Source organism: Mauremys mutica, chromosome 6, assembly GCF_020497125.1.
Source record: "Mauremys mutica isolate MM-2020 ecotype Southern chromosome 6, ASM2049712v1, whole genome shotgun sequence".
Lineage (NCBI taxonomy): Eukaryota > Metazoa > Chordata > Testudines > Geoemydidae > Mauremys > Mauremys mutica.
The window spans coordinates 80,344,204-80,488,382 of NC_059077.1; the positions used below are offsets into that span (position 1 = coordinate 80,344,204).

At 42.2% G+C, this 144,179-nt stretch overlaps 1 long non-coding RNA gene across 1 annotated transcript; it reads right to left on the reverse strand.

Annotated features, from left to right (window-relative positions):
• Positions 1 to 20,787: 20,787 nt before the first annotated feature.
• On the reverse strand, positions 20,788 to 53,684 carry LOC123373345. Its single transcript, XR_006580670.1, has 4 exons — positions 53,598 to 53,684; positions 36,986 to 37,151; positions 35,760 to 35,819; positions 20,788 to 20,952 (listed from the first exon to the last, which is right to left on the reverse strand). It is a non-coding gene; the product is annotated as an uncharacterized LOC123373345 (long non-coding RNA).
• Positions 53,685 to 144,179: the final 90,495 nt, after the last annotated feature.

The following is a 144,179-nucleotide window of genomic DNA, read 5'->3' on the forward strand; positions in this document are numbered from 1 at the left end:
TGGCTGGCCTCAGGTGAGGCTGGCAGGGTGTGCCTGGGTAAAAATAGGAATGATTCCCGGTCATTCCCAGTAGATGGTACAGAACGGCTGATAACCGTCCTCATCATTGCAACTGGGGGCTGAGCTTCATCAGCCCCCTCCCTTTCATGTGTAAAAAAAAAGCTTCTGTACTGCCTGCACTATCATAGCAGCGGGATGCTGGGCTCCTCTTCCCCACACTACTTAATGTCCTGCCTGGACTATCATAGCAGCTGGAGGCTGCCTTACCCTCATTTTATCTCACTAACAAGTCACTGTTTCTTAATCCTGCATTCTTTATTACTTCATGACACAAATGAGGGGGACACTGCCACAGTAGCCCAGGAAGGTTGGGGAAGGAGGGAAGCAACAGGTGGGGTTGTTGCAGGGGCACCTCCCGTGAATGGCATGCAGCTCATCATTTCTGCGGGGTCTGACATGGAGCAGCTGTGCTCTCTGGTTCTCTGATACACTGGTTCTCTAGTACACTAGCCCCATATTCTAGGCAGGACTGATTCTATTTTTAGATACTATAAAGGAGGGATTGACTCGGGGAGTCATCCCATTTTTGTCTTTGCGCCCCCAGCCAACCTCAGCCAGGGGCACACATGACAGCAGCAGACAGTACAGAAGGACAGATAACCGTCATCTCATTGCCAATTTACAATGGCAGCAGACGGTACAGAACGACTGATAACCGTCTCTGCTATCATGCAAAAGCAAATGAATTCTGCTGTGTAGCGCTGCTGTATCGCCTCTGTCAGTGGCATCCAGTACACATACGGTGACACTGACAAAAGGCAAAACAGGCTCCATGGTTGCCATGCTATGGCATCTGCCAGGGCAATCCAGGGGAAAAGAGCGCGAAATGATTGTCTGCCGTTGCTTTCTCGGAGGAAGGAATGACTGACGACATTTACCCAGAACCACCCGTGACAATGATTTTTGCCCCATCAGGCACGGGATCTCAACCCAGAATTCCAAGGAGGAGGGGACTGCGGGAACTATGGGATAGCTACGGAATAGCTACCCACAGTGCAACGCTCCAGAAATCAACGCTAGCCTCGGACCATGGACGCACACTGCCAAATTAATGTGCTTAGTGTGGCCGCGTGCACTCGACTTTATACAATCTGTTTTACAAAGCCGGTTTATGTAAAATTGGAATAATCCCGTAGTGTAGATGTACCCTTAGACTTTCTAGTGGATATATTTCCATGTCTGATATATTACTGTGGGCTTGCAGTATGCAATTACGTGTAAAGTGTGCATGTCTTTTGTTCAATCTCCTCATCCACAATACTATGTATTTCTGAGGCCAGTTTCTCAAAATTACGATTTAAATAGGTCAGATCTCCCTACAAGTTGTCATGTTTAGCATGCATCTCCGGTAACGGACAAGATCTGGGTTTCTTGTGAAAAAATATATTTACAAATAACTGAATTTAACACTTTAATTTTAAAACTTAGCCTTTAATTTAATGTTATGACAGAAATAAAATGTTTGGCTAGGCAAAAACGTTGCTCCTCCTTCCTCATTCACGGGCTGCATGCTGGATGAGGCTGGGGGGGGGGAAAGGCACAGAAATAATAGCATCCAAACATGTTAATGGACTGCATTGTAATTTGTATGCACAAGGCAGAAGAGTTCAGTTTGTGAGGATTACCTTTACTTTGGCATTTCCTGAAGTTTGGATGTTTCAGTTTGAACCCCCAATATTTAACTTAGTGTTTTGTATGGAATTAAAAGGAAAACATTTCCCTTCGTCTTTGGCAAAACCTAACATTGGGTTTTGTTTGTTTGTTTTTTTCACAAACATCTAAAACCTGAGCCTTGTTCAGCCTGAAAGTGTCCTAGTCTAAAGGGACAGAGTAATAGGGTTTAAAAGCAGGTAGAAAGCCAAACTTGTAACAGGGGTCCCAGTTCCAGCTAGAGAGCTGTACTCTCTCTCGTGTCGTGTTAGAAATGGGTGCTGCTTTGCCTACACCTACAGCCTTTCTGTGAGTGGTAACATGTACAATTAGCTGGGCAATAATATGCATGGACACCTTTCTTATAAAACTAAACTGGCACTTCAATAAAGCAGCTAGTTAGACCACTGTGTTAGCAAAAAGCTTAGCATTCCTAGCAGTGTGCCCACAGAATATATTATTTTTTAAATATCTCATGATTTTCAGGGGCTTACCTCATGATTTTTGAATATTTGGAGTTGGCAATACTGTGTTTATGATCTTAGGACTATACACTTGGTAGCACATAAATCATTTCACACTTCATCTTTATAGTATGTCAACTCATCCTGTTAAATACAGACATGGATAAACCTGGAATGCCAATAGCAATCAGTCTTTTAGCTGATAGTCTTAGTTGATGGTTTCTGTTGTTCTTTTATATCTCTTGTAAACCTTAGGCATATACTGCATGTAGTACATATTACTGTTTTCATATTCAGAAGTTTCCACAATGAGTTTCCAGTGAAATACAACTTATTTTTCCAATTGATTGGTATTTATTTTCTTTGGGCTAAGGTGCTAAAGTTAGGCTGTGGCTACACTTAGCGCTTCAAAGCGCTGCCGCGGCAGCGCTTTGAAGCGCTAAGTGTAGTCAAAGCGCCAGCGCTGGGAGAGAGCTCTCCCAGCGCTGTCTGTACTCCACCTCCCTGTGGGGAATAACGGACAGCGCTGGGAGCGCAGCTCCCAGCGCTGGGGCTTTGACCACACTGGCGCTTTGCAGCGCCACAATTTGCAGTGCTGGAGAGGGTGTGTTTTCACACCCTGCTGCAGCGCTGCAAATTTGTAAGTGTAGCCAAGCCCTCAGATCCTAGTCAGAGAAAGCATGTGTATTCACTAGCAGACAGCGAGCAAAATAACAAGGCCATTTTCTGTCCCACACCTTGAAACGATGAGGCCTATGCTACTGTCTGTTTTTTCCATACTGCAGAATCAAAGTCTGTTATTTTATTAAAGATACTATACAGATACACAAAGAGAGGTGGTATAAAGTTGGTGAAGCATTTTCAAAAAAGCATTGTCTTAAAGAAGTCATAGGCATATAAGAGTAACTCCTTTTCATGTGGGGAGTTTATCTGAATATGATTGGACAGAAGTATCAAGACTGATTCTCTTCTCACTAACACCTGTGTAAATTAGGAGTATGTCAATTGGAAATCAACCTAATCACATGGGTGTGAAATCAAAGTCAGCCTCCTTGCCCTTTATCTATATTATATAAAATGTTAAATCTGTGGACATGTGACTAAGTTGCAATAGTTACTCTGTAATGTAGCAGCTGGAGATCCTGTTGGAGACCACGTTACAATGCTCTGAAAGTGAATCAGATCACTCATGAGGCTCTCTCAAAAATTTGTTCATCTGTAAAGATTGCATCCGTTATTGCCAGCCCTGGCATTCACAAACATTTGCTGCCTTTAATCCACTATAGGCAAGGGACATGGGTGTTAATAAGAGGTTTAGGACCGACACAACAGCATAATGTCCGGCCTGACAGTTTTTAATGTTTCTATGTCTATCATTTTCCTCTGACTAAACCAGATTAGTCCTTTTGGATTTTCCTTTTGCTTTTTTTTTTAATTCCAATTTCAAAAAAACTAAGTTGAGGGTTCTCTTGTTTTACAGAATGTATCTGTGAATTATCTTTTCACTAACACCCACTTGTGAAGATAAGTGTGGGAGTTAAATCCAAAACTCACTTCTTTTACTTGCTCTGTTCTTAAAAGAACTACCCAAAAAAAAAATCTATGGAATTTGTTCAAAATGCCAAAAATTAGAGTGATAATGCAACGTTTGTGGCTCAATGAACTAAGTAAACCCCTTCCTAGAAGGTGAGGAGGCTGCTCATTCCAAAAAGGATGAATTTTGCTAATTTGCTTTTAAGAATTAGCCAAGTTTCTCTGGAAAAATATATTAAATTCTGTAAATCAAATCATAATAATCTTTGTGTTTTAAGATTGTTTCATTAAATTCCATGGTCTTTTAAAGGATCCTTTCTTAGCAAAGCAGCAGTATAACACAATAGCATCATTCATATATCTATGGTAGAACTAGCTTGAGTCTTACATGCAATTGCCTTATTAAATTACCTGGTGCCTTCTGGTATTTTGCTTAGCTCTGCTATAATAAAGAAGAAATGCAGCTGTTTCTTCAGGCTGGAAATTCATCCAGGGTTTTCTTGTTTTTTTTAAATTTGCCTAGTGGAAACATAATAGTGAGCTATACTAAACCCTCCAAACACTGAGACCAAGATTTTTTTTTAAATGGGTGCCTAAAATGCTAGGATCCTAAATCCTTACTTAGTGGCTAACTAAGACCATTAAAAAGGTAAGTCGATCCAGCTATGTCCATCAAGGGTGTGAAAAATCTACACTCCTGAGCGATGTAATTACGCTGACCTAATCCCCAGTATATGCAGTGCTAAATCAATAGAAGAATTCTTGCACTGGCCAAGCTTCTGCAGCTCTGGAAGGTGGATTAACTACAGTGATGGGAGAACCATTCCCGTCACTGCAGTGAGTCTACACTGAAGCACTACAACAGCAGAGCTGCAGCTATGCTGCTGTGGCATTGACGTGTAGACATAGCCTGAACGGCCTGGTCTTCAACAGTGGTGAGCACCCATCAGCTCCCACTGCCATTGACTTTTTTTGTGGCGGCAAATTGTGTCTAGAAAAATAGAAGATGTGTTGAAAATATATCCTATAGTTTTCTACCTCAAACAAAAACACAAGTTTTGAAGAAAATTAGGGCTTGTCTATACATGGAACTATTCAGGAACAGTTGTTCCCAGAATAACTTCAACTGTGAACATTTATGCCAGAATAAGACTGGAGTCATTCAGGAACGGGGTGAGTTTGTGTGTGTGTGTCACTCCCTACATTAATCTGAATTAACTTTCAAGTGTAGACAAGCCCTGCAGGTTAGTACTCCCATCAGCTTTAACCAGGTCTGTGACTGACACGTCTAGCATAACAGTTACAGCTGAGACAATAGTAATCTCCATGCATAAGGCTAACAGAGATTGTCTGATAACCATATTGGACCACATTTACCTCGGGAACATACTGACACTTGAAGATTTGTCCCATAACATTTGCATTTCCACTGCTAGCATAGTTTTTTTGGCAAGAGTTTTCATGAAAGTGTCCATTTTTTTCACCCAAAAATCTAAAAACTCAGTATTGTTTGCCCAGCTCTACACATGGGCTTATTCTACTTTTATCCTCCATTGTGCCTCAGAGTTGGTTTGTTTTTTGTTCTTTCCAGGCAAAGGCAAAACTGATCCAGAATATTTCCTTTCCCTTCTACTCCACATGAAAAGGCACAAATGACTATTCAAGGTTATCCAAATACCTGGTTGGCCAAGCCTTGTGCACTTATCTTATCAGCTGCATCTCTCCATTTGTGATTTATTTTGTCCCCATTACTTGAACCCCATTGCTTGAACACAGCAGGTTTTGTAGGCAGTATTTTTCTATGGCATACATTTTGGCACCATAAGCCTAAGGGTTCTTTGAAGTGCCCAAAGCACTCATGCAAAACAACCAGCATTGCTGGCAATTAGAAATACCTGTGAATATCCTTCCCCCTGTGGCATAGGCAAAAGTGAACAAAAGCTTTTGTCACTAGTGCGAAACCCAGAGGGCTTTTTGCAGAAGAGATGTCACATTCCATATGCTGGCTGCTCATAAACACACCTCTTGAGATGACAGTTGCACCCTACTCTAAGGAGCTGATCATCTTGTGTTATCCAAGTAGATGAGCATAAATGTGGGCACACCAGAGACCATATTTGTCAAGGCATTATTCCCAGTTAGAATGCTGAAACAGATTTCAGTCTTGAGCTTCCTGGATTAGATTTAAGACATTGAAAACCTTTTTGTATGGCTTCACAAAGCCATTTGTTGTCCCTATATAACCAAACAGAATAGAGGCCAGGGGACTGCAGGTTATTCTCACAGCCTCCACTCCATCCTTCTTTTCACTTCACATAAAACCGCTCCATGGTGATGCTTCTTCCTTCTCTATTAAGACGCAATCTAACAGAAACTACAGCCCAAATTTAGGGGTGACGTGCAGAGTGAGGTAAATTCACATCAGTAATGGGTGCAAGGAAGTCTGAGTGGTTATAACTTCCTCACAAAGGGCTGGAAGAGGCGGAAGTAGCAGGAAAAGCAACAGGAGTCTGTAAGAATATTTATATACCCAGATGCTGACTGGCACCCTAACTTAGATGCCTATGCTTGAAAATTTAGCAGTGTGTGGTTAACTGTATAGCATTTCCTCTGTGTTGGCCTCATTCTGCAATCTTTCTAGGTCCTTATATGGCCCTCATCAGGGTACTATCCAAACCATTATTCACATGAGTAATCCCCTATTGACTCAGTGGGAGTGCTCACATGTGACTACTCCGTATGGATAAGGGTTGTGGAACAGGATCTTATTTATACAGTTCTTTAAGTATAATACTATCATACATCAAACTTCTAACTGTATTAGTCCATTGCTGGCCCTTAATGGGTGCAAGCGCCCACACACGTGCACCCCCAAACCAGAAGCTATGCTCTCAGAAGCTTCTGCTCTATGCAGAAACTGAGCTAGTGCCACTGGAATCTACACAGGAGTGACCTTATCTTCTGTCTCCTGGGGATTTTGTCTTCTATTCTTTTTTACACATCACTGGATTTTACCTGTGATCTTTTACCAGTAGCACTTGCCCTTGGTGATGACTCACTGATAAAATTCACTGACTGCATTCCAAAGTGAGAGGCGCTCTTGTTCATGAGAAATTATCAAAAGATGACTAACAATTTATTCTAAGTGATAAATTGAGATGTCAATCATTTCCCAGGGCTTTTTTTTTAAAGGGGTATTTTCACTGAACTACTTATCTCCTTTTTAATGATCTCTGCTTTTGCTCTGGAAGAAATTCTTTGAAACAGGATGTAACAGCAAATCAAGAACTCAATGTAGTCATTTTTCTTCACAGAAAGAAAGTTCGCTATAACTGGAATTGTAGCTTGTGCATTTCATGCACTGAAGTGATTTAGGACTTCCATTCTACTTTACTGTAAACTGAGTCTCACTGTGAGTTCACATTGGCCAAGTTTTCATCAGGAAACTTTACTCAAAAAAACCCACTGGCTCTATCTCATGTTTATTCACAATAGTGTTAGGTTACTAGTCCTGCAGCGGATCTTTCGCACTAAACAATCATGAGCCTCTACTACTTTATCTAAAGGACTGAGGTCCATATCCTCAAATGTATTTAGGCAGCTCAATCCCATTGAATTAAATGAGAGTTAGGGAGCTAGACATTCTGGCAGCTGATTTATTAACCTCAAGCACTAGAAGGACAAAGAACTGCATTCTACTAGTGTGGGTTAAGTTAGCACTGTTGGAAGCTGTAGTGCAAACAAGCTCCAGCAGCTTCTGGTATTTTCACCATCCTGGTAAAGGTATAATTAGCACCAGAGAAATTCCCTGGAATAGGTAAGGCCAAAGAGGCTGATCCCCAACCAGCACACACACTATGGCCATCTAAGAGCACTCCCATGAGTCAAACCCTCCCCCCCCCCCATCACAAGTTAGGCTTAAAATATCATGAGATTCTTTTAAAAAATTGATCTTTTTCATTTACCTCTGATTTTTAATAACTTTAGGGTTCACATTTTCATTTGTATTCCTCTGCAGCTATGAGAGCAAAAAACAAAAAAAACCCACACTTTTTAATGAAAGTTGAGTCTCAAGTAATTGCATCACTCCAGGAACTGGAGCTGCAAGAAACATACCAAGAGCTTGAGATTCACAATAAAATTGTGAGTGGGCAACACTACGAAAATGCAGAGGAAAAGGAAAGGCATTCTCCATCTTAGCCTGCAGTAGCACTCACAGTTACTATGCACCTCCTCCCCCCTTCTGCAGTGGTATAGAGAGAGAGGTAGGTAATTTGGTTGACCAAGATCTGCCTAGTAACAGATCAAACAGCAATTCCCTTTGCTCCTCCATGTTACCAATACTATCAGCCAAAACATCCAATTTCTCACACTGAGCTTCTTTCCTCTTGTGCCATAGAAGCATCGCACCCTCTGGTCTTGTAGGGTGGGCAGGACAAAGGTATTTCACAATATTCCCCAGCTGCTGAAATTGATAATCATTGCAAGTTTTTATTTAATAAGAACCCAGTTATGGGCTCATAACATTTTTCCAGAGGCCAATCCTCAGGGATCTTGTCACCCTGCTAAATATTTAATGTTGTTTGTGTGTCCTGGTCATATCAGGGTCAGGTCACTAACCTCCTGGTCAGAGAACAGGAGGGTTTCTGAGCTGCAATATACAGATCCCAGAGGAAAGGGGACAGGGTGGAGAAGGGAGTTAAGCAGATGCTAATCTGAGGTAGCCGGCATGGAAGCACATTATCCTGGCATACACTTACTTTCTCCATTTTTCAATCCCTCCTACTTTGCAGACTTGTATAATTTATTAATTAAGGCCCGCACACAGGGAACATGAAATAGCTAGCTGCTATAGAAAATTACCTGTCTGCCCTGTGCAAAAGAAATGCATACATACCAGTATAATCAGACATTTGACTAACAAGTGGTCAAAATACACTGATGACAGAGAAGATATGTGAAGTTTTAAAAGTGGGATGGGTGATCTTAAAAAGGTTTAAGGTAGAGCTGCATTAATTTGCCTGGTTTTTAGGTTTCAGTAGGAAAGAACAACTCACAGGGTAAGTGAGTAAGCCCAGGGTTAGGAGAACTCAAGTTAGCAGACCCTGGGTTGTTAACCTAAGGCTTGAGCTTCTACATTCAATTTTAACCCCAGGTTAGGAATTGTTGAACCCTAGGTCTCAACATGGGGCTTCAGCATTTACATGACATTATGTGGGCCTAAGTCCAACCACCCTTATCCTAGCACCCTCCCAAAATGTAGCTGCTCTACATGTACATCTACCTTTGTCCGCTGTGCAGTGTGTGGAAATGTGACTGTCCAGATAACAAAGAAAGTCGGCCCTTCAGATTGTGTAATACTTGATGGACTCCCAGAGCACAAGTCCAGCAGGACTGCATCTGCACTGCAAACCAATAAAGCTTGACCTGGGTCTCAGTTTGATTCAGATTCTCCATGCCCGTGGGGTCCTGAAATCCTGAGTTCAAGCCCTGAGTTAACATGATTTATGCGTAGAGGGAAGGGGGGTTAGAATTGAGCCTGCGTTCGAACCTGGGGCTTACATTGCAGTGTAGACACCCAGAAGATCATGCTAATCTTGAAGTGTACTTCAGTTTTCCCAAAGACCCTTTAGCTCATCCCCAGATAATATGCCATCTCCCCAACAAACCCAGGCTCCTCCATCTAAGATAGTGCTATCTTCTTGGAGGCATAGGATGGAAAACTCACCTGCTGTCATCAGAAGGCAGTCAGCTGACTCACGCTCCCTTACAACTATTTAGGGAATGGATGGTTCCCTTTGTTAGAAAGGAGACTACAAACCTTGTTACTAGAGTGTCCCTTTAACTCTTAGACCAAACAATACCCCACAATGGATATTTCTTCAGGCTCAATATATTCTGGAGTATCTCTCAGCCCTAGATTAAAAGGGCAGATCCAAGAGCAGCAGGTGTGTGCAGTATGAGGAGAAGAAGCAATACATTTGATGCTCACAACCCCAGAAGATACCGATGATATGCAATGAGTACATCTATCCTGCTGTCATCTCAACAGAGGCAGGATAGGGGGTTGGAAAACAGCCTACTGCCCCTTGAAGAGCAGATTCGGGGAGAGGGCCAGCCAGAACTTTGAAGATTTCTGAGGCTGATGTGTTTAAGAAGATGCCTCAGTGCCCCAGAAAATACTCCAGTAGCTGGTGTGCAGAGTTAGCCCAAGTACATTGTGGGGAGGAAGCTTATGAAGATGGATGGCATGATGAAAAGTGCCAATTTTTCTTGGCATTCATTTGGTATTTCAAATGAATATGAAATTCCAGCTAAACCTCAGTGGATAGTAATTCCAGCTAAACCTCAGTGGATAGCAATGCTGCTAACCCAAACTTGTTTTGAAAAACCATGTGACCTGAAATCTGAGGAGTGTCGGGGTTGAAGGGAGTCAGTCTGCAGTCAAAATCCAGATGTTTATCCAAATATTTGGAGCTGGAAATTGGTCTGGAAGTCCCAGCTCACAATTCCCGATACTTCTGGGTTCTAGAAAACATTATTAAGTGAAAAGCCTTCCTCTGCCTCCCCCCAAAGTGCACTACAGCCATTTGCAACTCTGGGGGAAAAGCAGAAAATAGAGAGAGATATGAAAGTGGTGAGGGAGAAGTTTGTGGAACATTTACAAGCCTCAGAAGTTTCAGGTTTGGGTCATTCATTTTTATCAAATTGACTTTTCCCATCCCTAGTTTTCATCCTCATAGTCCTTTTAGAAATTAGTGCCTTTCCACCTCCCCAAATACTGAGAGAATGTTAAAGGGCACAGCACAAGAAGAATATCAGTAATGGCTTCTTCCTCCTAGATTCCCAAGCAGTTGTTTACATTTTTTAAAGTCCAAATGCATCTCCTACTTTGACCTATTGAGAACAAATCATTTGCAATCTTTGTGACACTTCAGAGAAAAATGAAGCCACATTAAACCACAAGTGATCCCTCTGAGGTGATCACAATATTTACACTGGTATATTTCATTGACCCCAATGGTCATTTTGTCAAAGGTAAATTAATTAGTTAAGTTTTGCATCATTTGGGTCAACATGAACATGCAGGTCAAGATAAAGCCTTGAGAACATTATCCTCCATGCACAATACTGTCTGCTTTCCTGTTCAGGAATTACAGCCCAACACAGAGTGGGGGAGAGGCAGGGAAATCTAAGCATCAGATACAATTCAGAAATTTACAATGCCAGTAATGGAACGTTCTCAGAAAAGATCAGCTCATTATTACTTTGAACACAGCAAGCAAGTCCTTGGTAGTTTTATCAAACTAATGATATATTTGTAAGTGAGCAACCTTATTGAGATTTTTAGATAAATTATGTTAAATGTTGACACTTACGATGGATTACTGTAAACTATCTCACTTCATCATTCATGCTACTTGGTACAAATCACTGGGAAACTTAAAAAAAATATGGCTGAAGCTTAAATGTCTATTATCAGCAGCTCAGTTTGTAACCACTGCATGATATATTACTTGAATAAACAAAAGATTCCGTTTAGTTTGGGTCATTCTTGCAATGCATGAACTTACAACTCTCAGAGACAATGAATATGTGGATATATTCTCCATAATGTCATCCAGAACCTGTGGAAGTTTACCACTGTCAGACTGAGCCATAGAGCCATGATTTAACATGTAGCAAATTGGTGGCAGGTGAGGATCAGAACACAGTAGTTCCTGGGTGTGAGCTCACTGAGCTAGGCTGCAGGGACTGTCAAAGTATGAAACCATGTAGTACATTTGGATGAAATGGCAACCCTTTCAGTTCCCACCAAGATATAGGAGTCTTTGCCAAGTTTGATTAGTGGTTCAGAGGAAATCGAGGGGGGGGCGAGGCACAGGAATCAGAGGGGACTTGAGGAATTGTATGGTGGGGGACGAGGTGGAATTTAGAGTTATGGGGAAATGGGAAATGAAAATGAAATTATTGGTGGGTCAAAAGGTGAAAGGAGAGAAACAGGAATTTCAGGGGTGGGATTTGATGTGGGAGTGCGAGACAGATAAGAAAGGCTCAGGTCAGAGTCCGTGGTGAAATTCTGGATCCCTTGAAGTGAATGGCAAAAGTCCCATTGACTTCAGTGAGGCCAGGATGTCATTCTTGTTATTTAACAGCAAGTGGGATGGAATGGAAGTGTCAACTCAGAGAGGAGGGTTAAGTAGATGCCAGCAATTTAAATTCTGCAGCTGGTGCAGTGGTGTCTCCAGGGGCAGTTTAGCTAGAAACATAGGAACAACCATACTGGATCAGACAGAGTTCCATCAGTATCCTGATTTTTGTTATCATTTAATATGATGACTCCAGATATTTTTGTTATCCATATAAATGTCCAATCACTTTTTGGATCTCACAAGGTTCTTGGCTTCAACAAATTCCAGTGGCAGAGAGTTCCACACCCTAACAACACATTGTGTGAAAAGTATTTCCTTTAATCAGTTTTGAATTTAACACCTTTTGAGTTCATTTAGGGCTTGGCTACACTTGCAAGTTGCAGCGCTGGTTGAGGCTTTCCAGCGCTGCAATTAGTAACCGTCCACACCTGCAAGGCACATCCAGCGCTGCAACTCCCTGGCTGCAGCGCTGGCTGTACACCTGGCCAGGTTGGGGTGTAGCGATTGCAGCGCTGGTGATCCAGCGCTGCTCATCAAGTGTGGACACACACCAGCGCTTTTATTGGCCTCCAGGGAATAAGGAGATATCCCAGAATGCTTTTAACTAAATTACTTCCTTTGTTTTGTTATGCAGCCTCTCTTTGTTTTGTTGTGAACTCCGATCGGAACTCCGTTGAACTGCTTATCTGAAAAACAAACACTGATCACAGCAAACAGGAGCTATCTGTACCTGGCTGTGAACGATCAAATGAGAGGCAAGCAGTTTGCTTGACAGAGAAACAGCGTTGGATGCAGGCTGTTTGCAATTAAGACTAAGGGTTCGCGAACATTTTGTGATTTTTCAATCCAGAGAAGCTAACACACAGTGTTGGCTCCAAAAATCCACTCTCTCTATCTTCCCCGCTCCCTGTCACAGTACACCACCCTCCACCCCCCTCTTTTGAAAAGTACGTTGTTGCCACTTGAATGCTGGGATAGCTGCCCATAATGCAGCACTCCCAACAGCGCTGTAAATGCTGCAAATGTGGCCACACACCAGCGCTGGTAGCTGTGAGTGTGGCCACACACCAGCGCTGGCCCTGCACAGCTGCACGACCAGCGCTGTAACTCCCAGCGCTGCAACTTTCAAGTGTAGCCAAGCCCTTAGTGTCCCTTCATTCTTGTGGTATGGGACAGGGAGAAAAGAAGTTCCCAGTGTACCTTCACTATCCCATTCATTATTTTATATACTTTAATCATATACCTTCTTATTCATCTTTTTGCTAAAGTTAACAGTTACAATCTTTTCAGTCTCCCTTTATGTGAGTTTTTCCAGGCCCTTGATCATTCTTGTTTCCCTTCTCTGAACCCCTTCTAATTCTGTAACAGCCTTTTCTAGATGGGGTGAAAAGTACTGCATACAGTATTCCAGATTAGGCCATTTGATTGCTTTATACAGAGAGAAGAAACAAATGATAAATATACCTTAGTATAGACTACTTTGCTCTGTGGCAAAGGATAACAGATTACTACCATGGGCCAAATTCTGCCCCCAGGTACAATGTACACACTGATGTTTCCCAGGGGTTCCCAGGGTTAGGAGGCACCTCACCACCAGCTGCCCTTAGCATGAGAAAGTCTTGTCTGTGCCACCTAGCATTCCCTGTAGTGTCCAGCCCCTTATCCACTGAACACTCACAGAATTACCAGGCCTGCAGTGCCCACGGGTACAGTGCATCACAGTTCACTAGCTATAGAACACAGCTCTGCTGAACACAATGCTTCAATATATTTATAGTGAAAACAAGAATAAGTTTATCATCAAAGAACAAGATTCAAGTGATAGTGAATAAGAATATTGGAAACAAATGGTGACATATAAAAAAAAATCATAACACGCTTTCTAGAGACTAAAGTTAACTAACAAGATAACTCCGAGTCTAAAGAAGTTTTCCTCACCCGAAGTCCTTCCGGTATATTTCATGTAGGCTGGGCTGTGACCTTCTTTTCATGAAGCAAGCCACACTGCAGCTTGCTAATCCATGAAAGATACAACCTTAGGGCTTGTCTACACTTAAACACTACAGCAGCACTGTCTCTCAACCTGGCAAGGTGCCACACAGGGACTTAGGTCAGCTTAACTACATCACTCAAGGATGTGAATTTTCACACCCCGCCCAACATAACTAAACTGACATAGTTCTCTAGTGTAGACCAGGTCTGAATCTCTACCTACAGTTATAGCCCAAAAGTTCATTGTCTTCACTTGCAAATGGGGCGCCACTGCTGGCTCACTTCTTCCTGTAAATTTCTGCTCTCCTGAGATTTCACAATCCTTCATTAGCACTTGGTTCAAACCGAAAAGATTGTCCATTGTGAACCTGACAGTACTCAATTTACATGTACATAGATAGATGTTTATCCATCCATCTCTTCCCTGCAAAAAAAAACTTTTCACCTTTCCTGGTGACCAACCCCCAAGTTGCATACCTTAAGAACATAATTTTCAGAACATAATATACATAACTCCTTACATGATATCTGTTCATACATTTCACAATTAATATGATGACCAGTGTGATACAGGTTTTATTAGAGACCTGACATGTCATAGAATCATAGAATATCAGGGTTGGAAGTGACCTCAGGAGGTCATCTAGTCCAACCCTCTGCTCAAAGCAGGACCAACCCCAACTAAATCATCCCAGCCAGGGCTTTGTTAAGCTGGGCCTTAAAACCGCTAAGGATGGAGATTCCTCCACCTCACTAGGTACCCCCTTCCAGTGCTTCACCACCCTCCTAGTGAAATAGTTTTTCCTAATATCCAACCTAGACCTCCTGCACTGCAACTTGAGACCACTGCTTCTTGTTCTGTCATCCGCCACCACTGAGAACAGCCTAGCTCCATCCTCTTTAGAACCGCCCCCTTCACTCCCTCTTGGTGAACTATTACTTACTTATATGTAACTCCTATGTACCCCCTCTATACTTTTTGCTAGTTGGTATTAAGTGGTTCCTGGATCACGCACACTCATACACTAGCACAACTGCCCTTGACTTCAATGGGAGTTGCACTTTTTTTTTTGTTGTGGTTTGTTTGTGTTGTTTGTTGTTTTTGAAGGCAGAATTTTATTTTATGGGCCAGATTTTCATCACTGGCCTTTGTTTCTTGCCCTCACCCCCCCTTTTTTTTTTTTGAACTTTGGCTGTTGTACCTGCACCCATACTTCATTGCATGTATTTGACAGCTAGCTGCCTATTTGTGCCCACAAATACATTTCATACACAATAATTTGCTGACACAAAACTCCCTGCCAAAACAGAGACCAGGGCAAGGCCTTGGGGGAGGGATAACTCAGTAGTTTGAGCACTGGCCTGCTAAATCCAGGGCTGTGAGCTCAATCCTTGAGAGGGCCATTTGGGGATTTAGCTGGGGATTGGTCCTGCTTTGAGCAGGGGGTTGGACTAGATGACCTTCCAACCCTGATATTCTATGATCTAGCACTAAGTGAGTAGCACCAAGATTTAGCTGAAATTTTTACTTTCCCTTCAACTTCAGGGACCTTTCCCCCACCTCACTTGGGCTAGATTGTCGATAGCCGTACATGGGCATGCCAGGGTGTAATGGCAGTGTAAAAGCACCTCCTTGCTCCCAAGAGTGGGCTAACCCATGAGATTCAGCACAGGAGGGGAAGCAGGTTCTTCAGAGCCACCACTTCCCCACCACACTGGTGAGTAGGACAGGGCTGGGAATGGGTGGAACCATCTGCACCCCCAATATCCCAGATTACATACAGTGCATGAGCTATAAGCCTGACACAGGGTAAATCTACATTTAAAAGGCTCCAACATCACAGCTGCAGCTGTGCCACTGCAGCACTTCGATATAGACACTCCCTACAGCAATGGGAGGGGTTCTCTGATCACTGTAGTTTATCCATCTCCCTGAGAGGTGGTAGCTAGGTCGAAATGAATTCTTCCATTGCCCTAGCACTGTCTACACCAGGAGTTAGGTTGGCATAGTTACGTTTCTCGGAAGTGTGGATTTTTCACACCCCTGAGAGACAAAGCTATGCCAATGTAAGTTTTCAGCATAGACCAGCCCTCAGTTTACTTTTTCCCAGAACCATGGGGGAGATGGGTAGGCAGATTTTGACTCTCCAAGTCACAATTTATTTCCCAGCCTGCTTCTGTGGCAGCACAACTACTCACTATCCCTTGCTCAGGGCAGATCACACAGCAGTAATGTAGCCCCTGAATAGCTTTTTTCCAGAATGATAGATGTTGCATTTCTGTGCACAGGAGCATTCCAAGCACTGGGAGGACGCTAACCACCATCCATAAAGGTAACCTCTAATTGTGGGGTGTTGCATGGTAATAGAATGTCCTGCATGTGTACTTTAACCATGCTTCTTAAATCCTATTACAATGAATGTGACTCTTTCATAGACTCATATCTTGTTTTACTGGAACTTAGCTGATGTTTTTTCCCTGCAAGCCATCCCCTACAAAATCTTTCTTGGAAGTGCTCCTTTATGCTTTTGGGTACCTGTCAATAATCATAATTTGACTTCCAGTCGCATAAAAGAGAACTTTATGATTATCAAGGTTTTTCATAGTTCCAGCACAAAAAAACCACTAACAATCATAGCAAATTGCAGCTGAGCCAGAACAAGTATTTGTTATAAGTGACTTGCATCGCTGTTGCTAATAAAGTAACATTTTGTACTAGCACATTACTGAAACCAGTCCAGGTTTACTGATTGTTCTGAGGGCACTTCATTAATATTGTTGAATAGTAAAGAATGACGTCTTTCAGCATATAGCATAGGAGACAGAGCTGGCTTCTGTGGGCTCACAAAACACAACAGCCAAGCTCAATCTTACTTTGAATGGCTTAGAAATGTAAAGGAAAATCTCAGCTTCTTTTTTTTTTTTTTTTAAGGTTAATCTGTTCCCAGAATAGGGAGAGACCTTAAAATGCAAACTGATAACTAGGACTGAAAGCTTGTCGCTGATTTTTCCCAAAGGTCACAAGTTATTTATTCACAGTCCCCTCACAGCCTCCAGGGCTGGCTTTTAAGGTCCATAAAAACCATAGCCATTTGTTCCTTGAAGAACCAAGCTCAGTTCCCAAATGTAGGGAGCAGTGCCACCCAGGCTCCTACTGGTGACAACAGAGCCTCCATAAGCTGCCTACTGCTGAGCCATGCCCTATGCTAAGCAGCCAGCCTGACCTCTGGTTACAACAGTGGTCCCCAAACTGTGAGGCCTGCCCCCCCTTAGGGGGGCCCAGAGGAACATTCAGGAGGCATGGCAGCCTCAGCCCTACTCCTGGCCCCAGCGGGGTAAGGAGGGGTGCAACTGTGAAAAGTTTGGGAACCGCTGGGCAACCAGGAGGGGTCAGTCAATAGCATGACAGGCAGCATGGTCTAGAGAACTAACTAATCCCTTGCCATGCTATTCTCTCTGTGGTCTTTGTCAGGTCCCATAGATCAATATTTCCAAATGAAGAGGCCTAAAGTTAGATACCAAAAAAATCATAGAAACAGAGCACCCAAAGGTCTCATTGACCTTTATTTGTGTCCATTTCCACTTTTATCGAATGCTCAGATTCACAAAAGATATTTAGACGCCTAACTCATGACATTGTAAACATAAGTTTGAACATTTTCCCCTTAAGCTTCTTGCATCAGTTTCCATATCTTTAAAATGGGAAATATGTTTACCTAAAACACTCAGGGAATTACATATTTAATGAAATACCCATATATATAAATCCCGAAAGTCACCAGAATCGCACATAGCCCCCATCTGCCCACATATTGGCCCCTGAACTTCAGCTTAAATGGACAATTGTCCCTTGCAAGACTTTTCTAAAATCTGGCAACTACCAGTATTCGTGGATCCCAGCACAAAGCACTAGGCCCTGTTTCTCCTGTGCGAGGCCAAGGGAATGAGACCTAGGGATCACATACATTTCAAAATATTGGTTAGTTAAGGGGTGTGTTTGTGTTTGTGCAGCAAAAAATCATCTCACTAACCCTCCCCAAACTCTTAAGACTGGGCCTGTGTATATTGGTGTGATCACAGCTAACAGAGATTCTTTACAGTTGTGGGGGTGGCAAAATATTGTTTGAGAGGCCCCCCCAAAGATCCTAACACTGGCTCTGGTGCTGAGCCCTGAAAGAAATACTGATGAAGAAAATAATCATTCTGGTTTTGATTGATGGGGAATGAAAGAGGAATTATCAGCTCTTGCTGCACTGTTAATATAGCCAATACCTTTGTCACCACCAGAAAAAAAAAATCAGGCTGTTACTGCAAAGAACAGACCAAAGCAGATTTACCTTCACACCTATGTTGTGCTGTGCATTTTCTTGACTGTGTTGGTTTCTGCATAAACTGATCAAGGACTAGCTAACGTCTTCAATGAATCAAGAGAGATTGTCAGGATTTACAGCGATTTCTGTAGAACATGAACTGTCATAAGCTTTACCTATGCAGAACACTTCAAAATAATGACATTTGCTGCAAAAGGCACAGTGCCAAATTCTCTGTGGGGGGAAATGAGCAAAACTGCTGAAGTCAATAGAGCTACAGCAGAGAATTGGGCACATTGTGTATATATTCACAGGTTACTGTGTCAGTGGGAACAAAATGTCCTTTGATTTCCTATACTTTTTTTTTCAGCTCTAGGCAACAGAGCTGCTCTAGGCAAATCTGGTTATCCTTCACCAACTGTCTTATTCCAGCCATGAATAAGCAACAAGGATTTTAGGATGTAAAAAGATTTTTTTACTGCCCTTGTCATTCCAGGCTGCCTTTCTCTTCAGAGAAACCCCTTAGACCTCATCTCCCTCTCATTCCACAGCACTGATGTATTCACACTTAGAGATACACAGAACACATGACAGATAAAATGCTCACCATCCCTCCCACTCCTATCCCAGCATGCACTGAAAGGCCTAATTGCAACTAAGTGTAACCTCACCATAAGCAGATGGTAGAAGATCATTTCCATGCTACCAGGGAAATAAAATTCTTGAGTTCAAATAGAACAATATCAGTCCCAGTAACAAAGACCATTTATCTCAGGCTATGTCTACACTGGCAATTGAATGACAAAACTTTCGTCTTTCAGAGGTGTTAACACTCCTCCCCCACCCCCCACCCCAAAAGACAAAAGTTTTGTCGCGACAAGCAGCAGTGTGAACAGCGTGTTGTCGGCAGGAGCACTCTCCTGGTGACAACACAAACACTGATCATTGTGGGTAGAAGTTTTCTGTTGGCTGGAGAGCCAACAAACTGGGCTACACTGCACGACTTTTAGCAGCACAGCTGTAGCGACACAGCCATGTCGCTAAAAGCTGTGTAGTGTAGACATAGCCTCAGATACTTCTACTTACAGAACAAAATGTTAACAAAAGACTGGTAAAGTTGCACCATTTAAGAATTGCTCTGTAGCCCCCTCTTGGTGCTTATACTCTCTAGTTTCCCCTCTCCCAACTGCACCGTTCACCTCCTTCACTTCTCAGCCTCACACCTTCTTTCATACTAACCCTTGTATTTGGAAGGGGCTCCCACTTCCCGTGCACCAGTCATCTCTCCTTAAAATTCACTTCTCATTAACAGAACTGAGCAAAATTTTTCAACCAAAACCCTTTTATGGAAAAAAATGCAGATTTGGTGACACAAACATTTCATGAATTCATATTGACGTAAATTTTTTTCTGTAAAAAACCCTAAAAAGTCATCTTGAAAAAAAAACCCACAATATTTTATTATGACATTTTTTAATTGAAACAGTTTGATTTAAAACAGCTTTTTGTTTGAAATGTTTGATTTGGGGTCAAACAAAACAGTTTGACCAATTTATTTATATTTTTTACTTTTTCATTTGCTGAAAAGTTGCATTTGTAGTTTGACCTGAAATATTTTACCAATTTTTAAGATACCAGCAAACAAACAAGCAAAAAAACCAATAACTTACCCAGCTTTTCTCATGAAAACTACTGTATCCTCATTTCCCTCCGCTTCTTGCATCTTGTCTAGCATATTATATTTGGTCTAGGGTTATAAACTCTTCAGGTCAGCATCTTTGTCTCTTTTATGAAAATTTACTGTACTCTTAATAGCTTTCCAAATAGCAGCAGTTCATTTCAGGTAGTATATTTCCATTTTCCACCATGTTCACAAGGAAGTCAGACAAACCAACCTTTCAATTATTATGAAAATGGAAAGCTTCTACCACAAAACACTAGATGTGAATGACCTGCAGAGGCATAATTGACTGATTGTCATGGACTCAATTGACAGAGAGTCATTTAAGCTAAGCTTATTAGAGCAATCTAATGGTAGCCAGACTGATGCAAAATAAATGTGGGCCATGAAAGAATGACATGAAACTGCAATAAGGTTATTTTAAAGGTCTCAGTTTGTGCATCCATCCAGACGCTATATCTCCAAAACAAATGTTTCTATCACTCTTTCCTCTGAACTGTCACCCTCTGCACTAAATAATTCTGCCGTTGGATTTCTAAGGAGTCTTCCAATAAAAAAGTTATGGAATTATTAGCTTCACACCAGTGTAGGGCACTGAGCAAGGTTAACACAGAGATTGTTCGGAGGAAAGTATTTTTTTAATGAGGGCTAAAATTATTTTTTCCTTGCTTTGCTCTACAGCCACTGACTATCTGGTCTTCATACCAGGGAGGGATGCACTGGTTCAGAAAACATAAGAACCAGTCGCACTTTGGCACAAAACTGATGTGAGCCCAAACTTTTTTAAAAACAATATATCTCAAGACCATATCACTTGCATCCTATCAATTCCACAGACTCTCTCTGAATCCTATTCAAAATTTCTTTGCGGCACAGAACTCTCCATAGGTTCATTTCACCCTCTCTCTCCACTTGTATAACCACTGAGATTTCGCCTACTCACTCCATTCCTGGCTGATTCCATTCTCTTCTGGCTACCCTCCAGGGGGGAAGGTGGAGTTAGGGGTTCAGCACAGCAGAAGCAGGATCAGTTGTTCATGCAGACTTGCCTCGAAGGAGCTGAGAATCCCTACCCTGCAGATCCTCAGAAACCTCACATCCACTGCGACCTGAGGTGGAGAAGGATGTGAGATATTCAATAAGTGGAAACACAAGGAGTTTTTCCCATTTCTCGGGATCCCTCTATACAAATGAGGGAGATTAGGGTTGAAATTATATCTATCTCGTGTGATGTATTGAACTACCATGGAGATGATTTGGTTTTCTGTGTTATGTGCCTTTACAATGTAAGGATACTTATCAGACTATCCTGGTAAGATGGAGAGGTAGCATTGCTAAGAGGTAATTCAGGATTTTGGCTCTCACAGAAAGAGAAACTCACAGTGAGTTTTACCATGTTTTGTTGTTCTGCACAACAAGTCATTCAGCAAACCTGAGCTTTTTCATTTGCAATTCTATAGACGTCATCTAAAAAAAGGAACTTCTAAATATTTGCAATAATCGAACATTCGCATAAGAAATAAATGTAGGGTGGGCAATGACCTTCTTACTTTCTTCTCCTTCCACAGTACTGACAGACTTTAATAATTATACTTCTAAAAAGATCTCCTGAAAAATAGGGCAAAACCCTAGGGGAGGTCAGTTTCTAGGACACTTGGCAAGATGCTACCCTTTCAAATGCTTTTACGCTGTCATTTTTTCATTATTTTTAACACGTCTTTGGTGACGTACCACATTCTACCCAAGTGCTTATTTAAGATTAGGGCTGGTTGAAAGATTAATTTTCCAATGAAAAAAGCTTTTCACGTAAAGTGTATACAAAAGTTCTGTCCCATTTTCAGACAAGGTTTATTAAAACATTGGCTAAGGATAAGAACCCTTTCTCTGGCCAAAGACTCAAATGCAGAGCCTTATTTTATGGCCTATGTTATGCAGGAGGTCAGATTAGGTGATCAGAATGGTCCCTTCTAGTCTTAAAAATCTATTAATGTCTTTGGTTGCTCCCTCACTAATTGGATCTGAACTTCAAACAGTGGGGAAGGGCTGATGTTGCATACATTAAAGTGAAGTGTCTATTTAGACACATAATACAAAATCTTTTAGAATATGGTTTATAATAATAATAATAATGTCTTTCACCCTAAAGTCCCATACTGTGTTATTCAAGGACGTTTTGTTAGCTATAACACCAGGAGTTTATGCTCATTGACATAGGCATAACCCTTATAAAGGAAAAAAGGTCCATTCTATTTGAGAACTGAATTCAGAGCAAGAGGTTGATGTTCTGGTGATGTAAACTCAATGAGTCAGCATGTTTGACTGCTCCCGAGTTCCAAGGTGAGAAGAGGGGGTAGGGAAAAGGCAGAAAACTTCCTAGCTCTTTTTCCCCTCTGAGATATAACAACACTACTGAACTCCCCTGAGAACAGGACTACTCCCCTCCTAGCATCACCGGCTCACTAAAACAGATAGGAAGGAGGCAGAACTTGTCCCTCCTATGCACTTGCTCATATAGTGCAGTCCATGGAGGGGTATAGCAACAGGTGTGCTCTCCAGAGCTGCCTAAGTCAAATTTCTCCGAGACCTGTAATGCAGCCAGAGTTCAGAGATTTGCATATTGCCGCAGACCCTCTAACCCTCCGCTTAGTCCCAGCCCCCGCCCCCACTCCAGGGCTGCCCAGAGGATTCAGGGGGCCTGGGGTCTTCGGCGGTGGGGGCTCCCCACTGCCGAATTGCAGCTGAAGACCCGCCCCAGGACCCGCTGCCGAAGTGCCGGAAGGACCCCCCGCCGCGGGTCTTCGGGGCACTTCGGCAGCAGGTCCTGGAGCAGAAGGACCCCCCGCCGCTGAATTGCCAACGACGACCCGGAGCGGAAGAAGCTCCGGGGGCCCGGGTCTCGCGAGAGTTTTGCAGGGCCCCCGGAGCAAGTGAAGGACCCTGCTCCAGGGGCCCCGAAAAACTCTTGTGGGGGCCCCTGCAGGGCCTGGGGCAAATTGCCCCTCTTGCCCCCCTCTGGGTGGCCCTGCCCCACTCCATCCCTTCACCCAAGGCCCCACCCTGCCCTACCCCTTCACACCCCTGCTCCACTCCTGCCCCTCCTCTTCTCCACCTCTTTCCACCCCTCCCCCAAGCGCCCCCTCCTCCCCTTTCCCAGCCTCTCCTGCATGCCAGGGAACAGGGTCGGCTTTAGGTCAATTCCACCAATTCCCCCGAATCAGGCCCCGCGCCTAAGAGGGCCCCGTGCCCAGTGGCAGAGCCGCCAGGGGGTGGGGCAAGTGGCTGAGAATCCCTTTCCTGGCTAGAGGCTCCTTTTAAATTTTTACTCACCCGGCAGCGCTCTGGGTCCTCGGCGGCGGGTCCTTCACTCGGTCCAGGTTTTCAGCAGCACTTCAGCGGTAGGACCTTCAGTGCCACCGAAGACCTGGAGTGAGTGAAGGACCTGCTGCCGAAGACTAGGAGCACTGCCCGTGAGTACAAGCACCACGTGTTTTTTTTACGTGTGTTTTTTTTTTTTTTAGTCATCCCTGCCGGGGCCCCGTTGAAACTGTTCGAATCGGGCCCTGCGCTTCCTGAAGCCGGCCCTGCCAGGGAACAGCTGTGCCCCGGCATGCAGGAGGGAGTGGGAGGAGTTGAGGGAGAGAGAGAGGGGAAGAAGTTGATCAGAGGGGCCCGTGGACCCCTGAAGTTCCCTCGTGGACCCCAGTTTGAGAAACACTGGCATATTGTATAGTTATTGAGAAGTGCTTATGAAAATCAGACACCTACAGCAAAGCACAGTGCAGGACATTTTATAACAGAGGAAAATCTGCCAAATTATTCATCAATATCTAGTATCCAGTATCGGATAACCCAGCAATGATTGCATAGGTAATCCAGTGCTAATATAATCTACTTTCAGTATATGTAAGGATTGGCATTTTATGTAATTGCGACTGTGAGTTATACACATGCGACCAAATCCTGTGGTTCTTAGTTTATTCATTTTGAAAGTTTTACTTGAGTAAGGACTTCTAGATTTGCCCCTACTTAACTAAATTACACACCCTGTATTTCTTGATTTGGCAATGGTGACAGATTTAAGCCTCTCTGATTACAAGAATCAAGACAAAGGAGAGAGAGCTTCCAAAAAAAAATAACTAAAATTCAGCTATCCCCAATCTCACCCTGTTGACACTAACATAGTACTACGCATGTTTGTGCACATGTATGTTCTGGAGGTTGAATATTTTGGAATGTCGGGAAGGGATAATATTTGGTTGTAGGGTTGTTTTGGTTTCTTTTTTCTAAAACCAGTAATCTAAATATTTTAAGTTACCCTTTACTGTTATATCAATATGTTTTATCCCATAAATTAGAAAAGACTAACATCTAAGTCAGTCAAAGGGAAACCACTTAAATTCAGATTAATCATTCATCAACACAAGAACCACCCCACTCAATCTCCTGAGGACAGAATTTCAGATGGGTACGCCCATGCAGACATATAGGGCCAAGTTTTCAGTAATAGACGCTCAGGGTCCATGAGCAAGAAATGCCCATGCAAAAATTGCACTTGCAGTCAAAGGGAGTAAATTTCTCTATTTTAAGGTGCCACAGAAAACCCATACCTAGTATCTAAATGCTTCCCATGTAAATCAGAGCTGCATGGCAAAGGGCCCTGAGTCTTCTGCTCTTCTCAGGGCTCTATGCAAGAGTAAGTCACCACCTAACAATTTCTACATTCAGTTAGTTTGCACATGGACTTGCAGCAACTGTGCATACAATCATGGATGCATTTTTATGCAGGCATGTATGGTGGCAAAGGATTCCGATTTTGATAATTTGACTTTACAAGTCAAATTTGCAAAAGGATGGAGCCACTGATATGCCCAAAATGTTTACACGCCACTTTTGTCCATGACAACTCACATGTTAATCAAGCACTGCACATGCAAATAGGTAGCTAGATGTGCAGTTATCAATTTGGGTGCACAGATCAGGTATTTATATACCACAGTGACGACCCTGGCACAAATGCCTAGCTTAGACAGATAAACGTAGAATTTACAAACACACTTACCATCTCCTCCTTTAAAGTGGTTGGGCAAAAGGAATTGCTAGTCTTGCCTCTTGCAGTATTATGTATTTTTCAAAAGGACACCAGCCAGCTAGTTTAAAATAACTTTTAAAGTCAATTTTTTCCTCATTGTTTTAATAACCTTATTGAAGATTGATATTGAAAACCATTTTCATGTCAGAAACTAAACTCTCCCTTTGTATGTAGGCACAGGGAGCAAGAGCCTCAGCTGGTTCCTATGACATCAGTGGAACTATGTCTATTCACACCAGCTGAGGTTCTGATCCATCATTCCCATTGTTGATTCTTTTGTTTTTAATTAGTTCCTTCACTGTCTCACACACACTGGTTTGTTATTGCTTTTCATTGTTAATCCTTTGTATGAGAGCTGCTGAGAGTGCTTGGTTGATGTTTTTTCTTGAAGCAAAAACAAAAAACACTGAACACCGCTGCAATGAGGGGGGCAGAAGTAGGGCAAATTGTGCAGTGTCCCATTTACATGCTTGTAGGGTGACAACAAGGAAAGTGAGGGCAGAAGAACAGCGCGCACTAGCTAGGTGACCTTGTAGTCATTTTTAAATATATCATGCTTCAATGAAGAACTCCAAGCTCTAACAACTCATTTCCTTCTCTTTTCACTCTGGAAATTAATCGGAAACAGGGAGAAAGAAAAGCTGCCTCAGCCTGTGCTGCATCACAACAAGCCACCGACTGAATGCTAAGAAATGACCAGATCACTGTCTCTGATCTGTAGCATTCTGCCAGTCCCAGCCTTTGTTTGGAGCAAGAATTAAAATCTCAGAATGTGATTAAACTCCAAGAACACTGATCTCTCAGATGGTGCCTTCCCCACCCCCCTCACACGCATATCCTTAGGCTGCTAGCAACATACAACAAGATAAAAAACAACATGAACATGAAACAATGGAGCCTATTTAAAGCAGCAACAGCAGAGACTTGGCTACTTTAAGAGGTTTACTCCTCTGTTTTCTATTAAGAGGGTTTATTTAGTAAAATTTTTGCTCAATGAAATGGTCCCCACGAGATATACATCTCCATTTTCAGGAGGCACATAGAGACACCAAATATATGTTTCCAGTCTAATTCAATATGGCACAAACAATTGCTGACTAGTAATAGCGATAAAAATCAGTGGTCAGTAATTTGTTGATATTTCAGGTTTATTGATTTAATCAATCATACTTTCTCATTCAGTTAATTGGTTTATTTTTCACTTAACTGATGTGGTTTGTTGCTCAGCTTAGAACATGCAGAATTGACCTAACTGGCTGCGGGGGGGGGGGGGGAAGCATCTTATTAAAATTGCAAATTACAATGTCTTTTCATTTTTATTGTATAGTATGTAGCAGGAAGTGGCTAAAACATCTAATCTTTGTCATCAGAGGCAATAAAGTAACCCAGGCTCCAGAGTTAATCTCTTCTTTCCAGACCTCTCACCAGTCACCATTGTTATGCTGCAGACTCCCATTCTGGTTTTCCCTCTGGGCTGTTTATTAGTCTTGTGCAGAAGGCTCCCATGCCATTTAGCTGGCACTTATCTCCTTGTCTCCCACCCTCCTCCCTGTAAGTCCAGATGCCCTTCAAGTCTTTAATAAGTTATTAAGAATAATCTAAAATAGAATAAAAGGAAAGTATTTTGAAAGCAGCAGAAGATTTTTTGTGACCCTTTGATTGCCCTGTGGGCATACATTATATATTCTACAAAATCAAGCAATTATTGTTAAAAAAAAAAAGAAAACAAGTAGCATTTTCTGTCAAGTAGCTCCGGTAACAAATATGAGTAGTTCCTGTGTGTGATGGGAAGGGACTCACCACTGCAACACCTCCTGCTGGCTGTCCTGGGGATTAGCTCTACTAGCCAGTGCACCTTCTTCTGGTGATGTCTCACCGCCATGAGTTCTGCTCCAGGATCCACATCACTCCCAGGATTGTGGCGTCCTCTTCAGAACACATCCCTCCAGCTGTGCCATACTTTGTGCTCCTCCCTTCTGGAGGAACTGCAGTCCGCTGTCCAGTCACTTCCCTCAGTGGCAACTGCAGCCCATTTTCTGGCCACTTCCTCAATGGCGAGTGGGTTGGGAGAAACCCAGGCCCACCCACTACTCCAGGTCCCAGCCCAGGGACCTTGTAGATGGCAGCCAGGTGCTGCATCCCCGTTAACCTCTCAGTACCTTTCCCTGGAGCCCTTCTCGCATGGCCCCCCAACACCTTCTTTGCCCTTACATTAGGGCTTCAGCCTGCCAGTCTTAGCAGCTAGCCAGGAGTTCTCTCTAGCTTCCCTGGTCACTACCGGCAGCACTGCTCTGTCCAGGGTGCATGGATCCCAAGATAGATACTTTTGGTTCTCATAGAACTTAGCATTTGCCTGAGAACTATTTAAGCAGCTGGGAATCTTTCCTTCCCATCCTGCACTTTTACCCCATATAATAAAGTGTTAAACAGCCGTGAGGTGCTACAGACAGTGTAGCAAGACTTCCTATCCCCTCAGCTAAATTCCACTCTTCAATATCACACACACACAGCTCCCACTGAAGTCAATGGGAGCCACGTACACACAGGCACCCATCGCTAGAACTTGGCTCCATGCTTAATGTCCTATATATGCTACAAAATTAACCATATGTTGGGACCCAGATACAACATGCTTTCTCCACGACAAAGTTAGGTGTAGAGGAGACCTAACATTGGTTTAACCATATTCTACATTGTACTAAGCCTTTGGGTAGCCAATCACAGTTCAGAACTCAATCATAGCTTTGCCACAAGTCCCATGTATGGGGGAAGTACACTGTTGCTCTTCCCCAGGAGCAGACCAAGAAGCAGGTTGCATCTCAGAGCTACAGTCTGCCTCCTGGTGTACCCTGCTTTGGTGAGGTGTATCCTGTGACAAGCCTATACCTGACACAGTGTGTCCTCTCACATAGCTGCACTGGCCAGCTGGTTGGAGGGGTGGACCCAACTGTTCACCAATTCTCCACCCCTTCCCACTCACATGTAATGATGTATGGATAGCCAGTACATGGGGATAAGATTATGACTACTCTCCTGCATAAGCGTGCATGCCAAGTCAGAATCTGGCCCTAATTCTGTAGCATAGTTGGGACCTAAAAGTAGTGAGCAGTATGGAAGGTGCAGTATACTAATGACTTGGTAACCTTATTTAAAGCTGGCAAGTCTCTCACTCTCATACATATGTGCACATCCACATGCCATCTCTTTTTCTGCCATTGAAAGCTTTTTTTTCCCTCTTTCTCTTTTTACAGTTTCCGTATACCAGACAGTATAAATTAGCTGATAGATTCCCACAGACAAAACATGTAACTTACTCATCTGGGACACTGATGAGGTCTGACTGAGGAACTAAATCATTCCATGAAATACTGAATCTTTTTTCCTCTCTTTTTTGTATTCTAGTTGAAACACTGCAATGCCTTCAATTACAGGAAGCAGCTATAAAATGGTGAAGAGAGAGAGAAAGCTCTGCAGCAGAATGAGATTAGAATGTAGCACAATTTCCAGTAACAAATTATCAATCACAAGGATGTTTCTTGTGGACTAATATTCTTTCCAAGAAAATCTTCATACTCTAGTTACTCAAATCTTAATTTTTGTGAAGTGCCCTTGGAAAGCTTTTGGAGCCAAGAAATATCCATGGTGTAAGCCAGTAACATTATGCCAGGAATGAAACTGACGGTTGTGTGAGTGATTATTGTATAATTGTCTCAATTGCTTTTTAATTTGTTGAACACTTTCTGCTAATATCTAGAAAGATAGGACTGCAACATCTTAAGGCAGGCAGCTCTGTTACTTTCAATTGATTTAGCCCAGCTTTCTTACAGTTATGGGTGTATTTATTCCTCAAGTTGAAAGAAAAAACAATACACTAAAGGCAATAGGTTTTAGTTTGGTGTTGTTCCAATGTGGTGGGGGAGAGTAATCGACATGGATAGCCAAGGCAGCAACATATGAACATCTCACTGAAACCTTCCTATTGTGACCTCATACTTAAAGAACAGCATTAGCATTAAAAATGGGTTCAGCCTACAATGTTTCCCATGGCTGCACAGTGTGGGACAGGCAATGCATTCTAATTCCATTTTTAAAAATGTGTTCACTGAAGAAGAATGGAAGTCCCAAATTGTTTCAAATGCAAGTGAGCAAACTGCAATTTCAGTTATCATTAACTTACACTTATAGTAAAATTATTCTGGGAGTGAGGTTGGGGGAAGTCGTCTTCTTTTGTTTGGCATTTGGAAAGCAACACGCTAGGATTATAATTGAATCTTAAGATTTGAAAGCCATTCTAATACTTCTGAGGTAGCTAGGTGTACACTCCATTTGTCACCACAGTAAACATGAATGGGGCAGTTGTCCATGATGTATTGCATGGCTTGCACCTCACCACAGTCAACAGTTGGGCAATTCTTTGATTTTCCATTTGTGGAGGAGATATCTACACCTTGTGTGTGTGTTGTCCAAACATGGTTGAGTGCAGCCCACTGCCTAGGGAAAGGCAGAATCCAGAGAATTCTTTCATTGGATCTTCAATCAGGTCTTTGTTTGGGATGTTAAAAGTGGCCCACAATTCGAGGCACTGAGTGCCGGGATCCTTTCAGTTGGCCTGTAGTGCTAATGTGTGGATCGATATTGGGGGAATAACATCACCCCTCACCATAATCAAAGTCCAAATTAAAAATATATCAGATGTATGGAGTGAGATTTTGTGCTGTGTCCCCAACAGGTGCAGCACAGATGTAAGAGCCCAGGGTGAGTAGGGGGGTTAAGGTGGCTTCCAGCCAACTTTGCACCCTCCTGATCCTGGGCTAATTGGGAGTTTAGAGAGGCCACGGTGTAATTTAGACAGCCTAGGGGGCCTAAGTCCAGTCAGCCTCCCTGGACTGTCTTATCAGCTACAATCTTGCTCAGAATCTCCACAGATATGTGTGATGCAGGTCTAACCCCAATAAACCACCGTGTCCCCACCATCATCTATAACATACACCCTCCGCACCATGATCTACCAAGGCTTGTTAAAGGTCCTCAGAGGACAGCATTACAGCTGTCTACCACAGTGTCTGTGTCTGGCTTCCTCATGCAGAAACATGGCTTGTAAGGTCCCTTCATATGGTACCAGCCTTTTTATCTGGCATATAGGGGACAGAGCAGGGTGAGGATCTCACCCACAGTGACTTTTTATGTCCCAAATTAAATGGGTACTTGGGTGTCCAAGATGTGGATGCCTCTAACTTTCTGCCACAGCTGTCCCTCTATCCCCACAGCTTGATGCCTTTTCATTCCCCCTGTTCCTTTCATTCATGGTTCCCCGGCATCTGCCTACAACAATACATTCAATCAATATTTCCTGTTCCATGCTGTGCTTGCCATAATAAAAAATAATAGTCAGTCTATCAGAGGCACGTGCCCTTTCCTTACTAAGACACTGTTGATTGTTTCTCATTTACTAAGGATTATGATCCTTTTTTTCCATTACAATACTGATAATAAAAACTTTTTTTTAAAGTGAGGTTAACAGATGATGCTGATGAGGCATGTGGAGATAAAGATGGATAATCTTCTTGAGTGTTTGAGAAAAGAATGGTCAGCTCCAATACCACAGTGATAGGAATGGTATAAATATTCATATAGGTAGGTAGATTACCTATCTACTTGTCATTTTCATAATAGAAAAATTAATTGATTAATATATTAGTAGTAAGTAGGGATAAGATATTATGCAAGTGATAAGTACAGGACTATAAAGTGTGAAGGAAGCATGTGGAGGCATTGCACATGAATGCATACAAAGTGTTCCAGATGAACAATAAGGCAAGGAAGTTAATCAATCACATTGGACAGATTTTATTTGTATACAACATGCACCTTAGAAACTGAACAGATGATGGACAGTATGTCAGCACAAAATCACTTCCAGACGGGAAGGAAGACAAGAATAAGGTGGAATGCTTCTCCCCCCAGAACTGTGCTGAGAATTTTTCTGTAAAATGCTCTGAGGAAGCAATTTCAATTATCCCACATTTCTAACAGCATGTTTGGAAACAGTTACGTACCCCAAACACAAAGGATGGGAAAATTTACTGCCAGAGTCCTCCATAATATTGGACACTTCCACAACTTTCATCTGAGAATCTCAAAATGCTTTGCAAACAATAGCTGGGCCTCAACAACCTTTATGATCATCTTATGGCTTGATAAACTGTGGCACAGAGATTACTCCATTTGACATAGTTTATACCATGGCAGACTCATTTTGTGGAAAAGCTGGACATCATCCCTACAGTCCTGACTCCTAGTCCCTCTAGCTCTAACTAATAGACAGCACTCCCTGAGTAGTACTGCAAAGTTTTATGGATACTCTTCTTAACACCACAGTATTACCGTGAAATGTAAAATGAAATTGTTTCCTTCTCTTCAGCATCTTGATATGTGTATGAGAGATGTGGATTCCAAGGATACAGGCATTAAGAGGCTTTTGGCCTTCAAATTGAAATGCTACAGGCAACTGCTGCATGGCAATATCTCATACAACTAGCAAAGAGGTAATCATCCAAATGTATAGCAGAATCAGCGTGATACCTGACATCATCAAGATGATCAGAAAAAGAAAACTTGAATTTGTGGAACACATGGATTAGAGGAGCAGAGGAAGATTGCTGAAGGAAGTTTTACAGGGACTGGTACTAAGTGCCAGGGGTAATGGCAGCTGCAGTGAGTGTGGTTTGATGATGTGGCTGACAGGACAGAATGCATCATGCAGTGGCGTAGCCAGGTTTTAAGTGTAAGGGAAGCAAACATAAAAAAGGCACCCCCCCTTGGCTCCTCCTCTGGCCACGCCCCTGACTCCTCCTGTTTCCCCCCAGATTAACCCCGGGGCCGGCTCAGGACTCCTGCGGGCTTCCCGGGGGTCCCCCCCGCAGTCCCGGGAGAGTCTCTCCTGCCCAGCGCGCTCTGCAGGTATCCCCCGCCTGGCCCCACCCGTGGGGTCCCGTCCCCCCTGCCCCAGGCTCCAGGCTCCTGTGCTGCGCCAGGCCCCTGGTCCAGACAGCACGGCCTGCGCCCCTGCCCTGCGGGCCCGGCCCTGGGGAGCCCCTCGCCCAGACCCCCCAGTGCAAGGCACCAGACCCCCGCTCACCTTCTGTCCTGCGCTGCTGCCTGTCCCCGGCCTGCTCCTGATGCTCGGTGTGTTCCACGTGGGACTCACCAGCCAGGTGGCCTTAAAGGTGCAGGGGCCCTTTCACCTCCCCGCACCCACCGCATTAGCAAGGGGTGGGGAGCACTTGGCCGCCGAGTCCTGAGCCACCACCACAGAAGGTGGCTGCGGCGATGTTGAGGCCACGCTGAGCGTGGGGCGCGATGGCTGAGGCCCCCTCACTCCTCCAGCCGCGCCTGCCCCCCCCCGCCCATGGCTCCTCCGGCCATGGTGTTGTCAGCGCCGGCTGGCAGGCGCCGCCTCAGCACCTGCCGCCCCCCCCCCATGGCTCCTCTGGCCGTGCTGCTGCCAGCGCCGGCCCAGCGCCGCTTTTTGAAAACATGCTGAGGGGAAGCGGCTGCTTCCTCTGAACCCCGCTAGCTACGCTACTGGCATCATGGCTCACTTCCCAAGCTGTGTGAAGACCACAAAATGTGGAAGAAGATTGCTGGCTAATAACGCTCATATGTTGTGTTTACTGTTCATTGTGAAGTGACTTTTTATGGTGCTTTGCTCTATGAAAATAAATAATAGTTCTTCACAGATGTTACTCATAGCAACCGACCAGCATATGTGACATTGTGACACAATTCCCAGAAATTATACTTTTCAGAGAAGTACTGAGTATTGCATCTCATTGCAGTGGTATAGTATGTGCATGTCAGGACAGATTAAGTCTAAACATACTGTGACCTTGCGCAGTCTATATGGTTTTATAAAAATTTAATAATAAGTGAATATAATGTAACTGAAATATGCTTCATGCAAAAGGTCTCTTGTAAGGTATCACTACAAAGCTTATAATCTACTAAGTGTGATCATCCTATTTGTATAAAGGTACCATTCTTGTATCTGAAACTAGAAATATGAAATATAACTCTGAGGGCCTATTGTAATTACATAAATTGTGGGCCATTAATGGTGGTTTGGAATCTTGATGACTCCCATTAACTAGGGCCATTGCCTGCAAATGGCTGTGTTTTACCTGTAAGTCTTCCTGTATACGTGTGTGCTGGCAAGTGGGTAATGAAGTCTTGTAGTGACATGTGATCATGTCACCTGAACTGGAAATCCATTGGGGTTTCCCCATGCAGGTTCAGATCCTGCTGACTATGCCACTGTGACAAGTTGGATCACAGAAACCCCCTGCGGAGCTGCCACCCAGGGTGGCTGCAAGAATGTTTCGTGCCCTAGGCGAAACTTCCACCTTGCGCCTCCTCCCTCTCCCTCCGCCTGAGCCCTGTGGCAGCTCTCCGCCTCCCCCCCCGCCCCAATGCAAAATGAAAATGAGACCTGTCAAATTTTGTCATGAAAAAACATGAGAGAGAGATCCATCGCAGAACCGCCAGTAGCATGGGGAATTCTGGATCAGGCAGAACAGGGACAATCCTCAGTCTCCCTTATCCAGAGCAAGTTTCCTAACCACCATGCTATTGGGAATTGCAGGAGTCTTGCTCGTTTCTTATCCTCTTGTCAAAACTGACACATTTCTGCAAAAAGCATTTTGGTTCAGATGAAATACCATTTTCAAACAGAAAAAAGTTTTATCAAAAGTTTTTTTGTCAGCTCTAATCCTCACACGCTCTCCTGGTATGTACTACACACCAAACTCACTGATATCTACACATTACAGAATCTGATATCTACAGACAGTTTGGGCCTCTCAAAATGGGGTGAAGATATATTTTTCCACGTAAGCCTGTACTATTGCTGCTACACAGATGCTATGCTGTTGTGAATGTGAGAGGAGGTAATCCACAAGGCAACTGTTCAATTACGTGAAGCGCACAGTACAAACGTTTTGAGAGCTTCTGGTCTAAAAGAATCAGGATAAAACCCCTCACCTTGTTTGTCCCTAAAAAGAGAAAACTCTGTTCCTTTGTTAGATCATGCTAGGCAGTTATATAATTCTGCTCAGTAGCACCCTTTATCTTTGTGAGGTGTTAGTTGTGTAGCCTATAAAAACTACAATCTCTGAAAATCCAACAGTGTTAAATACTTATTACGGGCTGTCAGATGTTGCTGCAGGCACACCCACACATTCTGATCATTTGCAGGAACATTCCCAAGAAATTGCCGTGGGAACACACTGGTACACGCATTCCAGTAGCAGTGGTGGCGACAAACCAGCACAGCTCTATTCCATTTAGTTTTGATGCTGAAGTATCGTACGCACAAAAGGAGACCCATGCTGAATAAGTGAAGTAAAAACAATGTGTATGATGTACAGCGGGGTAGAAGATTTGAAAGCATTAATTTGGAATGGCCAGCCTACTAACAAATGGTGAAGGGGAATTCAACACTGGGCGGGGAGGGGGAAACATTTTGGTGGAAAGAGTTGTAAAAAAAAATAATAATTACGAGATATTTAAAGCTGCCCAGAAGTTTGGAATGTTAAAATAGGGCCCGACACTAATAAATCAGTGGGCAGAACAAAGATGACGTGGTCAAAGACACATGATAAATGCTATTTAGCACATAACTAGCATCAGAGAGAGTGAGTCAGATGTAATATGCGCTCAAAGCTTGGCAGCTAGGGCTGTGAGAACAGTTCAACTGGAACCCTGAACCCACATGAAACCAGAGTATATTTTGGTTCTAGTCCTGCTCACAAACCTTAGTCCGGGTTCTTGAACAGTTTGCTGACCTGGACTGATGCTATTTGTATTACTCAATCTCACATAACTCAAGTGGTAACTCACTGTGCCCTTAGCAGCTACATGCTGGATAAATTAGGAGGCTGGAGAAGGGTTTGACTGGACTATCTGGCATATTTTTTCCAGGCAGTTTCAGCACTGTGCTTGGTAAGCTATTGAAGTTTCTGGTCATATTTGTCACAAAACAGTTGTAATATCTGTGACCTGCTCACCTTCCTTTGCTTATTTTCATGGCTTTGTAACAGAACATTGAATGTATTATCACAACTTTCCTTCCAGGCAGCTGGTAGTTCTTCCTGAAGAAGGCATTCAAGCAATCAGCTGCAGCCTTCTGGGGGTGGGGGTGGGGATGGAGGGGTTAATGAAGAGATTAGGTGATGCAGCTATTTTTCCCACAGATGCAGCATGTTCTTCCATGATGGTCCAGTTTTCCCCGAGACTGGCCCACAAAGGAGTTTAAATGGACCCATTATTGGTTAAAGGCTAGTTGTGAGGAGCTCATTTGAGGTATATGTCAAAATCTTAGGGGTATGTATTCAGCTTTGCCCTCTCTTAGCTAAAGGCCTAAAGGGGAACTGCACCAGCAAAATTGGCTGTTTCCCAACCCAGGCATATGAAGAATCTTTCTCCTAATTGAATCGCCTTGCCTATGAGCAAGCAGAAGCATGGCCCAGCTATTCAGCCAGCATACAGGCAGAGTTATGTTGCTGCCTCAGCAGGCAAAGTCTTTGTCCATCTATACCTAGCTTCATGGTAAAGATTCTCAAAAACACTGTTAACTTTTAAAAAAATGTTTTGTGTTTGTTTCAGTAAAAAGAAACAATTTGGCAAAACTGACACAATTCACAACATGTTTTGGTGTCATCGAATCTGCATTTTTCGCTGTAAAAAGGTTTCAGTCAAAAAATTTTCACCCAGCTCTAGTCATAGCCCTTACTCTTCTCCCCAGACACACTATAACATAAAAAAGCTTACCTCTGTCACTCCTTGTTGGCTTTCCTCATCAAGATACCCTTAAATTCCTGAAGGAAAGGACTAAAAAAAAAATTAGAACCCATCTTAGTTTACTTTATAGGTGATTATTATTATAAACCCAGTATAACTGAACAGTTATCTCCCTGCAACATTTCCATTAATATGTGGTTTAATAAATCATGGGATCTCCTGTCCAGTGTTAGAAGTTACATGCTGTCTGGCTATTTCCTTGAAAATTAACATCTATTTATTAAACACATAGAAGTTACCCAAAGTTTGCATCAACTACTAAGTCAAAATGTTTCATCTTACTAGCAATAAGCAATTTTGTTATTCCTATTATTTTTCTTTAATATGTATGATAGCTATCCTCTCAATATTATGAATACAAGTCATGCTGCTTTTCTTGCTCAAAACATTCACTTAATTTAATCTAAAGTACCTCTCCCGCTTTAGCTGATAACAGATGACATCTTCTGAATTGTGTGAGGATATTTTATACATGGCTTTGTTGGCAGAGGTGTGTACAAAATGGAATAGGAGACACAGGTTTTCGGACACTCAGAGGCAATTGTCACATTCAGGAAATGGGAGCAAGGGAGGATAAGTGTAGTAAGCTTTGTGTTTGTCATCCTGCCTTCTTCTAATCTTATCTGATTTGACCTGCAGTCTCTGAACACCTGTTGCATCATGGATTTTAGCACATGGGACAGCTTGTGGGCTGTATGTCATATGTTTTAGTCCAGCAACACAAGCACAAGCCTGTTGTTTGGAGATTTTGTGCAGTAAACAGAACTGTGTGGCCCTGGTGACTTGTGTGCATGAATAACTAGCTGCATTATTTTATCATTGTTCTTTGTATTTAATTCTGAGTGCGATGTGAGGTGGGAATAGCCAATTCTGATCACATGTTTGTATTGGGTGGGGGAGGGGAGATGTAGACCAGCTATCAACAAATAACAGGACTCATCAGCACCCATATCAGAATACTGAGGTAGGCCCCCATCCCTATTAGAACTCATTATCTAAAATATGAGTTAGCAATTTCAACCACCCCAGACATGTTTCAGCAAAAAGCTCTCATTGAGCTGTTAATATCAGCTCCAGCCCACAGAGGCATCCAATGTTACACTATGGCTTCAAGTGAGGAGCCTGTAAAATGTCAGCTGAAGATGCTATTTTAGATAAAAGCAGATTTTTCAAAAAAGGGAACTAAAACCACTAACCTTTTTCTAACTGCTTTGTCTGAAAAGCTGTTCAACTAAGTTGCACTGCTTTATAAATGAAATCCTCATTTTGGCCCTGTTCCAACATCCATTCAAGTCCATGAGAATCTTTTCATTGAGTTCAGGGACCATTGGAGCAGGCTCCCTGTATCAGTGATAGGAAAACCTTAGAAAAAATCAGAGATTGGGTTAAGAATGGATGAGCACCCCAAAGTTCAAGATTTAGCCAAAGCCTATTCAACCTTTCCCAAATCCTCATGAACCTACAAAGTTTAGCTTGAAATCTCTCAACAGGTTGTTATGCAATATTTCCAAAACTCTGCCTCCTCTATTGAATGAAATATCATAAGAACAGTATGTACTCCTATATCAACATTTTAATTTCCTGCTTCTGCTGGATACTGGAAGCACAAAGACAAGCAAAAATGGTAGCAGAGGGAGGAGTTCTTCCATCATTTTTTAATGTTTTTATAAGGTTGTTCACCACTGTGGTAGCACCTAGTTTCAGAACCATGGAAGTGGGCTTCAGAATGGGAGAAAGTTCAAAAAGAGTTTTCTAATTTCATCTGATATAATTTACCCGTCTATATCAACATGTCAGATTTCAAGAAAATGGTGTGGTGGGGAGTTGGGAGGTGGGGAGAGACAGGATACATTCCAAGAATGAAGAAGTTTTCAATGGAAATACTAACTTGTCCCGTCACAGTGCTAGTACACACTCCACACAAACTAGAGTGCCACTTTGTCCTGTTACTGTTAACGTATTCCCTGTGTGCTCAAACAAAATAATGGACCTTGTACATAGAATCAGTCACTGTCATATTATTTACTATTTGTATTACTATAGTGCCTAAGAGTCCTAATTATGGCCCAGGATCCCGTTGTGCTAGGTGCTGTACAAACAGACGAAAAGACAGCCCCCGCTGCCAAAGCACTTAGAATCAAGCTCACTGTCTCCCCAGGTCCTGACTTAATATTAGAGCTGGAAGAAAAATGCAAATAATTTTCACAGCACATTTAAAGAAAAATTAAAATGTTCCATTAAATTTTAAGTGAAAAACAAAACCTGAAAAATATTTGTTTTTCATAAACCAGTTTTGATTGTTAAAAAAAAGTTTTCAGTAAATGTTCAGTTTACAAAAAAAGAAAAGCTCAAACATTTATACCTCCCCCCACCCAAAAAAAAACATAGGCATTTTTCATTTTAAAATGGTTCAGTGAAAAAAATTCAGTTAGCTCTACTTACTATCATTTAGAGATTGGCTTGAATCAAAATGTCACATCCAAATGCCCCACAGTTTGGGATTCAAAATAAAAATTCAGATCCTGATTTTACAAATGGCCTCAGCATTTATAACTGATTTAACGAAAACCCCAGATCCAAATATCCCTGAATTTTGAAGTATTAGAAATCCCAATCCAGATCCAAATTTTGCATCTTAAATCATTCATATCTCTATGGTTTCACCAAATTTATCCCAGGCATAATCAGACAACTCAACTGATCTCACTGGAGTAATTTTCTCTTAGGCAGTGTCTGCATGTGATACCTTGTGCATTATTACTATCATAATAAACTAGGTTGTTTTTGTTTATTCACATCAGCTAACTTTAGTGCATGTGAGAGGATTACTTACCTCTGACAGTGGGTGAGGTGCTGCCTGTCTTTCCTTCTCCTGGTAAGATAGGTAGTTAACCTCTCAGGCCAAATTAAAGCGTTTCCCTTTTTGTGGTAAACGAAAGTACAAGAGAAAACATTTCTCTGTGAGGGACTCAGCCGTCATTCACCCGCCTTGGGTCACAGCCCTGTTCCAGGGTCTATGTGATCTTTTCAGGGATCCACAAACAGTCCTTCCCACCCATGGTCACAGGGGGTTCAGCACACCACTTCAAGGTGGCACTCTTGAGTCATAGAGAAACCTGGGCCTTCCCTCTGCCATGTGAGCATGCTTACATGAGGGCTTGTCTCTTAGGGCTCCAGTCCTGCCTCTTCCCCAGGCTTCTTCAACACAGCCCCTCCCCAAGCAACTTTCCCCAACTCCCTCTCAGCTGTGAACCCTGTTGGCCCAATCTCCAGTCACTGAAGAGCCCCACCAGCAACTACTGCTTTCTCCACATCTTTCTCTATACTGCAAAAAGTAGCTTGCCTTTATACTACTTGCTTTTCCAGTAGGTCTTGCCTTTAGGACTACAAATCAAAGGGTCCCTAGGCCAGAATTCCCTGGACCTGGGAGGAAATTAGGAATACAATAGACTTGGGACCTGAACCTCTCTTGAAGGCCTACTTCACCCTGTTACAGAGTGCTTGTCAACAAGACCTTCAGATAGATGTACAGTATACATGCAAATAATTTTCAAGAGTGAAAAAGAACAGATTAGTACAGCAGTGGTCATTAGGAAAATAGATGCAGAACATAGAGCACACACTGTACACAGCATTGCCAATCCCAAGCATTCAAAAATCATGGGATTGGTTTAAAAATTAGTATTTTAAAAAATAATTAATTTGGGGTTCTATTTACTTGCCTTTTCGTTTTTGAGCCTATAAATCACACCTAGGTCTCGTCTTCCAGCTTTTATCTGCCATCATGAAGGCTAGAAACTTACTTTTTGAAATAATGAAAGGTGAGATTTGCACAGCTTCAGGAACTAGGGCTTTAAGGAAAACACCAAATATCACAAGACTCACAAGGAACAAAAAACCACCAACAACAAAAATCAAGAGTTGGCAATGCTTACACTGTGTAACGACCTGGAGATCAAGAGTAAACAAAAAGCCAGCGCCCAGGAATTCTTGGCATAGCAGCACAGCAGCAAACCATGACTGTGTGGCATGTGAGTGTCCCAAACAGCAGCTAAGCACAGTGAAGCGTAGGGATATTTATATCAGTATCTCCTGCAGGGCATTTCTGAAAAATGTACATGAAAACATTTTTAACCAATTGAAACACTGACACCAACTTTGCCCAAATAGTTTGAATAAAAGTAGAACTTCCTGAAAGAGTAAGAAAATAATAATAAAAATTGGCTTTACAATGCTAGAACCAGCTTTTTACCTCTCATCATCGGATATTTCTACTAGAACTGAGAGAGCCTGGAATTGCTGAAATAGTCTTATGTTTTTCAAGCTAATGGGTGAGTCCTTTGAACCAACAGTCATGTCCAGTACACCGTATTACTCTACTTTCAATTACAACCAAAGCTTTTGGAAAGCCTAGAATCATAGAATATCAGTGTTGGAAGGGACCTCAGGAGGTCATCTAGTCCAACCCCCTGCTCAAAGCAGGACCGATCCCCAACTAAATCATCCCAGCCAGGGTTCTGTCAAGGCTGACCTTAAAAACCTCTATGGAAGGAGATTCCACCACCTCCCTAGGTAACCCATTCCAGTGCTTCACCACTCTCCTAGTGAAAAAGTTTTTCCTAACTTTTGGCCGAATGTTAGGCCAAAAGTTAGTGCTCATGTAAGCCAAGGAGGATTTTTAATCAAAGCAAGGTTAAAGGGAGAAATCTTGTAGTTATGGCAATGGACTGGGACTCAGAAGGTTATGACTTGTCTACAAAATAAAGTCAGCATATTATACGGCAGTTGAAAACTGATTTAGTATATCCACACAGGGAGTTGCACCCGCTTAACTAAATCAAGTTAATAAGCCAACTTAGTTAAATCTGTGCAAGTGGTATATGTAGACCTCCCTTAGGCTCAATACCTGCATTTACTATAAACTTCCTGTGTGACCTTGCACAAGTAACTTAAATGCTCTATGCCTCAACTCCTAATCCATAAATGGAACAATAATGCTTCCCCATTTCAGAGGGGATGTTATGATGGGCTTGGACACTATGGTAATAACAGGCATATAAGTACCTGGACAGAGTGATATCTAGCAGTTTACAAGATGCCACTCTCCTTTCTGCCAGGAAAGTGTATCTCAGATGATCTACATCACCCTCTCAGCTCCTGTTCAGAGCTGTCATAGGTTTATTCCCCACTTTGAACTTTAGCGTTCACAAGATGGGGACCTGCATGGACTCCTCTAAACTAAAATCCTAGTTTAGATTTGGTAAAGCTGCCACCAACCAAAAATATAGTGTTTTGGTACACTTTTCATTCCTCCCAAACCTTCCCTGGGAACACAGATCCCAGCTCCTTGAATCTTAACACAAAGGGAAATAATCCATTCCCCCCTCCCCTCTCCAAGTCCTTAGGAGAGATACCTGGATTCAAATTCCTTGAATCAAACAAAGAGGGATTCACTTTTTCCCCTCCCCTTCCCCTGAAAATCCAAACAAGGGAAGAAATTAATCAAGTTCTAAAAAGAAAAGATTTTATTAAAAGAAAGAAAGTACATTACCTCAGTAATACCAGGATGGAAAAATTTACAGGGTCTAACTTATAAAAACTGGAGAGACTTCCCCTCCCTCCTCCTCAGAATAATCAAAGTAACAGCAACAGAAATAAAGATATTTCTCCAGCAAACACACAATTGCAAATGCAGAAATTAAATTATAAGACTAATTCGCCTTTCTAATACTCACTATACTGAATAGAAGAAAATACTTCAGGAAACTTTGGAGAACTTGAAGAATATGTCTGGCCTCCCTTAAATCCAAGAGAGAACGACAATCCAAACAAAGGACACAGACAAAGCCTTCCCTCCACAGAGATTTGAAATTATCTTGTCCCTTGATTGGTCCTCTGGTCAGGTGTTCATCAGGTTACTGAGCTTTTTAACCCTTTACAGGTAAAAGAGACTTTAACCCTTAACTATCTGTTTATGACAAGAGCTATGTCAGAATGATTCTTAACTTTATATATTTTTGAAGTATAAAAAAAAATATTCCAATTGAAAACCAGTTAAGTTAACCTTAGGAGGAAAACATACATGTGAAAATATTGTCCTTCACAAGTATTTGGGCAACTGTTACGTATTTGCAAATCCTGAACATTTCAAGAATTTGATCACAGACACTTCTTTGTCTGAAAACCAGAACCAGAAATTCATCTTTCATCACTGTCCTATTTAAGAAGTTCCAGTCATCTAATCAGCTACCACAAAAATCATGCACACTGAACTCTGAATAGCAATGCATAGACAGCCCATAGATTTGAAAGTTATTCATTGAAACTATTCAGGGAATAATTACAAATAATGAATACATTTACAGAAACCGTAAGTGGCCTTCAGATGATAATCTAGCCAAAGAAGGGCAAAAGTCATGAAGAATATGAGCAGTTTGTCCATCCCTAACTGTGAGCATTATTGTAAAGCATCAATGGCAACTTTACCTGCTATGGGATCTCACAACAGAAAATGATTATTTTATGTCTAATCACTCACTTAACTTCATTCTACACTCTTCACAAACTTCATTCAAAATTCATTGTTCTAAGTCAGCTGGGTGGGGTTTTTTAGTTTATTAATTATATTTATCTGTACTTGTGTGTTTATTATTGTCTGAATTAGCTGGGGGTTCGTCAAGCTTGGTATTGAGTGAGGAAAAGACAGGCAGGACCAGGGTAACACTAAAAAGCCAAGTGGCTGCGTTTATTTAGGGGATAATTACAACTTGGGCTGGGGGAGTAGGCAACTTTGGCTGGGATGGTATCAAAAGTACAAACACACCCCAAAACACAGTAATAATACACTTTATACTGCTCACCACACCACACCAAATAGGCAGACACACCAATCACACAGATAGGAATCGGGTTCGTCAGGGCGATGCCCGGTGCAAACACAGAAAAGAGACCCACGGGCCACTGCCTCGGCCACCCTTGCTTTCACACAGAGGGTAAACCCAGAGTGTGGTGCGGCTGCAGCTGGGCAGATTCCACTCACTCAGACCGCGGGGACTGGACCCCCTTGGTCAGCTACCCTCTAAGTAGAGGCAGCTCCCAAGTTAAACACACACACACACATGGACACAGACAGAGCAGTGATTCAAACACATAAAGCAGTTGGCAATTAACAATTTAATAACAGCTAGAACTATTATACAAGCTAGCTAAGCAATTGTGCAATTCTGAGCTCACTAATACAATCCTGATATCCTGAGTAGATATTTGGTACCAAGTTAGGGAGGGGAACAAATAAAAGGCTAGATAAGCTAACTGTCAGATATCAAAAAGCAAATACCGCACTCCAGGCGCAGCTGACCAGCAGAACAGACACCAGAAGCATGACGAGCAGACAGGGATCGGGTCCAAACGACAACGAATCCAAACGATACGACACGAGTGCACTTTACCGGGAGGAGACCCTGGCCGAAAGAGTGATCAGGTCCTTCAGCTAACACGCGGATGCTCCACACAAATTTTGGGGGGAAACCTAGTTTTATAGAAGGGTCTCACTCCCTCGTATCAGCATCTGATTGGCTCCCTGGTCCCTCCTCCCTTCAGGTTTCGAGCTGTTGCCACCCCACGTCGGAAGGCTTTGCACACGGCACACTGGAGTTGACGAGTAAACAAACCTGACCCTTAGATGACTGGGTCCAAAAAAGAGCAGGAAAATGAGTCTCTGGGCAGAATTAACCTGACCTCCAGACGACCGACCCAAAAAAAACAGGTTGCTGGGCAGAATCAGGCCTCCACACACAGAACTAGCCTGACCTTTAGATGGCCCAGCAGGAGAGAAAAAAAACAAAAACACAGGAGAGCATACACAGCTAGTGTTGCTGGGCAGGATTGAGTCTCTGCCCTCTCTTATACAACAGGAACCTGGTCCAAAATGGAGGCTGCCTTGTCCTTTTAACAGGACAAGATGGCCATGGACCGACAAGTGGCCATACATAGCCATAACTATGAATCGGATTGCGACATGCCCCCGTGGCCGATTGGCGGTCCATCACGGGAGGGTCAGCTTACACCTAGGAGGGAACGAACCTAGGGAACATAAGGGAAAACCGAATTCAAGCGGAAAGCTCAGAGCCCGACTGGTCGTCAGCTGACGTGAAGGCAGTGTAGTGCACAGTCTGAATAGGAAGTGCTGACACAGCCCTGTTAATTAGAGCTTTGGTACATGCAAGGCTTAAGCAGAAAATAACAATAATTACTGCTGCTGCAATTAACCAATATTTTAAGGATTGTGCCCATTGTCCAAGTCCCCAGCCTGACAAGGTTGTTTGCCACCAGTCCCAGGATTGACGCTCCTCACGGATGCGGACCGCCAGGGACGACAGCTGCTGGGTAATGGCAGAGACATTGTTCCAGCCAGGACGGTCTGGAGACATGGAGGGTACATCACTTGACTTGGTGGCCAAAAGTGTCTGATGAGCGTAAGCCACAGTTTGGTTAAGTAGAGGGTTTGGATGGGGATGGCGCCGCTGTGAACAAACCTGGAATGAAAAAGGGGGAGAATAGGACAAGCCCTAGGGCAGGTCCTGTTATGATGTGGGCCGGCCGACTTTCTGACTGGCCAGCGATGCCCAGGTTTGAAGAGTCAGGGTCGTGGGGCTTCGTGGCATACAAGGGGTTGGGACGCAAGACGGGTCGCCTGGCCTAGATGTTATTAGGGCAGATACCCATACCCGCATCCTGGAAAAACAAAAGGGGGAAAAGGAACAACTGGCTCTCAAAGTGGAGGCGGCTCTGGAGCAATATATTTATGCCACCCCAACGCTACAGCCAGAAGCTTTTGCGATATAGAGCTTACCCTGCAAACAGTGTTTTTGCTAGGCTCCCCGCTATTGGTCTTAGGAGCCCGGGGCTTGCCCCGTGGGGTGCAGTGCCCGCAGCCACCGCAGGCGGTTGGGGCCCAGGCCACATCAGGCGATCCATAGCCTGAAACAACGCGGTTACCGGCCGCCCCTGGAACCCCCGCATCCACAGCAGCGTGCTAGTGTCCCCCAGAGGGCTGCTATCAAGGGCCACGTCTATCCCCTGCTCTTGGATGGGAATAGCAGCTGGATCAGTAACATAGCAATAAGCTTCAAATGACCGAAGCTGTTGCTGTGCCAGTGTTAAGCCTAGGGGGTTTTGTGCAGGCTCCCACCAAATAAGAGATGCCCCTGCGATGGTAAAAATGAGATCGCGTGGGGTAGTGATCCCGCTGGGAGGTAGCTGAAAAGCTACAGCACTATTTTGAATCTGAAGGAAAGCAGCTGCTGGCACGGAGATTGGCCAGACAGGAGCAGCTAACAGTCACCCTCGGCCCGTTCCCCTTGACCAGGCAGCACTCCGGGAAATAAGGGTTGCCTCCTCCTGATCAATAAGTTCCTGACTATATTCTAAAATAAGCCGTCCTAACCAGGTGAATACAGGTTCGTTTGGTCCCCGCCCTGTGTCCTTGATAAACTCCTTCATCTCAGCCTTGCTGCGTGTACGCCACTCAAAAACGACATTCTGTGCCCCTGTGGGGTCCACCTTAGTCCGAGTGATTTGTACTGGCATAGCTTCGGCAGGATTAAGAGCTACCTTTTCGGGGGTCAATGATGGCAGGGTCGGGTACAAACTAGGCGCTGTTGGATATGGTGGAGGGAAGGGTTCGGGGGTTTTAGGAGTTGGCAGAGAGGGAGGAGATGGGGTTGCAGGTAGGGATTGGGTTGTACCGGGATCCTCAGGGGTATCAGCCATCTCCCGAGCAGTGGACGCCAGAGCCCCCATAACAACGGTCAATTTGTCCAGAGCCAGACCTAAAATCTTGTGATAGGTACTGGCAACGATCTTAGATTTGTACTGGTCAGGGAGGAGCTTTCTGGACTTTTTCCCTTCCTCTAACTCCTGCACTAGCTGGACTACCAATTCATGTGCAGGGCCCCCACTTGGGAGTCTCGGGGGAGTAACAGTTGATGGACAAGTGCCCCCGGCTGCTTTTAAAATCCTTCGGGCACCTTTCCACAGCTGGACTGGATCAGTCCCAGCGCCGGCTTCCCCTGCCTTAATGCACGTTGGCCGGTCACTGGCCTCCGTGGGGGTTAACCGCAGACCCATGTGGCATGTCAGGAGACAGCCTGCAGCACCAACAGTCAAGCTAGCAGCATAGGTTCGGCTCAGGTGGCCCTCCCCAATAATACAATTCCAGCCAATGGCCTCTGCCTCCCCCCGATCAAGTAAAACATGGTGTTGAAAATGATTAAGTTCGTCCTCTGGGGTTTTGTCGGTGACCCTGGTTCGCCACGGACAAGCAAACTGTACAGACAACCGGGAAGGATTTTCCTCACTCAATCCTGTTCGTGACGCCATGTCTGAATTAGCTGGGGGTTCGTCAAGCTTGGTATTGAGTGAGGAAAAGACAGGCAGGACCAGGGTAACACTAAAAAGCCAAGTGGCTGCGTTTATTTAGGGGATAATTACAACTTGGGCTGGGGGAGTAGGCAACTTTGGCTGGGATGGTATCAAAAGTACAAACACACCCCAAAACACAGTAATAATACACTTTATACTGCTCACCACACCACACCAAATAGGCAGACACACCAATCACACAGATAGGAATCGGGTTCGTCAGGGCGATGCCCGGTGCAAACACAGAAAAGAGACCCACGGGCCACTGCCTCGGCCACCCTTGCTTTCACACAGAGGGTAAACCCAGAGTGTGGTGCGGCTGCAGCTGGGCAGATTCCACTCACTCAGACCGCGGGGACTGGACCCCCTTGGTCAGCTACCCTCTAAGTAGAGGCAGCTCCCAAGTTAAACACACACACACACTGGACACAGACAGAGCAGTGATTCAAACACATAAAGCAGTTGGCAATTAACAATTTAATAACAGCTAGAACTATTATACAAGCTAGCTAAGCAATTGTGCAATTCTGAGCTCACTAATACAATCCTGATATCCTGAGTAGATATTTGGTACCAAGTTAGGGAGGGGAACAAATAAAAGGCTAGATAAGCTAACTGTCAGATATCAAAAAGCAAATACCGCACTCCAGGCGCAGCTGACCAGCAGAACAGACACCAGAAGCATGACGAGCAGACAGGGATCGGGTCCAAACGACAACGAATCCAAACGATACGACACGAGTGCACTTTACCGGGAGGAGACCCTGGCCGAAAGAGTGATCAGGTCCTTCAGCTAACACGCGGATGCTCCACACAAATTTTGGGGGGAAACCTAGTTTTATAGAAGGGTCTCACTCCCTCGTGTCAGCATCTGATTGGCTCCCTGGTCCCTCCTCCCTTCAGGTTTCGAGCTGTTGCCACCCCACGTCGGAAGGCTTTGCACACGGCACACTGGAGTTGACGAGTAAACAAACCTGACCCTTAGATGACTGGGTCCAAAAAAGAGCAGGAAAATGAGTCTCTGGGCAGAATTAACCTGACCTCCAGACGACCGACCCAAAAAAAACAGGTTGCTGGGCAGAATCAGGCCTCCACACACAGAACTAGCCTGACCTTTAGATGGCCCAGCAGGAGAGAAAAAAAACAAAAACACAGGAGAGCATACACAGCTAGTGTTGCTGGGCAGGATTGAGTCTCTGCCCTCTCTTATACAACAGGAACCTGGTCCAAAATGGAGGCTGCCTTGTCCTTTTAACAGGACAAGATGGCCATGGACCGACAAGTGGCCATACATAGCCATAACTATGAATCGGATTGCGACAATTATGTATCTTTATTCTATATATTATGTATCCTCTGCATACACATAAAGAGACCCAGGACATTGGATAAAAGGAAGAAGTTTGTTTTCTGTCATTATAGCATAGACAATAGCATGCTTTAAAAAAAAATCTTCTGGTGGTCAATATCACATGGGCTGTGGAATATTTTACAGAACAATAGGGAACCTAATTAGTTTCAGGTTGGGAAGTTAGATTCATCACCCTTTATTTCTCTGAAAGAACTCAGTCTATTCCTGAACATGCTGATTCATTTTTAATCTGTTTGACCACAAATATTAGAGAGCTAACAAACCCTGAGGTCCAAAAACTCTTCACAACATTTTCAGTGGATGTGTTCGACAGTTTGGGGGATAGCTCTTTAATACAGAAAGTGAACCAAAAGTTCACTTTCACGTAATACATGAAAACATCCTGCTTCATGTTCATGCTGTCTTAAGGTTACACTGCCTGAAGATGTGTTCATTCACTTGCACTGGAGTGAACTTCATTTAAGACTATAACCATGTGCTGCTGTTATCACCACATTCACTAAAGCTGAGGTGAACGTTTCAAATAATGAACCTCACATCATGTTTTGGCTCACACTGCTAACACATGTCTCTGAGATTACCAGTGTTCTTGCTAAGTACACTGCTAGTGCAGCAGCAGTCTTTTAATCAAACCCTCTGCCCAGAAGCACACCAGCATAAGCATTAAGTTCACTTCAGATCATGGGAACATTTTGTTTTACTCTAAAGACTCTCAGGATTTCCTTTGGGAGCAAAGCTTCAGCTCAACCTTTATATAGCACTGTTATGACTCCAGCAGCATTAACCTTTTATCAACTGCAAGACACATACTATATACACATGTCCTCCAAAGCATTTATTTGGTTAGCAGTCTGAAAAATGCCATTGTGTTTAAATTGCTGTACTGGTCTCATCCATGTTAGATAGATGGTCTCAAGTCTGATTAACTCACCTCCTGCTTGATATGTGGGTTTCACCCTCACCCTGCATTGCTTATAACACTGAGATTAAACATGAAATACCTCTCTGCCAGGTAGTCAGTTCAGCATCAAGGCTGCTGGAGAAAGGGAACCAGAATCTTTCTGAAGGGAAAAACTAATTAATTGTGATGACAGTTTTTTATCTTAATATTCACCTATTAAAATCCCTTCTGATTAGCTCGGCACACAAGCCTTTACGAAAGGCCCACGATATAACAGCGCCTCTGAAAGTCAGGCTTTAGTGGCCTCAAGTGGTTCTCTGGCCTCCATCAAACAATACCCAGCCCCTTGTGTTTTCATTCAGACTCCAGGGAAAACCCTCAGAACACATGGCTCCACTCTTACTCCAGCCTTACATGTGGCTTATGTTTTCAGCAGTGGCTCCTATTGCGTCACCTATCTATTCCATGAAAGAGCTTAATTACTTTCTAAATTTATCCTGAATCAAGGGTGATTGTTAGGCCAACCAACTTCAATGAGGTTTTGCCCAACTCCCAGCATAACAAAGCATATTAACACACACACACACACACACACACACACACAGAGATATGTGCTCACACATTTATGCAAGTTTTTCCTTTACACATAATTCCCAAAGGCATCGTGTTCAGAATACTGTTGCTTGCTTTATTCTTTATATGTTAGGTGTATTTATAACATGACTTTACCATTCACAGCGCTGCTGAATTAGCACTCCTTTCCTTGTTGCTGTACACAGTACGGATGTGGGCCTGCATTTTTAGTAGTAATCAGATGGTAGGATTTGTAGACATTTTACATTAGATAAAAAAAAGTTTGCATGCAGACACAAATCCGCTTATCATGGTGAATAACTGTTGAAAAATCAACAAGACTCCTCTTTGGCAGTTCTTACTATGTGCTCTGAATGATTTTATTCAGAAACTATTAAGAATTTTATCTGAGTAATGAGTTAACTCCCAATCCAGGCAAGCGCCCGAGTTTAATTTGGCAGTTGTGCAGAGCTACCGTTTATCAACAAAACTTTGTTGTGACAACTACTTGAAGTGTAGCAGCACTTCATTGCTAAATATATAATATAGGTTCTTTTGTCTGTTTGCTCTAGCTTCACTTTTAACTATAGCGACTGTGAGCTAAACTTTATACTGGTTATCAAGCTATGTAATTTCTTCTCATAGCTTTCCAAAGATAGACTTGTCATTATTTGGCTTGTTTAACATATCAATACAAATGCTGTGACCTGTGTGCCAGTTAACCTGTCAGGGGCCTATCCACAGGGGAGGGAAGAATCAAAAGCCACAGGTTATATTTTGTTGGGTTTGGTTTTTTAAAAGTTAAAATGACAATATCCCATGCAATTCTCGGTCCATTGGGTATTTGTAGTTTTCTAGAATACAGCAGAGTCTTAACATGAGAGCAAAAGAAAAATACCTTTTACACTGACATACTCACTCCTCTAGGCATGTCCCATGCTGAGTTCTCTTAGGGCAAGCACTAGGCTGCATACTGGTGGGGGGTGCATTACACACCCCTTTATGGCAGGTATTATCTCCAGTTTACAGATGAGGATAATGAGGCACAGAGCAGTTAGAGTCATTTGCCCAAGGTCACACAGTCAGTCAGTGGCAAAACCAGAATTAGTACTCAAGAGTTTCTGACTCCCTGGCCCTTACTCTGATCAAAGTAATCCAGGTTTAGAATTAGAAATAACCCCATGTGATGTCAGTTGGAAGTTTGAATGATGCAGTGATATTACTTTTGATATAGCATCTTTCATTCCAAAGTATTCCCTAGCACTTTACAAACTTATACACAGGATCCCTGCGTCTACCTTTGAAATGCAGCTGCTTCTTGGTAAAGGGCAGAATAAGAAACTGTTTAACAGCTCACATCATGCCAATACTATGCATTTTTGAAAGAGTATTCTTCATGTCCTTTTCTTACTGAGACAGCACAGAGAATTTAATTGAGCAGCAAGTTGTTACTTAACCTGGAATTTAGCCATGACACCAAGCAACACCCCAAGTCTTTTTCTGAAAAGAGCCATAAGATTTTTAAGTGACCTCTGCCCTGATTACCTCTGTTCACCTGAAAGACTGCAACAGATGTCACTTATAGCCTTGTGAGATAGTTAATTGCAAGTATTATTCTCATTTTACAGATGTGGAGGCTGAGGTACCGGTTCAGCATTGATTTGGAGGAAAGAGTGCCACCTGCTAGATCATATATACCACTTCCAGTGGCACATAGTCCTTGAGTGAATGGGTGTCATCCAAGACTTGATCCTGCCCAACCATACTTAGCTTGTGAGCTCTGACAGGAGCACCAGACAAGGTAGTACAAGGTGGTATAGCCTAGAATGAAGTTAATGGGTGTATTTCAAAAATTGGATATCAGCTCTGCCTACATTTGCTGGTTGGTTGATGTATTTCTAATTATTATAAATATTAACATGTTTGCCCACCTAGTACATATAAAAATATTAATTTGACATTTTACTTCATTGTGCATCATTTTAGTGATTCTTATGTTACCATAAGACTCCAACAGAGGACACGTTGCTGTATGGTTTCCTTGCCACCTGGGCATTTTTAAGCTGAAGGCTCCATTGAGGTGCTCTATTTGAAAACAACTGTATCAGAGATATAGAAGAAAATCTAGTATCCAGTGGGATGTGCATACGTTTTCTATTTTTGTTTGTGTTATCAAATGATTCCTAAATAAAAATTGTGTGCCTTCTTACCAAACATTTGGTTCAGTTTTTATAATATGAGCAAGAATAAAATAGGTGTAAAATCATGAACAAAAAAGGGAGATATCATGGGTTTGCAGTGACTGTTCAAATCTTCTTTGTGAGCATAAGCTGAATTTCTTGGACCAGATTTGGCAATGTGGGGAATGAAAAATGGACTCTGGTTCAGATAAGTCTATTTTTTCCATACAATGCTTTAAGTTAATTCCCTCTTTAGGTAGGAAAAGAGTTTACTGTATTTGGTACTGACAAAACCAAGGTGCATCCGGTTACCTTTAGCCCTATCTGCTTGATCTGTTTCAGAAAGTGAGAGGTGATATTCTGATGCAGTTTGAATTCATCCTCTAAGAACTTGTCAAATTAATCAGATACTTCATATTACTGCAACATGAACTAGGCTATCTTGCCTGACACCACACATTTTCTACAGCAGAAAGTCAAAGAACATTTTTTTCTTTAAAGCATTTGTTGCTGCCTTCAAGAACATGAAATTCACATTACTGCTGCTAAGTCTCTAGCAATCACATGTTTTGCCTTCTCCACAATAACTGATTATCCAACACAGGTTTATTTTTCCCCTCTGATTATTTTGCAAGCACTCATTATTCTTATTCTGTCTCCTTAAAGGGACTCCAAAGAGGTTATTGTTGCCCCCTCATTCTCTATCATTTGGCAGAATTAACCCATCAGTTTCCTGGGATTCCCATCAATGGAATGAGCCAACAATGGACCTATGTTAAAATCTGGACTGTGCCACAAAATGAAATTTATTTAAATTAGGGGAGATTAGGAGAAAGGAGATGGGAAAAGACCCTAAAGCACAGGTTTATAGGTTCTATATCACTGCTCTTGTCCTTTCTCCTCCCCAAACAGCAACAAACATCTTAGAAAGACGGTAGACAGGGAACACTCATTAGGTTATTTGAAAGTGATATCTGTAATGGTAAATATTGTGCATCAAACTTTGTGGGGCTTGACAATATGCTATCATTTACCTTGTGGATGAATCCCATCCCATTGCATCAGCTAAACATTACTTCTAGATGGACCATTGTTCTGATCTATTATGGCAATTCCTGTGTAATTGCAACTAGTCCGTTCAGTTGAATTCTAGGCTAGGAGAGTGCCTGTTGATAAGTACGTTTTGGCAGTTCATCTCCTATGTGCTGGGGAGGGAGGGAATTAATCATAAACTTTATAGCAGCTAAGTGGTTCTCAAACTTTTTTACTGGTGACATAGCAACTTTTTTACTGTCACATAGCAAGCCTCTGAATGCGACCCCCTCCCCCCATAAATTAAAAACACTTTTTTATACATTTAACACCATTATAAAGGCTGGAAGCAAAGCAGGGTTGGGGTGGATGGTGACAGTTTGTGACCCCCCATACAATAACCTCACAACCCCTTGAGGGTCCCGACCCCCAGTTTGAGCACCCCTGAGCTAGATAATAATTACGTTTAAAAATTACTCAGCTACTCAGAATCCAGCTTAGTCATAAATGTACAGTATACTCTAAACAAACTGACAATTTCTAGACGAGCAACTCTCTAATTGGCTAAAGCCAACGTGTATTGACTTCAATATTATCTTCAGTAATCTATTCAAACTGCCGCTATAGCAAACTGTTGCTCTGCTCCACTACAATACATCAGACAATACAATTGAGGTTACATTATCATAAAAGAAAGTTGTCACAGGAAAAAAGCTTTCTGCTTGTAAAAGAAAAGTCTTGGGTGCACCTCAGCATTAGCTTCCAGACTATGTTATGCTGTGACTACATTGAAATATACAGTTTAGTGGCAAAATATGTTTTACTTTCCATTGGTAAAAATATCTGCCTGCATATTTCTGTGGTTTTCCCTTCCCTCCCCATCCCAGCAATTTCCTCTGGGCCTTATCATGAAAAGTGCTTAGTACCATCTCTGCAGTGACTTAAGTGTGAATTTAAGGAGATGTTTATTTTGCAGGAGCAAAATTCAGAATGGTACATGAACTGAATCAAATACACACACACACCTTTTAGCATCTTCATATCCTGAAATAGTAATATTACTAAGTTGTACTTACATGGCACAGTAAAATGTATACAGCATACTGAAATACACATATAGAGACATCCTGCCTCACAGAAATTACAGAAGGAAGTGACAACACAGTGAAGGAGTAAAAAAAAAAGCAAAGAATAAGACAGTTCTTGGGAGGAAATGAATAATATAGTTATGTAGTCACCTGGGATACTAATGCACATCTTCACCTGGGATGCTAATGCACATCTTCAAGTTCAAGATATTATTAATAAAATGTATATGTAATTGTTACCTATTCTCCTGGTAACACACAGCTATTTCGAAGCTCTCCCTTCTCCCATTCTCCAGAGTTCCTGGATGCTGCTAGCTGAAAGAAGATGATGCAGGAGAAGGTGACACCCAGCCACCACAAGATGTGTGCACCTGTAAAGGGCCAGCAGGGAGGAGAAGCATAGTTAAAAATCAGTTCGAGTCAGATGAGTCATTTCAAAACTGGAAGGGAGAGGGGGAATCATGTATTTGGTCTATATTGCTTGTATGTTTAAATATGAGTATTTTAAACATAATGTTGGATTATTTCTGGACTTTTCCTTCTAGGGATAAAAATGCAGTAGGGTGCTGGCTGTAAACAAGCATTGTTGCTCCAGCTTTCACTGCAATAACAGAAAGTGGTATTTGTTTTCAAAATATAAACATGTTTAGAAGTGGTGGTTCACTTTAAGTACGGCAATGAATTTCTTTGTACAGAAAGGACCTTATCCTGCAAAGTGCTGGGCCCCAGTTCATGAAAATCATAGGCATGTGCTCATGTGTTTTGCTGACTAATGGTCTAAGTGTCCTCATCTCGCACTGAAATTACTTCATACGAACCTGTTGGGGGAGAGGGAATAAGCCACAGAAATATGCAGGCAGATATCAGGCTGGACAAACGTGTCCACGTGAACAGAAAATTAGATCCACCTGATTTATTTAACTGTAAAATAAATATCTATCGAGAAGGTCATGTGTTGGACTTTATTCAGGCTTTGTAAGAGAGGGATGAGACATATGAATTTTGTATGTCACCACACAGTGCAGAATTAATTGAAGATTATTCAAGGGCAGAGCACTTTCTCAATTAGATAATGAATTAAGTGTTAACTTCCATTGCTGGCAAAAGTAGAATCCTAAAAATAACCTTGAGGGAAGCTATGAATAGTTAGAGAGTATCTGGGAGTCATTCGCATACAGGGAGTGTAACAATTTCCATATGCTCCTCAGAAGAAAGAAAAAACACAGACACCTCCTAGATAAACCCTAAACTTGTCAGAGATTTATGACAAACAGAAGCAATAATTTTACCCATATCCCCCAACCAAATGTGACTACAGTGAATCCCATCAAGGATTACCAGCTGTGCTGGGGTGGGGAAAGTTTTTGGCCTGAGAGCCACATCTGGGTATGGAAATTGTATGGCGGGCCACGAATGCTCACAAAATTGAGAGTTAGGGTGCGGGGAGCTCTGGCTGAGGGTACAGGCTCTGGGGTGGGGCTGGGGATGAGGGTTTGGGGATGCAGGAGAGTGCTCCAGGCTGGGACCGAGGGGTTCGAAGGGTGGGAGGGGGATCAGGGCTGGGGCAGGAGGTTGGGGCATGGGAGGGGGTCAGGGGTACAGGCTCTGGGCAGCACTTACCTCAAGCAGCTCCCAGAAGCAGCAGTATGTCTCCACTCCGGCTCCTATGTAGAGGTGCAGCCACACGGCTCTGCGTGCTGCCTGCATGGCCAATGGGAGCTGCAGGGGTGGCACTTGAGGCGGGGGCAGCATGCGGAGCCACCTGGCTGCCCCTATGCATAGGAGCCAGAGGTGGGACATGCCACTGCTTCCGTGAGCCACGCAGAGTGGGGCAAGCCCCAGACCCCACTCCCCAACTGGAGCACCAGAGCAGGGTAAGCCCCAGACCCCACTCCCCAGTGGGAGCTCTAGGGCCAGATTAAAATGTCTGGGGGGCCAGATGCAGCCCTTGGGCCGTAGTTTGTCCACCCCTGAGCTATGCTCGTGGACAGAGTGTATCAGTCATGAAAGAGTTAATAACTCTCTGGTTTCTTGCTCTACAAAAGAGAGAAGGAGAAGGAAATAGTTTCTTTTGGAAAAGAGTCTAAAGACACCCAGAATACCACAAGTTAAACAACAAGGGTGAGCTTAAGTGCCATGCCTCTTGGAGATGGCAGAACTCCCAGCCCAAAAGCAGGAGCCTTTTTGCCATCTTTGCATCCTCCTGATCCCAGGATGCTCTGAGGGCCAGAATGACCAATGCATACTGTACACAACACAAGGGTTTGCCCTAATTTACAGCAGTAGCACTTCCCATAAGCCTCCTCTACAGGTCGCTCCCTTTGCAATGCCTGCTCCATGAGAATCCACACTTGGCCAATCATGGGGCTTTAATTCCCCCTTTATTCAGCCACAGGGACCATAGCTGAAAGGAGACTCCTTCCTAGACAATTATTGCTAAAGCTCACTGTTCCAACCGACTGGCTGCAATTTCAAAGTCCAGCACGGAAGCCCATGGTCCTGCCCAAAGGTTTAGAGGAGAGATGGCCCTGCTCAGTCACATGAGCAATGCTGATATTTTAAAACTGATTAGAGAGAAAAAAAATATTTACATCAGAAAAGTTTATACTAGAAAACCATTACAATATTAAAAATATGAATCCTACATGGATTAAAGTCCTCTTTTTCAGACAACGTCCTTCCTTTGGAGCCTCTGTCACACATTTTGTACACCAGTTTCATGCACTCAGATCTTAGCAGATAACTGGGAACCTAAATCTGGGATTAAAACTGAAGGCTACTTGGAGGATACTGTATGCATAAAGTACAGTAATATACCGGTAGATGTGCCTCAAAAGCATTTCAGTGACTGCATTATTTCTAGAATTGGACAAATTTTTTCATCCGAAGCTAGTTTTGGTGAAAAAAATGCACTGCTCGTGACACTGGAATACTTCACAAATTTGTGTCAGTTTTGCAGAATTACTTAGATTTAAAAAAAAATTTTTTTTTGAAAAAACTCTCTGGATTTGGCATTTCCTAAACTAAACATTTCAAGTTTTTGATTCAAAACAATTTTTGTTTCAAATTTTTCTTTAATTTTAATTAAAAAACAATCAAATTATTTTAAAATGGTCAACATCAAAAACTAAACATTTTAATTTTCTTAGAACAAAACATTTCACTCAACTGGTTTTGGTTTGGGGGAGGGAGGGTTGGACTTTCTAGCAAAAGCCAAAAAAAATGCTCATTTTTGTGCAGTTCTAATTGTGGCTTTCTGAAAGAAAGAAAGAAAGAAAGAAAGAAAGAAAGAAAGAAAGAAAGAAAGAAAGAAAAAGAAAAGTGAATGTTTGTTCTGTAAATGTTTATTTCTACATGTTTTTGAGAAGTATATAAGGTAGAATTTTTTTTTAAATCAAAACCAAGTCAAGTTAGCATGTATGCATTGGCAGAGGCAGACACATTCTCTGGAGCTCAGCTATTAAAGCACTCTGTAGAGTTATTAATATATCTTTTTACATTTATTTGACGCAAGCCAACAAATGATGGTAAGTCCCACACGATTAAGTCAAAGTTTGAGCTATATATAGAGTACCTGGACTTTGGCTAGCATGAGGAAGTGCTGTGATTCATATTCAGCAATATTAACCATTTCAGTACTGAACAATGAGTATAACGTATGTCCACAGCAGCTGTATGTATCTGTCTCATCCTCAAATGTAAGTACAAAGCAGGTGTAAATTAGATATATTTATACTCAAAAAAATTGGTTCTGCAAATTAAGGTTGCCACACACATAACATACCTGACACAAAATCAAGTAAATGAAAGGTTAAGCTACATACAGCACAAGAACAAATGTGTATAAACTAGCCATGAACAAATTTAGACTGGAAATTAGAAGACGATTTCTAACCATCAGAAGAGTGAGGTTCTGAAACAGACTCCCAATAGAAATTCTGGGGGCAAACAATCAAATTAGTTTTAAGATAAAGTTATCTAGTTTTATGAGTGGGGTTGTATGACAGATTTACCCATGGTAGTGAAGGACTGGGCTTGTCAGCCCAGGGGGTCCCTTATATTTCATGTCTTATGTTCCTACAGTCTCAGGCTTCAAGGCTTTAGTCAGTCACTGGTAGGGGTCAGGAAGTAATTTTTTGTTTCCCTGATGTATTCACAGGGGGTAGGGGGGGTTGTCTGCTTCCTCTGAAGCAGCAGAGACGGCCATGGCTGAAGATGGGATGATGGACAGGGAGTCATTCCTCTGAGGTAGTACTGAAAATTGTCTCTCAGGGCTTGGCTGATAGAACCTGACCACTTGGGGAAGACCTAACTGATAACTCTATTTGGAGATGGGAAGAAATCCTCTCCCCCTCCCCCATAGGTCAGATTGGCAGGGAATTTGAAGGGGGTGGGGGGAAGTGCCACCTTCATCTGTAGCATGGGATGTGGGTTACTTGCCAGGATTTTCGGGGCAGATCTCGCCGAATCATTTCCATGCTATTGCCAGGAACTTAGGCATTGGTGCACTTCGGTCCTTCCTGTTCTCTGCCGGTGACACATAATAGTTTAGTCCCCTGAGCTCTGGAATACTTTGATCTAATTCAGGTTGTTGGCCTTGGTATGAAGATGGCTGAGTGGTGTTTAGTGGCCTGTAGAAGAGGAGGTCAGACTAGAAGATCTGCTGATCTCCTTTGGCCTTAAAGTCTATGACTCCATACCTTGTTTGTCTACCCCCAGATAAACACTACCACAACCACTATACATCATAGACCATACACCACAACCTTAACCCCTGTAAGGATGGTAGCCTTCAAACTCCCTTCCTTGATTGGATGAGCACACCTAAGATGAGCATCTTCTATCAAGAACACTGGAGTTTGCTTGCCTCAGTATTTGCATCAAGAATTACTGAAGCTAAAAACCAAAAGTGCATGATTATGCCCAAACTGAATTCATTTAAATATTTGAACATTTTACATTAATCATCTCTAGTGAACATACACATTTTTTGCTTGATGTCCTGTATACATTGTGCCTCGTTAGCCGAATGATCAACTTATGCAGATTCTGATATATTCTCTTTCTGCTAGACCAAGCTTCCATGTCTAATAGATTTGGAGGGGAGTGTTTTGGTGAAGGCTTGAGGGTGTTTGGAAAGTGTCCCTTGGTAAAGATGGTGCTGGAAGACTGGTGCACATATCAGATTTTGCAGGTAAGTAACCTGGCTGCCATCTGGCAAGTTTGGTTTGTGAAGAAAAGCATGGAGAGATAAATAGTCACACGCCTATTATATATAGCAATGGACCATATCAGGTGGATATGGAAGCGGCTATGGACTCTGGCTTTATCTTCAGAAGTTTCTGAACTTCTATGATCCCTAATCTCATGATCTGGTCCCACAGCCAAACCGAGGCACTGGGAGATTGCAGTTTTCCAATCTTTTCACTGAATGGTAGTTAGCAGTGTGACAATGATTTCCCATTGCTAAGGGGTTAAAAATCTCATCATGTCTGGGTGAGCATTCCTACATAGAGTTTTGCATACCCATATGTCATCAGTTTTCACTTTGTAAGACTTCACCATCCTCATATCTGAATCTTTGCTTTCCCCAAACAGCAGAACTGAATAACACCAAACAGAAGCAGGATTTCTACTATGTATTTTGCCAATCAGTACCATGTGTTTCCTCCTTTTAGTTTCCAGTATAAACCTTCATTACTACTCAGGCTGTGGCAGCTATATAATTTTACATGAGATTACATGAAGTTACGTAAAACAAAATAATCTGATGCAACTTGATGCATCACCCAGGATATCAGAAGAAAAAAATCTGGTTTGTTTTTTCCATGGTGTTAAATGTACTTTAAAATATTAAGTCAAGAAACTAAATAGCATTGGAAAAGGGTTTTGAATCAAGTATTCATCCCCCATATCTTGTGCATCATCATTATTAAAGCTAAATGTCACCTCTTTTTTTTTTCACATGACTCATTTCTGCAAAGCAGCAGCTCTGCTGTAACAAGTAGCATTTTCCCCAGCCAGAAGCTTTGCCTCATTAGGAGACTGATTCTGTCAATTTTACTCACACTGAGTAGTATCTTTCTCCATGAGTAATCCTATTAATATTTGAGGGCAACTTGAGACTGTCAACGCATTGCATGATGCTCTTGCCAATAAAGTAAATTGCACAAACATGTCACAAATGTGTTCAATATGCACCAATAGTATTTCCCACCTTATGTGTAACCCCTTTGGGGTTTAGAGAGCATGGTCCCTTTATATATTTTTCCTGAGGGGGTAAGTGCTGATTATTCCAGAAGGAGGAAGTGCTTTTGGTGAGAGGGGGAGCAGGGGGGTGAGGGGGGAGAGCAACAGGTATGTTTGTCTGGTTGGAGCTCCAGACAGAAGGGCTGCAGCAAGCAGGCCCTCACAGAGTGAAGCAGCCAAGAACCTGCCTGAAGCCTGGGAGGGACAGATCGGGGACACCCCAGGACAGAAGTCAGTAGGAGCACTGCGCCAGGGAGGAATCGCCCGAGAAGGATAGACCAGAGCTGGACCCAGTATCACAGCTGCCCACAGCTGCATGGGGCTGTGAGTACTGGGGCTTGTGACTCTGCACTGGGAATAAGGAGGGAGGCTGCTAGCTAGCTAAGTTGGGAGGTTGTCGCTCTATGTGGCTTTGCAGAGACCCGCAGAAGAGGGCACTGGAAGGTTTTGTTAGGGGACCATTTACTAGCACTGAAGACAACCAGGAGCACCCAAGACTCACCACTGGACTGGAACTTTGTCCAGGACTCCTGAACTCTGTGTGCAGACACATTGCTCGGTGTCTGCCCTTCCAGACTGTGCCACCACTAGGCCTGTGGGGCCTGGTGTTGAATGCAACCCTGTTTTATCACTCCCCTACATTTCCCCCTGTTATTTTTCTCCTTTCATCCCTCTGTGAATAAAGATTTCCCTGTCCTATAGTCATTGTACTCTTCCGGTGGGTGGGTGTTCACTCGGGGGGCGGGGGTTGGAATAGGTGCCCCTGTGGTGGAAGGGACCTTCCCTGCTGCGTTCCTGTGCACGCCTTCTCTTGGCCAGAGCTCTCTGCAGAGCAGACTCCATCTTGGCCACAAGAGCACTAAAGTTACATATGTTTTACTGTAGTACTAGCTGTTTAAGAAATATTAAATGTACAAAATCTCTAACATTTTTGATATTCATGTCTCTGCAGTGTGATTACACTGGAAAGAACTCACTATCAGAATGGACCTAGCCCTTGCCCTATTTTCCTCTGTGGCATAGCCATGGAGCCCCACTTGGAGACTACCGGGGGTTCCTCCATGCAGGATATGTCTGCATTGCAGTCATGGGATGTGAGTGCACGTTGTGCAGTCATACCAAAGCTAGCTTTAAACTACCTAGTTCAGGAAGCAGTGAAGTTACAGCAGCCCAGGTTTCAGCACAGGCTGTACAAACCCACCCTGGACCCACAGTAACTACCCAGGTGGCTGGCTCATGCTGCTGTTGCTTCACTGCTTTGGTCCCAAGCTAACTGGGCTAAAGCTAGCTCAGGTATGTCTACTCGAGCTGCAAGCAACACCCCATAATTGTAGTGTAGACACTATCTCAGAAGAGACCAAGTAGCATCCACACATCTGCCTATATGGCAGTTGGAGCACTTGGCAATTGTCACAGTGAAGCCCAGTACCTTTACCCCACAGCTGCCGGAAAGGGGGCCAGTTCCTCACTAGCTGATTGACAGCGGGACAGGAGAGACTAATAGGGTGGAAGGCCCAAAAAGCAGGTCCCCAGCAAATAACCCTGAAACAGAGTTGCAATCTGGGAGAAAAATCAGCTGATCAGAGCAAATATCCTCTCATCACAGAGAGGTGGGCAGGAAGATGGAGCGAGAGACTTGCACCCAAAAGGTAACCATTATATATAGAGGTTGCGCCTTAAAGCGAGCAGTTAGCCAACATTCAGAGCCTTGCCAGGTTATTTCCATTGGAGGAAGAAGTTGACAATACGAGTCAGGTATGTTGTTTGGTGCATTCTTGTGTATTTACAAACAATGTACAGAAAGCCTTGTTTCCCTGAACACAGTAGAAATAAAACTGCAGGCAGGGTTCTTGCTGCCAATTTCCAAGTCTGCCTTTTTAGCCAGTCCTGTGCCTCAAGAAGATCTGTCTCTGCTCCCTCTCAAGGCCACACTCTCACCTGCTTCTCTGGCAGCTTCCTGCTCTGACACACACCACAGCAACCAATTAATACCCCCACCCCCGCATAGCTTAGCTGCTACTCAGCCTTCCATGCTGGCCAATGGCTTCTTTCATTCCAGTTATCATTACAGAAAGCCATTTAACTGCTTCTTCATTTAGCCTGAATTAAAAAGGTGCTAAGCACAATCATCAGCTATAACCTAGTCCATGGTTTTGACAGCCATTAACACCTTCCAGCATAGCAATTACATAGGGGCTTCAATCCCATGGAGGCTATTGCAATTTCTGAGAACATGATGCAAAGAGAGAGAGAGAGAGAGAGAGATAACTAAGATTCCCAAGGAACAATTTAGGTGGGAACTTTGTTTTACATAGTGTCTATACCAGGGGTCCCCAACGCGGTGCCCACGGGTGCCATGGTGCCAGCCTGGGCATCCATTTGCGCCCGCCTACTGGCCGCCGGACAAGCAGCCACTGAAATGCCACTGAGAAATGGCAACTTCAAGAAGCACTACTGCCGAAATCCTGCCAAATTTCGGCAGCATTTTGGTGGCGACACCTCTTGATGATGCTCCTTGTGGCGGCATTTCAGCGGCAATGCCTCTTGACGTTGCCACTTCACTGCGGCATTTCAGCGGCTGCTTGTCCAGCGCCCACCCCACAGAAAAGGTTGGGGACCACTGGTCTATACCCAAGCAGACATGGAACTCTCCTATGCAACTTCTGCTGTTGCTTGGGGCTTACTTTCCCCTTACTGTCCTTTCAGGCAAGGCCAGGATTTGGTTTGGTCTCTTCATAGGGATGAATTACATCCCATATATATTGTCAGCACTCTGCATATTTACTTCTAGACCAAAGCAGTGCAGATTCATTTTCATATAATCAGCACTGGTTGTGAAAAACTATTTGTCAAGTTGATAACTACTCTTCCTTCTTCATATCTAGGCATGCATGGGAAGAAGCCAGTTCCCAAACTAAAGATAACCAGGCTTCTTTCCCTTGGATACATTATTTGTTTTCCACCCATAAAAATGTAACAAGTTCCCGTGAGACAATATGACGTGATTAATATTGCCTCATGTTTTTAGTGCAGGTAGCATAGAAGTTTTCATTCCTTTTCAAATATCAAAGGCCAAAAGCCCATCCAGCCCAAAGAAGAGCATGCTTATTGTTTTTCTCACCAAGCAGCAGTATTATCTTTTTTACATTATGCCAGGAATAGACAGAAAACATCTCTGAAAAGAAAAAATGTCCCCTCTTCTCACAGTCCAATTTACAAGCAACAAATAAAGTGGGCCTACTGAGTTCTTGGAGGGAAAACATTGCTATGTGCCCACTTTGTACTCAGATCAGGCCACCATTCTTATGTAACAGAAAAGTTGCTTGCTGAAGGCAATACAGCACAAGCACAGTAAGAAAACAGACTGTGGAGTGGCCTGAGTGAGGTAGTTTCAGGTCTGTCTACATGGCAGCTGGGAGGTGCAATTCTCAGTACAAGTAGCCTTGTGCTAAACCAGGGGTCTCAAACTCAATTTACCTTAGGGCCAGTGCCAGTGCTCAAATCCTCCCAGCAGGCCAATAATGTCACTGAAGATGGTGTTCAGAAAACGTTTATATTGTATTTTTTATTTCAGATTTCTTAGAAATAATAAAAACTGTCATACAACTTTATACAATTCTTTGCCTGCCAGAGAGTTTTTAGTGTTTGCCAGACACCTGGCAATGCTTCAGTTCTGTCAGCTTGTTGATGTTTGGCCTCAGTGACTGAGCAGTTGAAACCTTCAGGATTGCAGCAAGGTGTGCATCAGATAGTTGTGTTCGCTATTTTGACTTGTTTATATTCATTGTGGAAAAAAGGGACGCTGCCTCCATAGCTGACTCTGCCCAGCAACTAACGATGTTGCCTCCATGGCTGACTCTGCCCGGCGACTAGTCATGATATCTCTGTCCCTGTCCCCCAGCCAATGGGAGCTGTGGGAGGCGGCACCTGGAGCAGACATTGCCGGCAGCGTGGCTGTGTGCATCTCTCCTCCATGGGCTGCAGTGGGGAGGTTCTTAGGCTGCAGATGGCTTGTGGGCCAGGACTTTGAGACCCCTGCGCTAAACTGTGCTCGACCTAGCACCCTAAACACAGCAATGTGGACATTGCAGCCCAGGTGGCCGCCCACACTAGCCCCTGAGCTTGGACCCAGGAGTTTGGGTGGGGTTCGAATTGGGCAGTTAACCAAAGCTGCTGTCCATGCCCCAGCAGCCACACTGCTATTTCAAGCTACTGTGAGTCTAGCTCCCCACATTGGGATTCACACCTCCCAGCCACAGTATAAACATACCTTTAGTGGTTTCAGACCTTTTGGGAGCAGACAGCTGTCTATATCACCAAAACCACCCACCTGCAGTGGCAGCTTTTCATCAGTCTTAGCACACGTGCTGTGACACAGAGACGTTTTGACAAAAGGTCCCTTGTTCTTTGCAAACACCGCGTGTCTTGTGGGCTAGTTATCCAGAAGAGATATCACATAAGGTATTTACAGAAAGCTTACAGCTTGTGAAGGTTCATACTCATTGTGAGATGTACATAAAGATAACATTTAAGGAATGATGTAATTACATTGAAAGTCTGCTTTATGGTCTTGGAGTAAAAGTTAGTCACCAGGGAACAGTATGTCTTGGTGCTGGCCCATTCAAGCAGGAGGGAGTTGTCACCCTGCCCTGGTTAGCCGGTGATGTAATACCAGGCTCAGTTGTCTAGCCCTGCTCCACCCCAAGACTTTCAATGGAAAGCCATCAGAGACAGGTGCAAATGATCAAAGCCGCTTGGAGATCAAAAAGGAATATTACAACAGAGAATCACACTGCCTATGAATAAAAACAAAAAACTATTTCACTATAATAGAGCCTGGGAAAAGATGTTCTTTATTCCTTCACTGAGAAGCTATCTTGGGGAGCAGAGATGCAATCATGAAAAATTGGATCCTGGTTCCCATGAATACAGCCAGCTCTGCAGCAGACTCAACTTTGGGGGTGGGGGGAACCTAATTTTTATTAGATAGGAAAGATAACTATTATTAAGTATCAGGGTGGATAAAAGTCAATGATTTTTTTCCAAAAAATATTAAAAATCAGATTTTTTTATTTAAATCGGATTTTTTTTTATAAAATGCTTTTTGAGGAAAAAACTATCTAAAGATAGTTTTAATTAAGATACATTATAGATCAAAAAAAGAACAGAAGTACTTGTGGCACCCTAGAGACTAACACATTTATTTGAGCATAAGCTTTCGGATGAAGTGGGCTGTAGCCCACAAAAACTTATGCTCAAATAAATACGTTAGTCTCTAAAGTGCCACAAGTACTCCTGTTCTTTTTGCAGATACAGACTAACATGGCTGCTACTCTGAAACCTGTCATTATAGATCAAAGCTATCTCATCATGGAATAGGGATTATAAATTCTAATTCTATAGTATGAGACAATGTATTCATGTAACGTTTAAGAAAAGTTTTGTAAATGAGTTCCAATAGTTCATGGATTAGGGACCCAATCTTATGGGGTTCCAGGGGCTTCTGTATAGATTATTTAGGTTAATCTTTCTATCTACCCAATGGGACTCAGTGCTTAGTTTAAAAGATACCATCAGAGATACTTAGTTTTGCAGTTCTCAAACTGTGGATTTGTGTCTCCAGAGATAACATGTATCAGAGGGGTAGCTGTGTTAGTCTGGTTCTGTAGAAGCAGCAAAGAATCCTGTGGCACCTTATAGACTAACAGACGTTTTGCAGCATGAGCTTTCGTGGGTGAATACCCACTTCTTCGGATGCAAGCAGTGGAAATTTCCAGGGACAGGTATATATAAGCAAGCAAGAAGCAAGCTAGAGATAACGAGGTTAGATCAATCAGGGAGGATGAGGCCCTGTTCTAGCAGTTGAGGTGTGAAAACCAAGGGAGGAGAAACTGGTTCTGTAATTGGCAAGCCATTCACAGTCTTTATTTAATCCTGAGCTGATGGTGTCAAATTTGCAGATGAACTGGAGCTCAGCAGTTTCTCTTTGAAGTCTGGTCCTAAAGTTTTTTTGCTGCAGGATGGCCACCTTAAGATCTGCTATTGTGTGGCCAGGGAAGTTGAAGTGTTCTCCTACAGGTTTTTGTATATTGCCATTCCTAATGTCTGATTTGTGTCCATTTGTGTCCTTTTCCTTAGAGACTGTCCAGTTTGGCCGATGTACATAGCAGAGGGGCATTGCTGGCATATGATGGCATATATTACATTGAAGCAGCAAAGAATCCTGTGGCACCTTATAGACTAACAGACGTTTTGCAGCATGAGCTTTCGTGGGTGAATACCCACTTCTTCGGATGCAAGAATACCCACTTCTTCTTCTTGCATCCAAAGAAGTGGGTATTCACCCACGAAAGCTCATGCTGCAAAACGTCTGTTAGTCTATAAGGTGCCACAGGATTCTTTGCTGCTTCTACAGAACCAGACTAACACGGCTACCCCTCTGATACTATATTACATTGGTGGATGTGCAGGTGAATGAACCGGTGATGGTGTGGCTGATCTGGTTAGGTTCTGTGATGGTGTTGCTGGTGTAGATATGTGGGCAGAGTTGGCATCGAGGTTTGTTGCATGGATTGGTTCCTGAGCTAGAGTTACTATGGTGCGGTGTGCAGTTGCTGGTGAGAATATGCTTCAGGTTGGCAGGTTGTCTGTGGGCGAGGACTGGCCTGCCACCCAAGGCCTGTGAAAGTGTGGGATCATTGTCCAGGATGGGTTGTAGATCCCTGATGATGCGTTGGAGAGGTTTTAGCTGGGGACTGTATGTGATGGCCAGTGGAGTCCTGTTGGTTTCTTTCTTGGGTTTGTCTTGCAGTAGGAGGCTTCTGGGTATACGTCTGGCTCTGCTGATCTGTTTCCTTATTTCCTCGTGTGGGTACTGTAGTCTTGAGAATGCTTGGTGGAGATTTTCTAGGTGTTGGTCTCTGTCTGCGGGGTTAGAGCAGATACGGTTGTACCTCAGTGCTTGGCTGTAGACAATGGATCTTGTGGTGTGTCCGGGATGGAAGCTGGAGGCATGAAGGTAGGCATAGCGGTCTTTTCGGTGTAGGGTGGTGTTAATGTGACCATCACTTGTTTGCACCGTGGTGTCTAGGAAGTGGACCTCCCGTGTAGATTGGTCCAGGCTGAGGTTGATGGAGGGGTGGAAGCTGTTGAAATCGTGGTGGAATTTTTCCAGAGTCTCCTTCCCATGGGTCCAGATGATGAAGATGTCATCAATGTAGTGTAGGTAGAGAAGGGGCGTGAGTGGACGGGAGCTGAGGAAGCGTTGTTCCAGGTCGGCCATAAAAATATTGGCATATTGTGGGGCCATGCGGGTTCCCATAGCGGTGCCACTGATCTGGAGATATATATTGTCATTAAATTTGAAATAGTTGTGTGTGAGGATAAAGGCACAGAGCTCAGCAACCAGTAGTGCTGTGGCATCATCAGGGATACTGTTCCTGACAGCTTGTATTCCATCAGTGTGTGGGATGTTTATGCAGAGAGCCTCTACATCCATGGTGGCTAGGATGGTGTTTTCTGGAAGGTCACTAATGCATTGTAGTTTCCTCAGGAAATCAGTGGTGTCACGGAGATAGCTGGGAGTGCTGGTAGCATAGGGTCTGAGTAGAGAGTCTACATATCCAGACTGTGAGAGTGCCAATGCCCGAGATGATGGGGCGTCCAGGATTTCCAGGTTTGTGGATCTTGGGTAGTAGATAGAATATCCCTGGTCGAGGCTCTAAGGGTATGTTGATTTGTTCCGGTGTTAGTGTAGGGAGTGTCCTGAGTAGATGGTGCAGTTTCTTAGTGTATTCCTCAGTGGGATCTGAGGGAAGTAGCCTGTAAAATTTGGTATTGGAGAGTTGTCTGGCGGCCTCCTTTTGGTAGTCAGACCTGTTCATGATGACAACAGCACCTCCTTTATCAGCCTCTTTGATTATAATGTCAGGATGGTTTCTGAGGTTGTGGATGGCATTGCGTTCTGCACGACTTAGGTTGTGAGGCAAGCAATGTTGTTTTTCCACAATTTCTGCCTGTGCACGTCCGCGGAAGCATTCAATGTATAGGTCCAGACTGTCATTTCGACCCTCAGGAGGAGTCCATGTGGAGTTCTTCTTCTTGTGCTGTTGGTGGGAGGGTAACGGTGTATCAGTGCGCTGTTCAGTGTTGTCCTGAAAGTATTCTTTGAGTCGGAGACAGCGAAAGTAGGCTTCCAGATCGCCGGAGAACTGTATCATGTTGGTGGGGGTGGCAGGGCAGAAAGAGAGTCCCCGAGACAGGACAGACTGTTCTTCTGGGCTGAGTGTGTGGTTGGATAGATTGAAGATATTGCTGGGTGGGTTAGGGGTACCACGGTTGTGGCCCCATGTGGCAGGTAGGAGTTTAGACAGCTTACAGTCCTTTTTCCTTTGTAGAGAGGTGAAGTGAGTAATGTAGATCTCCTGTCTTATTTTAGTGAAGTCTGTTTGTATGGAAGTTTGGTTATTGATGAGAGTCTCCAGGTTGGAGAGCTCTTTTTTGATGTTTTCCTGTTTGCTGTATATAACATGCTTATATACAAGAGATAACATGCCTGTTAACAGCAAAATTGTTTTTAAATAAACAAACAATATATAGAGGTGAGAAATAACAGACCTCAACCCTATTGTGTCTCTGCAAATTTGTGTACTTAGAGTCAATCCCTTACCTCTCTCTAAAAGTGCAAAGTTTCAAAAAGTTCAATGAATAGCAGATTGTTGGGGGCGGAATAGATCTGGACAAGGAGAAGAATTGTGGAGATAAATGTGAGAAGGGAGGAACAGGCACTAGAAACAAAAGGGAAACTGTTGAGCATCATATTCCAAAAGTCTTGAGGTCTTTCTGAGTGAAGCCTTCATTGATTTGAGATCTACCATACCATTCTCTCACTAGAAGAGAAAACCTATAATGGCACCAGGCTGTAAAAGAGACCCAGTCAGTTTGGGAATAAGAACCATTCAAGAAATATACGTTTGCTGATGATGTTTTAAAGAAAGTCACACCAATGAACTGGTGGAAGTCACTTAAGCACTTGGATTCAGAGACTGTTGAAGTGATAATCTCACTTTTTAACAGCAGTAGCTTCTTCTGCCAGTGTAGAAAGAATATTTTCTTCCTTTGTACTAATTCATTCCAAATTGAGAAATCATTTGGGACCTGAAAAAGCAGGAAAGCTTGTTTTTCTTTTCCAGATTATGAACAAATAGGAAAATGAAGGTGAGGACGACTGAGTTAGCTGCAGTAGCCAATATTTTAAGTTTCTCATGTTGACCTGGCTGACGTAGTCAATTTAATTTTTGTTGTTGGTTTATTTTTTTTAATATTTCATTTAACTATTTTAGTTTAAAAAAATTTTAACAAAAACAAACCCGATTTAAAAAAACTTGAATGCTTAACTACATTCAAAAATTCACGCTTGTTTTGTTAAAATATTATATGTTTGTTGTTGAAGAAAAAAATCCAGAATACACAACGTTGTTGTTTTAGTTAAATAAAACAATTTAAATGTCTGTCTGGTGATGTTCTCCTCCTAATACAGCATGGCAAGAAAATCCTCAAAATATTAATGATTAACCTGTTGAATTGGAGATAGTTCACCTCCCAGTGACTTCATAAATATCTGCTTCAATTACCTTTGGTAAATGAAATAACTAAACAATCATTCATTTTTCTGACATAGCTATAAAACTACTATGAAAAGTTTTCAAAATAAATCACTTTAAAAATGTATAGTGTGTACCTTCTAAAAATGAAATCCACATCTATCTCTGAGTTCTGAAGAATATGTATTAAGGTTATAACAACCAACAAGAATGCACTTTTATATAGAAATCCATGATTAAATCGAGTTTTCCTGACTAGTGATTTAAATCAAATCCACCCTGATAACTATTGATAATTAATGATCTGGAGGACGGTGTGGACTGCACTATCAGCAAGTTTGCAGACAACACAACTGAGAGGAGTGGTAGATACACTGGAGGGTAGAGATAGGATACAGAGAGACCTAGACAAATTAGAGGATTGGGCCAAAAGAAACCTGATGAGGTTCAACAAAGACAAGTGCACAGTCCTGCACTTAGGACGGAAGAATCCCATGCACTGCTACAGACAAGAGACTGAATGGCTAGGCAACAGTTCTGCAGAAAAGGACCTAGGGGGTTATAGCGGACAAGAAGCTGGATATGAGTCAACAGTGTGCCCTTATTGCCAAGAAAGCTAATGGCATTTTGGGCTGTATAAGTAGGGGCATTGCCAGCAGATCAAGGGAGTTGATCATTCCCCTCAATTCAACATTGGTGAGGCCTCATCTGGAGTACTGTGTCCAGTTTTGGGCCCCACACTACAAGAAGGATGTGGAAAAATTGGAATGAGTCCAGCAGAGGGCAACAAGAATGATTAGGGGGCTGGAGCACATGACTTATGAGGAGAGGCTGAGGGAACTGGGATTGTTTAGTCTGCAGAAGAGAAGAATGAGGGGGGATTTGATAGCTGCTTTCAACTACCTGAAAGGGGGTTCCAAAGAGGATGGATCTAGACTGTTCTCAATGGTAGCAGATGACAGAACAAGGAGTAATTGTCTCAAGTTGCAGTGGAGGAGGTTTAGGTTGGATATTAGGAAAAATGTTTTCACTAGGAGGTGTTGAAGCACTGGAATGGGTTACCTAGGGAGGTGGTGGAATCTCCTTCCTTAGAGGTTTTTAAGGTCAGACTTGACAAATCCCTGGCTGAGATGATTTAGTTGGGAATTGGTCCTGTTTTGAGCAGGGGGTTGGAGTAGATGACCTCCTGAGGTCCCTTCCAACCCTGATATTCTATGAGTCTATGACCCAGATTTGCATTTTATGATTTTGTTGTGCATTGTACCCAATTTGTTTCCACCACTCTCTCAATTCTAGTGGCATCTCTATTCCTTCTTAAGTGAACCTTCTTTTGTTTCATGACAAGTGCTGTGTGTACTACAGGAATGATGGTTTAAGATAAAACTAGTAAACTGGGGTTCTCTGCTCCTTTGCGGCAGAGGATCTGGGATTTCTGTAAGCAGCTAGTGTCAGGGACTAGATATCACAGGGGACGATTCAAAGGGACTTGGGTGCACCTATTGTTATCCTGCATGGCGAAGACAGGGCTGGACATAGCCCAGAGGAGAGTGCTTGAGTGGCTGAAAGTCTGGTGGTGCAAGGGAACTGACAACCAGCCAGGTACAGGCAAGGCTCCCTCAAGGTGACTCTCAGTCCTGGGTACGCTGAGAACCATCACATGCCAAGGGCTGAACAGACATGAAGACTCTCCCCTTTAGGCCTGCTCTCTTCAGGTTAGAGTTGAGGCACAATGATGGTGTAGGGTAGCTTGCACTGCCCCTGTCTGAATTGTACCTGGCCTATGGAAAAATAGATAACTTTGGTTTCAAGGATTTCAACCTAGCAGCTTTTACAATGTGGGTGACACCTGGGTTTCTTAACTCAGTGATCTCCTGCACTCCTTGACTCGTCCTTTCATGCCCACCCCCATACGCTGCATGTTTGATTTGTATACCTTAATCTGGTGACTCAAGTTTCCTTTTGGTCTCTCCCATCTTCTGGGGGAAAGCCATTCTCCTTACTTCGGGTGTGCCCTTTCACGTGCCTTGTTTCCCAACATCAGATCAAACAGACCAGCATCATTTGGAGAGGGGGCTTCATCCATAGTTCTCTGCTCAGCCTCCTACGATCCTGTTCACAATGTCACACTCTTGATTTCTGTTGGGCTGATATGTTTTTTGAAACTCCACTTTAATGGAAGAGCTGGGCCATTGCTAGCCTATTGCTAGCCTGAAGTCAAGGCTTCTTTTCAGGGGCTCTGTCTGTTTCTATGCCCTGTGGTTAAATAGACCGACATCTTTCACAAGTGTTATATCACCTTAAATGTTTTAAGAAAAATTAAAAATGGAGAGAAAAAATCAGACACAATAGAATCACTTGAAACAAATGCACAGGAACAAACTCACTTTACTGATGTCATAAAAGAGCAATTAAAATATGGCATATTTCCTATTGAGATCATGTGCAAAATATGCCTTGCCTTGCAGAACTAGGACAAAGGTTACCAGTGGGTGGATGCATTATTTTTTTATTTTATTCTACAGTGACGTTCTTTATAAAACTATAGAATTACTCAATTTTAAACCTCTGTTGCCTCATTGTAAATATTCACGAGATCTCAGCAATAACACAAATCCAGTGAAAACTTGTTTAAAATAAACTGACACGGAAGAACAATGTAACAGGATATTTAGTACAAGCTCTTGTTGCTCCTGAGTCATGGGAGCTTTCTATAACAAAAAAAATATGCTTGGTAATAGAGAATGTGGGTTACAAAGTTAACTCTGTTTGAATCAAGCATAGTTTGGGACTCACCACACTACAGTTTGACCGGCGCTAGCTATGACCATAAAGGAAAATAATTAAAAAGCACAGTTCCTGGACTTTTTATTTATTTATTTTATTTTTTGGAAAAAGATTTTACTTTCTCCCCCTTGCCCCCATCAATTTGTTGTATCCACCTGTTGTCTCTTATCATATACTTAGGATGTAAGCTCTTAGGAGCAGCGACCATCATTTTGTTCTGTGTTTGTAACAACACCTAGCTGTAATGTTTTCCAGGGGCACCCAGGGTTGTGAGATACTTCAACTCCACCTGCGCGTAGCATGAAGTGGTCTTGTCTGTGCCTGCTCTAGATCAGCTCCTTGAGCTTCTGGCTACACCCAAGCACTGACATCTTCCAGGTCTCTGTGGATCTCACCTTCTCAGTGCAGGCTAGTGAAAGACAGACACTCACCGATCCCCAAGCCCTCAGAGCACTCCCTGCAGTATTCAGCACCTGTCGCTGGACATTCTCAGAAATTACCAGGTAAGCTGTCCCCAAAAGAGTCAGTGTACACACAACTTGACTGGCACAATTCTATAACATCTCAGCCCTGAACTATATTTACAGTGAAATAATCATTTGTTTATTGTTAAAGGTAAGTTCTAAGAGATAGTGAGTAAGGGTAACAAGTGGAAACAGAAATGGTTACACATATAAAAGGCAATCCTAGGTAAATATTTATGAATGGTTACAGTTCTACCTAATAAAGTAGATTTTCTCTCAAGGATATAGTCCTTGATAGAGCCACTGGTTTCCAGTAAAAACCCAGAGCCAAGTGTTTGTGAACACCCCACACCCTTCAAAGGGTTTACTAAGCACTGGTCTACACGGGGGGGGGGGGGGGAGAACAATCTAAGTTACGTGACTTCAGCTATGTGAATAACGTAGCTGAAGTTGACATACTTAGATCAACTTACCATGGTGAGTCAACTGCTGCCGCTACCCCGCGGACTCTGCTTGCGCCCTCTTGCAGCACTGGACTACAGGAGTCGACGGGAGAGCGCTCGAGGGTCGATTTATCGTGTCTAGACTAGACGCAATAAATCAATCCCTGCTAGATCGATCACTACCCACCAATCCGGCGGATAGTGAAGACATACCCTAAGTGAATGGACTAAAAAGTTTTACTAGAACTGAGGGACAAGTCCAGTAAAACTTTGAAGTGTACCCCCCAGATCAAACTCTTCTCCCTCTTTGCTTGTTTTTCCTGTTGATTTCATATGTCTCTGTTCTTCATTAGTATTCAGTTCAAACGGTGATGGGAGGCCCACTGTGAAACAATACAATGCTTAAACTTACATGTCAATTAGTTAGATGGACAAATAGTGCTGGTCTGAGAGAAAACCTGCCTCTGCTGGTGACTCACACCTTGATACAGACATTCCAGATATATTTTCAGTACACACACAATTTTTTAAATATCATCTATACATACATTTCATGACAACATTAATAACCAGTATGATTCCGGCTCTCATATAACATTCTTTACAGATAAATACTATGACAGCAATGTGTTGGATGTTGTCAGGCCTGTTAGGAATTGCTAACGGAGTAATGGTCAGATATATCCACTTCTACCATAGGCTTAACATCCAATCACCTTGTTTTTCCAGATTTGCAATAGGCTAAGCCTCTGCTGCCACGTAAACAGCATTCTCAGGAGAAGACTCACTGCAGCATCAATCTCCACACACATATATAAGTGGAATTAAAATCTCCTTTTTAGAGTTATAGACGTAAAGTGCAGTTACTTGTTGTGCTATGTTATGTGTCCATGGACTTTTTTATTCCCAGACTAGCGAAATCTAGTTTTGTTTTTCAAAACAGAAGAAACATGCCAAAAATAATATTCACAGTCTGGCGCAGCTCCACTGTAGTTCCCCATCAATCAATCAGAGTCAGTGCCAATGCTCAGCGCCACATGCCTAACTTCATAGATTCCAAGGCCAGAAGGAACAACTATGAGCATCTAATGTGACCTCCCGTATAATAGAGGTCATAGAACTTCTCCAAAATAATTCTTATAGCATATAGTTTAGAAAAACAGTGGGGCCTGATTCTGGAATTTAGGCACATTATACCTACCACTATGTATATATGGGTGTGGGTGTAAGATGTTACTACATGATAACCATATGTACAGGACCGTCCCCAGCCATTTTGATTCCCCCATGCCTCTGGGCAGGGGGGAGAGGGGGCGGGAACCACCCCCGGCCCCAGCCCGCTCTGCTCTGCTCCCCTGACTCCCAGCCTTGGAGGGTATGGGGGAAACTGCCCCCCAGCACTCACCAGCAGTGTGGCTGGGAGCCAGGAGAGCAGAGCAGGCTGGGACTGTGTCGCTCCACTTACCACATGGTGAGTGCAAGCCTGACCCCTGCAACAGTCCTCAGGGGAGTGGGGAAGGGGCTGGGGAGAAGCAGGGGTGGGAAGAGGCGGAGAGAGCGGAGCAGGCGCAGGGGCTTGGGGGAAGGGGTGGAGTGGGGACGGGGCTGGGGCGGAGGCTTTGGGGAAGGGGTGGAGTGGGGACGGGGCTGGGGCGGAGGCTTTGGGGAAGGGGTGGAGTGGGGACGGGGCTGGGGCAGAGCAGGGGTGGGGGCCATGGGGAAGAGGCGGAGCAGTATGCAGCTGCGCAGGGCACCAGGAAATGTGGTGCCCCAAGATTCCTGGTGCCCTACACAGCTGCATACTTTGCATATGGGTAGGGATGGCTCTGCATATGTACACACTGCAATCATACAACATAGCCATTCATAGCCAGTAGTGGTTCCAAACTACTTCATCTGGCTCTGTTTTGCATTACCTACTCTGACTTTTCAAGATACAAGTAGTATGGAGACATGATGTTACTGCAAATAGACTATTACCTGTTGCAGGAAGACTTCCAATAAACACAACAGTGACATGATAAAGCAAGAGGGAAAGTCCTCCCACACATCATGCTGTGTTAGTTAATCACAGTTATACAGCATAAGAATGGCCATACTGGGTCAGGACAATAGCCCATTTAGCCCAGTATTCTGTCTTCTGACAGTGGCCAGTGCCAGATGTTTCAGAGGGAATGAACAGGGCAATTTTGAGTGATGCATCCCTTGTTGTCCAGGTCCAGTTTCTGACAGCTGGAGATATAGGGATACCTGGCACATGGGGTTAGGCTACTGACCATATTAACTAATAGCTATTGATGGACTATCCACCATGAACTTATCTAATTCTTTTCTGAACCCAGTTATATTGTAGGTCTTCACAACATCCCATGGCAATGAGTTCCACACATGGACTGTCTGTTGTGTGAAGAAGTCCTTTCTTATGTTTCTTTTAAACCTGCTGCCTATTAATTTCACCAAGGAACCTCTATTTCTTGTGTTATGTGAAGAGGTAAATAATACTTCCTTATTCACTTGCTCCATATCATTTATGATTTATTAGACTTCTGTCACATCACCCCTTAGTCATTTCTTTTCTAAGATGAACAGTCCCAGTCTTTTTCAGCTTTCTTCTTATGGAGGTGGTTCCATACCCCTAATCATTTGTGTTGCCTTTCTCTATCTTTTCCAATTCGAATACATCTTCTTTTGAGATGGAGAGACCAGAACTTCATGCAGTATTCAGGGTGTTGGCATACCACGGATTTATATAGTGGCATTATGATATTTTCTATCTATCCCTTTGCTAATGGCGCCTAACATTTTGTTAGCTATTTCAACTGCCTCTGCACATTGAGTGGATGTTTTCAGAGAACCATCCATGATGACTCCGATATCTCTTTGAATGGACACAGATAATTTAGACCCTTCTTTTTGTATGTGTACTTGGGATTATTGTTTCTCCATGTGCATTACTTTGCACTTATCAACACTGAATTTCATCTGCCATTTTATTGCCCAGTCATCCAGTTTCATGAGATCCCTTTCTAAGTCCAAAGCTGACTGCAAAGAGTTAACTGTCTTGAGTAATTTAGTGTCATCTGCAAACTTTGCCATCTCGCTGTTCACCCTCCTTTTCCAGATCATTTATGAATATATTGAACAGCACAAGTCTCAGTACAGAAACTTGGGGGACCCTGCTATTTACCTCGCTCCACTGTGAAAATTGATCCTTTGTTTCCTATCTTTTAAACAGTTACTAATCCATGAGAGGACCCTTTCCTCTTATCTCATGACTGTTAATTTGCTTAAGAGCATTTGGTGAGGGACTTTATCAAAGGTTTTCTGAAAGAGCAAGTATAATATATCACCTGGATTACCCCTGTCCATATGCCTGTTGACACCCGCAAATAATTTTGACAGATTTGTAAAGAGAAATCATGTTTCTTCAAAGCCATGTTAACTCTTCTCCAGCATATCATGTTTATCTCTGTGTCTGATAATTCTGTTCTTTACTGTGGTTTCAACCAATGTTACTGGTACTGGAGTTAGATTTATCCAGGAACACCTCTAGAGACTTTTAAAACAAACCAGTGTTACATTACCTACCATCCAGTCAGAAGGTATAGAAGCTGATTTGGAACTGCAAAAGTGAGACTAAAAATATTGAGTGCAGGACTCCTAGTGCTTCCTTTCTCCATTCAGCCCCAGCTCCAACCAGAAAATCAAGGGAAGTGAAATGAAAAATAATAGGGATATGGAGATGAAGGCAGAGGTCTTCTTTAAAAAGTTCAACATGAGTCTCATATTATGATGGTTATCCAGTGTCTATTTACCACATGCAGTCAGACAATTGATGTCTGCAGAACTGAGCACAAGTTGAGTGTCAGGAAATCCTGAGTTATAATCTTGGTTGTGTCATTGAACCACAATGTAACTTTAGACCAATCACTTACCCGCTTGACCTCAATTTTCCTATATGTAAAATGAGGATAATACTTACTCTGCTATCTCACAGGGATGTTATTAAGATTAAACAATGCTTATTCAGAACCTTAGCACTTCTCACATTTAAATATCATTAATTCACAAATTCCACGTGCAATTATGGCAAAATTACCTAATGGTGTAAATGGGCAAAATTCTATTTCAGTCAATGGATCTGTGGTCATTTGCACCATTAGAGGATTTGGCCCTGCTTTTTTTGTTTCTTGGTTTGTTTAAAAAAAATCTTACAGTAAAATAAGCTGGGAATGGGCAACAGGGGATGGACCATAGAATCACAGAATATCAGGGATGGAAGGGACCTCAGGAGGTCATCTAGTCCAACCTCTGGCTCAAAGCAGGACCAATCCCCAACTAAATCATTGCAGCCTGGGCTTTGTCACTTGTTGATTATCTGTTCTGTTCATTTCCTCTGGGCAACCTGGTATTGGCCATTGTCAGAAGACAGAATACTGGGCTAGATGGACCTATGGTCTGACTCAGTATGACCGTTCTTATGTTCTAATAGAGTTGGATACTTTATATTGTCTTCCTGTGCAAGTTTAAAAAAAAAAGATTATTGGAACTGACTGAGTTCTTCCCATCAAAAAATGTTACTCTTCTCTCCTTTTTATTAAATAAAGAAGAAAACACAAATGTTGTTCATGCCTAGTACATTACCCCTTTCCGGTTGCCCAACAACCTGTCAGAGAGCAAAGACAGCCCACTAGAAACAAAGCGAATATCAGTTATTTCAGCATGTAGTGAATGAATGGAGACTCAAGGGCCCTGCTTAGTTTCATGTATATCATTAGTGTGGGGGCAGTTGCAAGCAAGTTAAAAATTGACAGAGTGCCCTTTAACTCTTATTTTGGGGAGGGGTGGTAAAAAGAATTGCATTTGGCCACCATCTTCCTTTCTATAGGAACATAATGAAAAAGGAGAATAGAAATTTAAAATAAATATTGATGTAATCTGAGGGAAACAGTCTGAAACACTAAGGGTTTTTAAATCTCTCAATATTTTAATTCCCCCACCCCATGACCATAGTATTTGAGCACCACGCAATCTTGAATGCATTTATCCTCACACCACTTCTGTGAGATAGGAAGTGCTATTATCCCCAGCCTACAGATGGGGAACTGAGGCCCAGAAAGACTAAGAGACTGGTCCAAAGTCACACAGGAAGCCTGAAACAGAACAGGGACTTGAACTCAAGTCTTTCAAGTCCCAGTGTAATGCCCTACCCACTGGACCACCCTCACCTCCAGAAATATATTCTGTACTTCTTTCTTTCCTTCCTGTTTCCTTCTGCTCAGTTCCCTAGTTTATATGCATTGTGCTCCAATCATTATATTTATAAATCCTCTATTGCTCTAGTACCTATATCCCACATAGTCTCAGCTAGTTACAATATATACCATGGGGGTGGGAACAGTAGACTTTTGTGATCATGTCTCAATTCTTGGCCTAGAAATCTGTTTAGCTGAACCTCAGCTGGTCTGACTCCACATTCAGTTTCAAGATTGGCACTAAATCAAAAAGCACCTGACTCCTGGGCAAGTCTAAATTGCCTACTATTGTGTCTATAACTGGTGGCCAGGTGCTGGACCAGACTTATCCAATTAGCAGAGTCCCCCATTTAGTGGCAGGACATACTGTGTGTGCATTCTAAATATTAGTACAGCTCATCACCAGCAGTCTTGCAAGATGAGCCAAAAGGGGAGGATTTCCACTCTCTGGTCATCTCTAATGGAAGTCACTCTTTACTAGACATGAGTCTGAGCTGGGTCTAAGCATTCTAAACTTGGGACAACTCAGATCTGGATCTGAATGTTGTGGCTTAGGCCCATCCCTGTTCTTTTGCTTCAGAATTTCTCCTACTGAACAGAAATACTGCTTTTATTGCCAGCTGTGCTTGCCAAATGGCAGAAGTAGAGGTGGATTAATCTGATTAATGGAGCTCACTGTGTGGGCATCCTGCCCACTAACAAAGACTCAAGCTGGGGCCCTCACAGTCAGACAGCAGCTAGACCAGGTAAACCTAAATGGAGTCTCAGCCAAATGGTCAAGCAGATAAAATAACTATGCTAATCTGGTCTCAGCTGCAAGTAACTCTTTGCATATGTAACATACAACTCCTACCAGCAATGCGAGTACAATAGCGTGCTATATCCCTCCAAAGATCACCCAGCCTCCAACAGTCTGCCCTGATGTGCTGCCACACGTGTGTCAGATTGTATTCAGGCATCCATGGCTGCCTTAACCTCACTGCAAATTTGAAATTGGGTATTCTCCTGCTTCCAGAATTCATCCAAGTACTTCACTGTTACCTGTGAGCCAGATGATTCAGCACATCCTGAAACTGCAGTGATGTTTATAGGAAACAAGAGTTACAGTTAGTGCTCACCCCCACCCAAACAGATTTTACGCCTGAGGCAACAGCCTCAATTCTTTGGCTCAGTGTCCTAATTTGCACAGAATACATTGGGTAGAGCCACTGGAGCAGCTATGGTGAGGATCACATTAAAAGTGATAAACAACACGACTTTCTGCATAGATTCCAGTTAACAAGGAAACTAGGCTGAATGCCACAAACAAGAATCATTAATAAAAATAAAGGAAAGTCTCCATGAAGCAATTGGCAAACTCTAACTTAGTGGCTGGCTTACTTCTGAATCTGATGCAGAGATGACATACTTGGAAACTAAACCTGGGAGTTCAATACTGTAACCAGGTGCTCTACAGATCCTATTTGTGGTGATGGGGTTTGGGGAGGGAGTATGGTGGGAGGTGCGCACACGCATGAGTTAGAGGAATGATGTATATGTTTAAGGACAGGTGTCAGAAAGATGTGAGTGCAAGGAAGGGGCAGGTTTACAAACAGGAATATCAAGGATTAATAGTGGGGAACTACTACAAACAGTTTTCCACAAATATTCACTCAATTTTTTAAGACTAAATTAAACTTCAGCAAAATTCACACTCCAACTGCGTTTGCTTTCCATGAGTATAGGAGAGTGGTTTTTCTGAGCATGAATACTTGAAAAGAGCAAAGTTCAAAGTGACATGATGAGTGACTATGGCATGAAAATTCAGAGAAACCAAGTTTTAGATTCATACCTCTGAGGGCACAGGCTACAAGTGTTTTCAAGCTTGCCCAGTTTGAGTACAGAAACAATGCCATGACCTATCTGACTCTTCACAGATCAAGATTCAGATACTGAATATCAAATATAGCAAACTTTGCAGTCAATTAAGAAAAAACAGGTCAAATCAATCATTCATATATATATATATATATATATATATGACCCCTCCCCAGAGATTCAGAGGATTGATTTGACCTGTTTTTTCTTAATTGACTGCAAACAGTTTGCTATATTTGATATTCAGTATCTGAATCTTATATATATGACCCCTGCCCAGACACATACAGGAGCTCCTAAAACTGCTGAGTAACTAGCAAAGAGCATATATGAATAGAAACATTACGCCAGGGTACACAAGAACAGAGTCTCAGCATTTCAAGAAGCCCCATTAACTGTCACAATGAGAGTCTAAACTAAATTAAAGTAGGGTCTGTCTAGTTTTGGCTACTAAATTTATTCCTGCATTTACCAAAGTACTCATTAACAGAGACATTTCTTTTTGTAATATTACTACTCAGAATATTAGTACTCCTTTTCATTGTGAAAAGTGAACCCCATAGCTAGTCCAACACTAGCAACTATTTTTCGTGAGAAGTTTCTCACGAAAAATTTACATTGAAATTTTGAAGCTTCCAAATCATTTTGACCAGCTCAGGTGCATAATTTTCTAAGATATCAGCTGTTTCTCTCCCTCCTGTTTCCTTTTCTTGCCCTTATGCAGTCGTGCTGACAAAGCAGAGGACACAACTTCTAGAGATTTGCTCAGCAGAACATCACATTCCAGACTAGTCACTGCCACTAGAGCTCTACATACTCACATACTCAAGGGGATACTTCAAGATTGGTAGTTGCAAGAGGTCTACCACCTTTTTTCTTATATGATTGAGAAGTGCATGTATTTCCCTGTGGTGAAAATCTGCCTTCTTCTGTCGAGGCACGATGAGCCCTAGGCACAGCAGAAACAGTGACGGTCTCCTCTTGGATCTCATGAAGAACATCCACATACTGTGTCCAAAGCTCTGAAGGGAGGATTACATGGAAGAGCTGATGGATTCATTACCAGGCAATCTATCAGCCAAAACGTCTGTGCCAGGGGTAGCAGTGACAGATTTACATTTCCTACTACCCCAAACTCCCATGGAGAAAATCCCTGAGCTGAGACTGGACACAGGGCCCAAAACACAAAGGGCCTCAAATAAACACACAAAAGAAAACATGGCAGTATGTGAAAGAGAAAAAAATGCATGAGTGAAAAATTTTAGTAAGGAAACAGTTTACCGGATGTATTTATTTATAAAGCCTCTGGTGCTACAGAAATGATTTGAAAAAGGCTTTGAAAGCATCCTTTTTAAGGCAAGAAAATTACTCCTTTTGTGTGTCACTGGAACTGAGTACCTTAGACCTGTCTCTTCCTTTCTATACCCTCAGACTGAGTCCAGACAGAGTGGTATGTGAAATAAAATAAGTTTAAAATCTCAGGTAATCACTCATGTTAGGATACCATACTAGCACTATAAAAACTGTCAAAGATTAGGCCAGTGTTTGAAAGAGACTTTGAGCTGAGCAACTGTGGAGCAGAGATATGGGTCCTTCTGCTGTAGGTTAAGGCTGAAGTCATTGCCAGGGCAATATAGAAAAACATGAAGTGCAGCTGCTTCCACTCACTGCACCTGGCAACTAGATTAAGGGAAGGGGGGGAAAAAAAAAAAAGACTTTGGTTTCCAGAGCTGCAGGCAAGGTCAGCCTTGACAATTTTTTTTAACCAGATCTGTGAAACATTTTGATACCAATTCCTCCCACCCATTCTGAAAAGAAAATGTATTAACTGATTCTTGCCCAGCCCACTATTATCACACTCCACTCTGCATTACTGTGAACAAGCAGCACAAGCTTCAATTTCTGTGAATAAATAGGGCAAGCACACCCCTTAATGCTGGAAGTGTCCCTGTTTACAGGGTTGTCCATGTCAGTTTTACAGAAAGTAAAGGTATTTTCTACTTTCCCCTCCCCCCAATAAACTCCAGCCAACTGAAGGACAGCATGCTGAGTAAGTACTATATCATCTCAGGGACCACCCGTCTGTCTGTCATACAATAATGTTGCCATCCTACCCTACATGATACCTCTTAGGCCTTGCCTCCACCAGCGACAGCATGCAGAGAACGTGTAGCTACACTCCACAGTGAAAGACAGGCTGCATAGCTACACTCAGCAGTGAAAGGCTCAGGCAGGGGGACAGGGGAAGCAGCTCAAGCAGCTCTTCCCTGCAGCAGGGAAAGGCTCAAGCAGCAAGGAGGCACGAGGACACTGTGCTGATAAAAACAGTAGTGTAGTCAGGGGAGGCACTGTTTGCACATGATGAGAGCAGTGTTAGGTACATACCCTACGGTTCTGGCGTGTATTTACTCACCTCACCATCTACACTGCTATTTATATCCAGGCTAGGGGGTGTGCAGTGTATGTACTCTGCACACTGCCGTAAGTGTAGACATAGCCTTAATGAGCATGCAACTCCATTCACTTCAGATGAGTCACTCTTGATTTGAAGTTAATGGAGTTACAATCCTGCAAAACTGGTATGAGAGAAAAATCTGGCCTTGTGATTCAGGGCACAGCTGTGAGTGGTGAGCCTAGGCAGAGCTTCCTTCAGACCACAAGATCATGCTTCTTTCATGTCTTCCAAGGTCATGTGACTTCTGTAAGGCTACTGACTTAGTCCCACGTGACATCTGAGATACCTTACACAAAAATCAATATAGCCCACATTAAATGGATTAAAAACTGATTATCTGATAGATCTCGAAAAGAAATTGTAAATAGGAAAATATCATCCAATGGGGGTGTTTCTGTTCTTGGCCCAATGCTATTCAATACCTTTATCAATTATCTGGAAGAAAATATAAAACCATTACTAGTAAAATTTGCAGATGACACACAAATTGGTGGAGTAATAATTGATGGGGACAGGTTTGTTATGTAGACCAAACTGGATCATGTGGTAAGGTGGGCTCATTTAAACAATGTGTGTTTAAATAGAGCCAAATGTAAGGTCATAATTTAAGAACAAAAGAAGTACTTACAAGACAGGGGACTGCATCCTGGAATGCAGTGATACTGAAAAGAATTTAGGGGTCAATATAAATAGCCAAGTGAACATAAGCTCTGAGTGCAATGCTGTAGCTAGGAGGACTAATGTGATCCTTGGACATATAAACAAGGAAATATCAAGAAGGAGTAGGAAGGTGGCATTAATTCTGGACACAGCACTAGTGGGACCATTACTAGTGGGAATTCCATGTCCAGTTCTGGTGTCCACACTTTGAAAAGATGTGGACAAATTGGAAAGGATTCAGAAAAGAGCTACAAAAACAATATGAGGGCTTGAAAACATGCCTTTGAGCTTCTTTAGTCTCTCACTAAGTCTATTTATATTATCCATGAGGCGGCCAAGAGGTGACTTGATCATGGTCTACAAGTACCTATATGTGAAAAAGATGGCTTATAAAAGAGGGCTCTTCACTCTAGCAGAAAGAGTGTCATAAAGAGATCCAGTTAAGTAACCATTTATTAAATATTTTTAAGGTCTACATCAGTAAAATTCTTTCAAAGTTTAAAAGACTAAGGCTCCAGTTGTGCAGGGGGCTTCATATAGGGGGACCTATGCATGAAATCAAGGGAGCCATCTGCACAGAGTTCATTGCAAGATTGGGGCCTAAAACACACCACTAGTATACAGACCATTGAAAATTTCCTGAAAAGCGCGTTCCCTAGTATGTCATTTGCAAGAGCAGAGACACCATCCTGAAAAACTTTGAGACTATTCTTTAACAATAATAATGCTTTCTATTTAAAGAACATCTTTATCCCAAGGAAATCAAATGTGTTACTTTGGCCAGCTGAAAAATTGTGTTTTGTCAGTGTGTGTCTTGCATGTCAAGTTAGGCCTGGGGACACTGTCAGAATTCTGACTTGCTATATGGCTTTCAGCAAATCACTTAAATTAAGTTTACCTATCTGTAAAATAGGTATAATACCAGTTACATATAATACCTCATAGGGTTCTTGTGAGGCTCAGTTGAAGTTGGCAGAGTGGCACATCTGATATCCATAGCAGTCTTCCAAAACAACATATCTGAAAGTATAAATATTTACTCTATTATGATAAGAAGGGGTTTTTTTGGCCCATTAGACTTATTAAAATAAATTATCACAGATAGAGGGGTCAGCCCAAATTCTAGGAACATCTATGTTATTCCCTGTAAATACCGTATTCCAGAGACAATACAACTGAGAAAGAAGGGTAGGTGATAGCATGAGCAGCAGCCTGCTACTGTGATGATTCTCAAGCTTTCCAGCTCACCTTTGCACAGGATCATCTGAGGTTTCCCAAACCAGTTCTAGTGTAAAGTAACCTTTAAAATATCTATTTGTTCAGCCTCATCTAACTCCTGAGCTCCATCTTATTTTAGCTGCGGCCTTCTCTATTATTTTAATCCTGTAGTAATATATGATCTCATTCCTAAAATGCTCCTCCTTCCTTTTTGCAACTGAGTCAGCTTGTGAAATATAAGGCACTAAAGAGCATCTCATTACAAGGGTGTATTTGTACTGAAATATATGTCACACGGGAAATCCAATTATATTTTCAACTGAAAACCCAGCACTACAGATGACATTTTAGTAATAAATAAATAAATAAATAAAATGATTTTTAGCTCATTGAGCCCCACAGAATTTCAGATTTAGGAAGTACAGTTATATTTTATGCTGCATTGCCCCTTGGCAACGCACTGTACAAACATAGACCCAAAAGTTACTCTGCCCCAAAGAGCTTTTAGTGATGAAAATAATTTTGTTTTTAACAAATAAATGCACAATTATAGCTTATCTCATACATAGGCTTCCAAAACTGTAGATAACATTTCTGTAGGTGGGAGGGGAGTTAAACAGAAGAGCTAGGAGGGCAATCCTGCAACCCATACTCACAAGCAGAGTCTTGCTAACTTCAGGCAACTGCTCCCATGTTTGGGCCTGATTCTCATCTCACTCAGACTAGCATAAACCCATTATAAATCCACTGTCATCAACAGAGTTTCTCCCAGTTCTAATCCCAGTTACAACAGAGTACTGAGGGCCTGATCCAAAGCCCATTGATATCAATGGGAGTCTTTCCATTGACCCAAGCAGGCTTTGGTTTAGGGTCTTACACACTCCATTCAGACATTGTGCTTGGTTGCTGTGCAGATGGGTAGGGTGGGAGAAGGAATGTAAGGAGTCTATCATAAGGTGGTCCCTGCCCTGCTGCAGCAGGCCATACTGTAACAGGTGCCCCCACCTTAGTTTCCCCTTCAGGACCCCCAATAACCCCATGCCAGGCTCTCTTGCCTCAATAATACCCTTCCTTAGGACCAGCTCATTACCAAAACTTTGTGCAAAATAGCCCATAACAGAAGCTCCTGGACATAGTCCATTTAACATCCCCTGTTTATGTAGTCCTCAAAACCACACATTCTTTTGTCCACGAACACACCACACACCGTGCTCCAGCACCTTCCACCACAACTGAGCTCTTCTGCAGCCCATGTCTGTCCTTTTACCAGGACAGCACCCCATTCCCTCCAGCTAGAGTGCAACCCTGCTCTTCCCAGCTTCTCTTCTGGGGGTTCATCTTCATCAGGGGAGCATGCCTTACTCCCTCCCTAGTCTTCTGTCCCAGGTAGCTCTCACCTGCACTTTTTCCTAACTAGCCCATGCAGCTCTCAGTCACCAGATCTCTCTTCCCTCTAGGGTCCAGGTGCCATGCTTTAAGCCCAGTTAGGGTCAGATAATGACTCATAGCAATGGCGCTGCTCCCTCCTAATAGGATAATATCACCCCACGACAGAATCCTCCCACCCCACCCCATTGCACAGAAGTTGGGAAAGCAAGGAACTGCAGGAAGAGAACTTTGAAGCAAATATGAGTCTAGTATTATCCACCTAGGAAAAAATTCTCTACAACTCCAATGAAAAAACACAAATGACCCATTCACTGCATCTTGAGAGAGTAATTCTAAATGAATGGCAACAAGCTGCCTAGGTACCGTCAAGAATAAAAATTTATTGGGACTATAGTGTGATTATAGCTGCTTATCATGGGATTCTAAAAAGGACATTGTGTCATAACAGTCTGCAGCATAAATGTTTAGCATTTCTGACCTGATGCAGCCCTGTTCTCACACTTTTTAGTTCTCCGGTGAGCCACGATTTCCTATTCTGGCCAGGCATGAATTCTGTCATCACAAATAAATCTGCAATAGTTACAGGAAACAATGTATAATAGAACCACTCAACCCACATGAGATTCTTCTTGACTAGGCTAGGGCAAATCTATTTGTATTAAGCAAGAAAACTTACCTCTCATTAATGGAGTACTACTCAAATTGCACAACACAATGAGTAGCAATAGTATAATGCATTGTAAACTACAGTTTGCTCACCATGAGATTCAAAGGATCATACATTGCGCTGTTTGAATATCACACAACACAGCTCACAATGCTTTATTGGGATCACCAGTTAAAAGGCCAGAGGAATAAAATATCGTACTGCTAAAATCCAACAAGCATCCTGAAACAAAGACAGTTAACACTGAAATAATTACGGTATACAAAAACACGTAACCAGAAACTAGATCAGAAGAAATTCTGTGACATGAATGTCAAACAGTTGCCCCATTGGAAGTGTGAGAACACTAAATTTCAAACAGAAATTAGTGGCTAGCAAGGTAACAACTAAATTCCATCTGCATCAATGTCATCTCTCTGTACCCTCTTTCTGGTGTGGGGCTTTAGACACAACTCCCACAGAGAGGAGGACTCAAACAGAGACTGGAACTGCAATTGAGACTGCCTGTCTCACCAATGATTGAGGCAGTCTCTGGGGGCTGGACCAGCAACTTGATTGGTATGTCTGGGCAACCAACTACAGGCCCCAGAGACCACGCACATGGCTAGGCCATGTTAGCAGAGCCTGGAGGAGATGCTATGACCAAGAAGAAAGGTAGCTGCAGGGAGTCAGATTGGAACTGAAAATAAGTAGCCTCAGTGTACGTCTACACTACGGGATTATTCCAAATTTACATAAACCGGTTTAGCAAAATAGATTGTATAAAATCGAGTGCACGCAGCCACACTAAACATATTACATCGGTGGTGTGCATCCACGGTCCGAGGCTAGCGTCGATTTCTGGAGCGTTGCACTGTGGGTAGCTAGTCCGTAGCTATCCCATAGTTCCCGCAGCCTCCCCCGCCCCTTGGAATTTCCGGGTTGAGATCCCAGTGCCTGATGGAGCAAAAATCATTGTCATTGTCGCGGGTGGTTCTGGGTAAATGTCGTCAGTCACTCCTTCCTCTGGGAAAGCAACGGCAGACAAGCATTTCGCGCCTTTTTTCCCTGGATTGCCCTGGCAGATGCCATAGCATGGCAATCATGGAGCCTGTTTTGCCTTTTGTGACTGTCACTGTATGTGTACTAGATGCCGCTCACAGAGGCGATTCAGCAGTGCTACACAGCAGCATGCTTTTGCTTTTGCATGACAGCAGAGATGGTTACCAGTCATACTGTACCATCTACCATACCATAAATTGGTAATAAGATGATCATGGTTACCAGTCCTTTTGCACTGCACCATTTGCTGCTGTCATAAGTGCCCCTGGCTGAGATCAGCCAGGGGCGCAAAAGCCAAAATTGGGAATGACTCCCTGAGTCAATCCCTCCTTTTTGGTATCTAAAAATAGAATCAGTCCTGCCTAGAATATGGGCAAGTGTACTAGAGAACCACTGTATCATAGAACCAGAGAGCACAGCTGCTCTGTGTCAGATCCCGCAGAAATTATGAGCTGTATGCTATTCACAGGGGGTGCTCCTGCAACAACCCCACCCCTGTTGATTCCGTTCTTCCCCCAGTCTTCCTGGGCTACCATAGCATTGTCCCCCCACTTGTGTGATGAAGTAATAAAGAATGCAGGAATAAGACACAGTGACTTGTTAGTGAGAAATGAGTGGAAGGTAGCCTCCAGCTGCTATGATAGTCCAGACAGGACATTAAGCAGTGTGGAGGAGAGGAGCCCAGCATCCCGCTGCTAGTCCAGGGGCAATTGAATCTTTTCTTTACACATGAAGGGTGGGGGCTGATGGAACTCAGCCCCCTGTTGCTATGATGAGGACGGTTACCAGCCATACTGCACCATCTACCAGAAAAAATTAGGGCCAGGCGCCTTTGATCGACCTCACGGATGCTAGTCGGCATGGTTACCAGACCTTTTGCACTGCCCCATGAGCCAATAGGCTGATGATGACAATGGATATCAGTCTTATTGCACCATCAGCCACCCATGGTGTGGGGGGAGCAAGGATGTTGGTGTTGAGTGCTGCAGCATCGTGTCTATCTGCAGCATTCAGTAAAGATAGGGTGACATGTAAAAGAGTCAAGAGAGGATTGTTTTCCCTTTCACTTCTGGGGGTGGGTGGGGGTGGTGCGTAAATTGCCGAGCTATGCCCTGACCCACCGCGGACATTGTGTTTGACCCTAGAAGCATTTGGAGCTCAGCCAAGAATGCAAATGCTTTTCGGAGACTGCAAGAACTGTGGGATAGCTTGAGTCCTCCAGTCCATGAGCGTCCATTTGATCCTTTGGCTTTCCGTTATGCTTGTCACGCAGCAGTGCGCTGAGTCCCTGCTATGGCGTCTGTCTGGAGATTTTTTAAAAATGATTTTGAATTTCGTCTTCTGTAACGGAGCGCTGATAGAACAGATTTACCTGCCCTTACAGCAATCACATCCGCATGGTCCATGCTGGAGCTCTTTCTTTATTTTGATTTTTAACTGCCTCGCCACACATGCTGATCGGAGCTCCACGCTGGGCAAACAGGAAATATTCAAAAGTTTGCGGAGCTTTTCCTGTCTACCTGGCCACTGCATCCGAGTTCAGATTGCTGTCCAGAGCGGTCAGTGGTGCACTGTGGGATACCACCCGGAGGCCAATACCGTCGATCTGTGGCCACACTAACCCTAATCCGATATGGTAATACCGATACTAGCGCTACTCCTCTCGTTAGGGAGGAGTACAGAAACCGATATCGATATAAAGGGCCTCTTAGTGTGGATGGGTGTGGCGTTAAATCGGTTTTACGCTCCTTAAACTGGTTTAAACACGTAGTGTAGACCAGGCCTCAGAGTGATTTTGTACAGTAGAGGGTAAGACAGTCATTTTGGCTCTCCCCGTCAGACGGGCTGAGACTGACCCAGAGTCCCCAGCTCCACAATGGCGAGAGACTGAGCTCTAAGATTCTGCTTCACCCATGAGAAATGAAAGCCACCTGAGTTTGGGACACCTCCTTTGCACTATGAGGCCAGGGCATGGTGAGGTTCAAGGCCACCAAGGACTCCATCTAGCTGAAAGGCAGAGCTGTTGGCATTCTAGTAAGGGATACCAGCATTTCACAACCAACTCCACTCCCATCAATACCCAGATAAGGCCTGTTGTGAATTTTTGGGAGGGAGGGAGGGATTTTCTCATACTATTGTTTTAGTTAGTGGGCGTTTAGCTTCTCGGCCTCATGGCTGAGGGGTGAAAACATCTTAGTTGCAGCCTCATTTATTTAAAAAGATTTGTTTCCCTTGCTCATTCCCTCCCCCTTCTTTTAATTTGTCCCTATCCTTTCTGGGAATAAAATGTTTACCTTAATGTTGGCCATTGATTTACTGTACCTGTCACTTGTAATATCCCAGATGTCACAGGGTTTGTTACTGGTGTATGCACCTGGTCACTAGATACTGAGTGCTAACAACTCATAGTCCACAGGTGCTAAGGTAGAGAAAAGGGACGGTCAGCAGGGATCAGATCTAAAAAGGCACCTAAGCGTTGTGATATTGAGCGTTGCCACATTTAACTTTTAGGCACCTAACCTCCCCCCATCCCACACACACACACACACAGGAACAACACTGCAATTCACAAAACCTGAGTTAGGTACCTTGGTTTCTATCCAATGAATGGCGGGGGTTCTTAGGATGTGATTTCCAAAGCCAGCACTCCCTAAGCTAGCTAATGGGAGAAGCTGATGACAGGAGTATGTACCCCACTTTCAGAGTTTGGTGCCTAAGTCTGGGCTGCAGGGAAGCACCTATATCTGCTTGCAATTCATGAACCACAGGAAGATAGGTATTCAGTCTCCTAAGTCGTGTCCAGGGGTCCAATCTGGCAGATCAGTCACCTCAAGTGAGTTCACACAAAACAGCTGGGGGTGGGGAGAGGGCCTGGAGGAGAGAGAAGAGTTCCTTTATAATCTTTAGCCTTGTGGATAGGGTACTTACCCAGTATATGGAAGACCTCAAGTTCAATTCCTCCTTCTCCTGAGGGGGAGAAGGGATTTGAACAGGGATTGGCCATCTCTCAGGTGAATGCCCTACCTATGGGGCTATATGCCATTGTTCTAACTCTCATTGGCCCAACTAACTTTTAATTATTCTGTTAAAGTGGACCGACTTCAATAGGTGAGGCTGAGAGAGCCCCATATCAGCATATTCCATAGTCCCAGAACTCATCTGAGAGGTAGCAGATCTCTGGTCAAATCTCTTTTCCTCATCAGGCAGAGGAGGGACTTGAACCAGGGATATCCCACATCCTGCATAAGTACCCTAACAACCAGGCTAAAGGGAACTCTTCTGTCGCTCCCTCCCCCACTTGGTTGTTTTTGTGAACACACCTGCCCAGTAAGCAGAGCTCCTGGATTGGGCCCTTACATGCAACTTCCTCCCCAGTCTGTAAATCACTCTAGGGCTAGACAGGAGTCATTCAGGCATTCAGATGCCTAGAGTGACGTTGAAGCATACATGGCCAGAGGCAAAAACTTAAATGCTGAGTGTGTTTAGATACCTACAGAGTTAGGCAGCAGCTGAGTGGGAGCTTTGTGGGTCACAGTGGTGCCTAAAAACAGGACATAGGCATTTAAGTATCTTCATGGATTGTACCCAAAAGAGGGGAGAATAAAGTGCTCCACGACTCTTTAGGGATTAGAGGTGCTCCAGCACCAAGGTTACATATCTTAACCATCCCTGAGGATCTGTCCTGAGGGCAGAATTAAACAAAACCTAGGAGGGCATTGACTTATTTTTATTGAGGCCATTAGATATGTTATTAGCCATATACTCATGCACTAACAGAAAAATACTTGGTCACCCAGTCACTTGCTGTGAAATCAATAGGATCCACCAGCAGCTGAACAAACCACGTCTGAAAGAAATGTTTTAAGAAACAATGAACATGTGATCAAAAAACCATAGAGATTCATAGAGAGTAGTTACTGATAATCCTCTCATCTCTCTCAAGGTCAAGGTCTACCCTGACCTCTTTTCTAGATGTCTGTATTTGTATTTTTTACTAATTGGTTATATTATTTCATAAATGTTATTTTTGGTTGATGTTTCATTTGTGTTTGATTTTCAGGGGGAAAAGAAAAATGTAATAGTAGCTTTTGTTTCAATTTGCGCACAGGTCTGACCCTCAGCTGTGGTTAAGATCTGCCTGTGACAACCTTCTGTAAAGCTTAGTGCTAGTTGAGAGTTTTTTGACAAAATATTTGTCAGAAAATGCTGGTGCCTTGAAACTGAAACTATTCATGGAAACATACAGGTTTTGTCTGAGCTTTCACCAGGAAGGTTTCTCTAGGTTCAAGTCTGTGCTTTTAAATGCATGAAAGTGCCTAGAATTTCATTAAGAGCAAATGAAAATAAATCTAATTATACATGTGCTTACTAACTTGTGAGCCTTGTGCTCAGACACTCTGAGAAAATGGACGGGGTAGCTGTAGGAAACAGATCAGAATCTCAGCAGTGCATATCCCAGTAGAAGAGTTTTGGGCCTCTAGCCAGTTCACTACATAAAAAGGAAGGTCTAGAGCTTGGAGCCATTCTTATATGGAATCAATCACCAAGAAGGTTTTGAAAATGAGGTAGAATCAGGAGAAGCTAAAATAGGGAAATAATAAGTAAAAAATTACTTGGACAAATTAGATGTCTTCGAGTCACCAGGGTCTGATGAAATGCATCCTAGAATACTCAAGGAACTGACTGAGGAGATATCTGAGCCATTAGTGATTATCTTTGAAAATTCATGGAAGATATTCCGGAAGACTGGAAAAGGGCAAATGTAGTGCCAATCTATAAAAAGGGAAATAAGGACGAACCAGGGAATTACAGGCCAGTCAGCTTAACTTCTGTACCCAGAAAGAAAATGCAGCAAATAATTAAGCAATCAATTTTCAAATATCTAGAAGATAAGGTGATAAGTAACAGTCAGCAAATCATGTCAAACCAACCTGATAGCTTTCTTTGACAGGGTAACAAGCCTTGTGGATGTGGGGGGAGCAGTAGACGTGGTATATCTTGACTTTAGTAAAGCTTTTGATACTGTCTCGCATGACCTCATAAACAAACTAGGGAAGTGCAACCTAGATGGAGCTACTATAAGGTGGGTGCAAAACTGGTTGGAAAACCGTTCCCAGAGAGTAGTTATCAGTGGTTACAGTCATGCTAGAAGGGCATAACAAGTGGGGTCCCGCAGGGATCAGTTCTGTTCAATATCTTCATCAACGATTTAGATAATGGCATACAGAGTACATTTATAAAGTTTGCAGATGATACCAAGCTGGGAGGGGTTGCAAGTGCTTTGGAGGATAGGATTAAAATTCAAAATGATCTGGAAAAACTGGAGAAATGGTCTGAAGTAAATAGGATGAAATTCAATAAGGACAAATGCAAAGTACTCCACTCAGGAAGGAACAATCAATTGCACACATACAAAATGGGAAATGATTGCCTAGGAAAGAGTACTGCAGAAAGGGATCTGCGGGTAACAGTGGACCACAAGATAAATATGAGTCAACAGTGTAACACTGTTGCAAAACAAGTCAATATCCTTCTGGGATGTATTAGCATGAATGTTGTAAGCAAGACATGAGAAGTAATTCTTCTGCTCTACTCTGCACTGATTAGGCCTTAACTGGAGTATTGTGTCCAGTTCTGGGCGCCGCATTTCAGGAAGGATGTGGACAAATTGGAGAGAGTCCAGAGAAGAGTGACAAAAATGATTAAAGAAAGGTCTAGAAAACATGACCTATGAGGGAATATTGAAAAAATTGGGTTTGTTTAGTCTGGAAAAGAGAAGACAGAGGGGACATGATAACAGTTTTCACGTATGTAAAAGGTTGTTACAAGGAGGAGGAAGAAAAATTGTTTTTCTTAACCTCTGAGGATAGGACAAGAAGCAATTGGGCTTAAATTGCAGCAAAGGAAGTTTAGGTTGGACATTAGGAAAATCTTCCTAACTGTCAGGGAGTTTAAGCACTGGAATAAATTGCCTACGGAGGTTGTGGAATCTCCATCATTGGGGATGTTAAAGAGCAGGTTAGACAAACATCTGTCAGGAATGGTCTAGATAATATTTAGTCCTGCCACAAGTGCAGGGGACTGGACTAGATGACCTCTCGAGGCAGGGACGGCTCTGTTTTTTGCCATCTCAAGCAAAAAAAAAGGGGGGGGGGCGGCCGGAGCAGCAAAGTAGGGGAAAAAAACCCCAAAAACACGGCGTGGCCAGAGCGGCAAAGCGGGGGGGGGGGAACAAAACAAAAACGGTGCGGCTGGCAAAGCGGGGAGGGGGAGGTGGACAACGGCGCGTCCGGCAAAGCAGGGGGAAAAAACAAAACAAAAAACCTTTCAGGGTGGCCAGAGCCAGGGTGCAGGGGAACTCCCTGTGCTGCAGAGTGCACACCCGGTCTAGTGGAGGGGAGAGGATGGGGGAGGGCGCAGGGGGGAGAGAAGGGGAGCGGCCAGTGCTTCAGCAGGGCGCTCGCCATGCAGCCCCAACCACCGCGCTGTCTGCCAGGAGGGCCCCACGCTGCTCTGGTCGGCAGGGAGGGAAGGATGCGGGCTGCCCTGCCGGGCTTGCTGCAGGGCGCTCCCATCCTCCGCACCGCCGCCCCCTACAGGGTGGCCAGAGCAGCGAACAAAAACAACAACAACAACAAAAAACGGCCATTCAGCCCTAGGTTTGGGCGGAATGCTGCCCCAAGCACAAGCTTGCTCGGCTGGTGCCTGAAGCCAGCCCTGTCTCGAGGTCCCTTCCAGTTCTATAATTCTATGAGGGAATATGGAATCCATAGTTCTCTTGCAAATGAATCTAGGTACTGTAGTTCCCTAGTATGTCAGAGATCTACAAGAGGTATCCAGGCTCGCTAATGCATTAATTAAATTTGTGACTGAACTCCTGTGGGAGAGGGTGGGGGGAAGAGGGAGAATTGTATATCTCCTGCTCTGTTTTACCCACATTCTGCCATATAATTCATGTTATAGCAGTCTCGGATGATGACCCAGCAGATGTTGTTCATTTTAGGAACACTTTCACAGCAGATTTGACAAAACACAAAGAAGGTACCAGTGTGAGATTTCTAAAAATAGCTACAGCACTTGACCCAAGGTTTAAGAATCTGAAGTGCTGTCCAAAATCTGAAAGGGATGAGATGTGGAGCATGCTTTCAGAAGTCTTAAAAGAGCAACGCTCCAATGTGGAAACTATAGAACCCAAACCACCAAAAAAGAAAATCAACTGTCTGCTGGTGGCATCTGACTCAGATGATGAAAATGAACATCCATCGGTCCGCACTGCTTTCGATCATTATTGAGCAAAACCCATCATCAGCATGGATGCATGTCCTCTGGAATGGTGGTTGAAGCATGAAGGGACATATGAATCTTTACTGGATCTGGCACCTAAATATCTTGTGACACTGGCTACAACAGTGCTATGCGTGTGCCTGTTCTCATTTTCAGGTGACATTGTAAACTAAAAGTGGGCAACATTATCTCCTTCAAATGTAAACAAACTTGTTTGTCTGATCGATTGGCTGAACAAGAACTAGGACTGAGTGGACTTGTAGGCTCTAAAGTTTTATGTTGTTTTATTTTTGAATGCAGGTTTTTTTGGTACATAACTCAACATGCGTAAGTTCAACTTTCATGATAAAGAGATTACACTACAGTACTTGTATTAGCTGAATTGAAAAATACTATTTCTTTTGTTTTTTTAGTGCATATATTTGTAATAAAAATAAATATAAGTGAGCTGTACACTTTGTATTCTGTGTTGTAATCAATATATTTGAAAATGTAGAAAACATCAAAAAATGTTTAAATAAATGGTATTCTATTATTGTTTAACATCGCGATTCATAGCATGATTAATCACAATTAATTTTTTTATTTGCACGATTAATCGCTTGACAGTCCTATTTAGGGTATCTTTTCAATCTGGGCTTCTCTATGCATGTGGTACTGCATAATGTTGGCTAAAGCCTACAAATCCTGAGATGAGACCAAGTGTTTAACACAGTGCATCCTTCACCATCCATATCTTCACCTGTAGAGATCACTTCAGCTTCTCTTGTTCAGAATTGGTTGAGGCAAACAAAGTCAATATAACCCTTGACAGCTGATTCAGAAATGACTCTTTGGCTCAAAAGCTACTTTAATTCACCAGGCTCATTGTGCGGTTCCTCTCAGCACCTGAGTGGCTGAGATTAATTATAAAATATCCAGTATGACATATGTTGATTTTCTTCATTCAGATAAGCTCAAACATTATTGCAGGTGCATCTGGTCTCTTTAGCACTTTCTGTCACCATTACATAAATCTATACGTTGTCTTTTCACAGTACAAGTGGTGCATGGTGGGAGGGGATACGGGGGACGGACAGAAAGGGGGGTTGGGAGGGAGCAATGTTTGACCTCCTGAGGGACTGTGTAAGCCATATTTTGTGAATTTTTCAGCACTGAAGGTGTATGCTGTCTCTGGAGGTAATGGGTATCGCACAGGGCCGCTCGGGGGGAGGGCAAGTGAGGCAATTTGCCCCAGGTCCTGGGCCCCGCAGGGCCCCCATGAGAGTTTTTTGCTCCGGGTCTTCGGCGGCAATTCGGCGGCGGGTGGGGGTCCTTTCCCTCCGGGACCCGCTGCTGAAGTGCCCCGAAGACCCGCGGCAGGGGGTCCTTCCGCCCCGGGACCCGCCGCCGAAGTGCCGGGTCTTCGACGGCACTTCGGCGGCAGGGGCCCCCAGGCCCCCTGAATCCTCTGGGCGGCCCTGGTATCACACAAGTGACTATGTGGTTATATTTACAAATTAAGGAGTAGCGATTTGTCACCTTGAATGGTGCTACCAGTCTTTAGCTCCTGGCATCACTGATGCAGTCCTATGAATGACCTTACAGTATTTTTTAAATGAAGCTTTCAGACTTCCGAGCAAAGTCATTAACCCCACTGAAGGAGGCAGGGTACTTCTTGCTATAATAGCAACATAATGTAAAAATTTGGTTGAAAGATAACAAAAAATAGCTCCCCAGAATTATCCTCTCCTGCATGAGCTGAAAAACCTAGGGCACAGCTGGGGAACCATTGAAAGACTTGCCAGAAATAGAAAGGAGTGGAGGAGCTCCATAGCTGCCCTAAATGCCAGAGGCGTAATGGGAACATGATGATGATGATGATGCATGGGCAGAACAGACAGCACATGCAATCTTCATCTAGGCACAGTAATTGCCCTTGGAGGCCCGATTCACTGAGGGCTGCTTGGCAATGCAGCCGGATTAATCAAGTTTACACCTGATTTGTACTGTAGGAGTGACACAAAGCAGCCAAGCTTATTTATGAATTTGACCTAAGGATTCAATTTTTAAAGACAGACACTGGGCAAGGCCTCCCACATCTCATCCTATAGAAGGTCTTTCCAGGTCTGGATTGATGAGCTTTGGCAGCAAGGATAGAGGAAGTTTGGGTAGCCTCTACTGTACACACTATATGGATAAATGATGGATTTCTGTCTCCATGACCATTTAAAATGGGCATTTTCAATTCATTACAAAGTTCAAAAATAAAATAAGGGAGCAGCTATATGCAGATGTCACTGATTTTCTGTTAATCTATATGTTCTTGTGCCAGTGTATACAAAAACTACTTTTCAAATACAGGCAACCACAACAAACAGTGAGGAATATACATGTGGAAATGTAGTTAGGGAATTTTAGCTTCTGTTCTTATAAGTTTCATTTAAATCTTGCAAAAAGTATAAGCTAATCACAATAAGTTAGGGAGAACGTTTTAGACAAATTACATGATTTTGTCAAGTAGTGGATGATATAACTAATGTTTTGATTACACTTCAGTTATATATAGATGCCATTCACATTGCAACACACAATCGCCCTCTATGCAAACAGCTAAATAATGTTACTTGACAATGGATGTCATATGAAACCGCAAGGCCTATGGATAACATGAAATTAAAACTGTACCCTAGTCATATTTCCTTAACACTTGAACTTCATTATCTTGCTTTTGCACACGTAACTAGATAAGCTGTTGCGGCAAGCAGTAACACTTGTACAACGGATTCATGAATAATTACTGAGACCAAAGAAAGGCTTGCATGCAGTGATTATTGAATCAGAACAGACATTAAAGGGACTGCCCTATGTTTCCAGGAACCACTATTTACTCTCCACATAAAAAATATCTATTTCTCTTAAACGACCTAGCAAGGCTCTGTAAATGTCAGGAACGATTAAGGTTACTAGAAATTTAAGGGAAAGCTTTTGATGGGTAAAAGGGGATAGTAAAAGCTGAATGCATTTCCTCTTATTTTACATACTGGAAAAGAAACTACTTACAGCTATTTGTCATATCAATTTTACCACACAATATGATATGCTACAGCAGAAACAAAAGGGGTATTGAGTACAGAATGAAAATGCTGTAACATTTGTACATTACCTTTAATTTGAGGTTACTTTACAAAAATTAAGCCTCATGCTTCTCCGGTGAAATACTGTAGAGGTAAGGATTATTATCCCCATTTTAGAGAGGGACCAAGTGGGACACAGAAGTTAAGTGACATTGTCTGGCATGGGCACGCAATGAGTCAGTGATAGAGTTGAGAAAAGAACCCAGGCCCAATGGTGCTCTAACCACTAGGCCACGGCACCTTTTATTTTAACAATTCAACTGGGGAGTGTGAACTGCCTATCTTCAGCGTAGGAAATAAACTAATATAACTTGGGAATCATTGTATTACTTGATAGTAATTTATTTTCTTAGTAAACAAAGATCCAGAATGCAATAGGGGCCAGTTTGGTAGTCATTGCACAATCTCCCATTGTCTTCAATTGGAGATTTTCCTGTGGAAGGAACATTGGATTGGGCTCATTGTAATGGCCTGATATGAGATGCAAGATATCATGTTTTCAGTGTCTGTCTCGCACATTACTTGAACTTAACATTAGAGAAAATTCTCCATATTGCACATTTCTAGCACTGCAGTGGTGGAGGGAGGGTATGTTGAACATGAAAGTATCAGACCCAAAGAAGAAGAAAGGGAGATACAAGACAGTAGAGGATGGGACATAACGTCACTTTTTAAATGCCTAAAGGGCCCAGTCCAATTCTTTTTAAAGTCAATGGAAAGCCTCCCAATGACCTTAGTGGAAGATGAAGCAGTCCCTAATTTCCCAACGATCTAAGAGCCTGTTCCAAAGCCCACGGAAGTCAGTGGAAATCTTCCATTTACTTTATTAGGCTTTGGATGAGGCTTTTAAGAACACAAGTGCAAAACGTGGCTAGAGTATTACAGGGTACATAATGCCTACAGCTAACCAAATAAGTATTGCTGATTTTAACAATTTTGGGTTGTTGTTTTTTTAAATGTCTCATGAAAACACGAGAGGCTGCCCACTCAAGAATTTTCTCATATTAAAAATGGCCACCATGTTCCATTACTGTCAATGGAGCTGAAGACAGCAAGATGGTCACCATTTGCCCACAGTCTATCTGCATATGGAAGTGCGGCTATTCTTAATGAAGATGTTTGCCACCTCCCACTGTTTTCAATTAGACTGAAGCCATACTCAATGGGTAAAATGGCTACCACTATGGATTGGGGGGCAGACTGGATACTATTAAGACACAAGGACTGTGAGAAGGAGTGGAGATACTGTAAAAGAGGATAGTGATGGGGGTGGGAGATGGAAGGGATAGAATGGTGGCTCTCCTACACTGGGATTAAGAGAGAGTAAGAGGACTCCCTCTCCAAGCTGCCAGAGAGAAGGACGCAAGTGGCTTCCCCCCAAAGCTTCAAAAATCAGAAAACAAATAGAAAAGACACACATTATTTTAGAAAATCTCATGATTTTTAAGGCAATCTTATGATATTTGAGAGTCTGACTCATCATTTTTGAATGTGTGTGGTTGGCAATACTGCAAAGACACCATATTTTGGCTTTTTTGTAGGCCCCAGAGAAATAAAATGGAACTCAAAAACCAGAATTCTGATCAGGGGAACTAAACATCATTACGGGCAATTCGGTTCTTTGATTTCATTTGTTGGTCTTCATTCTCCTCTCACTTGCACTGGTTTTACACTAATATAACTTAATTGACTTAACTAGGGTCATTCCAGATCTATGTTAGTGTAACTGACTGCAGAATTTTGGCCTAAAATAACAATTTTCCAACTTTTTTTTCCCCAAATATTAGCTAACAAAAACATTGTTAAAATCAGGCAAGTTTTGACAATATTACATAATCACCTGGGGTCAGAAAAAATCAATACTGAAATAGTGTATCTAAATGACCTCCCGGAGCAAGGACTCAAGACTCTTTCCATCACCATGCTTAAGAAGGCAAAACACCTAAATATGAAATCAAATGTGTTAATTAGATTCTCTTGGAACAGTCACACAACACACTAACAGCTACTCAAATCCTTGCATGCTCGTTTCTCAGACATATATATCTGTTTTGTGAGCCACAATAATTTAATTTAGTAAAATAGATAATGAGTGTGTTTGTAATCCCTTCGGTCCATCCAGTCAACATATTTGGCCAGCATCACAGTCTTTCAGAATCACCTGCTGTTGATAAGAAGTAAAAAACAAACACACACAAAGACTCAAGTGTATCCCTTTCTTATGCATAATTAGATCATAATCTTGAAACTTTTTGACATAGCAGGTCACTTAAATTTTAGGATTTTTCTAAACATTTTCAAAGCTTAAAATAACACTGCATTCTCAGGTTTTTTAGCATCTTATATCTACCTAGAGTTCACTTCTTTAACACACTTCTTCATATCTACCTAGAGTTCACTTCTTTATATTTCTTTCTAAAATATGACATTGTAGTAGGATAGCTGGTTCTAGGGCCATGCATTGGAACTTCAAAACATTTCTGATTCTTTTTATTTGCCTTGGGGTTTCTGAGCCTTTCAAATGCTCCAGAAGCTATGGTTTTATTAAAAGCACCGAATACTATGATATTCATGATAAAATCATGAATGTTGATAACACTGAAATATGGTTAACTTCCTAGGCTTTCACTCAACTGACATCACATGCTAAAATGCAAAGGCTCTTTTTGATGAGACTTCTAGAAGATCTATTAGATTGAGCTAGGAAACCCAATCTAACAGCACACCTTAAATGCTAGTCCAGACAAAAATCTCAAGCCACTGAATGCCATTCCACCCACCCACAGACTCACCTTCCCCATTCTCTCTCTGCTCATTGATCTTCATCTGAAAAGATTCTTAATTTCTCACTGAGGTCCCAGTCCAGGAAAGGGATCTGCATAGGTGAACCTTTACACCTCACAGAGTCCCACTGGTTTCAGTGGAACTCCATATGGGTAGAAGGACCACCCGTGTGGATCCCTCTGTAGGACTGTAGCCTCAATCCACTTTATCTAGATATCAAGAATCCTGTCTTATGACAAAATTCTCCTCTCAAATCTGCAGATACACAGTAGGGAGAGCATAGGCTTGATGCTGAATATCACTCTGTTCATCTGCAAGGAAATGTTTGCACTGGTAGCAGAAGTAAAGAGATTTAAATCACAACCTCTGGAGTCACCAAATGCCAGAAAACCAAACAAACATGACCTGCCCTAGAAGTTCTGTCATGTTTTTATAGCCTAGAGTTTGTAACACAGTAGGGATTCATATTCCATTTTTGTTCATCTTCAGCCGATTCATACAGTTTAGTATATTCTCTGAGAATGCCGTAAGTCAAGTGACATCAATGGAGCTATGCAGATTTATACTAAGAATGCAGGCTAATTATGATCCATTTTTTTCTGTGTCATTCTGTTCCTTTTAAAGATTCTCTCAAGTTAGCGTTTTGCATTTGCACATTTAATAAAATGTTAATTCAAATAATAATGGCAATAATTGTCATTTTAAAGTTCAAAGAAAAAATCCCAGATAAAAAGTCTGATAATCCACAATTTCTGCAGATGTACAGCAATTCATAATTTTATGGAATAATTTATGCAGCTGCCAGCTTTGGAAAGGTGGACCCTTAGACGCACAAAATAGATGGGTTAGCAGAGTTTCCATGTGTCATGAATATAGCTTTCTCCTTGATATATTTATATAGTGTAATATCCTGGGCTAGATTCACCTCTGATTTATGATGGGCTCTGTCAGCATATATTGGGGTGACTCCCAGACTGTGGAACACTGAGTAGAGGGGAAAATTCTGGCAGCAAACTGTGGCTGCATTCTCTCCTCTTTTGGGGCTGTGTGCTCATCCTGAAAGTGGGCAGTACTGGCCAAGTGGAAGATATGGCCAGATGATGCACTGAATATGCACAACTTTATTGCAGCCTCCACCTCCATAGCCTCTATGGAACCACCAGCAGAAACTAAAGCCTTCTCTCCTTGAAACCCCAAGGGAAGGTTGCAGAGGAAACAGTGTCTCCCCTGTGTAGTAATATGTCCAAAGGGGTATAATCTGCAGCTAACGTCCTATGCAAGCGGCTGTGAGTCTGACTCGAATAACTACAGATAATGCACTGACTAACCAATATATAAATTATGTATAATTCCATTTTCCCCTTAACCCATGTGACAGCTGTTAGTCACATTGCTTAATGTACTATAGGAAAGCGCTCAGGTATGTCTACACTGCCATAAAAAAATAAATTCATGGCCCTGAATCTCAGAGCCTGGGTCAGCTTACTAGGGCTTGCAAGGGGGAAGGCTCCTGCCAGAGCCCAAATGTCTACACTGCAATTTTAGAAGCCCACAGCCCAAGCCCGAATCAGCTGACCTGGGCCAGACGTAGCCATGCCGTGCCATGCCTATGTTACTACAGTGATAAGAGTGGGATAAGAAGCTGAATAGAAGTACGTAAGTACAGACACACACACTCATAAGGGTCTGATTCACCACAGCATAAAACTACAGTAACACAGTGGTGAATCAGACCCCAATTAAATACAATAAAGCAGTAATTCCATCAAGGGATTCTGGTGACAGCTCAAATCATAGGCCTGATTCTGCTATCATACCAGTTTTACACAAGTTAAAATAACTAAAGTTACTGGAGTTACTCTTGATTTACAGTACATCAGTATAAGGAAAATTAGAATCAGGCCCCATGAAAGCAAAGCATTACTCAGCGGAACCCTCACTGGTATGGAATTTTAATGTTAGGGTCCTTGCTCACAGGAGTTAGTCTCCTGGATTTCAATAATTTCCCATCCACTGGTAAGATGAGCAGTATATACCTTTAAAATTGTTTCATGTAATGAATGATTCAAATAAACGTTTCCCCTTCTCGCTTTACTTCAAGTTTCCCTAATGAGTCTTTCCCCCTTCTTCACTCTGTTGGTTTTTCTTTCACTTTGTCATCCACCATCTTGACAATAGGAATTTTAAAAACTGATTACATTTCAAAAGACTTTTATTAAGCATGTTTTCCAGACAATTTATACCTTCAAGTCAGCCAGACTGCTATGGGTACCCACATGGCCCCTCAGTATGCCAACATTTTTATGGCTGACTTAGAACGCTTCCTCAGCTCTTGTCCCCTTACGCTCCTGCTCTACTTGCGCTAAATTGATGACATCATCATCATCGGACTCATGGGAAGGAGGCCCTTGAGGAAATTCCATCAAGATTTCAACTATTTCCACCCTACCATCAACCTCAGCTTGGACCAGTACACATAAGATGTCCACTTCCTAGACACTACAGTGCTAATAAGCGATGGTCACATAAACACCACCCTATACCGGAAACCTACTGACCTCTATACTTACCTACATGCCTCCAGATTTCATCCAGACCACATCACACGATCCATTGTCTACAGCCAAGCTCTAAGATACAACCACATTTGCTCTGATCCCTCAGACAAAGACAAACACCTACAGAATCTCCATCAAGTATTCTTAAAACTGAAATACCCACCTGGTGAAGTGAAGAAACAGATTGACAGAGCCAGAAGGGTACCGAGAAGTCACCTACTGCAAGACAGGCCCAACAAAGAAAGTAACAGAACACCACTAGCCGTCACCTACAGTCCTCAACTAAAACCTCTCCAGCGTATCATCAAGGATCTACAAACTATCCTGGAGGACGATCCCTCACTCTAACAGACCTTGGGAGACAGGACAGTTCTCGCCTACAGACAGCCCCCCAACCTGAAGCAAATACTCACCAGCAAATACACACCACACAACAAAAACACCAACCCAGGAACCAAACCCTGATACAAACCCCGGTGCCAACTCTGTCTACATATCTATTCAAGGGACACCATCATAGCACCTAAACATATCAACCACACCATTCACCTGCACATCTACCAATGTGATATATGCCATCATGTGCCAGCAATGCCCCTCTGCCATGTACATTGGCCAAACTGGACAGTCTCTATGCAAAAGAATAAATGGACATAAATCTGACATCAGGAATCATAACATTCAAAAACCAGTAGGAGAACACTTCAATCTCTCTGGTCACTCAATAACAGACCCAGAAGTGGCAATTCTTCACCAAAAAAACTTCAAAAACAGACTCCAACGTGAAGCTGCAGAACTGGAATTAATTTGTAAACTGGATAACATCAGATTAGGCCTGAATAAAGACTGGAAGTGGTTAGGTCATTACAAAACCTAAACATAATTTCCAAAGGTACTAATTTCTCCCTACAATTACTCACACCTTCTTGTCAACTATCTGTAATAGGTAACTTTCTTACCACTTCAAAAGTTATGTTTGCTCCCTTGGTATCCTGCTTTTAATTGATTTATCTTGTTAGACTGGCCTCACACTTGGTAAAGAAACCCCCCTCCTTTCATGTATTTATACCTGCCCCTATATTTTTCACTTCATGCATCTGATGAAGTGGGTTCTAGCCCATGGAAGCTTTTACCCAAATAAATTTGTTAGTCTCTAAGGTGCCACAAGGACTCCTTGTTGTTTTGACATCACATCGTTATTAAGGGCCTGTTCCTGTTTCCACTGAAGTCAATTGCAAAACACCCAGGGAAGCAGAATTGGACTCTAAGCAATTTTCTGATGTCACTTTCTTATTGTTAACCTTAATGATGGAAGATTTTGCACACCCTCAGTACTAAAACAATATCCTAGTTATCTGTTTAGCTTATTATAGCTTTGAAACTGTTAAAAAGGAAAACATTATCTCTATTCATTCTGGATCACTTTCAACAATGTCTTTTGAATATAAATCCCATTACTTCTCCCCCCACCATCCTCCCCTCAGTACAGTGTGGGTGTCATTATTTCAACCTACACAGAGTACATTCATAATCAGTGTCTCAGATACAACATTTGTAACCACGGAGGCAATTCCTAAATTTCTAATATTAATATCCTTTCCGTTTGCGTGAGTCATGCATCTTGGGTGGGATTTTCAGGGCTCATTGGGCAGACATACCAACTCATTGATATAGTGGGGGACACTAGGCTAAAAACTTCTTCAGAACTATCCTCCCATACTCCTCAGACAAGAGAGCTGGAGAATATTATACTCTTTATTTTATGCACTCTTTTGTTCATCCTTCCAGGGTCTTTGAAGAAAGAGGAAACACCAATTAGGAGGATTGAGATGACCCCTTCCACCTATGATATTGTTTGGATTTTCCTAAATCTCAGGGTTATGATTTAGACCCACCTCTACCATAAAAAAAAGAAAGAAAGAAAAAAAGAAACGAGAATATCAGTCACAGTCTATATCTACAGTATGAACTAGGGGAGTGATTCCCCTGCTCATCTACACATACGGTAGCTCTCGTTAAGCTACTATGAGTATAAATAGCAGCATAGATATAGTAGCTCATGGTACCCACCAGTTTCAGGGGTTTGTTCTCACTATGGCTGAGCCATGCCTTCGCTGCTAGTACCCATGCTACCAAAGCTACATTGCTATTTATACTCAGGCTAGCTCAGTGAGTGCAAATTCATAAGCAGGGCCCTCACAGCCCTAGCTTGTAGCGTATACATAGCCAAAGCCTGGCATTCTCCTTGGTGAAAGAAACAAGAAATGAAGCCCTGACTTGCTATGTGGCCATGGCCAAGTCATTTCACCTCTTTGTGAGGGAGGGATAATAATACTTAGTTACTTCCCCAGATGTTATTAACTAGTTGATATTTGTATTATAGTTTGAAGATGTAAAGAGCCACTGAAGAGCTGGTTATCATGATCTCATTTTTAGCTGGAGGAAATAAATGTTGCCAAAGTTTATGTATATAGTTGCCCTGGCTAGATGCAGATACCATTGAGAGAGTAGTGTACCAACTTAAATAGATATCAGAATGCACTTAAGTGGCTCTTTACATCTTCAAACTAGACACGCACCAAAGCAAGATGTGCTTGCCTAGCTTGACCAGCTCAAATCACTCACCTAAATCTTTTAATAATGGACTGTAAGCTAGGCAGCCAGGCCCTGCTCCCTCTCGGACCAGAGACAGCCTCTGAACGCCTGGCTGCCCTGACCTTTATAGGGCCAGCTGGGCCCTGATTGGGGCATGGCCCCCAGCTGAGGCTGTTTCCCCCAGTCAGCTTCACTGCTTTCCTCCTCCCACAGCCCTCCTCCAGGACAGGCTTTTAAACCCCTCAGGACAGGAGCGGGTAACCACCCCGCTACATGGACCAAATGTATTCTTGCTAAAACTCCATCCTTGTGAAAATTCCCAACATTTTCAAATGGTACTTCTGGTTGGTTGCTGGATTTTGGAACAGAGCAATTATCCATTGGCTACTGATTTCTATGAGTATGATATTCCTCCAGTAGAAATTTATGGAGACTAAAGAAGTCTACTGAAATTTACGCTAGTGCACTAAAGTAATTGTTGTTACACCAAGGATTAATTTAGCTCTGACTCATATACAGCATCACTTTCTGGTTCTCATTTGGCAGGCTGTGGAATAAGCTTCCAGACTAATTTGTTGTATGAAGTGCAGTAGACCAAGCTAATTCCTGGTTTTGACCATTTAGGTTTAGGCTGGAGTATTAGCTGCTACTATATACCAATTCCCATATATAACTTTGCTGGTCATGGGTTATAGTTTTTACTCTCCATTAATAGCTAGTAGACCTGATCCTCCACTGATTTGCACCTTGTGCCATCATTTACCTGTGCAAAATTAGTACAACTTGAGTGTAAAATGGGCTAGCACTTTACATCTACATTGCATACATTTTGCACAGATGTAAATAGGTACAGAAGATGCAAAATAGTAGATAATAAGGTCTGACATCCATTAGAATATTTTCACTATCTGTCTAGTGTTTTTATCTACAAACAGATACACATTCGTATTTAAAACATCTTTAACACACATTCTTCAATTATGAACCTGTTCTGAGAGTAGCAACAATTCTTCACTATGTCCCATATCCTCAGTTGATGTAAACTTGTGTAGCAACATTAACTTCAAAAGAAATTTGTCAGTTTATATCAGCTGAGGAGAAACAGTTTCTCATTTCCATTGCAAATGGAGAGTATGCCAGATGATATGCCAGAACACAGGGAATTTTTGCTTACAGTCTTCCTAATATCCCTTCTTAATGCATGACCTAGACATTGAGCCACTCTCCCTGTACTCATATTCTCAAAAGATATTTGCTAATTTTCCAGCACATTTCCAAGTTGGTAACTCTATCTATTATCCATATGCCAAGCACCAGTCTGCAGCAGCTGGTTGAAGAACAGTTTAATCTCTTTCAGGCAGCTTAAAATCCATGGCTTATAACTGTATAAAGGTACAGACAGGCAAGATGTCATGAAAACGTTAACTTCAAGGCAAATGGGATGTCAGATGCCACCAAGGACTCCTCAAGTTTCCAGGACACACTCCAAGGAAATCCCTTGTTTGTTTGATGTCATTCCCTGCACAGAGCATATTGGCACCAGTGTACTGTATATGAAATATGAACCATTCCCAAGGCTTTGCCTTGAAATAGTGCTTCTCCTCAGGCTGATGTTAATGTACTATATCATATGTGATGGTTTCCAAGTTAATCATGAAAAATGTACATAGTCAGGCAGCAAACCGCCAAAGACCACACAAGGACTCAAAAGAGTCAATGTTCATGTGGGAGGCCAAGGCTGAATGCCTAAGTTATCCCAATACTCCACTTGATTCCATGCTTCTTTATTACATTTGAGGTGTGTGTCAAGGGTGGGTTTGGCTCTATATAGCTCCTCTCTTGATCTCATATATGGCTTTTCAGTGAGTGCTGGGAACATAGAAATTGCCCTAACCCAGACCACAGCAGCTGTCAATCTGTTCCAGTGTCCTGTGTCTGTTGGTGGCCCCATACCATTTGTTTCAGAAGAAGGTGCAAGAATTCCCATAACTGACACATCTGGAACACGCTACCCTTAGGGATATTTTTTCCCAGTCAGTTAGCAATTGGCTTATTCCCTAAAGCAGGGGTCGGCAACCTTTGGCATGCGGCTCGCCAGAGTAAGCACCCCGGCGGGCCGGGCCAGTTTGTTTACCTGCCGCGTCAGCAGGTTCGGCCGATCGCGGCTCTCACTGGTCGCGGTTTGCCATCTCAAGCCAATAGGGGTGACAGGAAGCCGCGGCCAGCACATCCCTTGCCCGCGCCGCTTCCTGCTGCCCCCATTGGCCTGGGACGGCAAACTGCAGCCAGTGGGAGTCGCGATCGGCCGAACCAGCTGATGCGGCAGGTAAAGAAACTGGCCCAGCCCACCAGGGTGCTTACCCTGGCGAGCCGCGTGCCGACCCCTGCCCTGAAGTATTAGGATTATTACCCAGCTTTTTGCCTACATTTCTCATAGATTTTGTGTATAGTTCACTATAGCTAAAAGTTAGCTCCTTATTTTTCCATTTGAGGCCTCTCCTCTTCCTTCCTCTTGTACCATAGGTAATGTCACCAACTTCCCTGGCTTTCAGGCTCATAATCCAGGGGTCATTTTTGACACCACATCATCATTTTCCTCAGACCCCCAAACTATGCACAAGTCTTTCTGATTCCTCCTCTACAACATTTTGACAATCTGAGTCTTCTTTATCTTTCCAAAAACCTCATCCCTGAATGCCCTGGTTATGGCCCATCTTGATTATTGCAAATCCCCTAGCTTTTGCCTCCTGCCACCTAATTTGTCTCTCCAGTCCATCCAAAATGCATCTGCTGAAATACTCTTTCTTCTTGTTGAATTCAATTTGTGGCTCTCCTCTTTGATCCTCTCCACTAGCTCCCCCATTCATTGCATTAAATTTAAATTCTAACACTTACTTTTAAGGCTCTGCATAACATCAGCCTTATCCAGCCTTGTCTCTTACCCACCATTGATGCCAGTCTTGAAGTCCCCTTCATCTATTTCTTTCATAAACATCACCATGCCCATTTTTCAGGACACCATATTCTGGTCTGGCAAGCTCTCCTCATTTAAATCCCTCCTGAAAAATTACTGCTACTTCTTTGAAACGCAGAAGAAGAATGAGCCGCCAGTATGTACACATGCCTAAACTAAGTAGCTGTCTGAGCATTTTGCTACAACTATTAGCTTTCCTCTCTTCTCAACTATTTGCCACCTCCACTTGGTAAATTGCAGCTAAAAACTTCAGATTTTAAGCTCTTTGGGGTGAAGTTCATGTCTGTGTCATCTGTACAGTGCTAAGCACTATAAAATAGTATATTTAATAATGAAATAACAACAAATTAGAAATAGATTTCTGGATTATTCTTTTAAACAACCCTTTGCTGTGTCCCCACTGGATGTTTCCCTAAGTTATTATGGAATTATGATTTCCATTTCAACCGAAGATTTCAAACTTCCTTTTATTTCTGTTTTTTAATTCTCTCTCAGGGCCAGGTTCACTATTGCTTCCTTTGGCTTGCAGTCAGTCTACTCCTTCTGCTGTTTCATTCTAATTCACACTTCTTTCTGATGACTACATCTTAAATCTTACAGAGAATATGGAAGACAACCTAAGAATGAAAAAGAAAAAAATGTCTCAGGGGGTCTCAAGTTTGTTTCCATCGCATCCATCTGTTTTAACAAGCCCACAGTCCTCAGTTAGTCTGCATGAACTTTTGGGTAGATTTATCTCTGGTGGTTGAGTAAGATGAAGTGTATACACACACACTTCTAGCCAAGGCCCACTGAATTCTGGGAAGAGTTGGGTGCAGGCAGTGAGAGGGAAGCTGTAGAAGTGACTGGCACCCCAACTGCACAAGTTCGGGGCAACTAAATTGGAGATTAACTTCTATATGTGGACTCTGAAGTGACAATTCCTCCCCACTTTCATATGGACGCCCCAAGTATTGAACAGAATGACTGAGAAGAAATTCTATGATTTTTAAGCTGGTATGGTTACAACTGCAAACATTTGTTAAGAGTCAGATGCTGAACCAGATGATTCTGATGCAATCCGCATTACATCATATATTATATCACAGTGATATCTTGCAACATCTGGCACCTAGGTGAAATAACAGAGAAAAACAATACAGAGATCCAAGGCAGAGCAACAGTTTTTCAGGTCACCATCTATGCACTTTTGGGGGCAACTATAATTTGAACTGGACAGTAGTATTGTGCATGGTAGGCTATATGATTTCATAGATACTAAGGTTTGGTTTTAAGAAGAAGTTAAATGTTAATTTTTTTTTAAAAGCCTTGTTGATGTAAAATGGGCTGCTATGTAATTGTTAATGTTACTGTGTGCTAATTTTTAGATGGCACATTCTGTACTAGTTGTTTGCACAGTACTGAATTGTAGTGGAATGGGTAGTGACTATCCCTTTAGGATCATCCCAAAAATCAATAGAACAGAGCAAATACTGAAAAAAAAATTCTATTCCTATTTCCTCCAGTTAAAAATGTATTCCCTTCACTAGTGCTCATACCCCTTGTCTTTGCTGATCCAAAGCCCACTTGACATAAATAGGAGTCCAAGTATCTACATGAGGAACAAACATTTGAAACGAACTCTTCAATTAAGCAGACAGAAAGTAAACACGATCCAAGTGTTGGAAACTGAAGCTAGACAAATTCAGACTGGAAATAAGGCATAATGTTTTAACAGTGAGGATAATTAACTGTTGGAACAAATTTACTAAGGATTGTGTTGGATTATCCATCACTGGCAATTTTAAAAATCAAGATTGGACATTTTTTTGTAAAATATATGCTGTGGTTCAAGCAGAAATTAAATTGGGAAAATCCTATGGCCTGTGTTATGCAGAAGGTCAGAACTGATTATCACAGTGTGTCCCCTTCCAGCTTTATAATCTAGTCACATGTGATTAGGTCCATTGAAATCAATGGGATTACCCATGAAGAAAATAAGGAGGGTTTTTCCAATGGGGCAATCCAGCGAGAAACATTTGAATTAGGATCGAATTCTACCTTAAATTATACTTGTGCCTCAGGGTAAAAGTTGGCTCTAACTAAATATTGCCTCACTTATATAATATCCTTATCTTGGAATTGTAACTCAGTTCCACTGTTGTTTAAATGGAATCATAGTAATGGCAATATTCCAACCTCTGTATCTATATTTTATGGCATGTGACAGTTTGTCAATGAACCTATAGTCAGTTCAAGAAGATAAAATGTTTCTGAGTCATCCTTTCTTGTGACTGGCTGACAGGTAAACTATCTTCAGCAAGATTTTCCTTGACAATAGTCTGTCTAAGGCTAATTAGCTGCACTTTGGACTGGAAGTACTAATTCTCTTACACGCTGTCTAATTAAATCTGCAGCTGCTCATAACAGTATTATCACAGCAGAGATTTCCTCTGAGCAACCCTACTGGGACTTTGGCAGTGACCTTATCCAAGTTGTCGATTGAACCCAGGATGTATATGATGCAACTCAGGAGAAATCACATTCGTCATTGCTTATGGAGACTTACTTGCCTATGGTAAAAGTCAGGAGGAATGCACCTTTGTGCAATTACTCAACAATAAAACCCTGGCTCCCTCTTAAGAAGAGAGAGAAAAGCAGTAAATATAGCAATCATAGGACAGGCAGGAACTTTTTAGTAGGCCTTTGCACATGGAAGCAAGTGACTGTTTAAAGCCAATATAAATAGATGTCACAGGTCCAGTAGATATGTATGATAGAACAAGAACCAAAGAGAAAAAAAGAAGGCACTGGAGATGCAGTATCTCTTGGCACAGAGACTGAATTCAGTCTCAGCATTTTGTCTTGTTACAAATCAAAATAAACTTAATCAGCTGCCTCCTCTATAGCAAATCTTCAACAGTATTGCAGCCAAAAGCTATACAAATTAAATAAGTTAAGCAACCCGACTAGTTTCAGAAGCAGTGTTCTCCAACCTGTGAAAGAGGAGCACTTGTTTCATCCTAGGATTTCCAATCATCATGGTTTCAACCACACATTTTTCAGATGCTGATTTTGGTGGCATTGATGGCTGAAGAAATGGGAATCATTTATTTTTACAGTTGTTTTAAAAATTAAATTTTAGAAAGTCAATGGGCCAACTTCTGCTGTCTTTTACACCTGCACCACTCACTATCACTTATGACTTTTGCTCCAACTTCAACCTGTTTCTATTTAACTTCCGATTTTCATAAAGCTTATAAAAAAAGTGTTGTGAAATCTCTGGGTTATTTTTATACATCAGATTACAAATTGTATGACATAGTTTACAGTTCACACAATGGCAATACCAAACAATACACTCAAAAAGAATTACCTACCTATCTAGGAAGCACCCAGACATTGTAGTATCTAATCCCTTTCTGCTCATCTCCATTATTGCTATCACGAGTTCTAGGGGAGGATACTCTAAATCTATCTGTGAGTTCTCAAGCAAAGGGATGACAAGATTGATGGGAACCAATTCTTGCCCCTGCCTGGCCCCCAACATTACTCAAGCAGTGAATAGGGACTATTAATGATCCACAATGGGTTGAGGGAGAATTCCCCCAATGCAGGAACAGGAAAGGAACTTTGTATATGGGCCTACACTGCCCACTTTGCAGATCCCAGGGTAGGGGACAAACTGAGTGAAGGCTCAGTTTACAATGTGGGGGGATTCTGACAGGCTTTGGGCTGTGGACTAGCTCACCACAACCCAGCTACTCTAATTTATTCTTGTGTGGCCACATCAGCCCCCAGGCTAGCTACCCCAGTCCCCAAGGTGGCATCTTCCATGCTGCATTTCCTGTGAGACATAGCACAGAATCTGTCCCAGGGAGTGGGACAAACTAGCACCTCAAATCACTGCTCGTCCTTCACTGTATTCCTTTATATTTTAATTACGTAACATGCAGGATCAGAACCTAAGCAGTGAACAAATACAAAATAGCTGTTCATGGCATGTTGAATATGGCTTTAGATTGTACTTTGTTTTAAACTGTTATTTTTTATGCTGTTTTATTTCATACAAAGTGATTTGTTTAAAAAAAAATAGCTTTGTAGTGCAAAACACTCCTCCCAGTCACAGCTGAAGAAGCTAGGGCGATCATATTTCCGAAAGGGAAAACAGGACACTGCATGGGCCTAGCTCGAGCCACGCCCTGCACAAGGCTGGGGCTGGAGTCACTGCTCACCCAAACCCTGCCTGCCCCCGCACAAGCCCTGCATGCCCCCCGCACAGGGCTGGCATCACTGTTCCCCCCCTTCGCACATTCCTCCACACCCCACTTTTTTGGCAAAAGTGGGCATTTGCAACTGGCAAGAGCAAACGGGACAAATGCCCAATTTTGCCAAAAATTCAGGACAACCAAGACAGGGCTTAAAAAAGGGACTGTCCCGGCCAAAATGGGACATATGGTCACCCTAGAAGTAGCACAATTCTATGTGGGCTAAATTTGGCCCACACTCGTTTTTTCCAGCCATTATCATCGGTCAATTCCAGTGGGCCAAAGTTTCCTGTTTTACACCAATATTGAGGTTTATGTCTTTACACTGGTGTAAGTCAAATCAAAATGGGAATAATGCCAGCAATAATGGGCCAGTAGGGGTGGAAAGGTCATAAGGAAAGCAGAATTTGGCACATCATATGTGATTAGAAGCTTCAGAGATATGAACTTGCAGTACTTGAGGTCATTTTTCTACATAACCGTGGGATAGGCTAGTACACTGAAGTGTAAAATTCAAGGTAATCAGCAGTATTAAAACCTATGTATCTGCTGTAACTGTGAGCCTGTGTACTTGTCTTTCCTCTTCTTTTGATGTGGTTAAGGGCTTTAAAGTTGTGCCTTGTGACTAACTATGTCTTTAAAGCATTACTCAATTGGAAACAGGCCTGGCATTGCAAAGTGAGTTTTCATTTGCAAATCTCAGTCCAATTGAAGTGGATTATGCTTTCTTGGGATAAATAGACATCAAACAGAGTTTAGGAACAGCCCTAGTGCACTTCTGAAAAGAAGCAAATTGAGAGCTCTTACCGCCCAGAAAACCGTAAAATAAAAGCTGTGGCAACAGAAATTACAAATGACAAATGCTGTGGTAAGACTTCAAGGGAAACTATTCACAACTAGGCATTTTTCTTAGGTTTAAAAGGTGGTCATTATTTTGGCCAATGAAAAGTAAACATTGAATTACTTCAGTTTTTTTGGGGGGAGAGGGGAAAGCAGGAGGGATCATGTTAAAAAAACTGATTGATCTAGATGATAAATTTTAGGACACGTGCAGGCCAGTTATAATAAAAATGTCAATGTGGATCTCCCAGAGAAAATCAATTTCCAACAACAGATGAAACTTGTCATATTTAGTTCAGGCTTCAAGAGAAGTGAATAATTTATTTATTTAGCCGCCTTACTTCAAATATATATGGACATCTGTTTTTGCAATGAGTCACTCTTGCATTTTTAATTGAATTTTGTTAGTGTAACCCTTCTGCCGGGCCGAAACAATAGCAGCAAGGGCTGGGTTCAATACATAGGGGTCCCTTCCCCACAACATAATGCAAACCAGCTCGAGCCCCCACCCAGTGACCTGGGAAAATCTTACACACACCTCTGGGCGCCTCGAGGAGGCAATACTTCCCCTCTCGCAAGCACAGAGTCTTGGTGTAGCAGAAAAGGTTTAATTACATGATAAACAAGAAGCATTAACTTGGGAAAATACCTCAGCTAGAGTTCATAGGTCAAACCGTGAGCAAAGACCCACACCAGCAAATTGGGCCATGCCCTTCTCTCTGGGCCCTTGAGTCCAGCAACCCCCCTAAATCACCCACAGTCCCAAAAGTCCCACAATTCAAAAGTCTCTGTCCCGGGTCAGGCAGCCCAGAGTTCAAGAGTCTCTTTGCAGAGGTCCCCCTCCCCAGCCTAGGTAGAAAGGGGCACCTTACGTGGTTCGGGGCCAGCTGCCCTGCCTCTTCGTGGGGTTCTGCTTCCACTAGTCGTCCCCGCAAACAGCTCAGCTCCGCTTACTCTGTGGGCTGCTCCACTCTGCCAGCTGCTCTGGTCCACCAGCTGTCCTGTGATCCGCTCCAGCCGTCCTCGCGAGCTGCTTGGCTCCACTCACCCAGTGGCTGCACAAACTGCTCCACTCTGCTCTGCCAGTATTGCTTCAGGCTCCCCCACTCATCAGCACAGTGCTCTCAGCTCAGCACGTCCAGCTCTTCAGTGATTTCAGCTCCACTCATTAGCACAGTGCTCTCAGCTCAGCATGTCCAGCTCAGCAAGTCCAGCTCTTCAGTGATTTCAGCTCATAGTAGGGGAGCCCCAGTGAATTCAGCTCAGTAACCTGCATCTAGATTCTTAAGGGAATCAAAAGTTAACTCTGACATTCCACAGTGGAGAGAGGCACAGGTGGAACTGGTGCTTCTGGCTCACACAAGGAGCCTGCACCACCAAGTACAGATACTGGCCCCCAGCCTCTCTCCTCTCAATGGGTTTTGGAACCCATGTGCCCCATCTAGCAAGCGCTATCCAGCTGACAATGAAACCCCCCATCACAAGACAATTTTGTAGTTCCCCATTTACCCAATCAGGGTGACAACATTTCATTCCTCCTGCCCCAATAACAACGAAATTGGGGGCTCCCACAGCTGTGAAAGTAACCATCCCATGCTGCTTTGCGGTATGCTAAGTGGGGTGGGAGTGGCCATGCAAATAACCGAAATACCAATGCAACACTTTCCGCACTCCCCATAATTTACCACCAGATGTCAGGGTGGGGCTCATCCTGACTCTGCTTACATTAGATTGAGAATGATAATAACCATATTATTATTTTTAGCCTTAATAATCATTCTGATGCGTTAATATTTTCATTCTGTTCATTCATGGTAAACAGAATGGTTACTAAATTCCAAATACTTAAATAAATAAGGGCACTTTGGCTTGCAACCATTCCATCTCGGACTATTATTTTACCAGCAGAGTAGGGATTGATCATTATTCAGGTGAGAGAGATCCAAGTTCTGCAAAATGTGAGGTTGATTCACTAAGGGATACTCTTTTCTACATTGGTACTGAACTAATGGCTCAGCAGAGTCTTTAGGGAGCACTACCTTTGAGATGAGATGCATGGTCATTAAAGGTCCCATAGTAGCTGTTGTCCCTTGAAAATGAGTCTAACAGTCTTACTCCAGTTAGATGCCCAGGTTGCACAAACTTCCACCACACATAGCATCATGTAGCACCCTTTGAAGCTCCATCAGCAGAGAGAAGGGTTGGATGGACACATCTTCTTGCAATTTAGATCTGGGATGCACTGTGTACCTGGGATACACTGCCATACTGTACCTGGGGCACTCTGTGGGTTCGTCTACACACCAAAAGCTGGGTATGGGCTAGCCTACCTGAGCTAGCTTCAGCCAGCTAGTGTGGGTAACAATCATATTTAAGACAATGCTGCATGGGCATCAGCACAGGCTAGTGAGCCAAACACATACCCAGGGTCTGAGTTGGGCTGTACTATCTGCACTGAAGCCTGTGCTAAACTTCTTCACTACTACTATTACCCACTCCAACTGGATAGGCTAGCTCATGCACAGTGTCACACTGTCTGGAGCGGCTCACCACCAAGCATGCCAACCTCAGGGCAGACTGTCAAAAGCAGGGCAGACACCCCAACTGGTGGCATGTTCTATAATTAGATTTCACCAACCCAGTATCAGATGTGAACTCCTAGATCACTATAACAGTCTTACCATGGACTCACAGACAAGAGTGCCCAAGGGGACTGTCTATCTTGCCGTGCACGCAAGCTGGACTTACTGATAAGTGGTCACTTACACCAAAAAAAAAACAAACCACAAAATATTCAGGTTGCTTCCAGTCCCAAGAGACCAGTCACTTTCCTCAGATCAATTTGTACCTTAGATCTCACACCAAAGACAACGTCTGTAGCCAATCTTGTAATAAAACTAACTAAACTAAAGGCTTATTATTTAGGGAAAAGTTATTTACAGGTTAAAGCCAGTATGTATCCACTGATGAATTTCAATCTGTGATTTAAAAAGTGAGTTGTAATCTGTCAGCACTGAATGGCTTTTTAGGGCTTATCCCAGGTCGCCCCTGGGGAATCTCTGCTTTTTTATGTTTCTTAGCTCCAGCCTTTGAGAAAGTCCAAACAGCAAAGAGATGAAAAATCTTCATGTCAACTATTTTTATTTCCCTCGTCCAGCATCCAAACTGATGGGACAAGGCCTTCTGAACATACTTCTCCATAGGGGATGGGGCAATTAAAGCTTTTGTCCTAGGTTGGTCCACTTAATTTTTGATAGACATCCTGGATGGGCAGCAGGGGGGTGGAGGGGGAGCCACTCTTCCTGTCTGAGTTCACAAGTTCAGAGCAAGCGTTTTTACAGTTATAAAAAAAACATTTTACCTTGTAGCCTGGAATACAGGCATTACAAGTGAGATTAATGCATGCAGCAACTTACAAGCATTTCATAGAGTCTAAATACCAAATACATTCTTATAAGACTAATACCTATTTTGAACAAACCTAATATACAGGTGAGCTGGTCTGGTTTCCAGCTATGAGTTTGTCAGTTTTTAGTTACCGTCTACAGCCTTGGCAAGAGCTGGCACTTGGTTTACCAGCATCACACACAGCTTTTGCTGTATGGACATACTATGTCTGAGGTCACACTGCCCATGCAGGACTTGTTCCGCAGGTAAATCAGAAAGCATCTTTCTTCAGTGCTACTATCTGGTGTCTTCCAGGAGCATGAGAAGTTAAAAACAATTAATGACTAAAAACTTTATAAAAAGATCCCAGAGCTGTGTTTGTTTTGCCTCTCTTACTAACATAAGATTGCTCACTCCAGTGCCCTGCCAAATTCCAGTTTGAACAACAAAAGTTTCATACCTGGTATTCTTCCTTCAGATTCAACTGGATGCAATCAACATCTTCATTTCTTGCTCAAGGCCTAGATCCTGCAAAAAGATCTGCTCATGGAGTTGTCTACATTTTCTTGAAGTCCTTATGAGGTCAATGGGACTTCACACAGATGCAAGGATGCATAAGGGCAGATCATTTTGCAGGACTGGAGTGTTCGATTGTTGTGTAATATAGCTGTGCACTATTTAATTTAATAACTGCCATCTTCTAGCTCCAGAAGTCAGGGCCGCCCAGAGGGGGGGCAAAGGGGGCAATTTGCCCCGGGCTCCGCAGGGGCCCCCAAGAGAAGAGCGGAGGCTCCCGCCTCGCTTCGGCGGTAATTCGGCGGCGGGGGGTCCCGCCGCGGGTCTTCGGGGCATTTTGGCGGCGGGTCCCGGAACGGAAGGGCCCCCCACCGCTGAAGACCCCGGGCCCCCGGAATCCTCTGGGCGGCCCTGCCAGAAATGGTTATATTTAATTGTTAGGTCAATTGATCCCTATGTAATGAGCCTGACCTTTCTGCTGAAGTCAATGGGACTAGCACCCAGATTTGCTCCTGCAACTCAATTGCATGGGCAAAAAATATGTGTACAAGTTTACAGGTGTAAACTGCACCCAAAATAGGAGGCTGCCTTTATGAATATTTGGCCATTTAAGCAGAAAAAATACCGTGGTTATGAGAGTGTCACTGCAGTTTCATAGATGTTCAAATCAGAATTTAATTTGAGTTTGTTTTTACTTTTTTTAAATTTGTGCATGTGAATTGGATGCTCATGAAAGCCAACACCAAGCCAGGTACAGAAGGTGCCATATGAGCTAGCCTGCAAGATCCTGCTGCTGTCTTCTGCTCTGTCTACACAAAACTGTTCAGAAACCTTCAGTTGTTAAACACCACCATGTAGTTTGTTTACATTATCTTCCCACCTCTTTTACTGACCCATATACCACAGAATTTACAATCTCAGTTTCTCCTCTGCCAAGGAGAGGGAAGAGCTCTGTCCACCCAGAGATCCTTCTTGGTTCTGGCTCCACTAGTGCCCCCACCCTTTTTCCCCCTAGTGCCTTCTTCTAGTCTCTGTGTTAATGGGCTAATTTGCTATTTAGCCCTCCCCAGCCTAATCTGCTAATTAGGCACAATCGTATCCATCCCAGGGCAATTAATTGATGTTTAAGTGATCAGAGTGCTGTCTCCATTGTTGGTTCCCCCTTTGACCTCACGCTGGTCCCTGTTTTTCATTAGTTATCTCCTGAAATTGGGGGGCCTTTAGCTGTGACAGGCTTGCATCCACCCACCCTTGGAACTCAATAGGTGTTGGTTCCCAGCAATCTGTCATACCTGAACATAACCATTTGACATGATTGGGGCTTTAGATACCATGATGCTAACCACAGCTCTCAGGGGGAGACCATAGGTTTCTGGGTTTGCAACATAACATTATATCTCATTAGAAAAGAAAGCAATGTGTCTGTTTTTGAGGTATATATTTAAAATGATGCTATGGGTGTTCCTTGACTCCATTCTACCCTGCTTATTGACCAGCAAAGTAACAAAGAAGTCCAGAGGGACTCCACATCTCAGAGTGTCTGTGATCATATCTTTGTCCACCTCCTCTCCAGAAACAGTTAATGTTTCATGGATTCATTTAAATGAGACAATATTGCTGCAGCTCAGACTAGAAGTCCTTACTCTTCAAACCAAGCATCCAAATTCTTTGCAAAATGACTGAATACTAAATGGCTTAACTGTTCAAGTGGGGGCCCCTCTCAAGAAAGAGATTCTGACAGCTGCAGGTTACACAGATGTCTAAATCACACACTGAAAGCACCTTGCTATTATAGATGTTTTGTACAGACCCACAGCTCTTGTTAAATGATTAAAAAGAATGGAGCACTTAATCATGTAGAAACCCTGACAGGAGTCTTAGCCTAGGACTAATATGCTGACCCAGCATTTTACAATAGGATGGAGTTCTTTGGTTAATACATTTGGTGTGGGCAGGTGACTGGGGAGATTAGCAGTCTAGGAAGGACCCATGTACAGTGGCCAACGTTAGTAAATTAGTAGTAAGATGCAGATTATTATGCTTCTCTGCCATGAATAAAAGCCAAAAGACTTGCAGTGGCAAAGCAGACAAACAATCTGGTAACTAATTTCAGTTAATGCCTAAGGAATTATTTTGCTACTCTATTCAAAATTATTTTAAGTAGCTTCTTTTAGTTTAAGCTCCAAATAATTTTCAGCATCACAGAGTAAAGTGTAAGTCTAGTTAAAACTACGATTTATTAACGCAAAGCATCAGCTTTAAAGAGAAATCACTTTCTGCAATGCAGTAGAATTAGTCTCTTGTACAAGCTTTCACAATACATTCTATAGTTGGTTACAGTGTGTGTTTGCCAAATATACATGATAGTTGTAGCTTACAGTGGTCAGGTAGCAGGTATGTTAGAGAGGGCTCTAGAGGGATGTACCAGTCCCATTACAGAGAGAATTATTAAGCACAGATTAACTATGTTCAGGGGCAGGATTTGATATTTTTAAAATACTATAGGAGGAGAGCTGTGTCCTGAGATAGAATTTGAAGAACCTAAACCAGTTAGAAGCAGGGCAGCTAGTCCAGATGGTGAAGGGCATATTCCCACTATGGAGAGACTGGTGAAGGGAGGATGCAGAAAGTAGTCTAGTATTCTAAGATCTGCAAAGGCAGAAGAGATAATAGGAAGAGATTAAGCCAGCAAGGGAAAGCAAAAGGAAAGGCAATGTAAGATTTTAAGAAACAGGAGGCCAATTTGTAACCATGGAATGGAAAGATGAATCAATAGGCCCTGGTAATTTTAAAAAATGGAATGTACATTTTTGTATATATTTAAAGATAAACATAAAAGATTAAAACCAGATATTTATAACATACTAATAACTACACCTGTATTATTAGAGGTAGAGCTGGGTAAATTATTTCCCAATTTGAATAGTTGAATAGTTACTTGATTTATTTATGCTCCCTTTGTGTTTGCTTTCTGCAAATATTCAAGGTAACAAATTCTGCTGCCACAAATTTTCAGGGAAAGACAAAATTTCAAAGCTGCATGTGAGTATGCTAAGGCAACTGAATTTTAAGTTTGTACATGCGAGCATACAGGCCAGAAATGCATGCAAACTCCTGCAGTCAAGGGACAGAAATACCACGCGACCTCTCTGCCCTATCACAACTAAGGAAACATTTTTATCAATAGTTAGAATAAAAGATTCAATTCTGATATTCATTGTCAAGGTATTTTGCAAGTAGAAAACAAAGATAAGTTAATCAAATAAGTTATTCATTACTAATTATTCACTTAACTCTAATCAGATTTCCATAATATTCTAAGCTTCAGCAAGACAGACCTACTCCTCTTTGTGTCACTGTCCTATTGGCTTTATTGCAATAGTATGAGTAAAAGATGTTGCCAGGAGCAAGTCCTGTCTGTGTGAGGTAACATTTGCTGACTCATTACTTTTTCAACCAATAGGAATACTATATGCAAGTTATTTGAAGAGGAAGACAAGGTAGTTGGGTAAATGAGAGGATGGTAAGCAGAAAGGAACTAAGGTAGGGGAGAAGTGACTTGTCTTTGGTGCTACATTCCACTACCCAACAATGAGTTGTTCATAGGGCAGAAGCAGAGGGAGAAGAGAAGGAAGAGGAAGGAAAGATTAACTGAGTAAGGCAAAAGGTATATTGCAGTTCCACAAACCTTTGCACTTTTCACTGGCCCCAGCTAGTAATAGATGTACATCTATTGGACAAAATTTAATCGCTGGTCTAACTATTCAATTAATTTCACCAGTGAGGAACTAGACTCAATACATTTCTAAAATTTGACTGAATGTGAATACCTATCCCTACCATAGCAAGAGTTGGAGATTCACCGATTTTAAAGTCAGAAAGGAAAGCTATTATCTAGTTTGACCTCCTGTATCATACATGCTACAGAATTTCACCAACAGATTCCTGCGACAGAGGGAATTCATTACTGCCTAAGGGAGCACTATCAAAGCCTTAGAACTTGTGGCCAAGCTAAAGCATCTCTTTTAGAAAAAACAGAGTCCCAATTTTTAAAGATGCCAGGTGATGAACTAACCCTTATGTCTGTTCCATGCTAATTTGTACCTTGCAATTCTATAGATGAGCTTTTGAACTACAAGACTATCCTCAGAGACTACTTTGGAAATGTATAGTTTTTGTCTTGTTCTTACTAGGGTTTTCAAGCAATTAAAAAAATTAATCGCACTGTTAAATAAGAATAGAATACCATTTATTTTAAATATTTTTGGGTGTTTACTACATTCTCAAATATATTAATTTCAATTACAACACAGAATACAAAGTGTACAGTGCTCACTTTATATTTATTTTTATTACAAATATTTGCACAGTAAAAAACAAAAAACAAATATTTTTCAATTCACCTCATACAAGTACTATACTGTAATCTCTTTACCATGAAAGTTGAATTTACAAATATAGAATTATGTACACACAAAAAATTCTGCATTCAAAAATAAAACAATGTAAAACTTTAGAGCCTACAAGTCCACTCAGTCCTACTTCTTGGTAAGCCAATCATTCAGAAAAACAAGGTTGGTTACAATTTGCAGGAAATAATGCTGCCTGCTTCTTGTTTACAATGTCACCTGAAAGTGAGAAATAAGTGTTTGCATGGCACTGTTGTAGCTGGTGTTGCAAGATATTTAGATGCCAAATATGGTAAAGATTCATATGTCCCTTCATGCTTCAGCCATCATTCCAGAGGAATGCTTCTGTGCTGATGATGGGTTCTGCTTGATAACGATCTAAAGCTGTGCAGACTGACACATTTTCATTTTCATCATCTGAGTCAGATGCCACCAGCAGACAGTTGATTTTCTTTTGTGGTGGTTTGGGTTCTGTAGTTTCTGCATCAGAGTGTTGCTCTTTTAAGACTTCTAAAAGCATTCTCCACACCTTGTCCCTCTCAGATTTTGGATGGCACTTCAGATTCTTAAACCTTGGGTCAAGTGCTGAAGCTATTTTTAGAAATCTCACATTGGTAGAGAGATTTTGTCAAATCTGCTGTGAAAGCATTCTTAAAACGAACATGTGCTGGGTCATCATCCAAGACTGCTATGACATGAAATACATGCAGAATGCGGATAAAACAGAGTAGGAGACATACAATTCTCCCCCTAAGGAGTACAGTCACAAATTTAATTGACACTTTTTTTTAACGAGCATCATCAGCATGGAAGCATGTCCTCTGGAATGGTAGCAGAAGCATGAAGGGGCATACGAATGTTTAGCATATCTGGCATGTAAATATCAGCTACAAAAGTGCCATGTGAACTCCTGTTCTCACTTTCAGGTGAAATTGTAAATAAGAAGCAGGCAGCAGTATCTCCCATCTATGTAAACAAATTTGTTTGTCTTAGCGATTGGCATAATAACAAGTAGGACTGAGTGGACTTGTAGGCTCTAAAGTTTTACACTGTTTTGTTTTTGAGTGCAGTTATGTAGCCAAAAAAATCTGCATTTGTAAGTTACACTTTCACAATAAAAAGATTGCATTTCAGTACTTGTATGAAAAATACTCTCTCTTTTGTTTATCATTTTTACAGTGCATATATTTGTAATCAAAAATAATATAAAGTGAGCACTATGCACTTTGTATTCTGTGTTGTAATTGAAATCAATATTGAAAATGTAGATAAACATCCAAAAATATTTAATAAATTTCAACTGGTATTCTATTGTTATAAGTGTGACTAATCGCGATTAATTTTGAGTTAATCATGTGAGTTAATTGCGATTAATTGACAGCCCTAGTTCTTACAATTATGGACCATGTAAAAAAACACCATCTCTCTCCCAAAAAAGATTGTTTCATTAAATGTTGCTTAGAAACTCAAAATACTGCCATTGCTTTTTGCAAAAAGTTGCTGAAAGATATCTGTGTAGCTCTAACCTATCAGCAGTTGATGTAAAGCTGACAGATTTAAAAATAAAGGCCACATTGCAAAAACTTATGCATGTGCCTCACTTCATTTTTACTTAGTAAGTAAACACACGTTTGCAGAATCAGGGCCTTAAAGCTTATATACCCCTGTGGAGTAGGTAAACAGGCATTATTAATCATCATTTGTTATTAGTTATGGCATTAGCCAAAAAAGTATAAGAAGCCAAACAAGCAAACAGTGTGTGTGATTGGTTTTGTTTTGAAAATGGGGCCACTGTTTTCTATAGCAGGTGTCACTCGGTAGTTGTGTTATGTTTCTTTTTGAGCGGACTTTTCTGCCTGGTGCATAGTCCAGTTGATGGTAAAAACCTCCATCATGTCAGAATACCCTGTTTTGTTTGGGGGGATTTCTTGCACCTTCCTTAATGGCACACATTCTGAGATGGAGTTCTTCAGCTTTGAGGTTCTCTTTGTGCTATTATCTCACCTCTTGCTCTGCTCAGATTTTTTTTCAGGTCCTCCGTTGCTTTGAGTCAGAAATAAAACCTGTTAATTTAAGTTTTCAAACAGCCTTTCATGTTGAGCTTTATGTGGCAGCTTTTGACCAGATGGGAAACTGAATTGGGGCTAAAAAGCCAGCTGTTGAGGCCTGTACCTGTGCATTCTTCTGGTGTCAGGTTGCAGATCATGTCTGTCACAGCTCTCATTTGCTTTCTTCATGCTGCCTCAAAAGGGAACAACTGATGTTCAACAAGCCACATCAAACATTGCAGGTGAGTCTCACTTTGATAGCCACTCACTTTGATAGCTTTCTCTTCTGACTTTGTTCCCTGGCTCTGTATCCCCTTGACTATTCCGTTCATGTATGTGCACACAAGCAATTTTGCTTTCTGCCTGGTGACCCAGCTATTCCATCCTGTTCTTGTGTAAGCACACAACAAACCATGAAAAGGAAACAAAGCAAAAATAAAATGTAAGATTTTACTTAACAAGTGAGAGTTTTTAAATGCTACAGAATCACTGAAATCTACATGTTCAACTCTGTTCCCATTGAAATCAATGAAAGCATTGCCAGGGGCTTCAATGGGAGCAGGACTGGGCCAGTTGCTACCATCAGGGCTGGCTCCAGGCACAAGCAGAGCAAGCACATGCCTGGGGCGGCACATGCTAAGGGGCGGCATTCCGTCCATTCTTGGGGCGGCAGAGTTTAGGCAGCTTTTTTATTTTGGCACTTCGGCAGTTCGGGCAGCAGCAGTACGAGCGGTTTTTGTTTGTTTTGTTTTTTGCTTGGGGCGGCAAAAATGGTAGAGCCGGCCCTGCTACCATCTGCTGCCACTTGCTTCTCCCCATTAATGTCAAACAATACTAGAGAAAGGAGCTATGTATGCACAGAGTGGAAGAAGGTGCCAATCGACCTGGGTGGAAAGAGTAATTTTAAAAGCATCTCTATGCACTTAATTCAGGTACTTTCCTGAAGCTGTACAAACACACAGCTCTTATCCTTTCCATTCTTACGCAAAGAAAAAGCAGGCAATGCTGTGGAGCCCATATAGAAACAGCAATGGCAACGTGCCCTAATGGACATTGTTTGTAGAAGCATTAGTGGATTGCTGATATCCTGTATGTGGTACCATGAACAATGAGTTCCCAAAAGCCACCCCGGTTGCTTGTCATGCCTCCTTCACTGAGGAAGCAACACTTACTAGTATGGCTTCATAAGAGAGAGAAAAGACAGTGATTCATATTCTGCATGTGAAACAAATAAATGGCACTTTCCAGCCCTACTCCGTATCTTGCAGGGGATCTCAGAACTAACACTAAAAAAAAGAATCAATATTCATTCCAGTTCAAAAATGGAATTTCACAACTCTGGCATACTTGCATTCTCAGATCATTTGAATAGTCAAGCTTGACTAGCAAAATAGTTTTTTTTTTTAAAAGGGAATGTTAAACAGAATATTTTCTAAGAGTAACTTTGGAATGATCTATTTGAAAGTGAAAATTTACACTGCATAGATTAGATCCAGTGTATATGACATGTGGTGTTGTTTCTAATTCATGGTTGGAGGGCTTACAGAAGTAATCAGCATGAATTTAAAACTCTGGGGAATGTATACTTGCCACAAGCTAGTCATGTAGGGGAGCATTTTTTTTTAATTTTTTCTAAATCATTTTGAATAAACTCAAGAGTTTAGCAACCTACTCATGGACAGGAAAAGACAACACTCAAAAAATTACTCATGACATAATTCTCTCAGCTCTTGCCCTGAGATTCAGAATCATCACCCCTTGCTGTTTCCTTCCACCTTGCTTGTGGGTGGAAGTCTTCATGGCTGGCTGAGGCACTGTGGTAGCTCTCAAATGGGAAGATGAACTCAAACCCTATATGCATGTGTATGCCCTGTATGTGCGCCTTAGTTTCTCCTTCTGGGCACCTCCTTATGTATGTGCAAATCTAATTTACAGTACACACTGGCATGTATAAACAAGGAGTCTTTTTTTCAGTGCAATATAGCACTTAATACTATGCTGAGGGTGACCCATACAGAAGAGCCACACAACACTCTGGTCTTTCTGGCAGCTGGCTCCTTTGTGTAGTTTGCAGCTGGAAACTCCTTTGATGTGCTGTGTCTCCTATCTTCCCACTGCATATATTACCCCCTCTGTCACTTCTGTGGCACATGCTTTAAAGACAACCTAGACTGTTATATTTTCCATATCACGTTGACCCTTGTCTACATATGCATTGTACTTGTCCAGGTTTTTAATAAGGTCATTCAAAACCATAGTATCTAAGCAATGTCCATGAAAAGCAACCATGTATAGAATTGTCCTTCCAAGCTCTTCTCTGTCACAAGACTGGTAGCTTTGATGTAAAGCCAAAAAAAGTAAGGGATAGTTACAATCACTTAAAACAATGCTGGAATCTCAGAGTGACGGAAAAATTATTTAGAGCTGATCACATTATCAAATTTCAATTTTTCAATAAAAAGATGAATTTTTTGCAAAGTTTTTTGGAAAATAATTGTATTTAACCAAAAAAGGGACAAATTTGTGTGGAAAGATTTCCCTGTTTTCAACCAGCTCTAAAAGCCTTTAAAAATAAAAGTCTTAAGATCTGCAGTACCAGCTTCTCTCATGGTTCAGGCACTGATATTTTATGTTCAGCACTATATATTGTTTCCTCTCAGATGTTCAACCCAATATCTAATGGTTCACCATTTTTGGATGGTGATGAACCTATTCTGAAATTCACCAATGAAAGAATCTGATTGTATTGCCATGGTTGACCAGCCACAGCTTGGAATGATTAAAGTTAAATACATGAGGGTGTGGGGGAGTTGTTTACAAAGTGGATCCAGACTGCTGGCACTTAACATTAAAAAGGTTGCAGACCAGTTTTTAAACTAAGAGATGGGGGAAAGACGATTGCTGCAGAGGAGCATGTCGATCAGATAGAGACTTCTCTTAGAGGAGAGTCTATTGATAGAGATTCTCTAGGTTTTAGTCAGGAGGAGAGGATGGAAGAGGATAAAGTATGGGCCAGATCAGATGAGAAACATTCACATAAAAAAGAATCTGACACATCAGAAAAGAGCAGACAAATAAACAGTGATAAGTTTTTAAAGGACTTGTACACATTTGCTACAAGTCTAAATAATAAGATGGCTGAACTAGAGTGCCGTGTGTTAAAGGGGGATATTGATATAATTGGCATCACAGAAACCTGGTGGAGTGAGGACAATCAATGAGACACAATCATTCTGGGGTACAAAATATATCAGAAGGACAGAACAGGTCGTGCAGAGCGGGGAGTGGCACTATATGTGAAAGAAAATGTAGACTCAAATGAAGTAAAAATCTTAAGTGAATCCACATGTTCCATAGAATCTCTATAGATAGTAATTCCATGCTCTAATAAGAATATAACAGTAGCGATCTATTATCGACCACCTGACCAGGACAGTGATAGTGACTATGAAATGCAAAGGGAGATTAGAGAGGCTATCAAAATAAAAAACTCAGTAATAATGGGGGCTTTCAATTATCCCCATATTTCTCAATACTTTAAATGACTGCTTCTTGGAGCAGCTGGTACAGGAACCCACAAAAGGACAGGCAATTCTCGATTTAGTCCTGAGTGGAGCACAGGAGCTGGTCCAAGAGGTAACTATAACAGGACCGCTTGGAAATAGTGACCATAATATAATAACATTTAACATTCCTGTAGTGGGAAGAACACCTCAACAGCCAAACACTGTGGCATTTAATTTCAGAAAGAGGAACTATCCAAAAATGAGGAGGTTAGTTAAACAGAAATTAAAAGGTACAGTGACTAAAGTGAAATCCCTGGAAGCTGCATGGGCACTTTTCAAAGACACCATCATAGAGGCCCAACTTAAATGTATACCCCACATTAAAAAACACAGTAAAAGAACTAAAAAAGAGCCAGCATGGCTTAACAACCATGTAAAAGAAGCAGTGAGAGATAAAAAGGCATCTTTTAAAAAGTGGAAGTCAAATCCTAGTGAGGTAAATAGAAAGGAGCATAAACACTGCCAAATTAAGTGTAAAAATGTAATAAGAAAAGCCAAAGAGGAGTTTGAAGAACTATATGTGAAAGAAAATGTAGACTCAAATGAAGTAAAAATCTAAAGGTAATAACAAAGGTAATAACAAAATGTTTTTTAAGTACATCAGAAGCAGGAAGCCTGCTAAACAATCAGTGAGGCCCCGGACAATCAAGATACAAAAGGAGCACTTAAAGACGATAAAGTCATTGCGGAGAAACTAAATTAATTATTTGCTTCAGTCTTCACGGCTGAGGATGTTAGGGAGATTCCCAAACCTGAGCCATCCTTTGTAGGTGACAAATCTGTGGAATTGTCACAGATTGAAGTTTCATTAGAGGAGGTTTTGGAATTAATTGATAAACTTAACAGTTACAAGTTACTGGGACGAGATGGCATTTACCAAAGAGTTCTGAAAGAAGTCAAATGTGAAATTGCGGAACTATTAACTATGATTTGTAACTTGTCCTTTAAATCAGCTTCTGTACCCAATGTCTGGAAGATAGCTAATGTAATGCCAATATTTAAAAAGGGCTCTAGCGTCAGTACTGGGCAAATTAGAAACAATAATAAAGAATAAAATTGTCAGACACATAAAAGAACATAAATTGTTGGGCAAAAGTCAACATGGTTTCTGTAAAGGGAAATCATGTCTTACTAATCTATTAGAGTTCTTTGAAGGGGTCAACAAACATGTGGACAAGGGGGATCCAGTGGACATAGTGTACTTAGATTTCCAGAAAGCCTTTGACAAGGTCCCTCACCAAAGGCTCTTATGTAAATTAAGTTGTCATGGGATAAGAGGGAAGATCTTTTCATGGACTGAGAACTGGTTAAAAGACAGGGAAGAAAAGGGGAGGAATAAATGGTAAATATTCAGAATGGAGAGGTATATAAAATCATGAGTGGTGAGGAGAAAATGAATAAGGAAAAGTTATTTACTTGTTCCCATAATATAAGAACTAGGGGCCCCCCAATGAAATTAATGGGCAGCAGGTTTAAAACAAATAAAAGGAAGTTCTTCTTCACACGGCGCAGTCAACCTGTGGAACTCCTTGCCTGAGGAGGTTGTGAAGGCTAGGACTATAACAAGGTTTAAAAGAGAACTAGATAAATGCATGGAGGTTAAGTCCATTAATGGCTATTAGCCAGGATGGGTAAGGAATGGTGTCCCTAGCCTCTGTTTGTCAGAGTGTGGAGATGGATGGCAGGAGAGAGATCACTTGATCATTGCCTGTTAGGGTATGTCTACACTACCTGCCAGATCGGCGGATAGTGATCTATCTATCAGGGATTGATGTATCGCTGATCTAAGAGACATCAACTTCAGCTATGCTATTCTCGTAGCTGAAGTTGCGTATTTTAGATCGATCCCGCCCACGCCCTCCGCCCCCCTGCTCCCAGTGTAGACCAGGCCTTAGGTTCACTCCCTCTGGGGCACCTGGTATTTGCCACTGTTAGTAGACAAGATGCTGGGCTGGATGAACCCTTGGTCTGACCCAGTTTGGCCATTCTTATGTTCTTAAGGAGTGGATATTGGGGGATAAGAGAACAGTGTGTCTAAGAGCAGCAAAGAGTCCTGTGGCACCTTATAGACTAAAAGACGTATTGGAGCATGAACTTTCGTGGGTGAATACCCACTTTGTCGGATGCATGCTCCAATATGTCTGTTAGTCTATAAGGTGCCACAGGACTCTGCTGCTTTTACAGATCCAGACTAACACGGCTACCCCTCTGATACTGTTACTAAGAGACTATAACACAAAGAAGACATTCATCTCACTACAACTCAGACTGGTTACAGCAGCCAACCTGCCTTTAACTTTATGCCTCACATCACACTGTAGGTGTGGTGAGATTAGACAGTACCACTTTAAACTTTAATCTAGTAGCAATTCTATGGTTGTTTATCAGAAGCCTGGCCACACCCACAGACAGTCCATCCTCCCTTCAATGCTGTAGAGTTTTCTACCATTTCCTCAAGTCTCATCATCATCATGTTCCCACTACACCTCTGGTGTTTAGGGCAGCAACAAAGCTCCTCCACTCCTGTCTGTTTCTGACATGTTTCACTGGTTCCCTGACTGTGCCCCAGGTTTTTCAGCTCGGCTTCTACAGCTCTTTGCCATGTTGTTTTTGGGCAGCCTCTTTTTCACGTGCCTTCAGGTGTCCATCTTATTGCTATTCTGCTGATAGAATCAATTTCCATTCAAAGTACATGGCCAATCCATCTCCAACGCCTCCTGATAATGATGGTGCTCAGATCCTCTTGGCTGCACTGTGTCAATAGATCTTGGCTTGAGATTGTTCTGGGACAAAAGATATGAGGATTTTTCTGAGGCAGGTTGTATGGAATGAAGACGGTGTAAACATGTCATATTGGGCTTCTATTTAATAATACATGCTTGTCATGTCATGCATCCCTTTAATTATCCCTATAATGTCTACCCTGCATTTCGGTGAGGATATTTATTATACGCACTTGGGAATCTCCCAAAGGCCCCACTGGACTAAGAACTATTCCAACAGATAAAGATATATGTAAAATGGGCATAATGATGCTTTGAGATCTACAGATGAAAAGTGCTAGATAAGCGCTAGGTATTACTATTACTACTACCTTAAAGAGCTCACAGTTATTGGGCAAGTGATAATCTGCCCTTTATGTCCAGGCAAAGGAGAAATGTATATAAGATGCCCCCTTACTCCACAGAACAAGGCACAGCCTGGGTGAGGAAGAGCAGCCATTACTCCCTCTTCTGGGCTGGTGGATGGGGAATGTGTTGGTCTGCTCCTGTGGCAATAAAGCTACATGCAGCCCCTTTACTCAGGGAAGATTGTATACTGTTACAATGTAGCCTTAAGTTAACCACTCCATTGTGGGTGGTGGTATTGTATCCATTTCCACACTAGTGTGGAAAACTGAAACTCTTTGCTGAGTAGGAATATCCTTTTGGAGACAGCTGGTGTCACTGACAAAAAAAGATTCAAAACCCATTTGAATGAAGAGGGAAAATGTAATTTGAATAAAAATCCTTGGGAGCAGCTCTATAGGCTTAGCTATAGGTTTAGGCAACTATGAGGACCAGCAACAGCTGACAGAGCTGTCTCATCACAGCTAGACCACAAATGCAGTGTGTGGCATTATTAGAGATCTGACTATTCCTTAAAAGCTGTTATTTTAATGTTCATAACATTTCTACAAAATTATTTTGGGGCCAGATATTTATCCTGAATTTCAGGGAAGTTGCTGAATTGCTGTGTACAGGTAAAATATGCTATAAAATGTAAAATAAAGGTTAGGACCCATTTGGCTCACTACAATTAAAACTAATGAACTAGCCCTCATAACAGACAGCTTGTTAAGACAATGTTGTATATCTGAGCCGTTCCCCCTTTTAACACTGTAAAATGTTCTATAACATAGTAGATCAGAACAAGATATACAGTTCAGGCAGCAGTGCTTTGTTTCATTGATTACATGCAAACCCAAACTCCCATGAAAGGCCATGCTTTGCTTGTAAAGTTCACATCAAGCCTGCACAGCAATCAACAATGACGCTAATTTAAACACAGCAATGGCTGAAATCACCCTCTCTAGGTGTGTTTCCCACATGTGGGATGGCACAGGTGCAGCAGGGCTCTTTGTAAATTTGAAGGCTGGAGAACAAGATCTCTGGAGCCTGTGAAAGCTAAGCCTCTTGATGCCTGCCAGTCTTCCCTGGTGAGAGCTTTGCAGCCAGGGTCACATGCTGGCCATGAGACAAGTAGTGAGATAAGCTACTACTTCACATTCTGATGTCAGTTCTGACAGTGGCAGAGATAGGTGTTTTGTCTTTGTTGACAGCTGGAGATCAGGAAGACTAAGTGGGGGGCGGGGAGGGATTTAGGCTCACATCCTGAGATGCTGTAACACTCATTAATTATTCTACTAAAATGGTTCAGAGGACAGAAACTGACAGATATGAACATGTGCTCCCTCATCTGAATTTAGTGGATTTTAGTTCAGCTTTTTATCATCACAAAATAAAAGCAATATACCAGTGGTAACTGTTGCTGTCACAGTGGGTACACTTTAAAAAAAATGCTCATAGAAAAAATGCATCAGTCTGGAAAGTGACAAAGTAACAGAAAAATATGTGCTACTTCTCAGTTATACATGCTGATGAATGTTAAGGTTGAAATATAAAACATGAGCATTTAGAAGAAGGTTACAAATCACCATGTAAGGGAAGGTAGACAAGAATCACCGTACACTCAAAACACATACCTATCACATTCTAACAACAACAATCTTAACTCCACCTGCAGCTCCTGCCCAGCCATCACCTAAAAACCAGAAACTGTCTTATAACTCATCCTACATCATATACATTTCAAATATGGACTGTGAACCCAAAACGTTCCCCACACCATGTTCCAGTTTACCCAGCTATTATGGGCCAAAGCTACCAATGTCTTTCTTTTACCCCCTATAAGAACAAAGCTCTATTTAACCCTGTTTTTAGCTTCCCACTATGGTCAAGAAACTATACATATCACATTTTCCATTTACAGCCCAGAAACACTGTTACCTTATCCAGTATTCTGCTAACGGGAGAGGGGGGGAGGCTATCCCATCAAGCCTCACTTCCACCCCTGAAAATTCCATAATATATTTCTATATGTTTTAAAACAAACTGACCAACATTCTTTAAACTTGGCAGAGAGATGTTCTTTTGCATTCAGACTAAGCCTGGCAATTTTCAGACTAAACCAATATTCTTATCTGAAGTTAGAGAGAAATAGCACAAGCACGCGCACACAGGGTTTATATTGGGGCTTAACTGTAACGTTAGGCCCCAGTCCTGCAAACTCCTCTGTGCTTAGCTTTACTCATGTGAGTATCCACACTGAAATCAACAGGACTACTCATATGAGTAAAGTTAAGCAGGCACATAAGTGTTTACAGGATCAGGACTTTAATTATGATGGTATGACTATAGCTCCATTGTAAACAATACCTATTAAAGTACTGTGTATATATTCACCAATTACTTTTCCTAACAACTTAAAAATCACAAACACACACATGGCCAGATTTTGCCATTCAGTCACATTTGAATTCAGTGGCACTCCTTGCAGAGTAAGATCCTACTGAGGATAAGCAGGGGCTGGAAAAATAAAATCAAGTCCATAATTAGTTTAGGAAAAACCAAAACACAGAAAAAGTTATAAGTATTTTTTTAATTAATTCAAAATATATATAACTGTGTATTGTCTATCAGCCAGGTATATTAAGAAGCTTTTCTTGTTTGATTATGATGATTTGAGTAGTGTCTTGTCTGGTCAGGAACAAAATTTGGGAACTACACCAAGGAAAGCATAAATTACAGTTTAATTGCATAAGTAATCTGGAATGACTAGTAAAAGGGAGAGGAGCAGGGAGTGTGGGAACCAAAAACTGACTGACAGTCAGGTGATGACTGTGGTTCACTGGGCATCTGGGAGGCTGCCAATTGCTGTTAAAGTGTGATACCACATAGCCTGGTTCAGGCCAAGGTTGTTTCGAGGTGTTACAGTGTCATGGTGTTACTATGGAAAGGTTAATGGAATGTTATACAAAGTAATGTGACTGAGGCAGAGAGAGGGAGGGAGATTGACACAGGATACCTTGTACTTAGGATTATGGAACACAAGGTAAACTCTGACATGTCTGTCTCCCTGGGCAGGATTAAAGGTAGAAATACATGTGACAAATCAGGCAGAAGTCCTGTGATAACTGGAGTCCTGGGTTAACTGGCTTTGGGGGGAGGGGGGGGAATCATTCTGAAATACAAAGATTGCAGCAAGCTCTTGGTCCATTCTCAGTCACCTCACTGTCTTACTGTATAAGGGTTAGTCCTCTGAGTTATACAAAACATGAAATTCCTTGTAATGCAGCTGTGATCACAGAGAATTCCATTATTCATCTAGGAGCTGTGAGAAGGAATCAAAACAGCTCATTGCATTGCTTTGAAAACATTTGTTATTTTGAGACCCAGACATGTTTTCTCATCAAAATTTCCACAAAAGGGCTATAGTCAGATCAGAAACAAAAATGTTTTAAATTAATTTTCAGCTGAAATAAATTTTGTATTTTAAAATATGTCATGTATTTTACTGTAAAATGATCCTATTTTTCACTCAGAAATGTTTGAAGAACAAACATGAAATTGACTTATTTTTGAAAGTAGGAAATTAATTATAAAAATTTTCAATTTTTGAGATGTGCTAACTTATTTTAATTTTATTTTCTGCTCATGTCTAAACAGCAAAACACTTACTTACATTATACCAGATAACTAGAAATACATTCATATTAGATCAGTGGAACCTGTTGATGGTGGATACCAAAGGAACTGCTATGTTTCTCGCAGTTCCAATAGGTGGCTACATAACAGTGCAATTAACATTGCAGAAGTCGAGCAACACCTGACACAGGTGGTTTGGTTAGCACAGGATCATCACTACAGGCGTCACTGTATTTTTCACTGAAATACGAGATTTTTATCTTTAATTCAGCCAAGCACAAACTCCAGCCTCAGTTATGTCTATCATAAAAATGTAGGAAAGGGGTAATGGGGCCTATGATCAGGCATTATGGTCTCAATTCACTAAAGTATTTAAACATGTGCTTAAGTCCATCCCTATTCAGCCCACCACTTAAGTACATGTTTAATTGAAAGCAACCCACCTTAAGCATTTATCTAAAGTTAAGCACTGGGCTAAACAGGGGTGGACTATTGAATCAGGGCCATGACACAGACTTCTCAAGTGCCTGGGGAAAGAATCCGCCCCACAGGACAAGGACAAAGGCTATGAACCTCAGCGTTCACTTCTAGGTACCACAAATCCTGAGATCTATGCCATTACCACGACCTCTTCTCTCTTCTAAACCTAAACGTTAGAGCTCATTGGTTTAACCAACTGGGTTGGAACACTGGGGAAGTTCCAGAAGACTGGAAGAAAGCTAATGTTGTGCCAATATTTAAAAAGGGAAAATGGGATGAGCCAGGTAATTTATAGACCTGTCAGTCTGACATCCAGCCCAGCAGCTGATACATGACTTGATTAATAAAGAATTAAAGGAGGGTAATATAATAAATGCCAATCAACATGGGTTTATGGAAAACAGATTCTGTCAGACTAACAGATGAGATTACAAATTTGGTTGATAAATGTAGTAGCACTGACATAAAAGACTTTGGTTGATAAAGGTAATAATGACAGACAGACTTGATACTGCATTAAAAATTAGAATACAAAATTAACCTGGCATACATTACATGGATTAAAACTGGTTAATTGATGGGTCTCAAACTGTAAATGGGGAATCATCAAGTGGGGTCCTGCAGGAATTGTTCTTGGCCTTACACTATTTAACAGTTGTATCAATGAGCTGGTAGAAAACAAAATCACTGATAAAATGTGCAGACAACACAAAAGTTAAGGGAGTGGTAAATAATGAAGAGGACAGCTCATTGATACTGAGCTATCTGGACCACTTGGTAAACTGGATGCAAGCAAAGAAACATTCATTTTTATACAGCTAATGTAAATCTGTAACCTAGGAGCAAAGAAAGTAGGCCAATTTATGTATAGGGGACTATCCGGGGAAGCAGTGACTCTGAAAAAGATTTGGAGGTCAGGGTGGATAATCAGCTGAACATGAATTCTAATGTGATGCTATGGGCAAAGGGGCTAAAATGATCCTTGGACCCATAAACTGGAGAATCTCAGGTAAAAGTAGAGAGGTTATTTCATGTCTGTACTTGGCACTGGTGTGGCCAGTGCTAGAATACTGTGTCCACTTCTGGTGCCCACAATTCAAAACATATGTTGATAAACTGTAGAGGGTTCAGAAAAGAATGGTTAAAGGATTCGAAAACATGTCTTGTAGTGATAAACTTGAGTAGTTCAATCTATTTATCTTAAACAGAAGATTAAGGGGTGACTTGATTGCAGTCTATAAGTACCTACATGGGGAACAAAGTATTTAATAATGGGCTCTTCAGTCTAGTAGACCAAGGTATAACATGATTCAATGACTGGAAGTTGCAGATAGGAAAATTCAGACTGGAAAGAAGGTGTAAATTTAACAGTGAGGGTAATTAACTATTGGATCAATTTACCAAGGACTGTATTGGATTTGCCATTGCTGACAGGTCTCAAAATCAAGATTGAATGTTTTTTCTAAGAGATATGCTCTAGTTCAAAAGGACTTCTTTTGGGGAAGTTCTCTAGCCTGTGTAATACAAGACATCAGAATAGATGATCACAATGGTGTTTTAGAATTTATGACTGTACCTCCTCACAGCTATCAAAAGGATATAATACTTACCTAACACCCAAGACATGAAACTTATTACTAATGCATATTTGTAGAATACATTCAGATCCTGGGAGAAGGGTGCTATTTAAGTGCAATGAACTTTCATTATTAAGGCACTATAATCCTGTACAATTATCAAAGACAAAACATGTCTGATCTTTCTGATTTGTTACAGTGATGATAGGAAAGCACTGATTGTATCCCGTTGTGAAAACATATGCTCAGTTATGAATACAGCTCTGCAGTTTTGGTTTATCCTTCTTTATAAGAAAGTTACTCTTGGACCAAGTCAGTTCCAGTTTCCTTAAGGACGTAAAGAAAGAGTATACTGTCTACAGCACAGAAAGATCATTATTTGCAATATCTTCTTAATCCTGGGCAGCAGTAAATATCAACACATTAATTTCTAGCCAAAGGAGAAGAAAAACATGTATTCTGGAAGCTGGACTCACTTTCAGCTATTTTTGTTATGTATCTGATATTAGGAACCAAGGAAATTGACAGCAATGTGTGTTCTAAAACAGGTGTGTATAACAGATTAAAGGAGAGATTGGAAAGAAAGTAAACTTTCTAAGAAACGCATACGCTAAAGCCAAGGGGAGAAACAGGAGCTCTTTGGCTAGCATGTTAAATTGAGACCTTAACAATTCTCCACAGGAGTGGGGGTGTTAGTTCTGCTGGGCAGGCATATTGCTATACAGACAGTAACGTCCTGCCCACTAAAATTCCCATTTAGTCTCAGATGATCATTATTCTTCATGTTCTCTCCCCCCATTTCTCTCTACACAAAATACCATCATTGCATAGTGGTGCTGACGCAGAACAACAATGCATTTCCATCTCAAAGATTAGTGGATTTCAGTGGTGGGTGAATTGATGCCTTTATAGTCCATCAATAAAGCATCTTGGAAAGGATGCAAGGTGACATGTAAGTATCACATGTATTGACATTTGCAGTTTGCAAACTGCATCACCCACCCAGTGCATTATTATTCTGTGCCTTTGGTGTCCAATTTGAGTCCTGTAATTTTGCCTCCTTTATGTTACTGACCATTTAGGAATTAAGAGTTATGTTATGTGGTTACAAATTGGTACAGCTCTCCTAAACAAAGTGGGGGCAAATCATATGCCCACTTCCCAGCCTGAGCGTCCAAACTGTGTACTGGGGAGTTCTATGGGGATCAAGGGGAAAATAAATATTCCCGCATAGGCTGCAGAGCAGCAGTGAGGTGCTCTGAACCACTTCAGCCACCTCAGGGCTGCCAAAGACACTATGGCTCAACTGTCCCTTGGCAAGGTGAATACATGGATCCCCCAGCCAATGTCAGCTTCTTTCTGCCCCAACTCTTTCCTGCATGCTGGGAATGGAAGATAGCTCCTCATCAGCCGAGGTTGTAGACATCCTGCAGGAGGACAGCCCAATGTCCTGCTGGCATCACTACCACCCTCAGCCCCCTCCCACCGAGACCTGCACTACAGTACTGCATTGGTTGCACTATAGTTAGAGGGATGGTGAGAGAAGGAATAGCTGCTTATGCTGCAGGAGAAAGTTATCACTCACACATAAAATGTGTACATTATTGCACATATATGAAACACTCCAACTAATTATTGATCATTAAATATCTGAGCAAAGTGATGACAGGATTCAACATCCAAAATAAATATATATTGCAAGGAAGAGGGTGTTTCATGAATGTCACATTAATCCTTGGGAACCCCTATACTGTCACCTTCATTTTGTCAAGTTTTTAAGAGGTGCAAAAAGTTTGTCATGCAGTACTGTGTCGCTGCATAGGAGAAAGTTACAGAAAAATCTTGCAGAGCAGGTTTGTCCCTATTCAGTTAATTCAATTTCAATGAAATCCATTCCCTTGATTTTTTTTCCCTTCACTTCCAGTACCTAGAATCCATTGATAATTGGGCAGTGTACCTTGCAGATTTCTAATTATAACCCATTTTCAGTCATTACTGTTTTGTCTGTACTTCTCGAGTTTCACAGAATTCTAAATATTCATTAACCATGGCAGAAGAGACTGTTGCCAATCACCCTCTACTGTCATTCTTTCGTAAATGACTTTGCGTGGGGCTTCACAACATTTCCAGTCAAAGCAATTGGTCTGAACAAACAAAAGTAGTTCTCGAGTAATTATCTGTGGGGTGATTATGCTGGAGATGCACTGTAACAAATTTCATAATTTCTTCCTCATTGCTTTGATTTGAGTACAATGGGCCTGATTCTGCTTAGTAAATCAGAATTAAATCCACTGAAGTCCATTCAATTAACCCAATGTAAAATCGGCATGAAAGAAGAAGGTGGCCTTCTCTCATTTGGCTGCTGAAACATTAATGGAAAGATTTCAGAGCCTGCTTATATTTTGGAAAGCTACAGAAATGCGAGTCCAATACATGCAAATGTCAATTTCGGTTTAGAGCAGGGATGGGTCCAGATCAAATTCCCAGATCTGAAAACCCTCCAGCATGGGAGACGTTGAAAACTCAAAGCTGGACCCAAATGGTCTCTGTCTTTATCATGAACTGAACCAAAATTCCAGATCTGACCACCACAAAACTTGTGTGCTTGAAATCTAGATTTGAAGTTTGTGATTTGAGCTCAGCCTGTTTAAGCAGAGGAAATTCAAGGAAGTGTTTTGTGTTTCAAATAAAAGCATTCCCCAGCTTCATATCTGTTTGGGATAGATTTTGTAAAAAAAAAAAAGTGTTGCTTTTTCTACTGGTAAAGCAAGAAAAAGTGTTTAAGCTACATAATGCATTATTATAGTGGGAGAGAAAATGGTCAGTGTCTAGTTTTTTAGGGTCAAATTTTTGGTTAAGGTCAGCACACAAAATATATGAGTGCATTCATTAGTATGTGCAAGTGTATGCTTTTACACACAATTTGTATGTACCAAAAATCAGTCTGAACTTCAGACAGGCTCCATTTTTGGCTTGGTTCTGCAGGGCCTCTAATTGTATGCATGCACACTAAATTATTCTGTAATTACATGTGCAAATTTGGGGCATTAGAAGTGAACAATTACATGCCAAATACAGCCATTATCCAAGTGCATGGGCAAATATGGTAACTGCATACACGTAATTAGAATCTAAGTTTCAGGACCACCATAAGTAAAAGGTGCCTATGAGACAGCAACCGTGCTCTAGGAAGTGTTAATCGGGTTGAGCAACTAACCAGGAGCTCCTGGAGAAGAGGCTGCTGTATCATTGTGCATATTACAGTACCATTTCTAGGGCTATTTTAATGTATTTTTCTCTTTAAATATCACATCTGCATTTTTGTTCTATTACTATTAATATCTTTCACATTTATGTAGCATGTTTCCTACAGAAGAGTCTCAAAGCACTTTATAAACTGCAGTGAAGTGCAGCTATGTCTGGGTGGATTGTAGCAGCTATTTAACAGTATATAGCAACGCAGCAGTTTGGCAAAGAAATTGAACAACATCTTGTTTGAAGAATTGAAAAATATCAATAGAATGTAGTTACCCATATATGAAATCTGTCTCACTAATTCTTGTATAAAGTTCTATGGAACATTTACTACTATAAGAGATCAAACACTATTGGCCTGACAAAGGTCCCTTTACACCACTCTGACAGCATAAAAGGAGCCTCAGAGTGCGTGTAAACTGTAATGTAATGTACATCCACTTTAAGGCCCCTTTATACAGCCAGAGAGATATAAAGAGGCACGAGTGTAAATAAGAATTAAGCTCTGTCTCATCAAAAGACTCACTCCCTTTCCCCTCAAAGTGGAGCAAAGCAGTCAACTCTAAAAGTTGTCCTTCCATAAATAAAAACTATACCAGGAGAGAAAAAAAACATCAGTGAAACAAGGTGGGATGAGGGGAGATTATGTTTGTATGAATTACAGTTTCTGACAGATTTGTGAGACCCTTCCCTCTGATTTTCAGTTAAAAGTGGGGATGTACTGCATCATCGTGTGCCATGATCAATCACTTACAAATTGCAAACAGGACAAGCTCCAGAAGATTTCCTCAGCTTAACTGCCATGTTTTGTTTAAATAAGTTGATGCATTTACATATCTTGCACTCTGAAATTATCTAAATTCCCTGCTTCCCACACACACACACACTTTTAAAAAAAAAAAGACATGCTAAATGCTTCTGCAAAAGTTAGATGCCCCGGGAGTATATACATATCTACTGGTATGCAATACAACTAACCAGAAATGGTTCAGAATTTTCTGGATTTTAGACACCACTTCTCACGTCTCTCCCCTTTCATCAGCTGTTTACCTGGGCCTTGATCCTCTATCATCTCCAATAAAGAGATGTCCTCAAGGTCCCTCCTTTTGAATAGGATCAGTCCAATAGTTTTGCCTTTTACAGTGATCCTCTCAGGTGCAGAGTAGGACCTTGAAATAACTGAAAGAGTCAGCACCTGAAGAATCCATCCCAAGTGTTAACATAAGAATAAGTGCATTCTGGGTCAGGAGTTCAGTCACAGTAGCTTCAGGTAGATGATTGGCCATGCTAAATGTATTCTGTAAGCCAGCTTGTGGACTTTATATTAAAATCATATTGTCATACTTGTAAGTTAAGGGAGGCAATGTTGTCTGATGGGTAGAGGGGTAGATTTGGACTCAAGACTTCAAGATTCTATATCTGCTTATGACATTGATTTGCTGGGTAACTCTGGGTAAGTTACTTCACCTCTAAATACCTCAGGTTTAGCCACCTATGAAATAGACACAATACTGACATACTTCACAAGAGCATAATGATAATTAAATATTTGTAAAGTGCTTATCCGTTTGGACAAGAAGGCACCAAGTAAATACACAATATTATTTTCAAAAAAATGCTTAGCTGAACCATGTGACTATATGAAAAACCTTCTTCTATTCTTATGTACAATGTAATATTTTCTGACACTATATGGTGTGCTCTGCTATGTCTCATCCTGCTGGATTACTACTTATGGGCTAAACTGTGACATTTAGCCACACTGCGATGTTAGGGATGTTGCAGAGCCACCCCACCCCAGGGGGAGCATCAGGAAGCATTCTGCCTCAGAGAAGCACAATGCCTCCCACAACAATCTGGTTGTACCTGTAGTGTCTAGGGAGAGGGGAAACCACCTCAGATCACCCTTTAAGAGATACAGTATAATACACGCACACACACACCCTCTTCTGACGGCATGGAGAGGAGCAGAGCCATAGCTCTGCCTGCTGGGGCTGTAATTCTGGGTAGCCTTTACATAGGACACAAGAAAGGGGCAGGAGGAGATTGAGGTTTTTCACCCCCTATTTCATCCCAGCCAGACACAATTTAGCCCTATATCATTCCCACAAATGCCTTATACAATCATGGGGCTCAATTGTGCCATCCTCACCTTGGGTTGTACTCTACTTAGTGAGTCGTGTTGTCTAAACAGTCTTTGAAACCAATGGGACTACTACAGAGTAAAGTATTACTCAACAGGAGTAAGGGTATTAGAAACCCCCTACATTAAGGAGCCAGGGGATGACTGGGAGGCCTTTGGTAAACAATCATGTTTTGCAAATATCTGAAGAAAATTAAAATGGATCAAACCTGAAGCCACATCAACAACTCCTGCCTTTGGAACTGGCTGAAACTCAGAATTTCCATTCCATGGGAAATTCAGGCATGTTGAAAGTGTTTGTTTCAATTCAGAAGGAAAACTTGGAATGTATAGCTATCCTGCACAAATGAGGTTCTCAAAGGTTTTTGTTTGGGGGGGCAGAATTTGTTCAATTGTTCCAAAACAAAACACTTCAGAGGACTCCCCAGGCTGTCCCCAGGGAGTCAGGGCAGCCCAGGGAGTCCCCCAGAGTCAGTCCTTCACCATGAAGCAGGGAGCCTCATCTCAAGATCAGGTCTTGGAGTTTCCAGGCTCTGTCATGTACCAAGGAACCTAGGTCCTGAGAACCCCTACTGGAACTGGTAGCACCCAGGTCCCCAACTCCAAGGCAGTCACCATGGCAGAGGTGCCCCATAGCTGTGGGCCCAAGAAGCCATGGGGTCCCCAATTGCCCACCAGGTGATCTGGCAGAAAACCAGGCAGTTTTCTAACATAATCCTTCTTGTGAAACAGAGTTTCATCAGAACCTAACCTGTGGTTCCACAGAAGTTCTCCAAAACTGAAATGTGTCTGCAAAGTTTCCAGTTTGATGAATTTGCATTTTCCAATGGGGAAAAGAAACACACCATTTGGTTGGAAAAATCCTGAGCAGCTCTAGTTTAATTGTAAAATGGAATCATATTGCACTAGTGCATACTGTTTGGGGAATGGGGAACATGAAGGAAGCAGACAGCTTGGGAAGGCTGATCAAAACATATGTTTAAGGTTTGATACCTATTGCACAATATTTTGGAAGTTCAAATTACTACAAAGAGAATGTAATCCAGTTCATCCTTCCTGCAGTCACGGCTTCATGGAATTGCCTCTCACAATTAACCCTCTTGACAGGCACTTGCAGCTTTAGTCTTGGCTGTGCATAATAAATTAGATGAGCTACGTTTTGGTCATTTTGCTAATTAGTTTAACAGACTGGAAAGACTTGCGATAAGCCTGTGCCATAAGACAACAGGATCACTCTGTCCAACACAGCCCAGCAGCATGCTAGACTCACAATTCTATAACACTCTTCTCCTTGCTGCCACGTTCCCAGTATGAGGTAGATATGCAGTCATTTCATATATATAAACCCATCTTCATATCCACCACATCAAATTCCCAGCTCTGACATAAGACCCTGAATGCTGTAACAACTGCAGTCTCATGTAAATCTTACATCAGTAATTTTCAAGTATATTTTTTTCATTTATTCTGCAGTGGTTAATTGTTACATCTGACGTCCTGCTCTCCCTCTCCTGCTGTGAGATGTTCCAGAAATCCATTTTTAAACAACCAGTCCCTCATTAGAAGCCTGGTGGAATACTAGTTGAGAAAGTGCTGCTCGCTGATTGGGTCATTTGCATTTTTGTAATAACTTATTAAAATGTTTCATGAAGACAAATGAGACAGGGAACAAACAACATTACATGTGCAGAAGACGTATGGCATTATTACACTGAACACTCTCTTCTCCTCTGAGAAAGAAAAATGTCAAGGATACCTGATACTGAATTCACTGGCCAAAATCCACTATGTGTAAGTTATACTTCTCTGCCCTTATGAGGCCCCTGCTTCCATGGGAGAAATCACCCTGAGAAATGGTGGTCAGTTTTTCCATTGCCATCCTCTGTGGAGCTCCCTTGAGTGAGGCTCTGCAGCAGGAACTCCTGCTAAGAGGAGCTGAATGGTCATGCTTGGCTGCCATGATCATGCTCACTTTTGGGGCTGTACTGGTGCTATGGTACAAAAGGAGGCTGCATCAACTTTTCACCACTGTAACCTCACCTACAGGTTACAAATTTCTGTGAGGCCCTCTGCCAGTCTCAATATGTAACTTTGGGAAACCATTTTTAGTAGAGAGACATGACTATATCTAGATCCTCAGATATTCCTATCCACCTGCAAAAGATACAGCCTGCCAGGATAATAACCCTGAGGCTTAATTTGCAGAACCCTCT